The following is a 135,285-nucleotide window of genomic DNA, read 5'->3' on the forward strand; positions in this document are numbered from 1 at the left end:
AGAGACTCATTTTATTATATTCACACCTTGTCCCTAATTTATAATGAGTTGTGAACCTAGTTCTTCCAAGAATATGTACATATGTCATTTGATGGATCCCAAGTATGTACTCTGCTTATTCATTTTCATAGAATGTCTTATTTACTTGTGACTGTATTTGGTTTTCCTGTTGAGTTGAAACATTTCCATTGGAAATTTTGTGTGATTCATCTTTGGTCCTTTTGCTTTGACCCACTATTTCTAAAAAAAAAAGTCGAAAGTTCTGTTTCATGACTTGGGAAAAATACATCTCATTAGGTTACCAAAATTGATTTAGTAATACTTTGGTTATAATGGTTTAATTTGTTCCATAAGTTAAACAGATATCGTTGTGTGAATTGAGAATTGAATATGTGGGGATGTGTTGGACAGTTGAAATTATGTTTTCATGTCTGTTGGGTTAAAGGGAACCATAGCCTTGTTAAGGATTTTGGTGTTTCATGCAATTTTGGTTTACTCTAGTCATATCACAAGGCATTAATACAGAAATATATTATCTGTAAGATGTTGTGATTTGTTTAACTATGATTTGATTGCACTAGGGGTATTATTGATAATCATAGTTATCCTTTGGCAAATTTTGAGCACATATTAGGAACATAGTTATATTGCTTTGATTATTCATTTTATTTTTCTATACAAATAGTTGGATGCTAAGTATTAATTTTGCTTTGGTTCAATAATTTGTGATGCATTTGAATCCCCTTTCATCGCCAGGGCGATGAAGGCGATAGCCCAAGCCCATTATTAGAGGACTTACATAGTTTGAATAGCGCTCCATTTTTCATTTTTTAGGCTTATCCAGCCTTTAGTAAGTCTTAGAATTTTCCCTCTCACACCTTAATAGTGGTAGCCATTTCCATTTTGATATTAACAGCCTTATTTCACCCTGACAATAGCAAATATCATTTTTTTTTAGATTTAGTTATACTTCGCTGCTTACATATATTAAATAAATGCCTCTTTTAATTTATACTTTGTATAGATTAGAAATATCATTGGAAAAATTTGTATAAAATATTGAGAATTTATTATTTTTCTTTTATCTTAAGTTTTGAGTTAGATTCTGAAGATAAATGGATTATTCAGGTGAGATTATCTCAAAGCTTATTATACTCATTCCTTTTTATTTAAATAAATTGTTTAATTGGAAGAAGGAGATCAGATGACTACTCTATTCGATATTATCGACATGAGTACTGTCTGATTTCAAGGCGGGATATAGAAATATTATCATGTGTATATGATATTAGATGATTACTTTAGCATCATCTGATTTCATCCCCATATTGGGGTGGTGTTTGTGGTTGGGCATAGAAGTGTTTGATATTATTTTCTTTTACTTTATTAGGCTATCCAGCGGCTGGTCTGGACTAATTAATGTTGTTTATCATTTTATGATTGCTATAGATTTTTTTTATTGAAAATTCTTCTTTGCTTAGCACTTGATTTATTTTTATAAGAATAGAATGGAATTTGCGATTATCTGGTAGCCTTTTCTTCTCTCTTTGATAGACTAACACAGTCTTATAGATTTCTGTTAATTTTCTTTAGATACTAGAATCCCCTCTCATTGCAAGGGCGATGAAGGTGATAGCCCAAGCGACTTGCCCAGTCTTGCTAGCATTTTTCTCTATCTCATCCTTGTGCTTAGGAGACTTGCCCAGTCTTGCTAGCATTTTTCTCTATCCTACCTCTGTGTCTAAGAGACTTACCTAGTCTCATTCTCTTGCTAAACCTCCTTTTTGTGCGTCGTTTGGTTTTGGGAGAACACCTTACTCGGCTTGGCAACATACCCCTACCCTTATGGGTATTGGGTTGCACATTTGTTGCACCCTAGGGCTAGGTAGCTGTCTGGCCCGGCTGGGTGTTTTTCCTTTGCCAAATATGCACAGGGTCTCTTTTTTCCTTATTACTTGTGAGCTTTATTTTGGTTTGATAGTCCACTAGCATAGGAATCCGTCCTTAGTCTAGAGAGTCAGTCCTCTTGTTCAGGAATCAAATTCTATCATCATAGGGGTTAGGATTTTATCCAACCTTTCATCAGATCATGTTCTTCTATCCGCTCTTGCAAGGTATAGGATGCTGTCCAACCCTTGCAGAGTCGTGTTTCTGTCTTTTTCCCCCGCAAAGCATAGGATGCTGTCCAACCTTTGCGGGATATCGGGAGCCTGTCCTCCCCTTATGATGATAGGATTTTGTCCTCTTGAGTCAAAAAAACATCAAAAAATATCTGAAAAACCAAAAATCTCAAAAATCTTGAGTCAGTAAGAGAGTAGTTAGGAAATTCTATTCCGGACTACGTTGGCTTGATCCCTTTTCGTAGGGTACGTAGTGCAGCTTGGGATCTTCATCCCAAGTCCAGCCAAACCTTTAAAAATAAAACATTTCACATCTTCCAAAAATATAAAAATTCTTCAAAACCTTTTCAAAAAGATCTTCCCCTAGAGTTAGGAGTCTGTCTTAGCTGTTTGGGGTGTTTTAGAGTTATGAGTATGTCCTGATTTGTATTGATATAGTATGTCCTGTCGTGTGAGTGTCCTTAGAGTTAGGAGGCCTCAAGTTGATCGGTTAGACACCTAGATGAACTGATGGCTAGACTAGGAAGCATATAGCCAGCCCATGGTTTTCTTTAGGATGCATAGCCTAGTTACACATATGATATAGGGCCCACCTGCATTAGCTTAAGGCTAATCAACTTGCATTAGTTAGGGCATATAGAGAGTCCTGAAAATTACAATTCACCTAAACTTAAGCAATCGTACAAAAAGCTTTAAAAAATCAGTTGAGTCTAGTGGATCGAGTCTAGGATAGCAGTTTTAGATGGTTAGGCATAGTACTTTAGAATAGGGCATCGAACTACGTTGACTCCGATTCTTCCCGAGGCCGGGATACGTAGAGCAGCTGGGATGGACGACCATCTTGGTCCGAGTCAGGTCGCATTAGAGTTAGGACTCATTTTGTCCAGTCATGTATAGAATTGAATTGTGTTGTGTGTTTTGCTGTGTTTTCTTACTTTCATGTACCGATCCTATACCTTTAACTGTAACATGCATGTGTTTGCACACCAGAACTTAGACACCAATTAGGTATGACATTCATAACCTAGTTATTCTCAGGTGACACTTATTTCATTTATCTTATATGTGCTTATTATTTTCATCTCCGAGACATGCATGATTAGATAGACGTCTTCTCGGAGATATTGATTCCCATTTCATATGACTTTCGCCCAAAACTCTTCAAAATCAATAATAAATGGCATAAGAGACCAGGTGTTTGCACTTGGGCGGATGAGGTGCTCTTTAGACCTTTCGAATTCGTAACCAGGCACGAACCCTCTTTTATAATCTCTGGTTATCCGTGGCAACAGAGCATAGTATGGGATCCTTGGCCCACTTCCTTGGATGGCGACTCTTCTTTGTTTAAGGTACGCCTCGAATCTGGGCTAGTCCCCGAATCGAGAGGTATCTCACCTTTGTATCGCCACTCATGCTGTGAGGGGCACTTCTTTCGAGAGTTCCTTGGTAGAGCTCTCCATTCACGTGGATGATCCATAAAGACTTAGCGTGGGGGGCCCGTCCTCCCGCCTCTCTCTCGGATCGGGGTCCACAGTCCCCCTCTCCCACTCCGCCGTCGGCCAGAAAGAGGCCGGAGGAGGCTAAACCTTCTTCTTCAGGCCAGCCAGACGCTCAATGCGAGATGTTTGATCTAAAGGGGATGAGATTATTCGCTCGTAACTATTGGCGCTCAGTGAGGCGGGCCAAGGATCGGAGCATAGGGTTTGCCCGCCGATTTGTAGAATTAGCGGAGGAGTTGAGTGATCTGGAGATGAAGGCGGCTCTCCTGGAGGAAGAGAACGCGGTGTTGCGAGCTCATCTGGCGAGTTTGACAGGGGGAGCCGGCCCCTCGGGCAATCCTTCCGGAATGTTCCCTACCGAATGATGTTCCTCGGCACCCCAGATTCTGTTTTTGTTGTTGAGGAGAAGGGAGTTTTGTTCTTTGCACTCCCGTATTTCCACAGAATCCGGGGCAGGCGCGGATAATTTTCACTCCTTTTTGCTGATTATAGTAAATTCTTCTTGTTTTCGGTCTAGTTTAATTTTTGTTTTTATGAAGTCGACCTCGAAGTCCCAAATGTAATTTCTTGAATAGATTAATGATAATCCTCCTTTACTTATATATGTCATTTTGTAATGCACCTTCATTGGGTCACGAGTTCATTCTGATTATCTCGCCTCAGCCCTGAAAAGCGATCCACTACCGCTCGTTAGAAAATGGTCATCTTTGTCATTTTCTTATTGATCGGTACCGGATGAAAAGGACCATACCTTTTCACTTTTGACGGTTAACACCTTGGGAATCGACACTCTTGATTATAATAGTAACCGCCATTATTTTCGGCACAATGATGGGGATGTGAAGCGTTAATGTCTAAGGACATGACACGTGCTTCTTTTTAGATGGTAACCCTGGTTTTTTCCCGCCTAAGGGTTCTACCCCATTTATAAGGCTTTTTCCTCTTTTTATTTTTACCAAAAGCCTTTTTACCCATCGAATTTGTTTCAAAGGTGGTGGACCGGAGTAGTGAAATTTCCTCGCCTTGTAAGGCTCATCTGGAACCTTCATCTCCGAGAAAACTCGTAAGTTCTTCTCCTATTCTTTCTGATACTTCTGCCCTTAAATATGTCTGATGCTTCAGACGCACAAAATCCCTCCGGGAGTGTAGGACACATGGAGAACTCAGAGTCTCCTCATAAAGTAGATTCAGAGGAAGGGATTGGGGACGAGGCCAGTGCTAGTGAGCCACCGGCTCCGGCGAAATCTTATAAGAAAAGAAACCCTACTAGGAAGGAAAGGGCCCCGAGATTGTCCAAAAAGACCAAAACCGATTCGGGGGGGACTAGTGAGGTTTATAAACCTGATGACATTCCCCTGGGTTTGAGAATGAAAATACCGTTTGGGGAACAAAACATTGCCTTAACTAAAGAGTCAGCCAATTTTTTTGAGGCTATGGGAGACATTGGGGGGCCTCATAGGCCGGAGATAGTCGTCACTCAGGTTTGCACCTTGGTAGGAAAGAATGTAGATGATATTCACAGGGAGTACCTCCTTCCCGATGATTATTTTATTCGGATTCCCAGCTCCACCGAGCAAGCTTGCGAGAGTTCAGTCACGGGTGAAACGACCTTTTACCTAGAGGCCTTTCGCGGAGGTCTACGATTCCCCGTGGCGGAATTAATTCCTCAAAAATTCAAAATTTATGGAATAGCTCCCTCTCAAGTCTTTCCGAACAGTTGGAGAAATTTACTGGCCTACTTGGCCAAAAGCAAACTTTTGAATGCTGATGTGTCGGTTGACATCTTCCGTTGGTGTTTTAAACTGGTGGATGATGGGGGATGGTTGACCATCACGCATCGTCGGAACATAATGATTGGGGTGAAAACCCCTTCTTCAATCAAAGGGTGGAAGAATGAGTTTGTTTTCATTCGGCCTCCAACGGGCGCCGGATGGAATTTTCCCTTTGATTGGAGAAATCCCTCAGCCGACAGATTAAGTGTTTTGCCGAAGCTAGGAGATATGGGAAATAAGATTTTCAGGTCCATCTCATCGGGCTTTAAGATTGACACCCGGGAGTTCAAAGACCAAGAGAAGCTTGTAGAGTTTGGCTTGTGCCACGAGGTAGTTCGCCCCAGAGTTTCCATCAAGGGGGTCAGATCCACTAAAAGCGGTAATTCTTGTTTTTGCTTTTTATTCATTCGGTTGTGCCCTTGTTGAAAATTCTAATAATTATGTTTCTTTATATAGGAATGGCTTCTCAACAAGCGGGTGTTCCTGGGAGGGGGGAAGTCCCAGAAAAAATCCCGGCTCCTGAAAGGAGTAGAGAGTCCGAGAAGGATAAAATCCCTAAAGGGGGTGGCGCTCTTCCTCATCTGGCTCCCATTATATCAACGACGACTTTGGAGAGGGCCCGAAGAGCCAGATATGGAGGGAATCAACCTGGTACCGCTCCTCCTTTGATGACTCTTTTTGGAAAATCGAAAGAACCGTATGGAGTAGAAAGGCTTGACATGGGGAAGAAACTCAATGAGAGCACTTCCGGGGTTCCGACAGATGGAGGTCCCAGCAATATTCCCTCTTCCTTTACCGTTGACGGGAGTAGGTGAACACAACTTCTCTTTCATCATGTCGACCTTCCGGAGGGGGACGCCCAGGTTTGAGGAGACCCCTTTATTCCTTCTTGGAAGGTTGGGGACAAAGACTCGGCAATCCATAACCCAAGGGTCGGGGTAGAAATGGGTTTGAACAGCATACTCCTGAGTGATAAGGAAGAGTTACGGAAATTGAGCGCCAGGGTTTTAAGCCGCTTCTTCCTTCACCAACAGAAGATAGTAAGTATAACTGAACCTTTCTTTTTTCCTTTTTTCCCTTCATATTTGCTCAGACTTATTCCCCGCTATCTCTTGCTAGATGAGCTATCTCAGTGCCGTAGCTTCAAACCGTATTATGGATACGTTGGCAGACAATCTGCAGCTTCGGAATGCAGTTAGCAAGCTAGAGGGAAAAAATGGTTCTTTACAAGACAGAGTTGAAGAATTGGAGGGAAAGGAGATAACCGATGCAGAAGTCATTGCCGTGCTCCAAAAGGATTTGGAGGACACGTAGAGGAAACTCAAAATGTCGGAGGAGGCTGTTAGCGATCTAGCTCGAGATCGGTCGGTAGTTGAGGCAGAGGCAATTTCCAAGTTTAAGGAAAGCGAGGATTTTGGTTTTGAAGTGGCGTTCCACGCTCTCGACTTTGAAGTGAGGGGTTTTGAAGAATGCAAGAGGCAAGTTCTGCAAATTATGCCCGATTTTTCGGTAGAACGCTTCACCGCCCTAAGATTGATACCGTGGCTACTGACTCTCCGATCATTGCCGAATTGAACCCTCCTTCTTCTGCTAATGTGTAAAGTTTTTTAGATGCGCTTGGTTAAACTTATTTGGTTTGTAATATTTGCCTCATGATGAGGTATATACTTTGTGTTGGTGTGCTTTTGTTAGCACTTTTTTGATGTTTACAAGTAATTTATATTTATACACTGTACGAGCTGTATTCCTCACCTTTATGGGGGAATAAGACTTGTACTTTTTAATTTTATAATCCTCTTGCCTTTTCTCTGTGACGGACGGGATTTTCTTTTATTACTCTGGTTACTCCTCTCTTATTTTATTAAAAATAAAAAGGGGGAATCGAGGTAAAGAAGTGGCCGAATCTTTAGTTCGTATTTTTCTTACAAGGAGTGGGCCGGACCTTCGGTCCTCTTCCCATTTTATTTAGGGGTACGCTCTCTTGTTCCTTTATAAAGGTAACAATTTTCGGGTACTCCCTTTGTACTTTGCACGTCGGTCGTCTTTCTTCGATTGATCAATTCGAAGTCGACTGACCCGCCCTCCTTTTATGAGGAGGAAACTCATATCCAGTGATATTCTTAGTGGCATCCAGGATGATCAACCTCGGTCACACTTCTCATACCATCTGGTTTGATCTAAAGATCAGGGCATCGGGTCCTCCTGTGTAATGGGTCGGACGAGTGCCTCACCCTACTCGGCCGGCCCTTTTTGCTTGGTCGGTGGGCATTTGTAGACACCCCATTTTGACCGGACCCTAAAAGTCCCCAAGCTTCAAAAATAGAATGAAGTTCCCAAATTCCGGGTCCCAACATATCCCGAGAATTCCTGAAGGACTGGGCCCCAAAATGAGAAGAAGGCTTGAGTTTTGAGCATCTTATTGTGCGTGTTCATGGGTACAAATTCCTTGAGAAGTTGTTAATATTCCTAAGAGTGCCCCTGCAAAATCTCGCAGGAATCGGATAAGAAATGGCGAATAGGGCGAGCCAAGTTTGTGCTATTATTGTAATTTGGCCAATGTAAAAGGGGGAGTGAATAACACTAAGGAGGGCTGTCCAATAAGCTAAGGGGGGGTCGAAAATATCATTGTTTTTTATTTAAAAGCCCACCGATTAGGGCTCTCAAAAAAAAAAAAGCTCTTCATTTTTTTACAGAGGGAGAGAGAAGAAGGAGCCGCCGGCCATCCTTCCAACCTCCGGCCAAGCCGCCTCCATCTCTGCCTCATCTCTTCTTCTTCCCCTCTTCTCCTTCAAAACCGCTGCCCATTAAAACCCTAGAACTACCATTACCATCAATCCCACCTTCCATAAACCCTCATCTCCACCACCCAAACCCCTCTCAGCTACCATCCCCACCTCGATCTCCACAGAATCCATGTCCTCACCACAACAGCCACATCTACCACCACCTCAGCCATCATCTCTATCTCTTAAAACCCCCAAAACCCATTTTCCAAGATCAAACCCACTTCGAAAAAAAAATCACACACAGAGAAAGAAGAAGGAGCCGCCGGCCACCACCTTCCCACCGGCCAGCCCAAGCATCTTCGACCGGCCACCTCCACCTTCCCCTTCATTTCCACCACCTCCACCTACCTCCACCATTTTTCCTTTTTTTTATTACTCAAACCCATCAACCACCACCACCTTCCTAGCAGCCACCACCTTCTCCGGCCGTGCCTCCCCCTTTGCCTCTGCCAGCCACCATCCACGGCCACCAACCCCATCTCCGGCCACCTCTTTCATCGTCGCCTCCAACCTCCAGCCAAGCCATCATCTTCTTCGGCGGATTTTGACGGAATCTGGCAACACCACTCCAGCCGCCATCAAATCTGGCCACGCAGCCACCCATCATATCTCAAAAACCATCACCATTACCTCCATAAAAAAAACGCCCAACCTCCCCCCTCTTCTCCATCTCTGCCATTTCCCCAAACCCATTTTCAAAAATCCACTGACCATCCTCTTCTTCGTCTCCACCATCAAACCCCCTTCTCAGCCACCAACCCCCAACCTCTGCAACTCCGACCATTCTCCACCTCCATTAAACCCTCCCTCAAAACCCATTTCCATCTTTTCAAATCCCCCATTTCCAACTTCTTTCTTCCCTTGAAACCCATCTTCGTCTCCTCTGCAATCTCTTCCAATTCTCTCACTAGTTATTATTAAAACCCTATCTCCTATATAATTTCACCACCACCATCGTCTACCTCTACACTATTTTTGCTTCGACCTTTGTCATCTCCTGCAAATCGTCGGCATCATTTTCCACCTCGTATTTTGGTCGAAGCTCAGGTAACATCTATCCTCCTCCTGTATTGCTGAAATTTGCATGGCTACTTACCTTGTTTTCTGGTAATATAGTATTAATTTGCGGATTTGGAGTTAACTTGGTTCTTGTATGCAATCTGATTTCCTGTGTTGAATGGATTATGGAGTTATGAATGCTCAATTGATGTAGGGAATCAGATGACTACTCTACTCCATGTCGTGGGTACAAGTATCATCTGATTCCGCGGGAGGCCCCATGTCGAGGGTATAGGTGTATGATCCAATTATATTCATCCCTTGTGATGGGCTTGTTTTGTTTGGAAATTCTGTTTCTACAATGTTTTTTTGAACAGGTTCATTGATTTCGCGAGTTTATTACATTTGGAAGATATATTCCTTCAAATGAGTTATTAATGAATTTTTTGTTAGGTCACATTGGAAATTCTTCTTGGAATGAATTAAATACCAGAGTTTCATGTTTTGTTGATGTTTCCAATGCTATGATTTCCAAAAAGATTGAAATTGTTCCCTAATTGGTTCTATCCATTGTCGGAGTTCAAAAGTTACATTCAGCAAAGTGGTTGGGATCTTTCTTTCAAAGATAATGAGGTTTTACGGATTTCCCCCTAATTTTGTGGCAGTGATTCTCATGCTCTTAATGGTTTGATAAAGTTAGAAATTTTATTCACGTTCTGATTAGGATCAACTGAAATTGATTTGTATAATGTCCTTCCTGTTGGCTTAATCTCATGATTTCAATAAAAAGAAAGGGGATTGTTATGTGGTAATAAATGCATATTTCTTGAAAAAAGGATTATGAAGGCTAGCTGAAACTAAAATTTGTTTTTATGGTTCATCATGAGTTTCACGGGGTCATGAATGCCTGAGTTGAAAATTGTTTGCATTGAATTGTCTTAAGGTTGTACCTTGTATTGTGGCCCTTTATCCTTTTCTTCAAACCTTGTCTTGGCATTTGACATATATGTTCCTTTGAGACTAGGAGCTCTATTCATTTGGAAATCTATCTCCCCCTTGGGTCCAGGCTATGACGGAACGTATCTTGAGCCAAACCCCTCCCCTTCCTGCCTTAGAGTCTTCGCGAGTTAAGGGATTTCTTCCTCTTTCAGAGTCAGTCCTTTAGCATAGGAGTCTGTCCTTACTTAGAGAGTCAATCTTTCAGGAGTCTGTCCTATCATCATAGGGGTTAGGATTCTGTCCATCCTCTCATCAAGTCATGTGATTTTCATCCGCTCTTGCAAGGTATAGGATGTTGTCCAACCCTTGCATAGTTGTGATTCTGTCCAATTCCCCCGCAAAGCATAGGATGCTGTCCAACCTTTGCGGGATATCAGGAGCCTATCCTACCCTTATGATGATAGGATTCTGTCTTCTTGTGTCAAAAATTCAAAAACACTTCAAAAATATTTAAAAACCAAAAATCTCAAAAATCAAGAGTCATTAGGAGTAGTTAGGAAATTCTGGTCCGAACTACGGATGGCTTGATCCCTAGCTGAGGGGTACGTAGGCAGCTCAGGTATGCAGCAGGCATTCTGAGTCCAGTCACCATTTTACAAATATTTGTCACCATTTTGTCCGAACTACGGATGGCTTGATCCCTAGCTGAGGGGTACGTAGGCAGCTCAGGCTTGCAGCTGGCATCCTGAGTTCAGTCACAACTTCAAAAACTTCTATAAGCTTCAAAACCTTTCAAACCTTCCAAAACTATAAAAATTCTTCAAAATAACCTTACCAACAATTTTCAAAAGATCTTCTAATAGAGTTAGGCGTTTGGGATGTCTTAGAGTTAGGACTCTGTCCTGTTTGTGTTGATATGCTGAGTCTTGTCGTGTGAGTGTCCTCAGAGTTAGGAGGCCTCGAGTCGTGGTCGGTTAGACACTTAGTCGAGCCGATGGCTAGACTAGAATGCGCTTAGATAGCCCATGGTTTTTCTTAGGACACACAACCTAGTCACACATAGGGTGTAGGGCCCACTTGCATTAGTTAGGGCATATAGGGAGTCCTAAAAATTACCATTCACTTGAACTTAAGTAATGGCTCAAGAAGCTTTAAAAACTAGTCAGGTCTAGTTGATCGAGTCTAGGATAGCGGTCCTAGAGGGTTAGGCATTGTAGTTTAGCATAGGTCGCCGAACTACGTTGACTTTGATTCTTCCCGAGGCTGGGATACATAGTGCAGCCAGGATGGATGGCCATCTTGGTCCGAGTCAAGTATCGCATTAGAGTCTAGGGTTTGTCATATTGTATGTTTTGCTGTGTTTTCTTACTTTCATGTACAGACCCTATACCTTCAGCTTTAGCATGCATGTATTTGCCCATCAGAACTTAGACACCAATTAGGCATGACACTCATAACCTAGCTATTCTTAGGTGGCATGTCTTTCATTTTCTTTTGTGTGTGCTTCTTATTCATCTCTGAGACATGCATGATTAGCTAGACGTTATCTCGGGGATATTCGTTTCCATTTCGCATGATTTTTGCCCAAAACTCATCAAAGTTAATAATAAATGCCATAAGAGACCAAGTGCTTGCACTTGGGCGAATTGGAGGCACCTAACCCCTTCCCCATTCGTCATCAGGCACGGACCTTTTTGTATCTCTGGTTATCTGTTGCGACAGAGCACAGCATGGGATCCAGAGCCCACTTCCTTGGATGACGACTCTTTCTTTGTTTAAGGTGCGTCTCGAATCCGGGCTAGTCCCTGAATCGAGAGGTATCTCACTTTACATCACCGCTCATGCTGTGAGGGGCACTCTTTCGAGAGTTCCTTGGTGGAGCTCTCCTTCACGTGGATGATCCTGAAACTAGTGTGGGGGCCCGTCCCCCCGCCTCTCTCGGATCGGGGTCCACAGCATTAACCTGATGAGGTTAATTAATGTAGTCATATTTATATGCATATAAATAGATCAAGAACTTAGAATCATCCGATCATGATGTGATCAATAGCATCCGATCACAGAGATAGGACATGGGTGGGGCATAGAGTGTAGTCTGTTATGAACATGCCTAACAGCCACAGTAAAGACGAGCTTTCTTGATTCTAGATTTAGTTTCAAAAAAAGGCATTAGGCCCCTCCCAATACCAAACATATTCTCGATGTCATCAAGTTGTATGTTAAAAGGGATTTTTTTTTTAAATGGGTGGAAAGCACCGTATAGACATGAGTTTGATTACCAACTCCCACAGGCAACCATGGACGCGCGCAGACACTTATATGTGGGAAGTGATATATTTGCCACTTATTTTATTTGTGACAACCCCGTCTAGTGTATTTTATGACTACTCTTTAGTGTAGAGGGGATGTCCCAAGTAAAAAAAGATGCCAATAAATATATCATTTCCTTGTGTGTGTCTGTGTGTAAACAATGGATATTTGGAGTTTGAAGTGATGATAAAATGTGTAGTCCTAGTTCTTTAAATAAGCAACCACCAAATTCAGTTAAATAATTTATCTGTCTCTTTGGTGTGTGCTGATTACTTATATTTATTTTTGTATAAGTTGGCAGAGCGAGAATATGAAGCATAGTGGATGATAAAGCATTGTTTCCTTATAGTGAAGCCAAACCTAACCCTACCACGCCAACACCTAATAAAATTCTCCCTTACCTTCCCTGCTTTTTTAATAAATAAATAACCTAGAAGAGAGAGAGAGAGAGTATTTATCGCCCACAAATGGTTGGTTTATTTAGGGCAGTGATAAATTCACCCCCTTCAATAACCGTATTCACCCCCTATTTTTCGAAATGGACTGTACAGCCCACACCATAGGATGATCCAAACCGTCCACTTGATGGGCCACAATGTAAATAGGTTGTGCCCAAAAAAATCATTTCCATAGGATAATCCTAGCCCTCCGATCTATAGAGGTTTGAGTATATGGAGTTTCTTTATAGACCAGAGGGATAGGATCATCCTATGGAAATGATTTTTGGGGCACAACCTATTTACATTGTGGCCCATTAAATGGACGGTTTGGATCATCCTATGGTGTGGGCTGTACAATCTATTTTAAAAAATAGGGGGTGAATATGGTAATAGAAGGGGGCGAATTTATGACTGCCCTTTATTTAACCTGATGAAACTAATTATTAATTGGAACCAAATGATCAGCTTAATATTCTTAATGAAAAAAGCTGATGTTGACTCATTTCCAATGACATGATTTTCAAGTCCAAAAGTAAGCCTACAAAGAACTTACTATTCTTAATGAAAAAAAGCTGATGTTGACTTATTTGAAATGTACGTCTATTTGAAATTGCAACCTATATAAATTGCAACCTCTATTTGAAATCTCCACACCAATAAGATATAAATTTTATTTCAAAAACTTTATTATCAGTGTTTTTTCAAGGGATTTTTTAGGGACTTTCCGGGCTGGCTATTGCATGAGAAACCAGCCACCTAATGTGAATTAAATGAATAAGACAAAATCTGCTGAAAAGCGAGCCTCTGTGGCTGCTCTCTCATGCAACAGCCAGCTGCGAAATGCCTTTCTGCTATAGTCCCTAGCAAATCCCTTGTTTTTAATAAGATTAATACAACTGTAGAAACTTCATTTATTTATTGTTTTTATAAAAAGTTTTGAAAAAAAAAGGAAAATGATAAATGCGCCCCTTTTCATCACTTGGGACACCCAGCTGCAATGTACATGGCAATCAGGTTACTTCATTCCTTCAAATGTGAAGTGCATAAGCACCTTTGCGGCTTTGCAGTCATAGATGCACTGTAGCTGGGTGTCCCTAGTAATGAAAAGGGGTGCATTTATCATTTCCTAAAAAAGAACTATGTTTTTACGGGGCTATATCTTCTAATCTTCCAAAAGATTTGTCTTTGCAATGAAGCGAAAACAAAGAATTAAGGCAATAATTATTTGACGAGAGTACCCTCATATTTTTAAGAAAATGACATGACTAATCAGCCAGTCACTTTTACAATCAACAATAAAAGACCGTTCATCATCCAGAAATCATGACTCACATGATCTTGGTCATCTCTAGAACACTATCCCATGCACAATATAAATGACTACAAAAAATAACTGGTTCAGATTTTCTTTGTGGACCACAAAAGAAATTTGATCCTAGGATCATCTGGTCAAGGTGTAAAAGTGACTTTCTCCTATAAACCCAAAATGACTTGCAAGAAAGTGACTTTCTTGTAATCATTTTCCTATAAAAATAGGCCGGCTACTTATATTTGCGCTACCATGTTTTGATAACGGGCTGAACTCACCATGTCCTTTCTGTTTTAATTGACTGCTGAGAGTTTTTTGAGAGTTGTAATAGCTTCTGACAGTTTCTTAGTAGTAGAAGACAAGGTGAGCTTGGCCCATTATGATAATATGGTAGTGCAATGTCAATTACTTATAAATATCTCAACTAGTGGAAAAATAATGAAAGATTATAAAATACTCACTGCGATGTTTTAATAAATGCACAAAATCGGATTGTCTTTTCTATTCTAATTCGCTTTTGACATGTCATGACAATTTTAGTAGCTTTATAAATAGGGTATTTATATTCACACTACCATGTTTTGATAATTGCATAAACTCACCTTTGTTAGGGACTTTCGGGGCTGGCAATTGCATGAGAAAGTAGCCACCTATCGTGAATTAAATGAATAAGACAAAATCTGCTGACAAGTGGGCCTCTATGGCTGCTCTCTCATGCAACAGCCAGCCGCTAAATGCCTTCCTGCTAAAGCCCCTAGCAAATCCCTTTTTTCATTGACAATAATACAACTATAGAAACTTCATTTATATTGTATTTATAATTTTTTTTTGAAAAAACCTACTTTTTTAGATGGCTATATCTTCTTATCTTCCAAAAGAATTGTCTTTGGAAGGAAGCGGAGACAATGAATTAAGGCAATAATTATTTGACGAGTGTACCCTCATATTTTTAAGGAAATGATCAACTAACCATGTCTTCGTATCATTTTCTTTTCCTTTGTTTTTCACTTTCCTTTTGAATGGACTCTTCTTGTATACAGAATTTATTAGAATGAAGATAAACAATATTTTTTAAGCTCATCCTAAAGACTTAGGTGAAATCTAAGTTATGTTGAATTAAGTGCAATCTAGGCCCGGTTCGTTTTGGATTTTGAGATTTGATTTTGAGTCTAAGACTAATTATTGAAATCTAAGTTTGTAGCAGATAAACTCACATATACTAAAAGATGCACATGCAAGTCTAGGCCTTTGGGTTTTTTTCCAGTTTCCTCCAATATCTCAAGTCTTTAAGGAACTCTTAGCATATAAAATTCCTTCAAAAAGAAGTAAAATAGAAAATTAGAAAGTAGTACTGGGAAAAAATGCTTATTAAATGATAATTTACTCTTTTTTTAAAAATGTTGAAGATGATACCTCTTCCTCTTACACTTGCATGACTGAGAAGGGAAAATAAATTAGAGTTTCTCCTCCTTGAGGTAGAAAATAGGACGTTTCAATGGCATTCTTATATCCACTCAACTCTATTTTCGCTTCAATGGCATGAATTAATGAACAACAAAGACAGATTATTCTCATGTTTGATCGATCACACTATCGATGTTTATTCCTTCATGCTAAATTGAAGTGCGTGCAATTGTTGTCCCATCTCCTAATTGGTTGAATGCATCATGCAATGGGCCATCATATACGCGACCAATAGACTTACTGGCCCATTGTAGATGACATAAAATAAATTATTAGCTTTGTATAATATGCACATTTGATAATTTTAGCTTTGTACAATATACTCATTTAATAATTGAACTTGAACGTTGAATGCTACTAATTTTTTGTAACTATCACGTTACAAGTCATTGAGTAGACAATGATATCATTGACTTGTACAACTTTCTAGTATTGCCATCTCCATAATAGCATAGAAAATGAAGGGTTTAGATCACTCTAATGCCGTTTTGGTAATGTAGTGATATCTTTTGGCACCTCTCAGAGTCTTGGTTAATTGAGTGATTTCAACTTTGTTTCATAAAAAGAGGGTATATTATAACAATGTTACTTTCTGTATCAAACTGAGGCTCTCCTCATGCCATGGTGTCAGATCTTTTTATTTTGGGAGTTAAGTAAATCAAATATTCACAAAAAACATATTACCAATTCAAGTTTTAAAGAGGGTAGATTCCATCTCAGAACTCCAACAATATGGGTTTATTTTTTGTATCGATACACCCCAGTTATAAAGATAATCCCATATAAAGTGGACTGGATGGTAGGGGTGCAACTCGGGTCGATTTTTGAGAATTCAAGTTGAGCTTTTACCTTAAAATCGGGTCGGTTCGGGATGATTCCTATTCATTTTATAGCAAGAGCTCAACCCAACCCGACCCAAGTTGAACCCCTATTGGATGGGATCAAATATGAAATGAATAAAAAAATGGATACATTTTAAGAAATTAAAGAGATAAAAATTAACCATATATTCCCATCTAGCATAAGCAAAGAAAAAATGACAATGTCTTAAACTTGTATTTCATAAGAATCTAAAGTAGCTTATCTGTGTGGACCCCGATCCGAGAGAGGTGGGGGACGGGCCCCACACCGACAGTCTCTCTCTGGAATCATCCACGTGAATGGAGAGCTCTACTAAGGAACTCTTGAAAGAAGTGCCTCTCACAGCATAAGTGGCGATATAAGGTGAGATACCTCTCGATTCGGGGACTAGCCCGAATTCGAGGCGTACCTTAAACAAAGAAGAGTCGCCATCCAAGGAAATGGGCCTTGGATCCCATACTATGCTCTGTTGCAACGGATAACCAGAGATATAAAAGAAGGTTCGTGCCTGGTTACGAATTTGGAAGGTCCGAAGAGCACCTCATCCGCCCAAGTGCAAACACCTGGTCTCTTATGCCATTTACTTATTGATTTTGAAGAGTTTTGGGCGAAAGTCATATGAAATGGGAACCAATATCTCCGAGAAGACATCTACCTGTGGACCCCGATCCCGAGAGGACGGTGAGCGAGGGACGCGAGATCCCCCGTCAATCCTCTAAGACCTCCACAATGTGAAGGAGAGCTCTACCAAGGAACTCTCGAAACAGATGCCACTCACAGCATGGGTGGCGATGTATATGTATGAGATACATCTTGATTTGGAGACAGGAGGCTCGAAACCAAGACATACCTAAAATAACTCAGAGTCGCCATCCAGGGAGTCGGCCCTGGAATCCCATAAAATACTCTGTCGCAACGGATAACCAGAGATGCAAAGGTCCGTGCCTGGTGACGAATGAAGAAGATCCGAAGAGCACCCCCAATTCGCCCAAGTGCAAGCACATGGTCTCTTATGCCATTTTGATTAACTTTGAAGAGTTTTGGGCGAAAATCATGTGAAATGGGAACAATTATCCCCGAGAAAACGTCTATCTAAGCATGCATGACCCGGGGATGGGCAAAGAAAGCAAACAAATCTTAACTCATCGCATCTGATAAAGCAATAAACAAGCACATGCAGAGCTATAACTAAACAGACAATGATAGATATAATGAGATAAGGAAAGCAGTAAAGATCTATATCTAGACAAATAATCAAGATAAGACAAATGAATAAACGCTATAGCTAAGCAACCAAAGCAGTAAAGTAATCACACTAACATGCAAACCTATGCGAGAGATAAGGTTAATAAAATAACAATCAATCACATGCTTGAGAAGCAAACTAACTAGAAGCGACGTATGAGACATCTGAGGCAAGCACACGACAAGCTAAAAGATCCAAGAAAAGAAAAGAATCAGAAAATCATCGGTATGTGAGAACCAAAAATGTCAGGGGAAAGAAGATGGAACACACGATAGGCTCAGAGAGCGATTCAAAAAAAAAAAAAAAGAATCAAGCCCAGCGATCCTAATCAGCTGAAGATCGGACAAGTCTCGCGATCGTCATGACCTATCGTTGGGCTCAGCGAGGACAATTCCTGTGAAGGGACCACGCTACATCATCGCCCGTCCCAAAACCCGATAAAACGTCGGAAAGCCGATGAAAACCGGAAAACCACGATCGAAATCGGAAATGGAATGAAAAGGGGACTCTGAGTGACCTGGCGATCATCATCCTTGCCCATTTTTGTTTTTGTTTTGAAATGTTTTAAAATATTTATTAAAAGGTTTGACTGGACTTGGGTGGACCCAAGCTACCTACGTACCCTGTGGGAAGGGATCAAGCCAACATAGTTCGAAACAGCATTTCGAAATACGCTTTTGATGTTTTTGACGATTTTTTGATTTTTACTATTTGATTTTTATGTGTTTTTTTATCCCTTTTGATTGAAAAAAGTGATTTTGGCTCAGGAGGTTTCCGTCCGTCGTCGCCTAAACCCGAGAGGAGTGTTCCCATGATCGATAGAATCCCGAAGCACGAAAATGATCCCGAGGAAGACGAAGAGAATGGTCCCGAAACGAAAGGAAACCCCTCAAACCCTGCGAAGACCCTGAGATAGGGAAAATGATAGGAAGGGCAAGGGGCTGGCTCAAGAAACATTCCGTCATCGCCAGATCCTAAAAAAAATGAAAAAGTCCCTAGGAAGCCAAAGGAGGTTACGAGAAATTGATGAAAACCCCTAATGAGAGAGGGAAGAAGAAAAGAATGTGAGCGCGTCCTATCTTATCGGAACCGATGATATGAAATGGAGGGTACAACATCATAAGACAATAGCATCATTTCATCTCAAGTACTAACTGTAATATGGTGGAACCAAAATGTAATAAAGCAAGACTAAAGTGTTCTGGACATCTACAACATCGGACTGGCAATACCATGAAGATCATTAGATATGCAGACTCAAAGTCTTCGATGGGGATGACTTGACAAACTCATAACCATTCGATAAGTGCAAAACATTTAACGAGTAGACACAACAAAAATTGCCAAGTGAGTAAGCCTAAGGTTTCGAATGAAAATTGCTTGATGAGCTCAGAGCCATGCTGTAACGTGGTGAAAACCTCAATGAAAGTCATTCACTGGGCGGCCATGTTGAGAGTTTTGAGATAAGCAAACCTAAACTGTCAATAGAAATCATTTGACGGAACCAAAACTCATTCGGCAGCACCATGGAAATCACAAAGTGAATCATTTAAAGGCAGGCACAATATAAATTTCTAGATGGGCAGACCCTGAGTTTTCAATAAAAACTATTTTGCGAGTTCCAAAACCACTTGGTGACCTAACAAAACCATGCCGAAAAGCATAAAATGGGTAAACACGATGAAGGTTGCAAGGTGGTCAAACTCAAGATTATTAACGTAAATCATTTGACGAGCTTAAAGCCATTCGATAACACAATGATAATTAACGATGAAAATCATATGACAGGTAGTGATAATGAGAATTACTAGATGGGGAAACCTGAAATGCTCAATAGATATCACTTGATAGGCTGATTCTTAATTAGTTAGACATCAAATTAGACTTTGTTCACATGCGGACTGCCATGAACCAATTTGTTGTGACCTCAAACAATAGAGCCTTAAACCAAAAAAAAAAACACATCCAATGAAAATTCAATGCGACTCAAGCATTTCGCACTTTGGGGCATTTTATCGAACATATCATAGGCGCAAGTAAAACCCACGTCTGTCACTTGCTTTCCCAAACCAAAACCCCATTGCATGGAATTGAGATCATATAGAAAAAGTGTGAGAGACCACAAGAGAAATAGCGAGTACTGAGAATGAATAGAAGGAATGAGCGAATTACCTGAAATTGAAGACTTGTGTGTCTGTGTTCTTGTTCCTTCTTCCCTTCAGTCTTTCAAGTTACGTGCGGGGACGGCGGATCGGAGTGAAATTGCCGGAACCGGAATTGGAGAAGACGAATTGCAGAGATGGTGGAGATGGGGTTAAAAATGGAGAGTTTGATGGTAAGGGGTTAGGGAAGAAGAAGATTGTCGGTGGTGTAGAGAGGGTAGCTAGGGCCGGATTCTTGCCGGATTCTGGCTAGGATGGTCGGGGAAGATCATGGCGGTTGCTGAAATTGCAGAGGTGAGGGTGATTAGGGTTCGGTTGGGAGGGGTTTTGGATTATAATAAAATGAGGTTTAACTAAATGGGTTTAGGCCAATAGAGAATGAGATGGGTTTGATTGGGGTTGGAATAAAGGTGGAAGGAGAAGAGGGTTTACTGAAATTTGTTGAGGATGGGTTTGGATTCCGATGGGGTTTGCCGGATTTCGGCCGGAGAAGATGGGTTTTTTAAAAAAAAATGGAATGGGTGTGGTTGATGATGGTGAGGATGATGGTAAATGACTGAGATGGGTTTGGTGATTGTGAGGTTGAAGATGGAGGTGGCGGCTGAAATTGCAGAGGTGAGGGTTGCAGTGGAAGAAGGGTTTGGTAGATAGAGATGGAAATGGGTTTTGGGTTGGAGGTGAAGATGACGACGGTGGTCGGATTCCGGCAAGGTTTTCGCCGGAATCAATGGGGGCTGAGGTTAGGAAAGAGGAGATAGTGGTGTAGAGGGCGGTAACAAGGGGTCAGGACCCCGGGGAATGATCGGAGAAGAAAACCTTGGTCTCTCTTACTCCCCTTCTCTCTTTACTGTGTGAAAGAAACGAAAAAAAATCCTTTTTTCCCTCACGAGCTCCTATGAAGTTTTTATACCTAGGGTTCTTCCTTACTCTAATCCTTGCCATCCATTTTGTTGCCCCCTCATCTCAGCCATCCATCCCTTTCTTTTAATCCTAATGCCCTCTTAGAAACCCTAAAAATCTAGAAGGCTCTAGTCTAATCCAAGCCCTACACTTCGCCTTGTTAATCCTACAGCCCATGTTCATTGCTTGCAAAGGAAGCATGACTTATTTTACTAAAATGCCTAAGATAAGGTGATTTTACCCTCCTACCCTTATGCTCTGTTTGCCTTTTCTTCTTACCCATGGGCACCCTTGCTTTGCTAGCTCACCCTACATCTACAAAGAAAATATACTTGCCTCCCCTTTCTTCCTCGGACAACCTACCTTAGCATATTTGCTGCGCTACAGGGGGTGGTCTAAGGAAGGGAGGGAAAAGGGCAAATTATTTACCCCGAGTTGTTTTTCCAGGTAAATGATATTGACACATCCATACTTTGATAATTACACTCTCCTGGCTTGTTTTTTTTTCACTTGTGGAGTATTTTGGAAAAAAATGTAAAAACCATTTGACCTTCTTTTGAATCCCAAAACAAGCTGGGTTAGTGAAAATATTAGCATATGACTGTGCCGATATACATCGGAGCCCAGGGGTTTAAATAGAGGAGTGCCAATACTAAAATTCTGGGATATTTTGTAAATTTCATAAGTTTAAGAGAATTGGGGCGATTAAACGGCGGTTATCAGGAGTTCTGGGGATCATCCAGGCTTTTAAGGGTTTCAACAATGATCTGCAGATACATATTTTTCGGGTTCTTTTGCATTGAAGGCTCGGTTCTTCTGAAATTTCGGGGATATGCTTCAGGCACTTGAAACTTGACATTTGAGACTCGAAAATTTGGTTTCGGGACTCAGATTTTTGGGATTTATTCAATTTTTGGGAAATTTCGGTCAGGTCAAAATGAGGTGTCTACAATCTGATGGTGTTATTGTTCTGTAGGAATAATATAATTTTCAAGGGAAAGAGCAATAGTTTGCTACGGAATGATACATTGCATGTTGATGACAAACGTAGGCATGAAAGAGAACATTCATACATACAGTAAGACCGCAATCCCCTTTTATAAAAAAGTGTTTTTATTAACTTAGTTGAACGCGTATTTATAACTTTTAATGTTAACATGCATACATATAGTAATACCACAATTCCCATCATCTACTTGTTATAGACTATGATATGTAGCGCTACTAGCCTATACCCTAGATTTGACAATTCAGTATATAAATTTTCAGTTTTTTTTTTAAAGTGTACTATCTACAGATTCGCAGTCTGTCAAAATATCAATTGTAAAGACTATCATCAATTGAAAACAACTGATCATCACATTAACATTTTTGTAAAGATGGTCTCCAAACACACCCACTTAAAAGGTGAAATAAAACATATACGATGTGAAAACAACGGCTCTATAGAGACGATGCAAAAATGTGTCGTAACTTTTTGTAAGGGGTCTTAATTGCTCCATCTTTGAGCCTATGAGGATAGATTTAGCATTAGATTCAGACTATAAGTTGGAGAAATCACAATATTCTTCGAGTAGAGATCAAAAATGGAGGTCTCGAAAAGATTTAGTTGATGTCGGTGTTCAGAATTATAGGGATAAAAAGCAACTTTCGGGAGATAAAGCACCTTCTGTTTTATCCTTCAACAGATGTGAGAGAGAGAGAGAGAGAGAGAGAGAGAGAGAGAGAGAGAGAGAGAGAGAGAGAGATAGTTTTTCACCTTGGGAACATGCTAAGTTTATATTTGGTAAGTGTAGACACCCCATTTTGCTCTACCTTAATCGATAAAGAAATTAGGGTTTGTTTTCCGTCGGTTTTCCAATGTCTTTCTTTCCCGCATCCGTTTGTTACATTTCTAAATATTTTTGGTCATTTCCGTCGTGTTTCGTATTTTCCCGCTAAATGTTGAGAAGGATTATTCAGAAAAATCTAAACCAGAGAGAATTGGGACCCGTTTGGTGGGCCCGCATTGGGTGCTTCGATTAAATTTGGATCGAGAAAGTTGGACCCATTTGGTGGGGCCGCATGATGCATTTTGATTAAATTTGGACTCGTTTGGTGGGCCCGCATTGAACATTTGTTTAAAATCGAATCAACCGAGGGCCCACATTGTGGGGCCCGCGTTGTGGGGCCTCAGTGGGGCCTCTTGTGAGGCCTCTTATGAAGAGCAATAATGATGGACTCTCCACTAAGAAACATGATGGGCCCTCCACTAAGAGCAATAATGATGGACTCTCCACTAAGAAACATGATGGGCCCTCCACTAAGAGCAATAATGATGGACTCTCCACTAAGAAACATGATGGGCCCTCCACTAAGAGCAATAATGATGGACTCTCCACTAAGAAACATGATGGGCCCTCCACTAAGAACAATAATGATGGATTCTCCACTAAGAGGGACAACATGATGAGCTCTCCACCAACATATCTCTCTCTCTCTCTTTCTCTCCCTATATATATCTCCCTTCCCATCCATAAGAAAGGGAGGAAAAAAAAAAGAAATTTATCTTCCATTATCTCTTTCTCTTCCATTATCTCTTCTAATCACTCCCTCCAATCCCTTTCCTCAATATATTCTTCCATCCCTCTCCCTAATATTCTTCTTCCATTATCTCTTCACTCCCTCAATCACTCCCTCTAAACACTCCAGAGAAAGCGAAAGACGGCGGAGCGGATCGGCGGCGGCAGGATTTTTTATATTTTTTTGGATTGGGCGGAGATCTTCACCACAGGTAGGTGCATTGTTCTCAAAATATTTCTGTATTTTTCCGAATTTTTCTGATTTTTTCCGCAAATTGTGTTTTAAAAATGGAAAACTCTTCAAAAAACATCTTTTGACGAAGAAAAATTAAATTATATACCAAACAGATTCTAAAATTAATGAAATTTCGTGGGAAAATAATATGTTACTGATTCATTTTACCATGAATTTGTAAAGATTTTTGGAGTTTATTTGGTATATTATTTAATATTTTCTTTGAAACTTATCAGATTTTAGGAGAATTTTTACTAACATCAGATCATCATTAAAATTCATAAAATTTTTACAGTAGTCTTATCTTCCATATTACTTGTTACTGTAAAATTTTCGTGTGATTTGGATCTATTTTAATATGGGATGTAGTGTTAATTTATAATCTGGTCTGGAAATTGTAAAATCCGAAATTGGTAGTAAATAATTTCTAAAATTCATGAAAATCTCACTGCATGCTATTTTGATTCATATAGTATTTCTGTAGAAATTTCATAGAATTTAGAGTTATATTTCTACTAGTTTATGTGTTAATTGGGCAATCTGGACATTTAATGGTTTAATCAAGATTAAATGTGAATTTAATGTAAAAATATGCAAAACTCATCCTGTAAGCTACATACATTTTCATCTTGCTGCTGTAGAAATTTCAAATCATTTCGAATTTATGTGCAACAATTTCACTTGTAAAACCGCTCATATGCTTAAAATTGATAAAATCCATGGAAAATTCGAAATTAATTGAAAATCATATAAAAATTCCTAAAGAACTTTAAAATTCTGTCACATGTTCACTCCTTAATCCATTGAAACAGAAATTTTAGGATCTTTAGATTTTCCTGGAAAAATGGCCCGTGCATCCATAATCGTATCCCAATTGCAACTTGATCTTTGACAATTTGAATATTTAAGTTATAGCATGTTGTTGGCTCCGAGGTTAGTGTCCACGGAAATCCTGAGATTCTGCCAGGCAATAAGATGCTATAACCTAAGTATTAAATTGCACAAGGAAAGAGCGCACGATTCCCTCCTTTGGATGCCATTCAAGGCCGAAATTGGTGAACCCTAGAACCATTGGTAATCCTTAAATGTCTAGAAACTGAAAATCTTCGAAATCTGAAACTCATTAACCTCGAGAACTTAAATCGATTTATCTTGTGTCTTTCGGAACCATTGGATTATGGTTTCCAATCTAAGAACCATTAGAGCCCAATTTAGGAACACTGGTGTCGTGCCGTGTCCTAGGTTTTAGGGAGTCCTAGAGTTAGGAGTCCAGCCTCATCACGGACGCTTGCTATGAATAGCAACCGTACCATAGGTCTAGTTACACTAGTCACCCGATCTTTCCCTAGGACAAGCCTAGTAAACTAGGATGTAGGCAAAACCTGCATTAGTCTAAGGGACAACTTGCATTCAGATAAGAATCATATAGCATCTTAGATGAAATCCTAAGATAATAAAATCCTCAACTTGAATTAAATAATTCCTCTTAAAACTGTTGAAACAGTCAAATCCGTCTAAGTCGGTGTCCTAGTTGAGTTAGGCATATGTAGCTTAGCTTAGGTGCACCGAACTACGTCGACTCTGATCCCAGTGAGGCTTGGGTACGTAGGCAGCTTGGATGTCTGATGGCATACCACCCGCGAGTCGGCACCACAACAAATTGTGGTGTTTTGTATATTAATTTTCTTGTAAATACTTAATCAAATCAGTTAGGGTTTTCCATGAAATTAGAATTCTAGGAGAACTTTCACTTAGAATGAATCCAGACAAATTAATAAATCAAGATACACATCTAGGATTCACATTGAAATTAGATTCTAGGATGCATGTCACTTAGTTCGCACATTAACATAGAGTTGAATGAGCCATTTAAAATAAATTTAAAAGAGTTAGCTTTTGGAATCGAAGACCGATTATCGGGCAGGAATGGTGCATGTGGTGGATAACTCCCCATACCTTCCATTCTTGTAACCAGGTAGCGAGTCTAGATTTCTGGTTAATTACGGGTCCTAGATCCCACATCTAGGTGGCGACTCTGTCAGTCTCTTTCGTGTGGAATTCGGATTGCCTTAGTGATCCCAAGTTTACAGGAAAGACAAATTCAAATCGATAATTAAAATGCACACGCCAATCGCGTGGGTACGAGAGACCAAGAGAGAGCGCGCGGCGGCTCGCGCCCCGCCCCTCTCGCGGGATCATGTCCCACAGTAAGAAACTATGGTGAGTTTGAGTTTCCCCAGACACTTCTTTTTGTGGATGGAAAGGAAAGCTGCATCCCACGTTCCGAGAAAGAAAGATATTCAGGATTTGTGTTGAGTATATCCAAAAAACAAAAGACCCAATTCATTAGGAGAAAGTCTTGCAAAACCAACATATTATAAGAGAAATCGTCCATGGAGAAAGTCTACACATTAGAGAGAGATAGAGTTTTCTTCTTTAAAGTATGAATTTTCAGTAACAAAAGATTTTGGGTTCCTAATTGAAATACCTAACCCTAGATGGTCGGCATTGGAGTAGGAAGAAAACTCAAAAAAATTGGGATTTTTTGGATTTTTTACTTAGTGGAATCAAGAATACCACCACTCTTGGGCGGTATCAAATTCTGCCCCACAATCCCCCTTTTTTCCACCAAGGAATTCCCAAAGGATGCATTTGGATTGCAGGAATCGGAATCAGAAAGTTATTCTATATCGATTGATTCTAGCGTTTGTTTCCAAGTTGTCGGTGTAATGGGATATGTCTAGAGTAAAAAAGACAGGAACTTTGGGGGAATCTATTATCACCCGGAGGGGGTGATATTGTGATTCCCCTCTCTCTGTAATAAGTTCTACGAAAATCCCTCACCCTAAAAATATCTTGTCCGAAAATCTCTCTTTCTATCTCATTTTCTTTTTCTACTTCGTCTCTATCTTCAGCCAACAACCCGCCCATTTTGCATTTTGTAGGCATGGAGGTGAAGAAAAAGGGGTTTGGTTTTATGATGAAGAAGAGGTTTTTGCAACCAAGTCTCTCTTTCTACACTAAAGCCCTCTGGTTTTCATTGGATTTTTCATTTCTTTCAGTTTGATCCCCTCTCTTGAATCCTTTCCACTTGACTTTTTTTTGCAAATATTTCTAGGTTTTCATACCTTTTTTTTTACTTTTTCTAATTTCCTTTGATTTTCCACTTTTTATTGCTGGATTTTTTCCACCCTTTGCATTTTTTATTTTGTAATGTCGATTGATAGGAAGATTATTTGAAAAGGAAAAGTAGGAAGTAGATAGATTCTCCCAACCATCAATTAAGTTTTTTCTCAATAGTGATGCATACTTCTATAAATTTTGATGAAATTTTCAGATGATTCTTTTGTTCATATGGGATCTTCTTTGAAGGCAATTTGGTTTCTTAATATGGTTTTGTTCTTACAAATTGGTTTCGTAATTTGGGTTTTATAGCATACTTTGCAAATTTTCATTTTTGCCTCTCTCTCTCTCTCTCTCTCTCTCTCTCTCAAATGGTAAATTCCAGGGATGAATTCCGGTGCTTACCCAAACAATTTATTTGGAAATACAATTCTGTTTGATGAGATAATCGGAACTGGAATAGAATGGGATGCTGAATCCGATTCTTGATTCTGACAATCCGATTTTGATGACCAAGTTGAGAGCGGTGGTCATCATCCTCTTGTTGCTGCTGACCCTAAGCCTCTCAAGCTAGTGGATACAATTATCTGGTTCGATTTTTATCAGGATGTGGGTTATAGGAAGGTTTTAAATTTCGGTTTCAGAATGCGTTTCGTTCTTCACCGAAACCGAAATTTCTGCCGAGTTTTCAAAATTTCCAGCGAAATCAGTCGAAACAAATTAAGTCATATTTTATCTCTTCCTAAAATTTCGGGTGAAATTTTAGGAGAATATTAATTAATCTTAAAATTGCAGATTTTGTTGGGATTTCCTGAAATTTCAGTGTCAGGAAAAACAAAATTTCGATCGAAATTTTGGTCGAAATTTTCTACGGTTTCGAGTTTACCCCATTTCGATTTCGTTCTCCACTGAAATCCTAGATTTTGGTCTGAAATTTGGAGTTCTGTTGAAATTTAAAACCTTTGGTTATAGAGGTGTTGAGGGGGGTGTATTTCACAAATCTACAATGGAGCTCGAAATTTGCGTTGGAACCCTCTCCTCACGGCAGAGTGCTTGTTCGATTCGTCAACAAAACGGGGCTCTTCTATGTCTTCCTTTTCTGCCAGCTAGGCAGCTTTCCTCTATCACTCTTTTTGAGAGGATGTGTTCCTCGGCTTTGATGTATTTCTCACTCCAGGCCAAGAGTTCGCCCCATGTCCTCAGGCGCCTTCTTGTGCAAAGAGAAGCCAAATAGGGACGTGTCGGGGGTAAAATCGGCATTAACCGTGGATGAACGACACGTGGCACCTCCGAATGATTAGGAACCGACTTATAGGAAGGATAATATAATTTTATCTTCTCCTTATAATTAGCAATGACCATATTTGGGAAACTGCTCCTCAAAGAGGTAACACGCCTTAAGGTGGTGGCTTTTTAAGAAAAAGAGACCCATTCTTAGTAACTTACTTGTACAGAGAAACAAGATTAAAAATAGATATAAACTTATCTCCCGGGGAAGTCGACCAATTAGGAAAGACTCCTAAAACAGTTACATTCTAATCATCATGGACTCTATTCTCTATAAAAGGGATCCTCATATTCATAATGGAACTGCGTTAGACTTGATCCTCGATAAAGGGGTACGTAGACAGCTTGTGAAGACCAAGTTCAGTCACAATCATCTCCCCCTCTTCATCGTTGGTAATGCTCCTGAATCCCATCTCCTTCCCTTCAATTTACCTGTGATTCCGATTTCTAGCTTAAATATTGAAGTATCATAATTCCGGTACTACTAACATCTTTCTGTGAGTACAAGTTGCTTACAGGAACACCTCTATCACTGCTAGATTGTGGTAAGCGGATTTTGGCATCATCAGATTGGCGCCATCCGTGGGACCACCATGACGAATTTGAGATCAAAAACTTTGAAATCCGTCGCAGCTAACCCACAGGGCGAAGGAGTAATGATCAGGAGTCAAGCACATGCTACAATCCTCGAGAATCAAGTTCTGGAGGAAACGCCTAATAACAACGATACTATTCCCGTCACTATGACCATGTTCAACTAACTTGCATTGCAAGTGGGGAACGTCTCGGTCACCCTTTAGGAAATATTGAGACGTTTACCACCACCCCCACCCCCACCGATAGTTCAAAACGTCAATATTCCTCCACTAATCGCGGAAGTGCGGAATCCGCATTTAGAGGAAGAACAAGACGAATCGCTTGAGGGCAGAAACCCTCATAGTCGAAGGCCGGTAAATCACCGACCTTCTGCTTCGATTACTAGTCTCAGGCCGAATCATGGAAACGGGGAGGCGAACGACCGACGAGCACCAGAATTGATTTTTAGGCCTATTCCAACCCAGAACAACAATGTCCCCCAAAGGGCTAATAGCGCAGGAAACCCGAACCAAGGGCAAGACAACCCGCATCACAATTTGAGAGACGGAATTAATGCGCTTGACTCGGGACTCCTTGTTGAACTTCAGCGACAAGTTAGGGAGATGCAGCACCATATTAAGAAACCTTATGAACCGGACCTCCTACTGAATGGGAGAATGAAATACAATCACTATTCGTAGAGCCCATAGCACAGGCTCAATTGATACTGAATTTTGACCTACCGAGACTTGGTCTCTACGATGGTACAACGGATCCATTGGAATATCTTCAATCCTATAAGAGGGTGATGGAATTTAAAGGGACATAAGTATATGTCGCGCCTTCTCTTCATATTTGAAAGAGGAGCGAATAGTTGGTATCGTCGCCTTAAACCTAACTCCATATCCTCTTTTCGAGAGTTAGGTAGGGAATTTATAACCTACTTTGCCAATAGTCGGCCACAGGAAAAAGCTGTCGACGCGCTCCTCGCTCTTCGTCAAGGAAAGGAAGAAACCTTACGATCTTTTATAGGTCGGTTTAGGGCTGAATTATCACAAATCAAATACCCTAACCATGAGATGGTTAGAGCAGCGATGAAATCGGCTATCCACGACAGGGATCTCAAGGTAGCCCTGAATATCGACCCTCCCCGAGATCTCCAGGAACTAATGGCGGTAGCAGACAAATATGTCAACAACGAAGAATCTTTCGCCATGGAAAGAGAATTAGAACTCGCCAAAGCTCCGGAGAAACGGAAGGAGGAGGCTCGTTCGAATAATGGTCACGCTAAACCTCCTTGATCCGATAATCGACAGTCACAATCTGGTAACCGAGCTCCCTCGCAACAGTTCAAAAGGTACACCTACATTCCTTTAAATACATACATAGCAAATATCCTTTATGAAATCCGAGGAAAGGAGGATCTCCCGTGGCCACCAAAGATGAAAGGTACCGGTTGAAAGCATAATACTGGCAAATATTGCCATTTTCATGGCGACCATGGTCACGCCACAGATGATTGTTATAATCTGAAGCATGAAATTGAAAGGTTGGTAGGCCTCGGGCGTGTCGATAAATACTTGTTGAACTCGAAGAATAATGGACCTTCCAATAAATCCGAGGTTCCAAAGATGCCTGGTCCTTCTAATTCGACCCAATCGATCGTCGGGACTGACCAAACCAGACAGATTTCTGAGGTTAGACAACTCCCCGACATAAGGACAGACGCTCCACTCAGAATGGTAGGAAGCATCGATGTAATCGTGGAGGACTGGCCTCAGGAGGACCAACAATTTCCGGGCAGAAGGCGTACGCCGCCCAAATTCATGCGGTGGAGGCTCCAACAAAGAAGTTGAGATCGGATTCTATTAATAGCGAGGAACAAATAGTCTTTTTGAAAAAGACTACGACGATGTTCACCTCCCTCATGATGATGCGATCGTTGTCCGCCTCATTATCGCCAATTTCAATGTGAGTAAAGTAATGATAGACACTGGTAGCTCTGTCAATATTTTACATTATAATGCTTTTAAAGAGATGCACCTAGGATTGGACAGGCTTACACTAGTAGAATGGTCAATCTACGAATTTTCTGGCGGATCGATTCGTATCGAAGGAAGGATAGACCTACCTGTCGTATTCGGTACCGAACCTTGCCAGAAAACCATCATGCAAACTTTCCTGGTTGTTAAGGTCACCTCCACCTATAATGCCATAATAGGACGTCCAGCTCTGAACATGGTTGAAGCGGTCGTCTCAACACCTCATCTCAAAATCAAATTCCCAACAAAAGCAGGAGTCGGAGAGGTAAGAGGAGATCAGGAAAGAGCTAGAAACTGTTATGCTGATTACACCAAAGTGGTAAAAAAGAAAAGGAATCTCTCCAAATAGCCAGTACCGACCCACGTTCGGATAATTGCTAGACTCACGGAGAACCGGTAGAAGAACTGACTCAAGTACCGCTTTTTGGAGAGGACGACGAGCGGACAGTCCAAATCGGATCACTTCTCATAGGCAAGACCAGAACCAACCTGGTCAATTTTTTGAAAACTAACGCAGATGTTTTTGCATGGTTTGCTTTAGATATGCCAGATATCCCAACGGACGTTGTGGTCCATCAGCTCAACGTCGACCCCTCTCATAGACCCATTAAACAAAAGAAACGGAACTTCGCTCCTGAGCGACAGAAAGCTATAAAAGAGGAGGTCGATAAACTCCTATAAGCCAGGTTCATCCGAGAAATACATTGTCCAGAGTGGCTCGCCAATGTAGTAATGGTAAAAAAGGCGAGCGGGAAGTGGCGGATATGCGTGGATTTTACCGACCTAAACAAAGCCTGTCCAAAAGACCACTACCCCCTCCCTCGGATCGATATGCTGATAGACGCTACATCTGGCCACGAGATGCTCAGCTTTATGGATGCTTTCTCTGGATATAACCAGATACGTATGTACTTCCTTGAGATCCCCAAAACATCCTTTGTCACAGAACAATGACTATTTTGTTATAAGGTCATGCCTTTCGGCCTTAAGAACACGGGAGCCACGTATCAGTGGTTGGTGAATAAAATTTTCGTCCCACAAATCGGTCGAAACATGGAAGTATATATTGACGATATGCTTGTTAAAAGCTTGAAAACTACGAACTATGTTATCGACCTTCAGGAAGCTTTCGCAGTATTACGAAAATATCAGATGAAGCTCAACCCCTTCTGGGAAGTGATGATGCAGAAATCTGCTCTATATGATCTAGTAGTGATAGAGTTATTCCTGTAAGCAACTTGCACTCACAGAAAGATATTAGTAGTATATGAATTATGATACTCCAATATTTAAGCTAGAAATCGGAATCACAGGTGAATTAAAGGGAAGGAGATGAAGTTCAGAAGTGTTACCAACAAAGAAGATGTGGGAGATGATTTGACTGAACCTGGTCTTCCCAGGCTGCCTACATACCCCTTTTGTTTGAAGATCAAGTCTAACTTAGTTCAATTATGAATATGAGGATCCCTTTTATAGAGAATAGAGTCCATGATGATTATGATCTTACTGTTTTAGGAGTCTTTACTAATTGGTTGACTTCCCCGGGAGATAAGTTTATATCTATTTTCTATAGATATCTTGTTTCCTTGTACAAATAAGTTACTAATAATGGGTCTCCTTTTCTTGGAAAGTCACCGCCTTAGGGCATGTTACCTCTTTGAGGGGCGGTTTCCCAAATATAGTCGTTGCTATTTGGAGTGGATAAAATCGTGTTATCCTTCCTATAGGTCGGTTCCTAATCATTCGGAGGTGCCACGTGTCGTTCAGCCACGGTTAATGTCGATTTTACCCCCAATAGGAAGTTTCTCAGATTCATGGTCAGTCAACGAGGCATAGAGGCTACCTGAGAAAATCCAAGCCATCCTCGATATGACACCATAAAAAACCGTGAACGAAGTACAACGACTCGCGGGAAGGATAGCGGCTTTGAGTCGACTCTTGTCCAAATCCGCTGAGAGTTGCCTTCCATTCTTCAAGATACTGAGAAACATGAAAGATTTTCAATGGACGAACGAATACCAGGAAGCATTCGACAAACTCGAACATTACCTCCAGTCTCCTCCGGTGTTGATGAAACCACTACTGAATGAAGAGTTATAGCTCTATCTAGCGGTAAGCTCTTTAGCTGTTAGCGGCGTACTTGTCATGCACGAGCAAAGGATGGAGCACCCCATATATTATGTCAGTCGAGTACTACATGACGCCGAAACAAGGTATCGACACATCGAAAAGTTTGCATTTGCGGTAGTCAATGCCGCCAGGAAATTACGTCCATACTTTCAAGCCCACATTGTAGTTGTTATTACCGACCAACCATTGCGCAAAATCCTTCAAAAACCCGACACTTCGGGACGATTAATCAATTGGGCGGTCGAACTTGGCGAATTTGACATACAAGTGCGACCACGCCCCACAATTAAGTCGCAAGTACTTGCCGACTTTGTCGTAGAATGCGCGGCTCCGACCAAAGACTTGGGGGGGGGGGGCAGGAGGAGATAAAAGATGAACAAGAAAACCAATATCCATGGATGTTGTTTGTCGATGGATCAGCCAATGTAGGCGGAAGAGGAGCAGGATTAGTCTTGGCCGGACCCGATAAATTTCTAGTGGAATATGCTCTGAAACTTGACTTCGATTCTTCCAACAACGAGGCCGAGTATGAGGCACTCCTGGCTGGACTGGCATTGGCCCTTGAATTGGAAGCCGACCGACTAAAAGCCCATAGTGATTCACAACTCATTGTTGGACATATTAATGGACTCTATGAGGCAAAAGATCGAAGGATGCTTAAATACCTAGAAAAGGTGAGAGGAAAAATCTCCCTTTTCAAAGAATTTGAGATTGTGCAGATTTCTAGAACCCTTTAATGCAAGAGCCGATGCCCTATCCAAAATGGCCTCCTTGGAAACCACTAGCTGGGGGAATGTGTATATTGAGGTTCTCTCCCGTCCTAGCATAGAGAGAGAAGAAGTTACTCATATTGATCACGAACCCCAACTGGATGGACCCCATACTACAGTATCTCAAAAACGGTACCTTGCCAGAAGACCGAAAGGAAGCAAGGAAAATTACTGCCAAATCCTCCCTTTACATCCTGAAAGGTGAAGTGCTCTATAAACGATCATTTTCTTGACCACTACTAAAGTGTCTCCGCCCCACAAACGCCGATCAAGCAATGGCTGAGGTACATGAAGGCATATGTGGAGATCACTCGGGGGGCAAGGTGCTGGCTCATAAGATCCTTCGCCGAGGATTCTTTTGGTCGACCATACTGGAAGATGCCCATAACTATGTCAAGAAGTACGAACAGTGCCAAAAGTTTTCATCGGTACCTCGCCAGCCAGCAACCCAATACTCCCCTATCTCCAGCTCAATTCCCTTTGTGATGTGGGGAATGGATCTATTAGGTCCCTTTCCACCATCGGTCGGTGGACATACAATGTTATATGTCGCAATTGAATATTTCACCAAATGGGTAGAGGCCAAAGCAATAAAAAAGGTCACCTCTAAGGCGACATAAACTTTTTTCTACCACGACATTATATGTAGATATGGGATACCAAGAGTATTAGTTACCGACAATGGGCCCCAGTTTGCTAGTGAACAATTCAGGAATTTTTGCGAAAGACTTATGATCGAACAAAGATTTACTTCGGTCGGACATCCACAAGCAAATGGACAAGTCGAGGTAACCAACCGAATTCTCCTTCAAAGTTTTAAAAAGAGAGTTGAAGACGCCAAAAATACTTGGGCATTAGAGTTACCGAATGTCCTATGGGCCTACCGAACTACTCCACGCACCGCAACGGGTGAGTCCTCATTCAACCTAGCATTCGGTGTCGAAGCAATTATTCCAGTTTAGATAGCCATCCCCTCCCCAAGGGTCGAGTGCTATAATGAACATACGAACGACGAACTCATGCGAAGCAGCTTGGACCTCGTTGAAGAAACCAGGGAGAAAGCTCGAATCAGAGTCGCTGCATACCAGTAAAGGGTCACTCTGTACTATAACCGTCGGATGAAAGAAAGAGCTCTTAAGGAAGGAGATCTGGTGCTCCAAAGGGCAGAGGTTTCAGACCCAAGGAATGCCGAAAAACTCGCCCCCTCATGGGAAGCATCCTACAGAGTTATAAGGATCTTACGCCCAGGAGCCTACCAATTGGAAAATCTAGATGGCGCACCGATCCCCAGGACATGGCATATGCAAAACCTAAGGAAATTCTATCAGTAAGTCTAGTTAGTTTTTCTTTGATTAGTTTTTGTTATTGTGTTTTTCTTTTTTCGAATGCAGGAATAAGTAGAAACAATTCTTCTGAAACAATGTAATAAGGAATTTAGCTTAATGAAATAAAGTTTAAATTTGTTTCAAAAGTGTTCCTATTATGTTTCTCAATGTTTCTATACATGCTTGAAAAATATTAAATAAATAATTTCATCCCTCACTAATTGTGTAGGCAAACTGAGTAAACAAGGTAAAATGCTTGTCAAACCTTTAAAATTGGGTAGAGACAAAGCCCATACATACCTATGTTTCAAAAATATAAACTACACCAATTAACCTCTTAAGGTTAATGCCCACCGACCGAGCAAATAAGCCGATCGAGTAGGGGAAGGCACTTGTCCGACCCATTAGACAGGAGGACTCAATGCCGTTACACCAATTAACCTCTTAAGGTTAATGCCCACCGACCGAGCAAATAAGCAGGTCGAGTAGGGTGAGGCACTCGTCTAACCCATTAGACAGGAGGACCCGATGCCCAGATTTTCAGATCAACCAGATGATATGTAAAGTGCGACTCAGGTTGATCATCCCGGATACCACGAAAAATATCACTGGATATGAGTTCCCTCCTCATAAAGGAGGGCGGGTCAGTCGACTTCGAATTGATCAATCAAAGAAAGACGACCGACGTGCAAAGCACAAAGGGAATACCCGAAAATTGTTACCTTTATAAAGGAACAATAGAGCGTATCCCTAAATAAAATGGGAATAGGACCGTGGTCGGACCCACTTCTCGTAAGAAAAGCACGGACCAAATGTCCAGCTACTTCTTTACCTAGATTCCCCCTTTTTTATTTTTAAATAAGAATGAGAGAGGAAATTACCATAGTAATAAAGGAAAACCCCGCCCTCACAGAGGAAAGGCAGGAGGTTCACAAAATCAAAAGCGCGAGCCTCATTTCCCCCCCATAGGGGCGAGGAATAGAACTCGTGCATCGTATTCATATAAACATAAATAAAAGGTACTTGTAAGTACCAGGAAGTGCTAACAAAAGCATAACACCACAAAGTTTATGCCCCACCATGAGGCAAATATTACAAACCAATAAAATTAGTTTTTGCGCTTCAAGCGCATCCTAAAAGAGAACTTTAAATGTTAGTAGGAGGCAGATCTAACTCGGTCACGAGCGGAGAATCAGTGAAGACGGTATCGGTCTTTGGGGTGGTGAAACGCTCCATCTGGAAATTAAGCATAATTTGCAAGACTTGCCTCTTACATTCTTCGAACCCTCTCACCTCAAATTCGAGGGTGTGGAAAGCTACTTCGAAGCCGAAGTCCTCACTTTCCTTAAATTTGGTTACCGCCTCTGACGCAACGACCGATTGCTCCTGGTCTAATTCATTGAGTGCCTCCTCTGAGTCTTTAAGCTTCTTTTGGGTGTCCCCTAAATCCTTCCGAAGCGCAGCAATAGTCTCCTCATGGGCCTTCTCTTTTTCCCTTTGTGCGGACACTTGGGTTTCCAGAGTACGGTTTTCCCCTTCTAGACCATTGTCCGCTTCCATAAGCTTCAGATTGTCTGCTAAAGTGTCCATAATGCGGTTGGAAGCGGCACTGAGGTCGTTCATCTAACAAAGGATAGCGGGGTATAAGCCCGAGCGGTATAAAAAGAAGAAGGAAAGAGGAAAGGCCAAGTAATACTTACTATCTTCTGTTGATGGAGGAAGGAGCAGCTTAAAGCCCCAATACTTAGCTTCTGTAACTCTTCCTTATCCCTTGGAAGCATGTTGTTCAGGCACATTTCCACCCTGACCTGTTGGTTATGAATAGCAGAATCTTTGTCTCCAACTTTCCAAGAAGGCACGAAGGGCTCGCCCTGTACTTTGGCCTCATCTTCGGTTATCTCAACCCGGTGAAAAAGAACTTGCGTTTGTCTACTCCCATCAACAGTAAGGGAGGGGGAAAGATCGCCAGCACCTCCATCGGTTGGTGTCTTGGAAGTATCCTCCTTCAGCTTTTTCGCCAGTTCCGATGTCTCTCCCCCGGACGGTTCCTTCGACTTCCCAAAAAGAGAGGTCAGAGGAGGGACGGTACCGGGTGGGTTTCCTCCATATTTGGCTCTTCGAGCCCTCTCCAATGCTGCTACCGATATAACGAGAGTCGGTCGCGAAGAAACCTCGGGCCTTTTAGGAGCCTTGTCTTTTTTTAACTCTAGTCTCCTCTTGAGCTTCATCCTTTTTGGAAGCCTTAGCATGTTGAGAAGACATTCCTGCACGAAGGAGTATAATAATGATTAGACTCTTCAACAGGGGCGTAACTGAACCAATAGGTACAGAAGCGAGGATTACCGCTCTTTGAGGATCCAACTCCTTTGATGGAGACTCTGGGACGAATAACCTTGTGGCACAAGCCATATGCAACGAGCTTTTCTTGGTCTTTGAACTCCCGAGTGTCAATTTTAAAGCCCGATGAGATAGACTCAAATATCTTATTCCCCATGTCTCCTAGCTTTGGTAGAACATTTAATCTGTCGGCTGAGGGTTTCCTCCAATCGAAGGGGAAATCCCATCCAGCATGGGTAGGTGGCCGAATGAATAGGAACTCATTTTTCCAACCTTTAATCAAAGAAGGGGTCTTAGCTCCGATCATAATTTTCCGACGATGTGTGATGGTCAACCATTCCACATCATCCACCAGTTTAAAGCATCGACGGAAGATATCGACTGATACATCGGCATTCAGAATCTTGCTTTTGGCCAAGTAGGCCAGTAGGTTTCTCCAACTGTTTGGGAAGATCTGGGAGGGAGCGATCCCGTAGAACCCAAATAACTAAGGGATCACTTATATTAAGGGGAATCGTAAACCCCCCCTGAACGTTTCTAGATAGAAAGCCGTTTCGTCCGTAACCGAGCTTTCACAGGCTCGCTCGGTGGAACTGAGTATCCGAATGGAATAGTCATCGTGAATGAGGTAATCGTTATGAATGTCATCTATGTTCTTCCCTATTAGGGTACAAACCTGAGTGGCGACTACCTCCGACCTATGGGGTCCCCCGACAGCCCCCATGGCCGCAAAAAAGTCAGCCGACTGTCTGACCAGAGAAGCATGTTGTTCTCCTATCGACTTCTTCATCACCAGGCCAGCAGGGACTTGACCGGGTCTATAAACACTAGTGGTAGCCCCCGAGTCAGTCCTTGTCCTTTTCGATACTTTTGGAACCCTCTCTTTTTTACTAGATTTCCTTTTCTTGCTAGACTTTGCCGGAGCCGGTGGCTCGCTAATGCTAGCCTCATCCCTAACCTCTTCGTTTGAATCTACCCTACGAGGAGATTCAGAGTTTTCCATGTGACCTACACTCGCTGAAAGGTTCTGCGAGTCTGTGGCTCCAGACATGTCTTAGAACAGAAATGAAAGAAAAACGAAAGAGGAAGAAAGACTTACTGATTTAAGACGCGAGGTAGACTTTTCAAGACGAGGAGAAGATTGTTGTTCCCTGGCACCCTCTTCGAATGAAAAGCAAATAGTAAAAAAAGGCTTTGAGTGAAAAATAAGGAAGATAAAACGCTTTATATATGGGGTAAAATCCTTGGGCGGGAAAAACCAGGGTTACCATTCTAAAAGCAAACACGTGTCACACCCCTAGGCAGTAACGCCTCACTTCTCCCATCATTGCACCGAAAAAAGTGGCGGTTACCTTTTTGAGTAAAAGACGCCACTTCCCAAGACAAAAACCGCCAAAAAGGAGGCAGGTACACGACTCAGCATTGACTATGTACCTCTACAGGGACTTGGATCGGTAACGAACTATTCTCGGGTAAATACTGATTTATGCGAACGCAGGTAACTGATGTAAATGATGGAGCCAAAATGAGATAGTTCAAGTAAACTTATGACTCGGTGAATACACGTCTGAATTGGTGCGAGCAAAGTGTAAAATGAAACAGAAACCATATGAGTGATAGGTGTAAGTAAAGTAGACTTTCATTAATTTGCAAGAGGGGGGCTTCATAGCCAAAATCATGAAAAACGAAGAAACAAAAAAGATCAGTAAACTCCTAGAAAATTGATGAAGACCGCCAAGCAAAAAAGAGCCCGCCCCGGATTCTGCGAGAGGTGCAAAGAACAATGTTCTCGCCTCCTCGACAACGAGACCAGAATCTAGGGGCACCGAGCTATGTCACTCAATAAGTTCTACCGCGGAGGGACCTCCCGAGGGATCGGCGTTCCCCGACAGTTCCGCGACACCGGCGCGCAGCACCGCGTTCTCATCCTCCAACAGAGCCGCCTTCATCTCTAAGTCGCACACCTCCTGCGCCAGTTCCACGAACCGACCGGCGAATGCTATGCTCCGGTCCTTGGCCCGCCTTGTCGAACATCCACAGTTGCGAGCAAATAGCCTCATTCCCTTTAAATTAGACATCTACTAGTGGACATTCGACTGGGCTGGAGAGGGAGGTACAACTTTTTCCGACCTCTTTCTGGCCGCCGGCAATGTAGGAGAAGAAGGTGCAGCGGTCTCCCCTTTCGTCTCTTGTTGCTTTGCCACCCCCTTTCCGGTGGAGGCTCTCCTGGTTCTTTTTACAACCGGCTCCACTGTGGCTCCAATGGTGACCGAGGGACAATCCCCGCCTCCGGCATGGCATCGACGTCAACAACCTGGGCCTCGAAGAGCCGGGAACAGAAAGATCCAAATCTTGATTTTCTGCCATGAAGTTCTTGATGAAAATAGTTGAAGTAAAAAATAGAAGAGAGAAAAAGGGGGAAGAAAGCAAGTCCCTGTTAAAAGATTTGGTGGTTGAAAAGAGAAAGGAAAATCCCTATAAATAGAATTCCAAACGGGGTGAAAAGGCTATCAAGTACCATGAGGCGCCTTTTGGGTTTCTTCCAGCCTCCTTGTCACGTGGCACGATTTCACTTGCCCAAAGAAACAACGTCCATTATGAAGAGACCCTTTCCCATCACGTCATTATGATAGACACCGTCATTTTGATTATCAAGGGTGATTTGACATCTCCCCATAATGAACAGCGATGAACGAGAGAATTAAATGAATCAGACTCGGTTTCACCTAGCCAAGTGTTGAAGATCAGTTTTAGCCGCTTGATCGTATCACTATCGGTACTGAACCAACTCCTTACAGAGCAAATGTAATCTCCAAACTACTTCCTCGACCCAAACATGGCTTAAGAAAGTGGGGGGCAGTATGTTGGTGGTAAAATCGGCATTAACCGTGGATGAATGACACGTGGCACCTCCGAATGATTAGGAACCGACCTATAGGAAGGATAACACAATTTTATCCTCTCCTTATAATTAGCAACGACCATATTTGGAAAACCGCCCCTCAAAGAGGTAACTCGCCCTAAGGCTGTGGCTTTCTAAGAAAAGGAGACCCTTTTTTAGTAACTTACTTGTACAGGGAAACAAGATATCTATTGAAAATAGATATAAACTTATCTCCCGGGAAAGTCGACCAATTAGAAAAGACTCCTAAAACAGTAAGATTCTAATCATCATGGACTCTATTCTCTATAAAAGGGATCCTCATATTCATAATGAAACTACGTTAGACTTGATCCTCAAAAAAGGGGTACGTAGGCAGCTTGGGAAGACCAAGTTCAGTCACAATCATCTCCCTCTCTTCATCGTTGGTAATGCTCCTGAATCCCATCTCCTTCCCTTCAATTTACCTGTGATTCCGATTTCTAGCTTGAAGTATCATAATTCAGGTATTGCTAACATCTTTCTGTGAGTACAAGTTGCTTACATGAACACCTCTATCACTGCTAGATCGTGGTAAGCAGATTTCGGCATCATCAAGACGATTAGCATCCCTTCTTTGAAATTCAAGATCTCCAACGTCTGACTCATCCTTCAGCGTCTCGGCATTGAATCGCAAGACAACAACCTTAAGGGACTCATCCTCCCATTGTCCTATTGCCATCAGGGAGGCCGAGGTCCTACGGTATCCTTGGCTACTCGCGAATAGGTGTAAAAACTGATGACCAATTTGTTTGAAAGATTGAATGGAGTTGGGTGGTAGTGGTAGTGACACATACTAGGCATGAGCAGCCTTTTTCCGTGTGGTTGGAAAAAATCAGCACATGACAGCATCGTGCGCGCCGTGTGTCAGCATTGGGGATTTAAAAGTGTCTAGGTGTTCAGCTGGATCTGTGGAGTCATCATATCTTTTGCTGATTTTGTTTCCAAAACACATGGATTTCAACTTACAAGCCTTTATAGTTCATCTTCGAATCTGGGGTCGAATTCCTTTGTCCTCTTCTCCTCTTATATTTGTTTTGAGGATTGCATTCGAAGTCCTTCATGATAGAATTCTTGGAAAGTTTTATATGCAAAGATTATGTACTTTAGGCATTAGAATGGAGGGTTAACAAAGCAAATTGAGCAAACAAGTCAATATAATTACCGGCTTTGCTTTATCTCAAGACGGGTAAAATAAGAGAGTTGGTCATTGATGAGCAAAAAATTGAGAGGATTTATGAGCATGCTCATTATCATAGAAAATATCCAATACTTCCCAAATTTTGAAAATAAAAAAAAATAAAAATAAAACAGAACAGAAACTTGTGTTGCAGTGCAACATTGTTGTAACTTGTAAGTTCATTTTTATCAAACATGCTCACCATTGTCATTGTCAATTCATCAACCTTCAAGTTATTACCGAGAGATGATATCTGCACACTTGCTCTGATATTAGCTCTCCATTTAAGATAAGGGAGTGCAGATATCAGCACTCATCATTATCGTTGCCATGCCCATTATCCCCATCTTTGTTGATCTCATCCAAATTAACAAAACTACAATCCGGATTTCTACGAGAGGCCAACATGCATGAGACAAGTGAAATACCTAAAATTTTGAGAACTTAAACAATAGTCCCCAGGTTTTCTGTTGTTTCCTTCAACACTACAATTCAAACAGGTGTTTGGTACTTTGTAGGAAATTTCAAAGCCTGTTTCAAGGAATTCTCGTCACTTTTGGTGGAAAAGTTCAAATTGAGATCTAAAACATAAATCTGGAACTAGAGCATTTCATAAGTTGAATGAATTTGATCTAGACTTGGATCCGTTTATATAGGTAATTCAGTTTTCATACAACATGAGGAAACTTGATCGAGTACTCAAAGAAATAAGAAGATACTCAAACTCAACCAAGTACTACAAAAAGTCAACCATGCAATAGAAACAATTGACTGAATAGGAGTGTGTAAGCAGTCCTACACTCCTACTACATACAAACCTCAAGAACATTTTTCAGGACGGTTCAAAACCTATGCACTCCTTACAACAACCTGTTAGGAAATAATCCTAACGGTGGATATGGCTGTTGCAAGATCGACGGTCAAGATCATTTGGTGTGAAAAGGTATAAACGTTTTAAAAAAAGACGTTTGGGGAGAGGGATCGGCTCGATGAGGAGTCGCATCTCTTCCCACTTCCCACAAACGCTTATAAAAGGGAACTCTTGGGTCCTATTTGCTCACAACGAATTTGTTTCAATCTTTGAGAATCCACGCTTGAAGAGAAAGAAACCGGTCCCCATCACCGACTATTGTGTAGGGAAGAGAAACTGCGAGAGAAAGAAAAACACGATTTATGGCTTCCGGTATGACTTTTTTCTCATTTCAATTCAATCCCTATTATTCTGTGATTTTCTCAATGTTGAATCGCCAAGATATGTTGCCGGTGTTCATATTGTATCGAAAACTATCATGTGGTATCAGAGCCACGGTTCTAGCGAGAAAACGGCGAGAAAATCTGATTGAAATAGAGTTGGTGAAATTTTATTTATTTTATTTTATTTTGGGATTTTTTTGACATCGCTGGAAAACGGTTGCTCCGATCGGTGATTTTCCGGCATGGATGTAAAGTTCGTCGAGAGACGAGTCCAATGCAACAAACGGTGCCTAAATCCGATGTCAAACGAACCCAGAAAATGAAATCGAAATTTGTTGTTTTTTTTCGGATTTTTCTGGAATTTATTACTGCTGTTGGAGAAGACGATGAACAGTGATGGACCGATGGCCCGCGCAGGCCCGTTAAGGATCCATCAAGGATCTGCGATTTTAAGAAAGGCCCAGTTGACCGATAAGGTCCACAAAACCCGTCTGGGCCCACCAGACCCAATCAGAACCGGCCCAGACCCGTCCAATCGCCTTTTTTAGGCCTAGTTTGGCCATTTTTGGAGTTTTTTGGCTCGTATAAGATTGCTTCTAGGGTTTTTGGACCCCTTTGAACCCGATTTTGAGGTCCGTTTTTGCATTTGAGACCTGATTTTCAAAGTTACTGTATAATTTTCAAAACTATAGATTTTTTTTTTTAAAAGTTTGGTTTTGAGTCAAATATTTGGTGATTCTATATAACCATTTATGGGACCAAAATTTTGACTTGAAAACACATTGGTTTTGTTAAATATACCTAAAACCTTTGTCTTTTGGTTGTTGAATTGGTTGTGTATATCTTTCAAAATCCTTATGCATTGATTTTGATATATTATGAAACTTGATTCCGTCTGGGAAACAAAATCGCTTAGTGTTGGTGGTTTAAATAAAGAACAGTGTCGCATATAGTGACACATTATGAACTACAAAACCACTTTAAGTTGCGTCTATTTGTTCAAGAGCAACACTCAGCCCAACGGATGACTGTTGCTTTGTACAAATAGGCGGTGTGAGAGGGCTAGGCCTGGATAACTTGGTTTGGGGTTGCGCTTCTACCTAACGATGATGTGTACCTTAAATATAGAGTTATTTGGCCCTAGTTAGTCTCATGGATGAGAACCAATTGTGTGTCGTGGAACGGCCCAACGGACCACCCATGATGATACGCTGGTGTCTCCCTAGAATCACATTTATGTGTTTTTGTGATTCCAGGAAATCCAACTGACTTCCCTAAAGATAAATTGACTTAAAAATGGAACCAATTGTGTATCGTGGCATGGCCCAACAGACATCCCACGGTGACACACCGGGTGTTCCATCAAGAACACACTTATGTATTTTGTGTTTCTGTTTACTTTAGTCATTTATTTTAAAGTTGGATTACATTAAATCGTGGATTTTACTGAATAAACTCCTCATGTGGATTTAAATGGTGTCTTAGATAGTGAGCAAAATTGTAACTGTCTGTCCTTTTCCTCTACAGCATTGAAACCTAGTTCTATCTCTAGTTATTTGTCTGGGATCGAGGTTTTGAGTGGGACTAATTTCGGAAAATGGAAGGATCATATTCTCATAGTCTTAGGGTGTTTGGACCTAGATTATGCACTTAGGAATGACAAACCTGAAGTGCCTTCTAATGAAAGTACTGCTGCGGATTTGGCTACCTATGAAAAATGGGAATGGTCAAACCGCATGAGCCTTATGATTATGAAAAGCACGATCTCTACCTCTATCCGAGGAGGCATTCCCGACTCAGAGGAAAATGAGGAATTTACTGCTAGCGAGTACCTACAGGCAGTAGAGGATCAGTTTAAGGGATCGTCTAAGGCTCTTGCCAGTACACTGATGATGAAGATGATCACTATGAAGTACAATGGAAGTAGTGGTGTGAGAGAGCACATTATGCGAATGAATGACATGGCCTCCCAGGTAAAGAAAATGAACATGGAGATCTCTGAGGGTTTCCTTCTTCATTTCATGATGACATCTCTTCCTGCGCAGTTTACTCCATTTAAAATTAATTACAATACCCAGAAAGAGAAGTGGGAAATGAGTGAACTCATAGCCATGTGTGTTCAAGAAGAAGAGAGGTTGAAGACCGAGCAACCTGAAAGTGCTCATTACACCACAGAGGGAATATTGAAGGGTTACTTCAAGAAGAAAACCAAAGGAAAGGGCTTTGGGAAAGGCAAGAAGAAGGTAGCAAGTGGTTCGGCTCAGGGCTTGACCGGTGGGATGAAAAGTCGCATTAGGTGCCATTTCTGTAAGAAACTTGGTCACATAAAGAAAGAGTGCTCCAAGTATGAAGAGTGGCTACATAAGAAAGGTAATAATTCAGTTTTTGTTTGTCATGAATCTTTCCTTGTAGATGCACCTAGAAATACCTGGTGGATAGATACAGGTTCAACTATTCACATTTCGAATTCCTTGCAGGGATTTCAAGAGAGACGGAGACTCAAGAAAGGGGAGCGAACCATTAAGATGGGAAATGGAGTAGAAGCAGACGTCAAGGCTATTGGCACTTTTCGTCTTGTATTAGATAGTGACTTCATTATGTATTTGGAAGACACATTTTATGTACCTGCCATGAGCAGAAACCTTATATCTGTATCCAAACTTGATTCCTTTGGATTTGAATTTAAGTTTGGGAATAAAGGTTTTTCATTACTCCATGATTCCAATGTTGTTGGTTCTGGTCCTCTTGTGGGCAATCTATATATGATTTATTTAGATAGCTCGTTTGCACATTCTCTGTTATCCATGCATGTGAATGAGGAAATCAGTTACTGTGGCAATAAACGGGGTCGAGTTGATGAAAACTCTTCCAGTTTGTGGCATAAGCGTTTAGGCCACATTTCCATTAGTCGTATGGAAAGATTGGTAAAGGATGGAGTTCTTCCTCCTCTTGACTTTTCTGATTTCGGGATTTGTAGGCAGTGTCTTAAGGGTAAACAAACCAAAACTAGTAAGAAGGGCGCCACTAGGAGTACCGGCCTGTTAGAAGTTATTCACACTGATATCTGTGGGCATTTCCTACTCCTGCCCTAAGTGGCGAGAGATATTTCATTATCTTTATCGATGACTTTTCACGTTTTAGCTACGTCTATCTCATCAAAGAAAAGTCGGAAGCACTGGATACCTTTAAGATCTATAAGGCAGAGATTGAGTTACAACTTGACCGGAAGATTAAGGTTGTGAGGTCCGATAGAGGTGGAGAGTACTAAGGCAGATATTCCTATACGGGCTGCAGTCCAGGTGCTTTCGCACTTTACCTACAGGAGAACGATATTGTCGCTCAGTACACGATGGCAGGTACACCTGAGCAAAATGGTGTTGCTGAGAGACGAAACCGTACTCTTATGGATATGGTGAGGAGCATGATTTGCAATTCACCATTGCCTGAGTCCTTGTGGGGAGAAGCATTGAAAACAGCCGTTCATATCCTAAACCGTGTACCGAGTAAAGCTGTGGCTAAGACCCTTTATGAGTTATGGGCCGGTAAAAAGCCTAAGCTAGGATATTTGCATGTTTGGGGCTGTATGGCTGAAGCCAAAACATATAACCCACAGTTGAGAAAGTTAGACGCTAGGACCATCTCTTGTTACTTCATAGGTTACCCTGAACAGTCTAAGGGTTATAGGTTCTATAGTTCTACTCATAGCACCCAGATTGTAGAGACTAGATACGCTGTATTCTTAGAGGATGGTGATCTCAGTGGGAGTTTTGTGCCTAGGTCACTTACTTTTGAGGAGAACCGGATATTTGTTCCAATACCGGTAATCCAAGAAAGAGTAGTGTCGATTCCTCCACCTGAGGATATTGATGCACCAGATGTCACATTGGAGGTTTCGCCCCACATTCCTGATGCTCCAGCAACGATTGTCGCTGAGCAATCTGTGCGTAGGTCACAGAGAGACAGGAGGTCAGCCATCTCTGATGAATCTAAACGAGTGTGACTACGACGGTGAAATGGATAATGATCCATTTTCATTTGGTCAGGCCATAAATAGCGATCGATCAGCTCAGTGGCTTGAAGCCATGAATGATGAGTTGCTCTCGATGGAAAAGAACCGTGTCTAGGAACTCACCGAGTTACCTAAAGGGGTCAAGCCTGTAGGCTGTAAATGGGTCTTCAAGACCAAAAGAGACTCTAAGGGCAGTATTGAAAGATATAAGGTCGGACTAGTCGCTAAGGGGTTCACTCAGAAAGAGGGAATAGACTTCAAAGAGACTTTCTCTCCAGTATCAAGGAAAGACTCTTTGAGGATAGTCATGGCTTTGGTGACTCATTATAACTTAGAGTTACACCAGATGGATGTGAAGACTGCATTTTTAAATGGTGATCTTTATGAGGATGTCTATATGATTCAGCCTGAAGGTTTTAAGGCTGAGAGCGAAGAGCAGCTAGGCTGTAGGCTTAAAAAGTTCATTTACGGACTTAAGCAGGCTTCTAGGGGTATCTGAAATTTCATGAGGTAGTGTCTAGTTTTGGGTTCAAGGAAAATGCTGTAGATCAATGCATATATCTTAAGGTTAGTGGGAGTCGAGTCATCATCCTAGTGTTATATGTTGATGATATACTACTTGCCAGTAGTAACCTAGGCATGCTGAAAGAAACAAAACAATTCCTCTCAAGAAATTTTGATATGAAAGATCTTGGTGAAGCTTCCTATGCTATAGGAATAGAGATTCATCGAGATAGGACTCGAGGATTGCTGGGATTGTCTCAGAAGACCTATATAGAAAAAGTCCTTAAGAGATTCAGCATGGAGAGGTGCTCCCCTAGTCTTGCCCCTATAGTTAAGGGCGATGTATTCAGTCAGTTACAATGTCCCAGGAACGCACTGGAACGGGATGAGATGAGACATATTCCTTATGTTTCCGCTGTTGGTAGTCTCATGTATGCTCAGGTCTGTACCCGTCCAGATATTTCATTTGCAGTTGGCATGCTTGGTAGATACCAAAGTGACCCAGGTCTGGATCACTGGAAGGCAGCCAAAAAGGTTATGTGTTACCTGCGAGGGGCTTCAGATTACATGCTCACATTTAGGAGTTCGGATAGCCTTGAGGTGATTGGCTATTCTGATTCCGACTTCGCTGGTTGTCGGGACACCCATCGGTCCACTTCTGGTTATATTTTTATGCTTTTAGGAGGACCTATTTCTTGGAGAAGCGTCAAGCAGAGAATGACGGCTTCATCCACTATGGAGGCAAAGTTTATTTCATGTTCGGAGGCTTCGGCTCACGCCTTATGGCTGCGGAATTTTCTTTCAGGGCTTAATTTGATTGATTCTATTGAGAGGCCGCTGAAACTTCTCTGTGATAATTCCGCTGCTCGAAGCATATAGATCTAAAGTATCTTGTTCTGAGGGAAAGAGTTCAGAATCAGCGTGTATCTGTGGAATACATAAGCACCGCACATATGTTGGCGGATCCCTTGACTAAAGGCTTGTCACCAAAGCTCTTTAGAGAGCATGTAGCGCGCATGGGATTGGTTGACACTTTTGATAGCCTATGATAGTGGGAGTCTGCATTTGGTATTGAGATACACTGTTGTGATCACATTATATTTTATGATTCTGATATATATTATAATTATTTTCTACCGCTCCATTTTGTGCACATTTTGTAAATGGATTGTTAATAAGAGGTAGAATGTGTCTGTATGACTATTTTGGACCAAGTTTACATCTTATACATGTATGCTTTTACATTCATGTTAGTAAGAATTACTAATAATATAATCATGGGGTAGGCTATTGGGTAGAGTTGGTGACCCAATGGTTACATGGTTTATTGTTGGTAGTTTTTGCTAAACAGAATGTTGTGTTTATTATCTAACTAATTTAAAGTTATGATCCTTATGTTTGGCTCAAAGATCTTGGTAGCCAAGTGGGAGAATGTTAGGGAATAATCCTAAAGATGGATATGGCTGTTGCAAGATCGACAGTCAAGATCATTTGGTGTGAAAAGGTATAAACGTTTAAAAAAAAAAAGAGATGTTTGGGGAGAGGGATCGGCGCGATGAGGAGTCACATCTCTTTCCACAAACGCTTATAAAAGGGAACTCTTGGGTCCTATTTGTTCACAACGAATTTGTTTCAATCTTTGAGAATCCAAGCTTGAAGAGAAAGAAACCGGTCCCCATCACCGACTATTGTGTAGCGAAGAGAAACTGCGAGAGAAAGAAAAACACAATTCATGGCTTCCGGTATGACTTTTTTCTCATTTCAATTCAATCCCAATTGTTCTGTGATTTTCTCAATGTCGAATCGCCAAGATCTGTTGCCGGTGTTCATATTGTATCGAACACTATCACAACCTAGATGATTCCCTTCTGCAATGGAGCACAGAACTATTTTGTCATTGGCATCACAAAACCAGTAACTAACATTTAAAAAATTCAAAACCAGCCGAAATTGTTCTGAATTCTGAAATCGATTCAGAGGATCATTAAAAAATTAATGAGGGCATTCATAAGTTTGGGCAAGTTTAAGAAAAAAATAGGCAACTCAACAGATTTGGCCATCTTTTCAGTAAAAAATAGAAGTAAAATCTAAAAATTGTCAAACTTCTGGGATTAGGTACTCAGAACCCACCGAAACCTGTGAAGCTACCCGTTCCAAAACTGAGTTCAAACTCTTATGCATTGCTAGGAAAATCTCTTTTAGACTGAGTTCAAACTCTTATGCATTCAAACTCTTACACTTGAAACATCTGATATATGTGTAAGAAAGGGTTTTGCAAGGTACTCCCCTTTTGTGTCTAGATATACAAACATTATCTGTAGCTAGAGAAACGAATTTAGAGTAAACACAACTTAATAAAAAGTATAGGCACTAGTCTAATATATATTCAGGTGAATTTGAAAGTCAAACCTAGAGAAGAAGCACTTTTGATTTAAATTTTCCAGCAACATTTTGAAGAGGTACAAGTAGATCCTTGAAGTCATTGGCCTCTGAAAAAGACATAAACCCTGAGGAAAATTAGATGATGGGCACAGAATCACATCATGCATACATGTTTATAATTACAGCTTTTGATCCATGTATGTAACCACTTTATAAGTACATACGAAAAGCAGATTTAAGTATTTAACTAGTTAAAAGGGATGCAGAATCGTGGCATGTCATGAGATTCTTTTTGGAATCATGGAAATTGTGTTTATTTGTGAAGAAAATTATACTAATGGCTTCCTGAAATTTCTAGCTAAGAAAGAAATTGATGGAGCCCTAGGGCGTCCAATGACCAATGCATTTATTTGCTGTAACTGATGAGTCTTGACTTGGAGATAGAAAATAAGAAGAAAACAGATATGAATTTTGTCAGGGTTGGCAATTGATGGTTAAAAAAGGAAGCAAAGAATCACTCCGATTCAGAGTTCCATAGTTTTCTCAAAAGTTGTGGCTGATCTTAGGGTTGGGAACTTGGGGGTGAGGGGACTGGCTATGGCAATAATGTGAAGATTTTAGTTCTCACAGGTTTGCAATGACTGGAAGAAAAATTAAATTGGTCATAGGTCTACCTTTATTTGTTTACCCTTTTTTAAGAGAAAATTCTCCCATTATGTATTGTTCGTCTGTTTACTGTGGTTTCAATTCCAACTTACAAGCAGTACAAATTTCTGGACTAGTAAGAACATGTAACACAAAACTGAAAGGGAAAAACACATGATGTTAATTTAAAAATAGATTTCAATGTATCCTCAAGCATAATTACTCTCGTGTTTCACAAAGATGCAGATGAGTTAGCCCCCCTCAGACGAACAAGTTATTCAAACTTAAAGCAAAATCTACATGCATAGTTCCACAAGGAAGTAAGGGGCTAAGAACATAAACAAGACACAGAAAAAGTAATAGTCACCAGGAGTTTTATAGGGCTGGAGTAGACTTTGACAGAATTAAGTTCAGCAAGTATAGTAACTAATGGCAACTTATTATAACCCAAAAAAACCAATACTTTGCTTGTTTCAAAATCATCCTCTGCAGAACCAAACAACAATTAGTTGTCGCAAATCTGATTAAGTACTTTATTAGGCTATTTCAAGATCTTGACTTTAGCTTATAAAAAGAAAACAAGCATTCTTAACCATTTAGCTCAGTTGAAAACAAGCTGTCCAAGAAATAGTCATGCATGACATCACAAGTGCAATATACAACCTACTCATTAATTTATAGGATGAACAGAATTGAATTTTAATGGAAACAATATGCTAATAATAGAGCTCCGATTTACTATTCAGATCATGCTTCATTGTTATTTTATCTTTTCTTCTGAGAGATAACGCTATTAAGTACATATCACGCTTCATAGAAACAAATAAACACAAATATTGTGAAGCCAGATGTGGCATATACTACAGGTATGAGAAGTATTATACATATTTCTCTAATCCTTACATGCACCACTCAAATTTATATTGATTAAGTAGGGTACTATAAGAGACCAATATACATATTTCCCTATAGGTATGAGAAGTATTATAAATATTTTTCTAATCCTTACATACACTACTCAAATTTATATTGATTAAGTAGGGTACTGTAAGAGACCAATATCCTAGACAAGAGAACAGATTTGCTGACAAGTGCAGTTACGACAATCATACACAAAGCCTCAACTTTTTGTAAAAGTTCACCTTGAAGCAACCAGATATGAGCTTAGACTCCGACCGTTGAAGCAAGCATCTGAGGGAAAACACTAGTGTTAATAATCACATTTTGGCATTGGTAAAAAGGAAAAACCCGACTCGGTTACTAGCTCCAGTCAACTCCCTTCATCATCACGGTTTTGTGCACTTTTTAAAATTCAATCAAGGACTTGAAAACACATTGTGTCATTTCGAATTGTTTAGGGCTCGTGCTAGGTTAAGAAGGTAATTCTTTTATAACCTGAAGGGACTCAATCCAGAACTCGGAAAAGAAAAAATCAGATTGTACCATAATCATGTTAAACAACAAAAAATTTACATCTTCCTAGACCAACTTTCAAGTTCCTAATCTTCGACTGAAAGGTCATAAAGCCCATCCTCACATTTAGGGATAAGAACCACCCCCCACAAGTTAAAACTGGTGAGGCAATTGGACGCATCGCTAAAACCCACCTACTTACTGAATGTCACATATCTCTCAGGCTCATTTTTTACAATGCGAAAATGATTTTCAGAGTAATGTTTGGAAAAAGAACTGCAGCAACCTTGCCAGTTTCAACAAACTGAATTTTGTTATCCGCAGTTGCTGCCTTCACAAACTCTTCATAATCGGTTTCCTGCAAAAGATCCAATCTAATGAAAACAAATTCAGCAGTGCAACAGAAAAAATAGGCGCAAGATTAGTTTACGTGCATGCAATTTCAGTAATCATCTGATAGAACGGAATATTTGCAAGTAATATAGTTCAAAAATGAACAAAACTTTTATTAGCCAATGTTTACATGCATGCAATTTCAGTAATCATCTGATTAGAATGGAATATTTACAAGTAATATACTTTAAAAATGAACAAAACCAGATAGAACTGACATAGAAGATAAAAGGTGCTGGATTAGACTAGTAGACTCCTCATAAATGTAAGCAAGTCGGGAAGTTGGATTTTAAAATGTAGAAATTTTAGACATGTGTTACCCCTAGTGCTCCCAAAGAAGCGAACCAATGAAAGCAACACATACAGCAAGCCACAAATTCTGATCAGAAGAATTACTCCATTGTCTGATATAAGACTCAGACACTCTGGATGCAGAATGCTTTATTGTTTTTCTGCTACCTACCTTGGCTACTAGTGAAGATGGAGTCAATTCGCTTCACCCAAGCCATACCTGAGTGACTTAGGAAGCGACTTTGTCTTAGCCTTTCTACCTTCTGCCCGAGCCAACAGCCCGATCCTTTCATGGAGGAAGAGCTTCGTACCATACTGGAGCTTTGGATCATTGTCCCATCCCTCCCCTATATCATGCACTCAAACACTTTCTCCTTTTAGTAGTTAAAGCAGAAGTAGGCTGCATGCAGTAGCAAACTTTTAGCCAATGAGGCACAACTAAGGGTTTAGCAAAATCACTCGCTTCGGATATGTAACTTTGAGTATTCAGAGATGCCCTCGTAATTCCCAATAAGATGCCTCGGTAACAGATCGCTTCTTCCAAAGCACGCCCTGTTCGTTCCGCTCGCAACAATCCTATGAGTTCTCCGGGTGAAAAAACATGATATAAGTCGGGAAGTTGGATTTAGGATATAGAAATTTTAGACACATGATACCCCTAGTGCTCCCAAAGAAGCTCACCAATGAGAGCAACACATACGGCAAACCACAAATTCTGATAAGAAGAATTACTCCATCGTCTGATATGAGACTCAGACACTCTCGATGGAGAATGCTTTATTGTTTTTCTGCTCATTAGTATTATGGATCCGGTTGTCTAGGTTGGAAGTGCTCCCTTATCCTGCTTCATTAACTAAACTTCACAATAATTACTTAGCATTGAGAAATACCACAAATTGAAATAACTTCATTTTCTTGACTAATAACAAAAGGAAATGTATTAAAATAGAGAGGGTCAAGAGATTGTCCCACACTCAATATGTCTCTATGTGCAACCTCTATAGGCAAGAAATCGCCCGCCCAGCTCATTTGCCTCCCTCTCAATTGGTGTGATGTGGCACTTCTATATTAAACAAATACTGACAGCAATCACATAAAGCCCAAGTGATTGTCATAGAGGAGTTTCCTCGGCCAATAATTTTCACTATATTCTATAGAAACATACACATGCATAAAATAGATTTTTTTTCTCTTAAAAAGCTGACACTGTTGTTTCCTATGCAGAATGTTGTGGTCTTCCAGGCATATGCAGTCCTGTCACAAGCTTTTGACTCCAATAATGTTAGTGATCCTCCATAGAGAAGTGTTGTACTGGGTAGTGGGAAGATTTGCATGCAACAAGAATCCAACAGATCACAAAGCTATAAATCAACTTGCAAATTACATGCAATAAACCTTTGCAAATAAAACAGTGTACTTTATCCGAGGTTTCATGAATTTTAAACATGCTAAAACGTGCTTTTAACTAAACAACAATATATCAGTTCAAATAAGAAATTTCAGTTCACTAATCATGGCTTTTAAATCGGAATTTACATGTAGGAAAAACTCCCATATAGAACACAAGTTACGTACCTTTCGATAATAACTCATATCTTTTACTTTACCGTTTTCTACCTTTCAGGATAGATTGGCTAATCTAAGGAAAAACAAAAAAGGAATTACATTGAAATGTGTTTTTAATGACCCATTAGAACTGCCTCCCAAACCTATAATTGTCTCAATAGGTCCAAGATAGAACTTGTGTCGCAACGCAAGTAGTTTATCCGTTAGCATCCTATATATTATCCGGTCAAGCAGTAAAGCAAGCAAAGCTGGGTAATAGATTGGTTACAAAATCACGTCCAAGTTCGCGTACAACTCCCCTGGAAGTTAAATTAATCTTAGATTAATAAATCTCACTAATTTTACAATTTTCAAGGTGTATTTGTGCCTCAAAGACTGAAACTGAAACTCAATTCACGGCCAAAGCCCAAACGGACCAGCACCAAGAGTGTGGTCGACCGGACCCTCAAGGTCGGCCGGGGCTGGTTGACCGTACCCCCTAGGTCGACCGCCGCAGAGAATCTGGGATTCTTTCCACATTAGTGGTGGCTCAGGTTTTAACCAATTTTCCTGGTTTCTCCCACTCTAAACCGCACCTATTCACTAGTAATTAAAACTCTTACACTCATATGATCATCTATTATTTAGTCTAAAAATGTTTTGGGTTTTTAGAAACAAATAAGATCAATGTAAAACTTGAGAAAAGATTAATTTCAAACCCAATTCTTCCTAAATCCAATTCCTTTTCTCTCTTAAAACTGATTTCTCTTTTGTTAATTAGCACAACATTACCAAGATTAGTCTTGGGTTGGTGATTTCCACCTTTAATTCCTCATCTGAACCAAAGAACTCATTGGTTTGGTTTGGAAATTCAACAATCTCTCATTCACTTCTCAAATCCATGACCTAATCTTGTTTCTCCAATCACCATTAATAACTACAGATTTGGAAGAGGTCTTCAGGATCAAAACAAGAAAGATTAATTAAACTTGAACATACCTTTTGAAAGAAGACAATTTTTCTCTTCCCAACTAAGAAATCCCCAGATTTTTCATTTTTCTCTTGGAGTGGAAATTCTACAGGATTTTGGGTTTAAGGGTGTATTTAATTTGGGACAAAAACCATCCTCCCCTACGCTAGACGAATTTTCGTTTGTGGATAATTGGGGTCATGGTTTCAAATTTCGTTTCGGAACGCGTTTCAGTCCTCACCGAAATTGCAATTTCGGTCAAAATCCAACTAAACCAATAAACTATTATTTTATTCCATACCAAATTTCGGTAATTTCGGTAATTGCAGTCGAAATTTCGTTTAAATATTAAATAATTAATAAAAAATCGAGATTTTTGGTGATTTTCCTAGAATTTCGGACAAAATTTCAAAATTTCAATCGAAATAATGTAACGTTTCGGGTATCCCTAATTTCGGTTTTGGGGTGATCGAAACCCGAAATTTTAGATTTCGGTCGAAATTAAAACCATGATTGGGGTATTTCATCAGTTTGCCATCGTGAATCTGCTTCAGCCAAATCATCATCATCGAATTCGATTTGCTTGGTACCATCGGTTTTTGTGGTGGGTTCGAAGATTTGGTTGAAGGTTGTTCTGTTTGCTTTGAAAACAGGGCAATCCATGAAATTATATGACAAAGGGCCTTATGAACACGTACTCATCAACCCATCGTTGATATTTGATCCCACTTTTTGAGGAGCTGTTGTTGGATCAAATATCAAGGGTGATGCCTTTATCGTACTACCTTTACGTGTTTATATGGCCCTACATCATATTCTCAGTGGTAAAGTGGAAGGGGAAGGGCGTGGGTCAAGTTTTGAAATAGAGTTTTTCTGCCTGGAGAATTGACTTGAGTAGCTTTGTCAGTTCCCAGTCTTCTGGACATTTAGCGTGTGGGCTAAGGTTTTTTGCTAGCTTTGAGGTCTCATAGTCAAAAGGCAGGAAATCGTATAGAAAAACATTTGAAAAGTTCACTTTTCTGTCAAGAAGATATTTGTTGGGCCATCACATGTCTCACATGTTGTCCTTGATCGACTTTTTAAGGAGAAAAATGCGGAATGCGGATAGTTTATTTAATTATACACCTGAGAAGGGCACCTTTGCTCATATCAACTAAAAGCACGCTGTCCTGCAAAAAGTGGATAAAAAAATACTCTACTGCCTCTCTTGATGCAATCAGATCCCAAATAGTCTCCTCAATTTTGTCACCGCATAGTACATCTCATCATTTCCTTTACAACCTCCCTTTTTATTACTTTGGTATTTCGAACTTCGCCTGGATGGGGCTGCATTTAATACATTTTGCGTCCCCATTAATGCATGGGATGCTGGCATGCTGCAGAAGGCGACCTTGGCTGTCACCTAGAAGACCGTGGGTTCTTTTATCGGAGTAATCAATGGCGTCCATTAACAACAATCAACAGTTGTCCCCGTGACATGTGGGGATGAATGGAGAAAATGTTGGCGTCTTTTGATAAACAGTGGCGTCTATTGGTAAATGTTGGCGTCTTTTTTACCTTTTGGCTTTCTATTTCGAATATTATCAAGCATCAGCAGTTGTATCCTCGACACATGGAGATGGATCGAGATTTCAGGTCGCGTCTTCTAATTAACATTGGCGTCTTTTTGTCGTTAGTGGATTTGTTTAAAATGTTAAAAATCAAGCACTGTTCAGAACTCACCACCTTTGACGTTTGGCATGCCTGGTTACCATCTTCCCCCTCTGTTGAAGGGTTCTTACCGTCCCCTTTCTTCTGCTCTCCTCTACTCGAATTTGTTCCCTGTCTTGTTCGTAAGCTTGGTAAAATGGTTGGTGTGAAGAAAACCAAGAAGGTTGCCACCTCACAAGTGCCGCCACCATCTTCACCTTTTGAAAACGCACCTCCTAAGAAACCAACTGAGACGAAGGGAGGGGTGAAGAGAGACGTAAGGATACAACTATTTTGCATGATTTGTAGTTTTATACCTGTTGTAAATGTAATTTTAAACGTGACGTTTGGTGACAATTTTGAATGATGTATTTTGAAACTTGATGTTTGCTTACTATATTGCATGCATGGTAATTTTAAAGGAACTAGCCCAAATCTATTCCAGGCATCGGGGGGTTGAGGCCCATATTTCTCCATTGTCACGTACAAATACCGAGGAGAATGATATATCGTTAATCATATTGTTTGTTGCATACAAATAACCGAATTTAAGAAAATAACCTCCAAAAAAGGGAAATGAGGGGATTTACGCTAAGGGTTTGGGGGCAGAGGAACCCCAAACCCTATAACTGGCCATTCCCTGGTTTTGTAAATGAAATACAAAAAGTTGTTAAATATACCCAGCGAAGGAAAAGTATTGCCTTCGGAATTTCGGCAGAGTGCCGGCGTCCTTGAGCTCGAAGTAGAGTTGGTCTTTGGAATTTCAACATAGTGACGGCGTCCTTAAGCTTGCAGTAGAGGGGTGTCGCTCTGAATCCTCATAATTTTGGCAAAGTGCCGGAGCCCGGGGTTTATAAGGAATTTTGGGAGAAATTGGAATGCCAATTTCTAGGAAAATTCAGGAAGTTTCTTTAGTATTTCTCTCTCTCTCTCTCTCTCTCTCTCTCTCTCTTTCTCTCTGGAAATTTTGTAAGAAACTAACTTCTAAGAATAATAGAAAACTGAAAACCAAAACCTAAAAGCTCTGATCTGATTTTGATATGAATCTGAACTAATTATAATCTGTTTTAAACTGTAAACCCAACCCCTATATATAGATTTTCTTAGGGGAAATCGCAGGGTGCGATTTCAAATCACAGCCTGCGATTTTGCCCTGACACAATGTCAGGTCAGCAGGCAAAATCGCAGCCTATGATTTAGAATCGCAACTCGCGATTCGATCTGCCCAAATCGCAGGTTGCGTCTATTCCTAAATCGCAACCTGCGATTTGGGAAAATCGCAGGGGGGTTTATTCTAATATTAAAACTAGTTTTTTTTTGTTCCCGGGAGTATTTTTGGTTCCCGAGAGCGGTTCTCGGTTTTCAAGAGTGATTATCATTTTCCAAGAGGGATTCTCGGTCTCCGAAAACAGCTTCTTTGTTCCAGAATTTAGTTTTTGGTTCAGTGTCGTGTAAAAAGGAGCTTTTTGGTGATGCCTTAAAAGGCAGGTGCTGTGTAAAGACGGGCTTTGGCTTAATTAACTTTTTGAAATAAAAATTTGTTTTAATGAAATATTTTCGATATGAAAACTATAGAGAGAGATACTGGAGAAGCTCCAGGCTAATCATAGGAAACGTCCTCTCGACAACCTATCATTAGCACTACCTTGACGAAATGAGGTGTTTACACTGACCCATAGGGAATCTTCTCCATCTTATTCTTCTCTTCACTATTTGTTGGAGATAACTTCTTACTCAGCTTGAAGTGACCAGCTAGTAGAGTACTGAAGAGCTTGGCATTCTTCATATTGAACCTTTCATACTTTCTCAATGTACTTTTCCTGTGATAGCCACAACTTCTTGTTCCTTCTATCACACTTGACTGTAATGCCCAAAATCTGCTTTACAAGCCTTAGGTCTTTCTTGTCAAAGACTTGGTTCAACTCTTTATTTAGCATGTCAATCAGGCTAGCATCTTGACCAACAATAAGTATATCATCAACATATAACAAAAAAATAATAAAATTACCATCAGGAAACTTTCTGATATACACACAGTGATTTGCAGCCGTTCTCATGTACCCATGATCCACCATAAATGAGTTGAACTTCTTGTACCACAGTCTTGAAGCTTGCTTCGAGCCATACAAACTCTTCTTCAACCCGCAAACCATGTGCTCTTTGCCCTTTACATGGAAGCCTTCTGGTTGCTCCATGTAGATTTCTTCATTCAAGTCTCCATGCAAGAAAGCTGTTTTGATATCTAGTTGTTTAACCTCCAACTCTAGGCTAGCAGCTAGACCTAGGATAGTGCGAATAGAGGACATCTTCACCAAGGGAGAAAAGATCTCATTAAAGTCAATACCCTTTTTTGCCCAAATCCTTTCACAACTAGCCTTGCTTTGTACTTCATATTCTTCTTGTCATCTTCATTTTTCACTTTGAATACCCACTTGTTCTTCAAAGCTTTCCGACCCTTTGGCATTTCAACCTGTTCATAGGTATTATTCATATGCAAGGAATTGAGCTCTTCTTGCAAAGCTTTCTGCCATTGTTCTTTATGCTCATATGTGATAACTTCTTTGAAGCTTTTAGGTCCACCCTCAGTGAGTGTAACATACTCTGTTGTTGGATATCTTATGGGGTCTTTCTTTCTCTTTCTGATCTTCTCAACATAGATGATTCTTCTTGAGAGGGCAGCTCCCCTTGCTCAGTATCAACATGCACATACTCATGCACATCCTCATCATCTATTTGAGGTGCCTCACTACGGCAAGCCTGATCTTCATCATCTTCAACTTGTTGCTTCTCATCATCAAATGTGGGTAAGGGCACCTGAGCTTCTGACAACTCAACTATAACCTCTTTTGGTGCTTCTTCCTTAACAAAATCAACTATAACCTCTTTTGGTTCTTTTTCCTTACTAATCCACTTCTTGACTTGGATACTCAAGGTCATCAGACTGCTAAAATCAAGATATACATCTTATCATTATATATATCGTTCGTTTTAATATAAATAGATCAAGTATCAAATTAAACAATATTATTTCTATATCTTTTTCTCTTTTTTTTTTGTTTTAATACTTTCATCAGTTATCACATGTTTACTAAGCAAAGTGTATATCCATCACACCCTTATAAACCATATAGACAATTAAATGAAACTACAAATACTATCATTTCCATATTTCTACACTATTTAATATATTCATCAATTCTCACATAAACGGTGCCTCTACTGTGCAAAATACATATTCCACTTGTATTTATGTTTGAGACTTTACCTCTGTCTTAACAGGGAAAGTAAAACAACATTTAAATTCCATTCATCAGTTCCATTTAAACCATATAATGCATATGCAATGTATGATGCACATGCCATGAACTGATGCATATGCTATGAATGATGCATATGCCATCTCTCTCACTTTCCGACTCAACCCACATCTGACAGAGGGGGAGTTTTTCATCATTTCATCCTTAATTTTCTTTTTCACCCTTGCTGCACAGGGGGCCAACGTATCACTTCCCATTGGTGGGAGCGGTACTTTATTTTATCAATTTTCTCTTTCTCACATCTACCGCAAGAGGGGCCAACGTATCACTACCCATTGGCGGGTGCAGCATGCAATGATGCAATGCAATGCAATGTATTTTTATAAACATGATGCAATATAAGCTCATTAGAAGTAATAACAGTTTCATGTTTAATCATTGCCAACTTATAAACTTCCCATTGGTGAGATATCATTGCAACACAATCCAATTTATCAATATAGTGCAGTTAGTTCAAGAATAACTCAACCCGCAATAACATCGGTTACTCAAAACATAATCACAGGAATAGTATCATATTCTAGGATATCTCAGAATATTCTATTCCCTTATATCGTTTTCATGTCAAATAATAATAAAGCATGTCCTATGATTTCACATCGTCCCTAATCATTTTATCTCACGACTTTCAGTTTATATCTTACCATAACATGGTTCATATTATAGCAATATCTGAAGCCTCAAAGTTTGTTCATTTCATAGCAATTTAACGGTTTTCCAATATATAATGAAACACAAGAAGCAACTATATCATTCACATATACATATATGCCTTATTAACTCATCTTGTACTTATCAATCCTGTCTTTTATTCATTTGGTTTGGGTACAAAATAAACACACAGAAAGGTAGTGAGTCAGTGTAGACACCCCCATTTTGCTGCACTTTGAAAAGCAAATGATTTAGTAGTTTCATTGAGTTTTGAGTCAGTCTTCCGCGTTAGGTCAAGTATTCTTGCATTTTAGGTGTTTTGAAGTTGATTCGCAATCCTGAAGGTTTCTAGGGGGTTTCGTTGATCTTTGAAAAATAAGGATTCAAGTTTCCAATCAAGGAAAAAAACCTGCTATTTTTAGAATCTCTCGGGGTTTTCCTCATTTTTATCAATTTTTGCACCTCGGGGGTAATTTGATCATTTCCAATGTGTTTCATTTGATCTCTAGAGTGTGTCTAAAGCGTCACGAGTCATTTCGTGAATTTTGGAAAACCTGCTAAATTTGAAATTTCTTAGGGGTTTCACTTGATTTGGAAATTTCGTGTGTCGAGGGCATCTTGGGCATTTCCAAGGAATTCCAAGTGATCCTGTTTGATATCACCCATCAAAAGAAGCAAACTTAAAAACTTTCTATTTTTGGTTTGACCATGAAGACTTTCTATTTTTAACTTTTTTTTTAGGGCAATCCAATTTAAGGTCATTTTAGTCGCCTTTGGGTGCGTAATGATCAAACAGGGGAATTTTGGTCCGAAAATTTGTTTCTTCTAAAGGGGATGGTTCGACTATATGTCGAGGGTGTACCATAAATGTCATATGGGTTGGGTTCATCAATAAAATTTTTGAATTTATAGGATTATATTGAATTTTCATTGAAAAAAATCCCAAAATACATGTCATAAGGCCCATTGGGCTAAAGCCCACAAGGTGGGGGTCCATGTGGACCCACCCATTGGGTCGGCCACATAAGTGGGTGCCCCACATCGGGAGGCCACATGTAAAAACGCCCCACATGGGATGAGGTGGTTGGTGACATCATATTTGTTTTGAAAAAAATAATAAAGAAATGAAGAGTTATAATTAGAAAGGGCTAGTATGGTCAGGTTACTAAAACGGGCATAACGTTTTATCTACTAGCCTAAAAAATTTGCAATTATACTTTTTTTGAACGTCTCAAAAAGATCTACAACTTTCTAGTTTATGACTTTTCTTGATTCTGCCTCTAAATAGGTCGAAAATGAGCTCCAACGTTGGACAATCATTTTTGGACGGGAATCTTTCATGTATATGTTCTTTTCATTGTGTGAGAGCTTCTAGAAGAGTCTTGAAAAATCTACCTTATGCAAAATGGCATGCCTTGCTTTACAAGTAATCCTAATTAAAAGTTAATCTAATTTAGTAACTAAAGAGAAAGAAAGCAAAACAAGAAAATTGGAAACTAGCTAAAGGAAAGAGCGCTCACATTGGAAATTACTATCATTTTTCCAAACCTAACATTTTCTATGAAAGCAACCACACATCAACCCTTGGGCGGCTCTTAGAAATTCGTCCCTCTCTCCTCTCTCCCCAAGAAAATTCATCCCCTCCTTTGAGTGTGTTTGGTTCATTTCTCCCAAGTGTTCTACACAAAGTGTACTTGAATTCCTTCTTCTTCTTCAACAAATGATATATTTCGGATTATTGGATCATTTTGCGGGTTTTCTTTAGCGATTATAAGGGCTGGACAAATCGTATATCTCGAAATATCAGCCCTAGAGACCAGGATTCGCAGTCAACGGTAGGCGTTCTTTCACTTTCTCAGTTTTTTGTTTAGAAATCATGTTTAGGATGTTTTAGGGTTTAATTTTCAAATATGATCTAAACGATGGAGTTTTTGGATGAAGTTTGAGTATGATATAATATAAATCATGATCTTTTATGTTTCAGATATTTGCTAAAAATTGATTTTTCTCCATTAAAATATTGATTTCCTTCGATCTTTCTTCCATATGGGTTTTGAATGAGATTTTCAAAGCAAGTCTTCCAAATCGTCGTGTTTTTCAAAACCTAATATTTTCTGAGTTTAATATAAAATTAAAAACTACTGAAAAAATATAATTTTTTTTATTATGGTTTGATCCTTTTATTTTTCATTTTATTTTTCGAAAGATAACCACGAAAAAGGGTTATTTCTCGAAGAATAAAATAAAAAATAGGTCAAATCAAATCCAACTTTGATGGGAATTTATTTGTAAACCGATTTTTAGATTTCCAAATCACTCAAAATTTTCGAATTTTTTAGAATATTTTTAATCTGATTTTAAATTATTTTAAATTTGGGCTATTTCTAATAAATATCAACCCAATTTGAAAACTCATGAAACTTTCCAGATATTAGGTTTATATATAAATAGAGTTTTTCATGAAATAAAATTTTGAAAAATTTTCTTTATTCATTATTTTCTAACTCGAGCTTCGTTTTGCGTACCATAATTATTTCTTACGATAAAATCGATTAATTCTAAAATATTTCTTTACAAACCAGTAATATAGATTACTGATATATCTTAAAAAAATTCCCATGAATATTTATAAATATTTAATATGGTTTTTGATTTTTTTTTTAATAAAGCGGGTTTTGATATTCTAGGAAACAAGTGATCTTTTCTTTTAAAATTGGGTTTCTTTGAGAAATTTCGATTTTCAAGTTCTGAAATTTGGAAGAGAAATATCATGATATATATTATATCTACTCTAATTTTATTTTGATTTTAGGATGTCATTAAGTATGCCTTTTGATTGATTCTTCCAAAATATCCAGATTTTGTGTGACCTTTATTTGATATCAAATTAAAATAAAAATTCATGAAAATTTTACAGCCGTTTTTTATCATTTGTATATTGATACTGTAGAATTGTGGATTATTTTGGAATTTGTTTGCTATGGGTTGTCTTGTAATTCATACAATCTAGACTAAATCTAATAAAATCAGATTACGATAGTACACCACTTTATTAATTTCTGAGAGTTTTACAGTAATCTTACCTAATTATGAGGAAGTTTTTGTTAAAATTTGAACTTGATTAGAATCCGATTGTTATAGGTTGCTTTGTAAATCAACAACCTGGACTCAAGCTATTATAATTGAAACATTAATAGTAAATCATAATAAAAATCAATACAAGTTTTACAGTAAGCGTATTTTATTAGCCTCGTGTTACTGTAAAAATATGAACTTAATTGGAATATATTTGCTATGTGTTGCTTTGTAAATCACCAATTTGGCCTCAAATTGATAAAATCCTTTAAAAATTGATTTTAATTCCAAAAAACTATGAAAATTTCTAAAACATCTAAAATTTTCAGTTAGAATGTAATTCTTAAACCATTTAAACAAAAACCATAGATGTTAGTAGTTTCCTTTGGAATTTAGAGTCTTAGGTTATTCTAAGTGCAAAGGTTGAATTCATAATCGTTTATTAATTGCATCCATCTTGTGTAGTCTAGGCATCTAAACTATAGCATGTTGTTGGCTACAAGGTCTTCTATCCATGAAAATTATGAGAACATGCGAGGTAACAAGGTGTTATAATTTATATGCTAAATTGTATAAGAGTGGAAAGCACGATTCCTTTCCATGAAAGCAACCTATGCATAAGAATATGTTAGCCCTTAGAGCCTTAGGTTTCCCTTAAATTTTAGATATTAAGAATCCCTTTAAAAACTAAAAAATCAGCAACTTAACAAATTAAGTTCATTTGATCCATGCTTTTGGAACCGTTGGATTGCGGTCTCCCATCGTAGGAACCTTATGGCCCCTTAGGAACATTTACGTCACGTTGTGTTCTAGGTTTTTGGGTGTTTTAGAGTTAGGAGTCTAGACTCATCACGGCCGCTTGTTATGGATAATAACCGTGCCATAGATCTAGTTACACTAGTTAACCCATTTCCCTATAGGACAAGCCTAGTTAACCTTGGATGTAGGGTCACCTGCATTAGTTTAGGGAACATCTTGCACTTAGATAGGACCATATAGCATCTTAGATGAAGTCCTAGGATAATAAAACTTATTCAACTTGAACTAAATAATCTCTCTTAAACTGTTGAAACAGTCAATTCAGTCTACATCGGTGTCCTAGATGTCTTAGGCATGTAGCATAGTTTAGGTCATCGAACTACGATCGACTCTGATTCCAGTGAGGCTTGGATACGTAGGTAGCTTTGGATGCTTTGAATGACATACCGAGCATGAGTCGGCCCATCACAAATGGTGGGGATTTTCCACAAATTAGAATTTTAGGAGAATATTCACTTAAATTGAATCCAACAAATTAAGAAAATCAAGATACACATTTAGGATTACAATGAAATTAGATTTTAGGGTGCATGTTACATAGTTCGCACATTAATATAGAGTTAAATGAGCCATTTAAAAGAAATTCAAGAGACTTAACTTTTGAAATTGAAGACCAGATTATCGGGCAAGAATGATGCATTTGGTGGTAATTCCCCATACTTTTCATTTTAGTAATCAGGTAACGAATCTAGACTTCTGGTCACTTATGGGTCCTAGATCCCTCACCTAGGTGGCAACCCTGTCATTCTCTTTTGCGTAAAATTCATATTGCTTTAGTGATCCCAAGTTCACGGAAAAGATGAATTAAATCAATAATAAAAAGCATACGTCAACCGCGTGGGTACGAGAGACCAAAAGAGGGAGGCGGGTCACGCCACCCCCTCTCGCGGAATCGGGTCCCACATTCACTTACATATATGTGTCCATATAACTTTCTTATCAATAAGGTCTTTTATACCATTGGTTTGCATAACAAAATATGCACATTGAAAGTTACTGAGTCATTTACCAGAAAACACTTTGCCTTTTCATTTTCTCTTTCTTTCGTTTTTGTCTCTTCCTCCTTTTTTCAGCCTTACATATTAAGGTTCTCATATCAATACCAAACCCATTGCATATGTCTCATGCACAACCTACTCAAGGTGGAAAACCATGGTTCGAAACCAAAAACATAACTTAAGTGTGAATTTTGCAAATACTTTTATACATCCTAAATGGCAAAATCACAAAAAATCTTAAACATCAAATTTGTTACACATAAAGTAAGAAACAACTTTTCAGTTATCAACTTTGGCCAATTCCGACCTGAAATGGCTAAAAAATACAAAATTCCGATCATGCAATAAACTACCCTTTTTACATGAAATCTGAAATCTTAAGATACACATAACTCAAATTCCTTTTTGAACTGGTCTTAGAATCAAACATGAAAGTTATTATATGTAAATTAAGGAACAATGTTTCAGTTATCAACTCCGGCCAATTCGCACCGGGATAGCCGGAAAACTCAAATCTCTGATAAGACATGAAAAATACAGATTTTCATAATAACTGAAATCTTCAAGCTTGAATAACTTTTTATGTACTTAGAATTGCATATTTTACAAAACAAAAGAGATGTTTGATAAAACATTTACAACAACTTTCATTTTGACATCTTTAGCCAAATCTTGCCGGAGATAGACGGAAAACTCACTTTTTCAAACTGATTCTTTAAAAGAGGGTTTCATGGTAAACTAAAATCTATGACTTAGTATATCTCTTTATACACTCAAAACTAAGACAAGTAATAAACATAAAAGTTATTCCCAATATTAATGTAAACAATTCTTATGTTTAGACCGCTTGCCAAATCTCACCAGAGATATCCAAGAAACATGGAAGTTACAATTTTAATTCCTTTTTAAAACTGAAAACTTATAAGTATCATAAATTATTCAATACTTCACCAAATTACACATACCTTATATCAATTTAGATCTATAGAAAATATCTACAACTTTTATGTTGAACATTTTGGCCAATTCTTGCTAGAAAAGCTCAGAACATCCAAACCAGTTACGAATAATAGTGAATTTCTGGATTTCAATCTTTTACCTTGGATTTTCTTCCACCTTCTCTTCTTCAATTCAATCCTTTCACCAAGCTTTTCTCCTCTTTCTTTTTCTCTCATTTTTATTTGATTTTCTAACATTAAAAATGAATTTCTCTTCTCATTTGCCTTAGATAAAGCTAGCATGAAAAAAAAGTGACACTTGGATTTTCATGTGTCACTCTCAAAACAATCCCAACCATGCTTATAGCTAATGACCAAAATACCCTTCCATTCTCTCCTTGACTTGTCTTAATTACCCTTGTATTCCATAACAGAAATTACCAAACCACGCTTGTTTATCTATAGTAATGACACTCATGTCCCTTGATGAATTTACCAAAATATCCTACAGCAATTCATTAGTTCTTAAGTTGTACTTTGATCACACTAATTATGTTTAGTTCACTTAATCACTTTGGGTTAGGGGAAACTCAAAATTTGGTTATTACACATAGACCACAAAGATGGGTGTCTTTTTTTATTATTTATTTTCTATTTTTGTCATTTTAATTGTAGCTTACTTTTTAGGCATCAAATCTCATCCGTTTGGCGTGTTTTTGGTATTATTAGAAATATTTTTCAATTAAATGAGCCCAAGATCACATGATTTGGATGTGAATTGAGCAAGTTATGAGGGTTTTTAGGAAGTGGTATAGGTCTATCACAGGATTACTATTTTAGGTAAGTTTTTTTAAACTTTATTTAGTTTGCTTTGGATTAGATGAATGGTTGATATTAGTTGCTTAGGTTTTAAGTTATCTTCTAGGGTTTCTTTTCTTAGAAATACATCTTATGAAAGCAATGTAAGGGACTTCTTAAATATTGAATATTTGACGTTTTACTTGAAGCCAAAAATTTGGGCTTTCTCCGTCTCTCTTTTTCTTGTGGTTTGGAACCATCTTCTCTCATCTCTTTTCATCTTTTCTCTTCTATTTCTTCAATCAAATCAGCATAAACAAGGTTACTAAATCTGATTTTCTATTTTTTTTCTTGAACACTAAAACTAGAAAAATCCAAAATCCATAGATCTCTCTTATTCTTCAGATCTTGTTTTGAGATTTTCAGGGATTTTTTTAGTGATTAAACCTCACCCAAAACTCACAAGAATCTCAACTTTCAAACCCTTTTGAACCCTATTGCAAGATTTACCCTTTTCAAGCCAAGAAAACCATTTTTAAAGATCCATAGCCTAAATCTACCATCAAATTGGAACCTAAACCCTAGAATTACCTTTATTTTACTTACCTAAACCTTTACCTAAGATCTGGTCAGCAGTTTCTTTCAATTTTTAGATTTTCAGAAATTATCAAAATAACCCTATGGCCTAAATCTGGATTGTTTGACCCAATTTCTGCTGTTGGACATTTTTTTGTTTTCTTCATTGATTATTACTAATTTCTCATGCTTTTGTTACATATAATTGATAGGTCTTACATTATCTTTTAGTTCTTTTAATTGGTTGCATATGTAGGCCTAGGTCCGGACTAATCATTCTATTATCAATTCATCTTACGAATCGTTATCGCTTGATTGATTTGTATAAGATTTAGTCCATGCTTAATTATGATCTAAACAATTATTTATGCTATGTAGGTCTCATTATTGTTATTGTCAATAGATTAATTAGGCGTTAATTCAGCCCTACGTTAGTTGTTAGTATTCTTTTAGTTTTCCGCATAAACCCTAAACTGCTCTAAAGTCTTAATCCCATTAGGAGTGTAATATTTTTCCTAAATTAGGTATTGTCCTGCATCAACTTGGTATCCGAGTACAGAGTTATTTTTTTTAGGAAACTTTTTAGGGAGTTAGAGTAAAAAAAAAAAAGAGAGTCAAAATTTGTGTTTAGTTTCCCTTTGCATGCCTACAAGGAGTGGTAAGGAATACCACACAATGACATCCGGTAATCAGATGTCGATTGAGGAGTTGGCCCAACTTGTTAGAGACAGCCGCGAAGAGATACAGCTTAGTAAAATGGATCGTGAAGCTCGTGGTCAGAAATTATTAGCCATTACCACTCAAATCCAAGCCATGCAAGTAAGGCTGGCTGTGTTAGAAGGCCTTAGGCAAATTTATCATAAACAACCAACTATCCAGAATAATCAGCCTATGCAAGGGAATCAAGGATTCTAGAATCCACCACCTAATCCTGAAATTTCATTGAATCAAAATAAAGGTGGCCAGGATCGGAATAGTATAGGAGACAACTTCGAGAATGACCGGTAATTTGGTCATTATAGGATTGGGAACTGGAATACTCGAGGCGGATGAGGAAGATACCGAGGTGGTCATCAGGGATACAGAGTTCCCTATTGCCAGCAGCATAGCCCCAGTTATGGTGATGATCAAGAGTATGATCCTGAGGGCAATGGACCCGATTATGCTGGAGACATTACCAAGAAGGTTAAAATTGATGTTCCAGACTTTGATGGAAAATACAACCCTCAAGTATTTTCTGATTAGCTAGTGGCCATGGAACAATATTTTGATTGGTATAACATGTCCTAATCCCGAAGAGTTAGGTTTGCTAAACTAAAGTTGACAGGCCCAACCCGATCCTATGGTGAAGATAGCATCCGGACATGGGATGCGATGAAGGCCAAGCTCAAAGAAAAGTATTTGCTAATCCCTATAAACAACAGTTGATAAGCCATTTGCATAGGCTTAAAAAAATAACTTATCTGTTGGCGGATACATGAATCAATTCGATGAGGCCAAAATCCATAGCGGAGTCCGACAAGAACCTGAGCAAACTCTCACCAGATTCCTGGATGGACTTAAACCAGAAATCAGGAGGAGAATGAGAGCGCTTCTTTTGGGTGATGTTGATCCAGCTTTTCAATAGGCTTGCAAAATTGAGAAGTACCAAAAGTTGTTCTTCCCAAAGAAGTTTAGCAACCAAGCTGGAGAAGCTTCTTACAAAAAACCTCAACAATAAAATCCCAACTATCGTAAGTCCAACAACAACTACCAACCTCCAAAGGACTTTAAGGATAAAGGAGTTTTTGGAGAAGGTCCCAAGAAAGGGCAGTGCTTTAAATGTAAGGGTTATTGACATTATGCCCTTGATTGTCCAACCTATGTTACATATGTGGAGCCCTAGTAGGATGGAGGAGAGGATAATGATGATCAAGCCAATGAGGCCAGGAATGATTAGAAAAATTATATGGCCGATGGCTATATTACTGAGGAAGAAAAATTAGAAGCAGAAGAAAATTCGAACAAGGTTGGTTTTATGAGGTGTATGATCACACAACCAAAGGCGGATGAGGACTGGAGAAGAAGCAACATCTTTTACACTTGCACAAAACACCAAGGCAAGAACTGTAGAGTTATATTGATAGTGGAAGTTGTATGAATGTAGTTTCTCCCAGTGAAGTTAGCCGAATGAGACTTAAACCCGAGCCACACCCAAATCCATAAAAGGCTGATTGGGTTGATTAGTCAACCATTCTGGTTACCTAGAGATGTCATGTGTCTCTTCAATTCTTATCATATACCGACATAATCTGGTGTGGTCTAGTTGAGATGAATGTTACTCACATTTTACTAGGATGATTGCGTTGTATGACAGAGATGTTGTGCATTACGGCAAATCCAACACATTCATTTGAGCGCAAAGGAAAAAAAATTACTCTGCAGCCATGCCCACTGCAACCATTCAAAGTGGCTAAAAAGGACGTTGCTTCCACTAGCAAGTCCAAGAAACCCTTAGGTATTCTTAATCAAAAAGGTTTTGAAAGGGAGTGTAAAGAGTCTAAAAAGATTTACGCTCTAGTGGCAAAAGATGATTATGTCCTCCAGAATGAGGCCGTTATTGAAATTCCTCCTGAGGTGAAACCGTTAATGAAAGAATATGAGGAATTATTTCCTGAGGAACTACCGGATGAATTACCTCCTATGCGAGACATTCAGCATGTAATTGATCTAGTTCCTGGATCCTCTTTGCCGAACTTGCCCCATTATCGTATGAACTCCAAAGAACTTGTTGAGTTAAAGAGGCAAGTAGATGAATGTTTGAGCAAAGGCTTGATTCAAAAAAGCCTGAGTCCATGTGTGGTATCCGCATTGCTTACGCCAAAGAAGGATAGAAGTTGGCACATGTGCATCGATAGTTGAGCCATACACAAGATCACTGTCAAGTATCGATTTCCAATTCCCAGGCTTGATGAGGTGCATGACATGATGGCTGGCTCTGCCATCTTTTCAATGATAGATCTAAAAAGCTGGTATCACCAAATTAGAGTTCGAGTTGGTGATGAGTGGAAGACCGCCTTGAAGACAAAGGATGGTTTATATAAATGGTTAGTTATGCATTTTGGCTTAACAAATGCACCATGCACATTCATGAGAGTAATGACGTAAGTGCTTAGACCATTCATTGGCAAGTTTTTGGTAGTTTACTTTGATGATATCTTAATTTATAGTAAAACCAAAATTGCCCACTTGTCACATCTTCAGCAAGTATTTGAGACACTCAAGAGAGAGAAACTATACGCAAACCTGAAGAAATGCACGTTCTTCAGTAATCAAGTTATATTTCTTGTGTTTGTTGTCTCAATTGAGGCTATGGAAGTTGATCCTGAGAAGGTTAGAGCAATTGTTGAGTGGCCAGAACCCACTAATATTCATGAGGTTCGAAGCTTCCATGGATTGACAACATTCTATCGGAGCTTCATTAAAGGGTTCAGTTCCATTATGGCTCTCGTGACGGATTGCATTAAAAAAGGGGAGTTCAAGTGGACCAAGAGTGCCAAGAAATATTTCAAGAAGTTAAGAAGCTCATGACTGAGGCCCCAGTATTGCGTCTACCTAATTTTTCTAAGGTATTTGAGGTTGCATGTGATGCATTTGGTGTTGAAATTGGTGGTGTTCTAAGTCAAGAGGGACACCCAGTTGCCTATTTTCGTGAAAAACTTAATAAAGCTAGGCAAAAGTATACCACTTACGAGAAAGAATTTTATTCAGTAGTCCAGGCTTTGCGCCATTGGAGACACTATCTGCCACCATAAGAGTTTGTGTTATACTTCGACCATCAAGCACTTAGATATCTTAACTCGTAGAAGAATTGAAACCAATACATGCGAGATGGGTAGAGTTTTTGCAAGAGTAAACTTTTGTCCTCAAATATCGTCTAGGTGTTGAGAATACAACTGCAAATGCACTCAGTCATGTCACACTTCTCTTGACTTCTAAGGCCTTCCAGAAGATCAATATGCCTCATGTGGATTTGAAGTGTGGAGTGATGTTAAGAACTTATTGAATTCCATGAGTGTAGAAGACATTGGGTCTGACAAGATAAAAGATGAATATGTCAACTGCCCAAACTTTGGAGTTGTATAAGCTAACTTGAACGATGGACATTGCGATTTACGTTCTGATTATTTAAAGCATGATGGCTATTTGTTTAAGGGAACTAAGTTGTGTCTGCCTTGTACCTCCTTACGAGATTTTATGATATGGGAATTACATGCTGGAGGAACTATAGGATACTTTGGTCGAGATAAGACCATATCATTGGTTGAAGATGGGTTTTATTGGCCTAGATTAAAGAGGGAAGTTGCTAGGATTGTTAGCTATTGTCGAACTTGTCAGACAGCCAAGATGTATAAAGAACACGGGATTGTATACTCCGCTGCCAGTATCATATGCCCCATGGGAGGGTGGGAGTATGGATTTTTTTTTAGGTCTTCCGAGAACCTAAAGAGGACATGATTCTATATTTGTAGTGGTAGATAGGTTCTCGAAGATGGCTCATTTTATCCCTTGTTCTAAAACATCTGATGCTTCTACTATTGCTCGGATAAGCTTATATGCGCTCGAGTGCAAAAAACAGGGTGGGCCCACATTTTTTGGGGTGATCTAAATCATTCATTTGGAAGTCCCTTACCTAGATAGGGTGTCCACACAAAAATCAGATCCATAGGATCATCCTAATCCATCCAAAAGTGGAGGGAAAAAATAAGCAGATTTGTGGATAAACAGTGTCTGTCCATTTTCCCCTCCACTTTTGGATGAGTTAGGATGTCCTATTGATCTGATTTTTGGTACACACCCTATCTAGGGAAGGGCCTTCCAAATGAATGCTTTGGATCACCCCAAAAAATGTGGGCCCACATGAGTTTTTTGCACTTGAGCGCAAATAAGCTATATGCGCTCGAGCACGAGAACACTTTTCTGTATGTATGTTTGTATGTACACATACATACATACATACATACAGAAAAGTGTTCCCGCAGTCGAGTACAGATAGCTTATCTGTGCTGGCCCCTCAAAAACCATGCGGGCCCACATTTCCTGGATGATCGAAAGCATTCATTTGGATGGTCCAAAGATGAATAGCATGTATATAAAAAATCAGCACCATAGGATCATCCTGAACCTTCCATTTGAGGAGGTTAAAATGGATAGATATAAACCTAATCTGTCCATTTTTAACCTCAAAAAATTGCAGGGTTAGGATTATCCTATGGGGTTGATTTTTTGTACACACCCTATCCATGCAAGGGCCTATCCATGTAAGGGCCTATCCATGTAAGGGCCTATCAAATGAATGATTTTGTATCTTTCAAAAAATGTGGCCCCACATGCTTTTTTAGGCTCAAGTGCAGAAATAGTTAGCCCATTGTAGACACCTCATTTTGGCTGGGCCCACAATCTCGATAACCAATTCCTGAATTTTCGAAACAACCCAAACTTCACCTAAACTGAACCCTAATTGTGAAAAATCCGAGAAGAAACTCCTTTACGAAACCTTTTCGAAAATCTTGGTAACCTAGATTGTCCCTAAACTCCCATTTGCGCTTTTATTGTGAAATTTCCAAGCTCCCCTTTCGTCTTTTTGAAAAATGAAAAATTATCAAAAATTCCCCCCATGTTTTGCTGGCACATCCCTTCATGGATGATCACCTTCATTTTCACAAGGATCAAGTATATCATTTTTCTTGCCCCTTCTTCTTAAATTGAGGTTATTAGCATAAACATTTTGGTTAAGGGTATATTGTTTACTTCACCACTTGTGGCTCTTTATCAAAAATCCATTTTTCCTTTTTTTAACTTCATTGCCTTTGAGGATCGATATCAACACAATCGTGTTGATAATTGATTAAATCCAGTTTGTCGAATAATTAATTAAATCCAGTTTGTCTTTCCTCTTTTTCATTATTTATTTAATCTTTTTAAGAATAGTAATGACCTCATTTAGCCATTCTGATGATTACGACAAAATGAGTTAGGATAATCAAAATGAAAAAGAAATGGTTGTGGTGATATCATTCCCCAAGGCAATCATGGATGTCTAACATTTGCACTACCATATCTTGATGATGGCATTATTCTATTGCCTTCCTCCCTTGTGATTAGTCTCTTTATAATATCTCAAAGTCAATATCCAAAGGGAGGAAGACCCAACTATGCTGATACTGCCATTGTTCGAGTATTGTAATGCAAATGTTGGTGGTTATAATTGGGGTGGGAACCTTTGTGATTGCACTGAATCACCTTGCCTCTTAGAAGTTTCCTTACAACTAGTAAAAAATGCACGTGCAAATGCACGTGCAACTAAGTTATGTATATCTTAGAATAACGTTTAGTATCGTAAGGTAGAGATAAATTGTTTTTTGCGAAAACCATCATTGTATCCACCAAGTAAAATGAAAAATAACATATTCAAATAAATCTAGCCATCAAAGTTTGTAATCCGCCTATCTAAGAGGCAAGAGAGTTTTTCATTTATTTTCTTCATTGTATTTGAGGGTCTCCTCTTCGGCCGGATAATAAAGGTGAAGACATTTTGAGGGTCTACTCTTCGGCCCGTTATGAAAGGTGAAAACGTTGTAAGAGGGTGTGTCCCCTCGACAAGGCTTCGTGCAGAAAGGGTTTGTTCCCTTTGAAGATCGGAGGAGTTGGGTGTACGGCTTCGAGATTCACCCTTTGAAAAATCTCATTGTTTTAGTGAAGATCCCAAGGAGGTAAACTTAGAAGAGTGGAGTAGGTCTTGTGATAGACCGAACCACTATAAATCTTGTGCCTTGTGGATGCTTTCTCCTCCTTCTCTTTGCACTTTGTGGTGATTGGTAAATTCTACCCTTTCTTGTATTTATGTTTTATTAAAACAGGGGTTAGGGCAAATAGGCCTAAAGTAATATCTAAACCCTAAATTTCATTATCTTAAATATTTGAACAAGGGTTAGATTTATAAGTGCTTAATTAGTAAGTTAATTTTAATAGTCCATTTAATTAAGCCCAAAATTTTTAATTGACCAATTCACCCCCCTCTTGGGTATTTACACTTGTATTTCATTTGGTATCAGAGCTAAGGCTCTTAAAGAGATTTTTAATTTCAAAATCTACAAGAGAAAGATCCGTGACAATCCAAATGAATTTTGAGAGAGGCCGACCCTCCCTAATTCCTCAATTTCTTGATGGAATGAATTATGGTGCATGAAAAGTGCAAATGCTTGCCTATCTCAAATCCATAGATTATGACATCTTAGATGTCATTGAAAAGGGGTTTTCTATTTCAAGGAAAAGTACTAAAAATGATGTAAAGTTATTTTCCTTGAATTCAAAGGCAATGATTACTTTGTGATGTGATATCACGCTAAATATTTTTGAGAAAATTTCTACTTGCATTAATGCAAAAGATATTTGGACCACATTAGAAAATATTTTTGAAAAAGATAGTTGTTTCTTTTCAAATGATGAAATTCTTGGACAAAAAGAGACTTTACAAAAATCTTTTGTATATGAAAATTCTTTCAAACATTCAATCTCCGATTTGGAAAGTTAAATAGATAATTTAAAATCGGAACTAAATAAAAGTTTGAAAAGAAATAAAAGATTAAGTCATTTGAGCAAAATTTTGATAAACAAAAATGACGACTTAATTAAAAGATGCATTGCCTTTGAAATAGAAAATAAAAGCATTGAAAACACAAACAAGGATTTAAATGAAAAATATAAACTTGTTTGTGAAAATGAATAAAAATTAAAAACTAATTTATCTCAACAAGTAGATTGCCTTGAAGATAAAGTAAATGAGATAAAATTAGTAAATGAAGAACTCTCTATAAAGATCCAAAGAATGCAAGAAGAAAAGGACAAACATGTTTGTCATCATATGCATTCTTGTGGTTCTTCGTGCTCCTCATCTATCAATAATTACTCATGTACTTATTGTGGTAGATTATGACATCACAAATCTAGGTGTAAGCTTAGATTTGTGAAGTCAAACAAGTTTGTTTGGGTAAGAAAAAGATACACTCGTGCAAACAAACTTGGTCGGAACCAAAGTATTTTGCGTTACAAAATCCCCCACTCAAATCATCATTTGAATATATTAATATATGGGGTTGTGCTTGATTGTTATATCATATGATTTCTCTCTAGATGCTTTTCTTCAATATTTCATTATTTGCATCTAGTTTACATGTACTTAAATGGCATATCATTTTTTATTTGCCCATTATGCTTTAATGATCACATCATATCCATGCTATGGTTTATAAGTAAAACAATGCTATACTTAGTTGTAGATTATATCTCTGTACTTGATTGAATATCATTATAGAATTTTTAGTCTAAGTGCACACACTTTGTCTCATATCCTCTTGCACTTAGTATTCATCTACAATAGAAAATCCCAAAGTGAAAACCATGTGTGCGCTTCTATGAAAAATCAGCCACTCCATTGCCCTTTGTAAACACTCCATTTTGACCGTGCCCTAAACCCTCCAAGTTTGAGCGAAACCCCACCAAATTAATCAGATAGGGTCCCAAAATTCATCCTAAGCTAGGTTAAGGCCCCAGCTAGGTCCCTGCGAAATTTCGTCAAAATCCGAGCGCGTTTGCCTAGCGAACGAGTCGAGCAAAGTCGTAGTACAAGTTCGCAGAAGGGGGGTGAATTATCCTGGAACGGTGCCAAACCTGGGCCGAATAAGACGCGTAATTTCGCGCGCTCATCAATTTTCCACGCGCTCATCATTTTGGAGTGCCGATATCAATCTCCCAAAATTCTCTTTAAATACGAATTTTCTCTCATTTTAAAAAGAAAAGAAAAGAGAGAAATTCATTTTAGAGAGAGAAAGAGAGAGAAAGCCCGTGAGAGAAAGTAGATCTCACCGTTATTCTTCTTCGATCGATCTTCTCCGGCCAGATCCACCGGAGCTCTGGCAGAATTTGCAACCTCTGATCATCTTCTCCATCTCTTCTTATCTCAGCTTCAAGCAGATCTTGATTTCTCGTTCAGAACCCTAGCTTGTTTACTTTTTCCGATCGGAAATTTCCTTTCTCCGGCACCTCCGACCTCCAGCAGATCTTTACCCTCACCATCACTTCCAATCCCTTACCTCTATTACCTCTATTCCACTCCATTGATCATACCTCTATTTTCTCTTATTCATTTCTTAGATCTAAGATTTTTCAGATCTGAAATTGCAGAGAGAGAGAGAGAGAGAGAGAGAGAGAGCCGATCGAAACCCTAGCTTGTTCCCCTTTCTTCTCTGACCAGATTCCGGTGGAATTCCGAGCTCCGGTCGAATTCTGGATTTGAGATTCTTGAGCTTGGATCTATCTTGTCTTTGCTGAGATTTGTCAATTTGGACCTTGCTCTATTCATTCGTTTCAACAGAAATCAAGAGGAAGAAAGGAAAAGATCAACACAGGTATTTTAAAATTTTGAAATAATTCCAGTTGAAATCATATTTATTGATTTTGTTGATGATTTTATTCTAAGATTGTTCATTAGGATATTACTATGATAGATTGTAGATCTGAGTGAATTTTAAGTTCAAAAATTTCTCTGGAAATCTATAATTCGTTAGCACTTGTAATTATTTTGTTCGTTTGTGACTTTCTCATTAAATAAATGTGTTTTATGTTTATACGACATCATTTTCAAATTGGACTTCATCTGTAAGCTGATAGGGATTGCTGACCTCATTTCTTTGCAGTTTTAATTTGTGTTTATTTAAGAGGCATATAGTTGTCCTATAAATTTTCTACAATTTGTAATTGTGATAGTGTTTTCCTTATTGTTTTCAAGAGTTGTATGAGGTTAACTAGTTCTGTTTTTATTGATTTATGTATTTTTTTTTAGTTCAGTTTCTCATTGATTCACAATGGTTTATACAATGGTTCAGTCCTTCATTGGCTCCATGTTTGATAATATTTTGATTTTCATAGTTCAGGTTTATAATGACCCAGCACATGGTAATGTACTAATCTTCATGGTTTTGTATATTTGTTCATGTCTTTATTGGTTCATAGAAGCACTAGTAAAATCGATAATGGTATTAATTTGTTGAAATAATGAAATGGTTTAGTGTTTCCTGTTTTATATTCATTGAATACATTGTTAGAAATACTTGCTGTCTCAGAATGGTGCAGGAAATAGAGTATGTCTGGGTTGATATGTTGACTCATAAATTATTTTCATATTAAGATAAAGTTACTATCTTTTGTATCTTTTTAAGCATTAATATAAATGTCGACATTTTGAAATTCATTCAGGTCACAGTGCTTATTGTACTCATACAGAATGATGATTTAACACTTTGCACAATATATTTTATTTTTCATAAGCTTCTGATATAAGCACTTCAATCGTATATGGTTACTTTGGATTACAGTTTTGTTTCTCAGAATTTTTAAGGAAAAAAAAAATGTTACTGTCTTGATCTTTTAAAGGTATTATGTCAACTAGCTGTGAGGGGCCATACGAGCTCTGTTCGAAGAATGCTCGAGTTCCCTTTGAAACATTATCCTGATGTCCTACTTATTGGGATGGCCCATATTAATACTGCATTTAACCTCCTCCAGTATGAAGTTTCATCTACTGTATTTCCCATGATAATTGGAAATGCCACGGGAAGTGGCATAATTCATCTTCTCTGGCATGTTAATTCTAGTCTTGTCTTGCGGGGTTTTATTGACATTCACAACACTTTTCCCGACTTCATTAGTAGAATTTTAGATATTTGTCAAGAGCTGAAGATCTTATCGTCAGTATTAAACTGGCTGTTCTTGCTTCTCGGAAGGAACACTTAAATCTTGATAAATGGTTGACTGAAAGTCTGAGCATATATAAAGATGCTTTCTTCGAGGATTACCTCAAGTTCTTGAAAGAAGTTCCTCTTGATGTGACAAATGATGTAGTGGCTAATCCTCTCCAATATTCTAGTGCTGTTGTGAATTTTTCTTCAGAGACAAGTTCTATTTTTTTCAAGGTTCTACAAGCACATTCTGGGCAGCTCATCTCTCGCCAACTTTCTGAGGAATTGAAAAGGTTGCATGCGGCTTCTTTGCATACTATACAAGATTACAAGTTGATGGAGCTACAGATTCATCAACAGCTAATGGCTATCCAGCTGATATTGAGGGGCTTTGGAGCAGTTTGTGGACCGATTGTCAGAAGCAAATGGGGGAAGCAGTTGGAAAACATGGAAGCATCTGAAGCTTCATGGCAGTTAATGGGTTCCCGTACCATACAGTCTGGGCAATAGCTTTCTTCTCCATTGCATCCGCAACAGAGGCATCAAGGATTTATGGATGACGGGTATAAAGCTTCTACAACTTCTATTAGCTACATAAAGCCGCTTCCTCTGTTGTTCATGATCTCCGACTGAAGCTCGAAGCTCTAGAGAGAGAGAGAATTCTTCTCTCAAGCTTGAGTTTCTTGTTCAAGCTGAAGAGCTCAAGATTAGGGCTTTGGATAGGGAGCTGAGTACACAAGCTGCGGAAACAGCTAGCAAACAGCATCTGGAGAGTATAAAGAAAGCAGCTAAGCTTGAAGCCGAGTGCCGTAGGCTACGAGCTTCAGCTCGGAAGGTATCATTGGCTAATGATCACAAGCTCGATCATTGTTGCCTCCTCTGTATAGGTGGAATCGCTTACTGCTAGCCAATCCGATAGTGGGGATCGGTTGTTTGCTCTTGACAGTGATATTCACAAGATGGGCAGTACGGAGTTGAACGAGTGTGAGCCGAGCTGCTCGGACTCATGGGCATCTACTCCAATCGCAGAGCTTGATCAGTTCAAGAATGAAAAGCCCATTGCTGTTACAGACCAACGTGATAGTGGCAAAAGTCCATCAAAGCCGAGCTCGAAGCCATGTTTCAGAAAACAGTAGAGTTGGAAGAGAAACTACAGAGGATTGAAGATGTGAAAGCAGGATTGGAGATGGCTTTGACTGAAAGTCAGGATCAGCTAATGGAACTGCTGCGAAGGCAGCTGACCTTGGCTAATGAGACTAAGCAAACTGTTGCGGTGGAGGTTGAGGCTGCGTATGCGAAAGGAAAGGTGGCGGAGTCACTGCTTGAAGCAGCGGATTGCGAAATTCGGGCGCTGCTTTCGAAGGTAGATTCATTACAATTGGAGGTTGAAGAAGAGCTGTCATTGTCGGCAGAAATTGCAATTAGGTATCCGAATTTGGACGCCGAGCTGTTGAGGATGAAATGCATTGCCGAGGGCGATGAAGGCGTTAGCCCAAGCCCAGTCTTAGAGGAACTTACCTGATGTGGTAGTACCCTCTGCTCTTATCTCCCCTTCTTTAGGTAGAGAGTTTGTAATCTCTTAGATGCCCTTCTACTTTAGGAAATCCATTCATTGCAAGGGCGATGAAGGCGCTAGCCCAAGCCCATCCTTAGGGGACTTGCACAAGTCTGAATAGCTCTCCCCTATTTTTGTTATGAGACTAACCCAGTCTTTTAGACAAGAACCTTGAAACCATTAGGTCCTTCTCATTGCAAGGGCAATGATAGTGCTAGCTAGAGCCTCCTTTTTTTAGGAGACAGGCTATGTCTCAGCAGAAAATCAAACCTTTTGGAGACAAGCTCTATCTCATTAGTGAGTCGCATATTAGAAGACTGCCCGAGTCTCACAAGTAGTTGTACCCTCACTAGAAGACCAACTTGGTCTATTAGTTGCCTCTCCTTACATCATTGCAGGGGCAATGATAAGGATGCTTGGAGCCCGTCTCTTTGTTTGAAAGACTTGCCCAGTCTCATTCTCTCTCTTTTATCTCATCTTCTTTTAGGAGACTAGCCTAGTCTCATTTGCACTCCCCTCTTGGGGTTGTGCATTAGGAATCAGTCCTAACATAGGAATCTATACTTCGCTAGAAAGCCTTTTCCATTAGCATAGGAGTCTGTCTTTAGCTAGAGAGTCAATCTTTCAGGAGTCATTCCTATCATCATAGGGGTTAGGATTCTTTCCAACCTCTCGTCAAGTCATATGATTTTATCCAGCTCCTGCAAGGTATAGGATGTTGTCCAACCCTTGCAGAGTCGTGATTCTTTCTTTTTTCCCCACAAAGCATAGAATGCTGTCCAACCTTTGCGGGATATCAGAAGTCTGTCCTCCCCTTATGATGATAGGATTCGGTTCTCTTGTGTTAAAACAACAAAAACATTTCAAAAACACTTGAAAATTCAAAAATATTTCAAAAACGAAAAATCTTAAAAATCTCGAGTCATTAGGAGTAGCTAGGAAAATTTGTTTTCGAACTCCGTTGGCTTGATCCCTTTCAACAGGGTACGTAGTGCAGCTTGGGATCCACATCCCAAGTCCAGCCAAACCTTTAAAAATAAACATTTCAAATCTTCCAAAAATACAAAAATTCTTCAAAACCTTTTCAAAAAGACCTTCCCCTAGAGTTAGGAGTCTGTCTTAGCTGTTTTGGGTGTTTTAGAGTTAGGAGTCTGTCTTGTTTGTATTGATATGGTGTGTCCTGTCGTGTGAGTGTCCCTAGAGTTAGGAGGCCTCAAGTTGATCGGTTAGACACTTAGTCAAACCGATGGCTAGACTGGGAAGCATATAGTCAGCCCATGATTTTCTTTAGGATGCACAACCTAGTTACGCATAGGATGTAGGGCCCACCTGCATTAGCTTAAGGCTAATCAACTTGCATTAGTTAAGACATATAGAGAGTCTTAAAAATTACAATTCACTTAAATTTAAGCAATCGTACAAAAAGCTTTAAAAATCAGTCGAGTCTAGTGGATCGAGTCTAGGATAGCGGTTCTAGATGGTTAGGCATCGTAGTTTAGAGTAGGTCATCGAACTACGTTGACTCTGATTCTTCCCGAGGCCGGGATACGTAGAGCAGCTGGGATGGACGGCCATCTTGGTCCGAGTCAAGTCGCATTAGAGTTATAGGATTCATCTTATCCAGTCATGTATAGAATTAAAATGTGTTATGTGTTTTGCTGTGTTTTCTTAATTTCATGTACAGATCCTATACCTTTAGCTGTAGCATGCATGTGTTTGCACACCAGAACTCAGACACCAATTAGGTATGACATTCATAACCTAGCTATTCTTAGGTGACACTATTTTCTTCTATTTTGTGCGTGCTTATTATTCCTCCGAGACATGCATGATTAGATAGACGTCTTCTCAGAGATATGTGTTCCCATTTCGTATGACTTTCGCCCAAACTCTTCAAAATCAATAATAAATGGCATAAGAGACCAGGTGCTTGCACTTGGGCGGACGAGGTGCTCTTCGGACCTTCCAAATTCGTAACCAGGCACGAACCTTTTTTTATATCTCTGATTATCCGTTGCAACAGAGCATAGTATGGGATCCTTGGCCCACTTCCTTGGATGGCGACTCTTTTTTGTTTAAGGTATGCCTCGAATCTGAGTTAGTCCCCGAATCGAGAGGTATCTCACCTTTTATCGCCACTCATGCTGTGAGAGGCACTTCTTTCGAGAGTTCCTTGGTAGAGCTCTCCATTCACGTGGATGATCCTGAGACTCGTGTGAGGGCTCGTCCCCGCGTCGCCTCTCTCGGATCGTGGTCCACACCCTTGAGTTCAACTTGATCTATCAAGTCTATTTGCTCCATATTTGAACTCTATCTAGGACAATTTTGGCACTTACTAGATCTTAGAATATTCAACTTAGTTTGAATATCATTTCTAGCTAGATTAAGAAGTTTAAAGCCAAGTCTAAGGAAATTCACTCAAATCCTTTCCTAGACATCTCTTGTGCCCTAGGTGAGTAGTCATGTCTAGTACTTTGCACCTAGTTGTCCTTCAAACTCATTCTTGTGTGCTTAATAATTATCATTAAATACATAAGAAATCTTGATGGGTTAAAATTGATGTGTTCCAAAAATGCTCAAAATGAATATCCTTTAATGACTAAGATTAAATTATCTAGTCATGGTAGTTCATTTTGGAATGCATGTGTCCAAGGTGATTATCACTTGTTATTCTTAAAATTCTTGGATCATTCCCTAAATTCATATAAGAATATATTATATAGGGAAGTTGAAAATGAGTCTAGATTCAATGTATGAAACTCATATTGAGTAAAATTGAAAATGTCATACGATCTAGTATCATTGTTGGGCACTCACACATTATGGTGGTTGGCATGCAATACATTGTGACGAGAACACTTGTCTCCCTCACATTTTGGTTTTCTATGGGCTTATGCACTTTGTGCGTAATGCCTTACACTTTCATTAGTGGTTTGTGGATGTAGATGTAGAGGTTTGGACCATGAACCCTATGTGTCATGTTACTTGTGTCTAATCTCCATAGACTATCCATTGAGGCTTAAAATATCTTATCTTACTCATGTTTACCCATAAGTGATATATTATCACTTGCATGAGCCATGGATGTCTCTCTCAGACATAATCCTTTATAGTCTACTTGTCTTTTGTCTGAGTCTTATAGATTTGTGCTAAATAGACATATGCATATAATCTATAGTTAATTCCCCTTATGTGGTATTAGCTACATGGTAAAGATGGTAAACTTAAAATTAAAAGCTACTCAAATGGTACTCGTAGTCCTCTTACCTAGTAAGTTGGAAAGTGTACACTCACCTTTAATTAAAACATCTAATCTCTTTGGCTTCTAGCCAACATCTTAACCATGATAAGCCATATGTGCATTAAAGTGTCACTTATACATATAATATATATATATATATGCACATATTTAGGGGGAGCACGGATTGCTAGGTTGTCATCTCTTTTAATATCATATGACTACATATAGCAATCATGCATTAGTAGCCCAAGGGTTGTTTGACAATCACTCACCCCAAACTTCCTTGGTGCTTTTGTGTTAAGGACAGCCCTTTGGATTCATAGTCTCTAACAAAGGAGGAGCAATACGTGAAAATTTTTGTCCTTTCTATCTTGTCATATGTAGGTTGATATGGGTATCACACTACATGTGATAAGTTCACTCATATGGAGCTTTATTGCTTCATATATGTGGTAGTTGGGATTTGTCTTATGCTTACATTTTGAGATCATCTCTCATTTTTGACAAAATCCCTTAGCCTGTGCCTCAGTGCCATATCTTCTTAGGCTTTATACTTATCTTGGATGAACTTATATGGTTTCATCATTTCCAATGATAAGTATCTTGTTCTAGAGGTTCAAAAACTTTATAGAACTCTCATTCATGGGATAGTACTTAAATTGATCATTTCATTGCCTATAAAGTTGTTTCTTATCATGTGTTTTTGAAGATAAAAATATCCTTCATCATGATAAGATCTTGTGGCCATTCATATCTTTAGCCACTCTGTATTGTCATGCCTTACATTATCGACTTTATCAAAGCTAAGACAAATACTTAGAGGGACTGCTGATGGTTTAGAGCACTTCAGTAGATTGATTTGCTCATCAGCAGACTTGTCTGTAGAAGAAAAGACCAATTCCTTCACAGCTTGTCTAAGGTACTTGTCTCCCTCTGTCATGCCAGATATAATAAGATAGTAAATGTACACAATTTTCCTCTGTCATACTCGACATTCTTTCCACAATGAAGGATGAACAATGACTAAGGAAATGGATGGTGCATAACTATAGGCTGGCATGTGCATATCCTAAATCCTCTCAAAGATAACCTTCTGAAGATGAAGAAGGATTTAAAAACAAGTACCCAATCTCTCAATCCGGGAAGATTTGTAAAAGATGCTACCCTTACATGGAAGAAAGGGTCAAGCATTGATCTAAGCTCTTCTAAACATTCATCAGTAGAAGAATTCTGGATAGAAGTATGCGAAGTTAAGTCTTACTTCATTCGAGAGATTTCCAAATACCACTTTTGTCATTTCAAAATATATTAATTGAAATATGGTATCAATCTTCTATCATTATGTCATGTATATGGAGCATTATAGTTATTATCTATATATATACATGATTTTTGGTTGCCATGGATATGTACCTCATTGGTTTCATTCTTTTATCCATGTGTTTATTAGACTGTTTTTCTCAAGATTATATCCTTGGTCTAATAATCATCTATTCTAATTCAAACTGTGATCATCATTTGAATGGAGCAAAAAGTTTGAATGGTTAAGGTGATTTTGAATTAAAGGCCTATGTGCTTGGAATTCACATTTAGATTGATTTCACAAAGTCAGGGGAAGCTTACATTTTTACATATGTAAATCTCTAAGAGCAAGCAACAAGTGATCTCTAAAAGTTATGATAATAGTTCAGAGCATATCTATACTCTGGAAGAATCTTGTCTGCTCACTATCTAGAGAACCCCTTCTTGACGTAACTTGTGAACCTATATGGTTGTGTCATAGATATGAGCATATCCTTGCTTATGTAGATATTTACATGCTTAAAAAGTTGCTAATGGAGCCTAAGTGTTAAACTCATTCACCTTTTCCATAATAGTGTCTTGTCATGCCCTATCATACAGGTTTCACCTAGGACCAATGACAATCACATAGGGGGAGAACTAAATAGTTATATACTCATGTTTATATAGATCATTGTGATGTGCTCACATGATTTATTGACCCCATAGTTGTGCTAAACTTGAAAATCTTTTAGAACAAAAAAAAAGGGCTTATCATGTATTTTATTTTATTTTCTATTTTGATAAGCATCATATGAGCTTGAATGTCATATCATATACTATATATATAGCTTATATAAGCTATCATTCATCTTGACACCCCACTTGCACTATCACTTGTGAATCCCTTCCTTTTTGCTGTTGCCAAAAGGGGGAGAATTTTGGGAATTGATTAGGTAGTCCAATTGTATATGCACTATATGATTTACATTATCATTTTACACTTGCGCATATAGTGAGGGGGAGCATGGCTTCATTTGTTTATAGTATTTAATGGTTATTCATCTATTTGTTTAATATCTCATGCCTCCCTAATCAATTTGTTTGTCACATCAAAAAGGGGGAGAATGTAAGCCCAAGGGTTCCCATGGGTTAATCATTCACCTTACCTTCTTGTTTTGATGCTAGCAAACCAAATTGATTAGCATTTATGGACTAATGTGCTGCTTTGAGGTGTTGTGTTGTATACAAGATTTTCATGTCGTAATCGCCATTGCACAACTCTTCACAACACATGGCTTGTGGATCAAGGATCAAAGGAACCAAGAGCTTCCACCTACATTGGAGACATCCTCATTTGAAGATGTTCAAGTAAAGAAGCTCATCCTGAAGATTCCACAAGTTCCCAACAAGTGTCAAGAAGAAGCTTGGAGTTGAACATGCCATGGTGGCACCTCATGAACCATTCAACATACATTGAAGATTGGAGGGAGTCACAAGAGCAAAGACAAAGTTCAAGATGTTCATTCAAGTCGAAGAAGTTCAAGAGAGTGCAAAAGAGCAAAGACATTCCAAGAAGACTCAATGGTATACACTTTAGAATGTACTTTGGAGTTCTCTTGATTTTATGTTTAAATGCACTTTCAAAAGGTTTTCAAATGGTTTTCATACTTAACTTTTTACTTCTTTGAAAACCATACACACACCCAAAAATGTGTTTGAAAACCTAGGACTTAAGCCCAAAAACCATGGCCCAAAAGCTCCTGATTTTTAAAGTTAAAATGGAAGTTTACACAGGGCCTGTCGACCGGGGTATACCGGGCGACCGCGGCAAGCTTGCTGGAATTCCAGCACTTGTGGAAAATTATTGGGCCGGTCGACCGAGTCAAGCTGGGCGACCGCGAATATGTGTCTGTTTCAAACAGAACAATCCGTCATGGGTTTGGGCGGGCGACCGCCATGGGTCGGTCGACCGCGAATAGGTTTTGTACCGAATATTTGAGCAAAGAGGTTAGCCTCACCGGATGACCGCCATGGGCCGGTCGATCGCGACGGTAAGAAATTTAAAAATATAAAAGGGCGCCCAATAGGGGCGGTCGACCGCGATGGCTCGGTCGACCGCGCGGTCAAGCAAAATAGCCGTTGGGGCGTTTTCAGCTTGACTTTTTCAAGCTAGTTATTTACAGTTTTACCCCAAACGGTCATATTTTCAAATAAACTATATATACATCATTCAAACCTATCTCTACAAGCTTTTGAACATTTTTGAAAGATCAAATCCCATTTTTCTTGAGCCAAAACTTTTCTATCAAAAGCTAAACCTCCTTAATCTTGCATTTGCACATTCTATCGAGAGGTACTCCATAGGCTTTACATTTTATCTTTCCTTGGAGTGTTGGTGAGCTATCAAAGTTTGTAATCCGCCTATCTAAGAGGCAAGAGAGTTCTTCATTTATTTTCTTCATTGTATTTGAGGGTCTCCTCTTCGCCCCGGTAATAAGGGTGAAGGCATTGTGAGGGTCTACTCTTCGGCCCGTTAAGAAAGGTGAAGACGTTGTAAGAGGGTGTGTCTCCTTGCCAAGGCTTCATGCAGAAAGGGTTTGTTCCCTTCGAAGATCGGAGGAGTTGGGTGTACGGCTTCGAGATTCCCCCTTTGAAGAATCTCATTGTTTTAGTGAAGATCCCAATGAGGTAAACTTGGAAGAGTGGAGTAGGTCTTGTGATAGACCTAACCACTATAAATCTTGTGAATGCTTGCTCCTCCTTCTCTTTGCACTTTGTGGTGATTGGTAAACTCTACCCTTTCTTGTGTTTATGTTTTATTAAAACAAGGGTTAGGGCAAATAGGCTTAAAGTAATATATAAACCCTAAATTTCATTATCTTGAATATTTGAACAAGGGTTAGATTAATAAGTGCTTAATTAGTAAATTAATTTTAATAGTCCATTTAATTAAGCCCAAAATTTTTAATTTACCAATTCACCCCCTCCTCTTGGGTTGTCACACTTGTATTTCATATTTCTTGAAAGGTGGCTAGCAATAATAAGTGCCGAAAGAAGCTTGCATTAATAATCATTAGGTACTAAAGTTTTGGAGGAACATTACGGACAAAGTGCTTGAGAGTTGCAAAATCACGTTAAAAAGTACCGAAACGGGTACCTGTATATGACAATTACGGAAAAAACTTCAAAGAAGAGGTATAGAAATATGGCAATTACGAAAAAACTACTTTTCCTTAGTAAGTTTTTGAGGATAATATGAATTTCAGACACCTTTAAAAATATTTATGAATTCCGGGCACCTTAAGAGGAACAACATATTATGGAAACCTCTATAGATTGGAGGTCTAGGATCAGCCTTTGGAAATGATTTTACGGGCACAACCTATTGATGTTATGTTCCATCACATGGACAGTTTGGATCAACCTATGATGTGGTCTGTACAGTTCTTTGTCGACCGCGGGGTTTTTTAATAGTGTGTGTGTGTGTGTGTGTGTGTGTGTATATATATATATATATATATAGGGGAAAATTGTTTGTGAGCTAGAGCTCATATAAGCTTATATGAGCTAGAGCTCACAAACATAGGGTGGGCCACATTGTTTGGATGATCCAAAGCATTCATTTCATAGGCCCTAATATAGATAGGGTGTGCCCAAAAAATCAGCTCCATGGGATCATCCTAACCCTTCAAACTCTGGAGGCAAAATATGGACAAACTTGTGAAGGTTTATACACATCCATTTTTACCTCCACAAATCGTAGGGTTGGGATGATCCTATGGAGCTGATTTTTTGGGCACACCCTATCTATATGAGGGCCTATGAAATGAATGCTTTGGATCATCCAAACAATGCCCCCCAACACCCCCGGCACCGACACACATGTTTGTGAGCTCTAGCTCATATAAGCTTATACGTGTGTGTGTGTGTGTGTGTGTGTGTGTGTGTGTGTGTGTGTGTGTGTGTATTTGCTATGGAATGAATGGGTTGTTACATGTGACATCAGCTACAGAGGGTCACTTTTCAGCAGATTTTGTCTTCATTCACGAAGTGGCTGCTCTCACGTGCGACAACCCATCCATGAAATGCCTTCTGCGATGGTCGCTAGCAAATCCCATATATGGACTTTTATGTATACTTGTTTCTGTGTACATCTAGACCTCCCCAGACCCCGCAATGGCGGGAGCCTCATGCACTGGGCTGCCCTTTTTTTTATTTGTTTCTGAGTAATATGTTGTTATTTAATTTTCTCTATTTGTACGCTCAAATAAATCCACTTCACCTGATCAATATATTGATCAACATATTCTGCTGCAGGCATAAGAAAATTATGGTAGAAAGCATCTTAAGAAAATGTTAACCCTGCTCTAATCTGTCTTCTTTCATTGTTTAAGAATTTTTTATAACTTAATACTTCTGTCATTTATTCTTTAGTTACTTATGCTTGGTGCTAGCCTTGAGTTGAAACTTTGTCTAAACAAAATACTCCGTGTAAACATTATTCCATTGACCTTTGATTTTACTTAGGAACTACTTACACATTTTGCTAGCATCTAACTATACGTCTCCCTACTATTTACTGGCATATCATTGAATATTTTGATCTGTCATATCAAATTATACAAATCTTGTGCCCTCATAATATGAAATTACGAATTTTGATCAAACACGCATATATACTCTGAGAACCATTCAAAAATTAAAAAAAAAATGCATATATACTCCGACATTGAAAACTAAACATTCATTGACCTCGTAAAGACTTAACAACTAGATTTTGATCCCCTCTTGCTTAATTCAAATAAATTATTTCCCAATACTAAATTTAAATTCAAGTATTTAAGATTTAAATCTTAGTAGTTTTTAATAATGAATCTCTGAGAGCTGCTCTCTTTCAGGTTAGAGAGAGAGAGAGAGAGACTTTCTTTGTACCACTACTTTTGGCGCGGTTCTGGTAATCAGCTACTCACGGGAGAATTTAACAGGGCGTGTGGCTAACCAAAAGAGATAGTCTTTCTTCCTCAGCCTTATCGTTCAATATCTGCTTTTATTCCCAAAGCTCTTGCCATGTGTAAGATGGAGTTCATACCACCTCCTCTAATAGACAAGGGTATAGGTAAACCTTTCCTTGCTTCTTTGAGTTTAATAGAGAAGTTGTTAGGAAAAAAGAAGGTTAAAATACTCTCTTCCTTACTTCTTTTCACTGTGTATATATGCATTACAGGCTAACAAGTGTATGGATCAGGTGATATAGGAAAAAAATAAAGGTACACTTCTATTTTCATTCCTTTCTTTTTTAATCTTTGGATGCTCATGAATTTACTTGTTTCAATTAACGTGGAAATTATATGTTTTAGGTACATGTCTACTTTCCTTTCATATTTAATCATTTGATGTTCAGGAACTTCCTTGTGCAAAAATTTTATGCTTTTATTCTAACTCTCTATAAGGTAAATAGATAGCATGATAATGCAAGCTTAAATTTATGACTTGCATAGTTAAGATATGAAAATAGTTAGTTATCAACTTGGGTCCCACATAGTATATATGCTGGATGCCAAGTTGTTATTAGGACCGAGTCCTCTGAGCCATATAGCTTGGTAAATTGGGTTAGTATCTTAAATCACTGATTCTCTCTTTCCTTGCATGTCTTGAATATAGAGTTGCACAAATCTTCATTTACAATACCATTCATACCTTAGAATGCTGAGATTCCAAGACATTGTAGGTCATAAAATAGGCTATGCTTACTTTTGTTTATATTTGTCTCCTATTTCCTATCGGTTTGGTAGCTATGTGTCGTGGAAAACTGAAGGATTAGTTGCATGGCATTGCAGGCGAGACGATTTGTTGACTGTGTCGTCGAAGTAGACCGAACATGAGTAAGGTATGATATTATGAGTGATTGCAACCTTGAGGTTGCTGTTTTCTTCCTAGCTTACCTAGGAAAATCGGTAATATTGATAAAAAAACAAAAAAAAACAATATAACTTGGTAAATAGAAATAAGCAAATTAGTTCCTTATTAATACGATAAATTCCTTTAACATTTGTTAATGTTTGTTGGCATTTTGTTTAGCAAACCAGCTTACTTTACATAAAGACATTAAAAGCATAAATAGCATTTAGAGTTCTAAATAGGCTACACTTCTAATAAAAAACGTCAACGAAGCATAATAGACTTACTCAACAAAGGACTTTTTTTAATACTAGCAATCCTAATACTGACTTCAAAAAGAAATGAATCAACTTCGATTACATATTCAAAACAATGAATTATTATATAAACAAGAACGTGAAAATTGACAGTGTCATGAACAGTCACTAGAACAATTCGAAGTTATGGTACTTCAATAGACCATACCACCATCTTCAAATGGGGACTTCTTTAAACCACTTCAAATGTCTTTTAAAAACCTTGAAAACATAGCCATAAAATCTCCATTAAAAAGGGATGGGTAAGCGTCTTTTAAAACCAATTTAAACCACAGTTGCTATGGTGGGAAACGAAACGTGAAACGGAAATGGGAAACGCATGGAAAAATAGAGGGGAAACGAGAAACGGGAAAATGATAAAAGATCATATGAGAAATGTGTTTTTTTAAACGATTTTCGTAAGTTTCACACATATTTTCCACACGTTTCACATATGTTTTCTACAGGTTTGCCATACATTTTTCATGTGTTTCACATAAGTTACTTATATGTTTCCCACGCGTTTCAGAAACATTTTCCTAATTTTTTATCATGTTTGGGAAACATTTTCGAAACACATTTTAGGGGAAACAAGTTTCCCACCTTTCCAAAATGTGTTTTAGGGGAAACAGGTTTCCCACCTGCCGAAGGAGTTTCCGGCTACTATACTTTAATCATCTTTTAAAAACGTTGAAAACATAGTGCTTATTTGATATTGCTTGCAACTTCGCTATATTTAATGGTTGATGTAGTCTAAGAAAGGCCTTCGAGCGAGCTCTGCAAATCATCAAATTTAAAAATACCAAAAGTGAAATCCGCATATCCAAACAGCACCTTAAATTTATTACATGATTAAAAAACTCAGTTTTCATTTTGGACATCACTAATTCAGATCATTGCAAAGTTCAAAATTGAAAGTTATAAATCAATTTAAGCCAACACGGCCTTTTGAAGAGTCTAGATTTGGACTTGATTACTCAGAACATGATCGATGCAAGTTGACTTGGCCAAGTTCCTATTTGATTAGCAAATTTTGAAAACTGATGTATGTATTGAGTGACGTTAGCTTTTTTGATCTTTTTTTTTCATTACAAATGGCCGATGTCCAGTATAAACAAAGTAGGGAAAATTTATTGAAATAGGCATCTCAGCATTTTTTATGACATCAATATTTTTTAAACATCTTCCTTCTGTAATCTGAAACTGTGCAGATTGTTCGGTTTCTAGAAGGGAATTTGTCCCTCAACAATCTGAACAAGGGCACTACAGTTTTGCATGCCTCAACATCTGATGATATTGAGTTCTCTAGCCTCTACAGTCAGACTTTGTTGCCTTGAGTAGTGGAGGCTAACAAACCCGTGAAAACTGACAGGTATTAGCTATTAAACCCTCTTGCTTTTTTATTCCTATTTTGAATTACTGTGAATGAACATAGATTGAAAAGTTCACCAGAAGATGTTTTAGTAACAGCTTCTCATGTGAGAAACTCATTGGAGATAATGATCCAGAGTACAGTGACCTAGAGAGGGAGATAAAAACATTAGTTGTTTTCATACCACTTCTATTTTGGTTGGGGAAATGGAAACAGAATCCAAAGACAAAACTGAGTTGGGCACTTACACATAGGAAGACCAAGAATTGCAGGAAATCTCAATCAAATATTTTCAGAACCCTTTACAAATCTCAAATGGAACATAGTGATTTCTTATACAGATCGAACTTTCCTTGAAGTATTGATCGCCTTACAAGGTCGACGGACAACTATCCTTTTGGAGCATTGTTAGTCAAGATGTGGCCACAATTGCTAAGAGTTTCTTCGAATCCGGGCATCATGCCCACTCAAGCCAATTAAATTTAAACTAAACTATTCTCAGAAGGTGCTGAGGTGTTTAAGTTAACAAATTCGTACCAGTAAGCTTATGCAGTGTAACACAATTATTTCAAAAATATTGGTTAATAGTACGAGACCACACCTCCAAAAAATCACACTCCCAATCAATCTTTACTTTTTCCTAAAAGGAAATTTTCTTATAATATACTAAACTTTCAAGAAATCATATCAGGCTAAAAACAGGGAGAGAGAAATGGTAGATTCCTTTATAAAAGTGATGTTGAGAAAGCTAACGACAAACTTGAGATTTCTCTTTATTTTAGTATGTGGGTGAGGAGATTACACTAATTGAGGTAGCATTGCCTTAACCTTAACCGGTCCAACCCGAGCCTCGGATTGAAAAAGGTTGACCCTAACCCAACCTGCCTCTAAATCTCTCAACCCTAAATTAACTAGTCTAAATCGATTTTCAAAATAATATCAGTTTAGGTTTGGGTTTGACTGGGACAAAAATAGTTAAACATACAAAAAAGTGTACCATTTTTTGGGTTGGGTCAATTTGGGTTCAATTTGCAATAAAATTGTCACGCCCCAAACCCCACCCTGGGCGTAGGACGTGGCAGCTCCATACACCTGCAAGACAAGTCCCACAAATGTACAAGGCTACAAAGCAGAAAACAGAAATAACGTGGCATTCATAATTAAAGTGTCACAGTCAAATTAATACAGACCCATCAGAGTCAAATCAAAACTCATCTCTCCCCAAAGAGTCAAAGCGGAAATAAGCAATAATATAATAAGGTCTTTACATCTTATTCAAAGTACTCACTTCCTAAAGAATCTGAAAATGAATAAACTAAACTAGTCTCTGAGCCAAAGTCAAAATCCAGAACTAAGCGTCCTCCTCCCTGTTAACCTCACGAGGATCAAAACCTGAGAATAATATATAACCACAGTCAGCTGAAAAGCTCAGTACATAATAAAGCACTACTCTAAGTACAGTCTAAACTTAACAGGGTTCAATAGGGTCAATTAACAAAGTCAAAACTGAATGTTGGATTCTTGACTGAACAGTGGGCACGAGGTAGATATAGTGTATATCAAATATGGTTCTGATTTAAAGGTGCAATAAAGCAAACTCAAAGTCTAAGTTCTGATTAATTCAAAGGTTTTTAGAGTTCAAATACACTTCGGAGTCATTGGCATGGTTCAGAAGACATGTTATTGCTTATACACCGACAGTCCACGGTGTTGGAACCAGTTCCTCAAAGTTCAGATACAAGTCGACAGGGCCAGCGTTTTATCTCACTGACGGGCCAGAAGTTCCAATGTATTACCCCCACGGTGGGTCCATAGTTGCCAAATGTTTTAACCCCATATGGCAGGGTCCAGAAATTATCCAAGCCTCCACAGAAGTGTTCAAAAGTGTCCAAGGTTCTTATTCAAATAGTTCTAAGCATTCAATCAGAACAGATATTCATAACAGTTATTTCTAAGGTTCAGAATAATAGTGGTAAAACACTAGATAGGCCAAACAGAAACAGACATAGTAGACCAAAGCTAGTTCAGTAGTTCAAAGGTCTCAATACAGATTTCTAAAGTCAATATTGATTCAAAAGGGAAAAAGGGTTTATAATACCCAAAGTAGTATGTTATTACGTACCTAAATGCCGTTCGGTCTTTCCTTAAATCTGATTATGTTTCAATGTTTCAATCTGACCAGGGCATAGACAACAAATAAGGGTGTTCTTAGAATTACCATTATCATGGAGTCTTCAAACAATTCTGAATCTATTTTTATCATAAAGTACGTCTTCTGCCGAGTCCATAGGGTACAAAAGCATCGAAAACGGATAAGAGATGAAGGAGTTATGATTTTTCAAAGTTTTACACATTTTCAGGGTTCGGAAGTCCGAAGGCCTCGGACCAATTCTACTGGCCTCCCTTCGGAAGTCCGAAGGTTTCTTCGGAAGTCCGAAGGTCACAGACCAATACTACTGGCCTCCCTTCGGAAGTCCGAAGGTTGCAGATTGGGTTTTTTTTCGGGAAAATTCCAGATTCGTCCCGAAAACTTCAAGAGGCCATAACTTCTTCGATTTAGCTCTGATTCATGCGAGGTTGGATTCGTTGGACTCGTATCGACGAGAGGAATCCATCTAATCCAATCTCATGCTCTGAGTTCAAACGCACGATTTATGAAAATTGGCTAAAGATTCTCATTCGGATCTCTATACTTAAAAATTCAGAATTTGGATTCTTAATAATCGACTTTGAGTTTGTTGGAATCATAGAGTAATATCGAAACCAAGAAAACTCAAGATCAATCCGGAGATTTCTTATTCCTAATCAATATTGATCAAAGTTCTTATTTCTTTTCTATTTTCAAACCCTAGATTTAGAGTTTCTAATTATCCAAAGCTTTCATAGTTCATAGATCTTACCTGGATTCGCCGCTTCGACTCTGAATTCGCGATCTCCTTGCTCTTCTTCTTCTCTTTCTCCAATTTCTCTTTCTAGGGCTGCACAACCGTTTTCTTAGGGTTGTTTAGCCACAATAATCTATTTATAGGCTTTATTAGAAAGCCCTAATCAGAGTCAAACTTGAACGGACAAAAATGCCCCTCTTTTAAAGAGGGGGACGAAAATGTAAGTGGGGGTATATTTGGGTATTTACAAATATCATGATAAACTGAGGTGGATATTTCCAACCTTAACCCAACCGAGGACGCTCAATCGTACGTGTATGACAGATAGTCCTAATCATAGTTAAATGTCAGCCGACATATTAGAAAAACTTTGTGAAGGATGACTGTTTTCTTTCAAGGAGATACTTATTGTAGTGCCTGAATGTTCTCCAACGTGTTGCTTCATGAATATCAATGTAAATGAAATGGTTTTTTTATCATTTTGACTAAATTTGGGAATAGTCAACGAAGCAAAAAGGTGAAAATGAAATGCTTTTTGTCATTTTGACTATAAATTTTAGGGAAAATTATAGTTACACCCCCTCAACTTTCTGACACATTCATCAATTACGCTATAGTTTCATGCTCATCAACTACACCCACTGATTTTTCAATGTGTATATGGTAGACCCCCTCTGTTGAAACACTATCAATGCTAATTAAGATCCCTGGTTCAACCTAGCTTGCATATGAATCAATTCAGAATTGGAGAGGGTCTACCTTATACTTTGAATCATTCCGTCAGGTTAAAGCGAAGGACCGTCAATGGAGGGGGTCTGCCTTATACACATTGAAAAGTCAGGGGTGTAGTTGATGAGTTTGATAGTATAGGGTTATCATTGAATGCGTCAGAAAGTTGATGGGGTGTAACGATAATTATCCTTAAATTTTAAGAGATTCGCTAGGGACCATAGAGAAGGCATTTCGCACATGGGCTCAGATTTTGAGCTATTCATTTAATTCATCTAAGATGGCTGCTCTTACATGCAACAGCCCACCCGCGGAATGCCTTATGTGGAAACAATATCAATGCTAATTAAGATCTCTGGTTCAACCCAGCTTGCATATGAATCAATTCAGAATTGGAGAGGATCTACCTCATACTTTGAATCATTCTGTCAAGTTAAAGTGACGGACCGTCAACAGTGGGGGTGTGTACTATATACACATTGAAAAGTCAAGGGGTATAGTTGATGAGCTTGAAACTATAGGGTAATCGTTGAATATGTTAGAAAGTTGAGGGGGTGTGACAGTAATTTTCCCTAAATTTTAAGAGATTCACTAGGGACCATAGAGAAGGCATTTCGCACACAGGCTTAGATTTTGAGCTACTCATTTAATTCATCTGAGGTGGTTGCTCTAACATGCAATAGCCCAGCCACAAAATGCCTTATGCGATGATCCCTAGCAAATCCCAATCTATCTATTATAATATAGCGGGATGGGGGTTTCATTGTTCACGCTGATGTGGACAGTCCCCTCATCTAGCCTCAATCCAACGTGGCATCCTCAGTAAAAAACAATGATTGCTAGCAAATCCCAAATCTATTTATTCTAATATAGCGGGATGAGGGTTTCACTGTTCGCCTGATGTGGACAGTCCACCTACCTAGCCTCAATCGAACGTGGCATCCTCAATAAAAAAACTGTGTTTTGAAAACTCACTCTCGCAGTCTCTCTGTCTTCTACATTACTATACAACATGCACGGGAAATTTTTCGATACCGAAAATTTCAGGGCAAAAATTGAGCGATTTGCAAAACTATTTATGCAGTACGCTTTACCAATATAACACGCTCCGAAAATTTTTGAATATTGGCAAAAGCCATAAGTTGGTGATGGGGGCATCAACAATGTGAAAGAATTCAAAGTTTACAAGCGCAGACGTGGACGAGACTAATGGTGGAGACTCTAGCATGGGGCACATACATGGGTGTCTTTTTTTAATTATTTATCTTCTATTTTTGTCATTTTATTTGTAGTCTACTTTTTAGGCATCAAATTCCATCCGTTTGGCATGTTTTTGGTATTATTAGAAAGGTTTTTCAATTACCGATGTAATGAGCTCAAGATCACATGATTTGGATGTGATTTGACCAAGTTATGAGTGTTTTCAGAAAGTGGTATAGGTCTATTACGGAATTACTATTTTAGGTAAATTTTTAACTTTATTTAGTTTGCTTTGGATTAAATGAATGGTTGAGATTAGTTGCTTAGGTCGTAAGTTATCTTCTAGGTTTTCTTTTCTTATAAATACATCTTATGAAAGCAATGTAAGGGACTTTTGAATATTGAATATAATTGATGTTTTTTTCAGTGAGATATATAAGCTTGTGAAGTTTTGAACTTCTCTTCTCCTTTTCTAGTGGCTTGGAGCCATTGAATCTCATCTTCTACTTTCTTTTTCTTCTCTCTCAAATCAGCCATAAACAAGTAAGTCATTAGTTCTTCAATTCTTTTGTTTTCTTCAACCCTAAAATAGAAAAACCCAAAATTCAAATATCTCCTATATCATTAAGGGGAGTTTAGTTGCGGCAGATTTAGAGGGTCTTTGGCGGATTTAAAGAATCCACCGTTAGTCGTATGCATCTTTTTTTGGGACCTCTCAAATGCACCCTTAGTCAAAAAAATTTAAAGTCACGACCTTATCACGCCGCGCGAACTTGAAGTCACGTATTATGTGTAAAACCCGCTTCCAATGTTCACGCTGGAGAGGTGAAACTTCGAGTCCCCGTCATCGCACAAGGGTTTTTTCTGAGCTATATTCCTCTCTCTCTCTCTCTCTCTCTCTCTCTCTCTCTCTCACACACACACACACACACACACACACACACGCACAGATTTGCTCCTCCTCCCCCTCCTCTCTCTCTCTCTCTCTAAGATATGCTCATCCTGCCCCCTCTCTCCGTCTCTTTTTTTTGCACAAACATTGGATATGATATTTCTTAAAGAATACTCTGCAATACAATGTTTGATTCACCTCCAAGAATCCTTACACTCCATGTGTATAGAGTTTTAAAAATCTAGGGTTTTTTTACATTGAGCCCAAACCTAGGGTTTTAATATTGCAGAGGATTCTTGGAGGTGAATCAAACCCAAACCTAGGGTTTTTTATGTTGCAGAGGATTCTTGGAGATGAATCGAATCCAAACCTAGGGTTTTTATATTGAAGAATCCTCTGCAAATATAGTTTTACTATAAAACCCATTTCTGTGCTTTAAAAGATTTTTTTGGTTTTATTGATATTTTCCATTTTCTTTTTCTTCATCTCTCTTGGACTGGTAATGAAGAAGAAAAACAGAAAATCACATACCTCTGAATTTTCTCAAGTTGTGAGTGTCTTCATTGATATTTTACAGTTTGGTCAAAAACTTTATTTTTCATATTCCTGTTCAAATTGTTGGGGTTTTTGTTATAATATAGAAGATTTTTGTTATAATATAGAGATCCAAACCAAGCCCTATCAAATGAACGGCTCAGATCAATCGAACAAATAACTTATTATTGGCCTAGACATATGAGCCTATAACCCTAGCCAAAGTGAAATGACTACTTTAGCAGGACCCACAAATGCACAATATTACATAGATATTTTAGTAGGGCCTACCAATCCATGGGATCATAGTAAAAATTGATTATTAAAACTCTAGGAGTTCAAATTCATGTATTTGTTGATGACTAACGGGTGATTTCAATGTCCGAATGACTCTAAAAAGTCCTTGCCAAAGTCTGGAAAGTCCCAAGTGTCCGCACATTAAAGTCCAAGTCCCCAAAGAATCATGGACAATATGGAGAAGTCCGCACATTAATGTCCGCACATTAAAATCCCACACTACTAACCCCCCCCCCCCCCCCCCTTAAGATCTCATTTGAAACTTTGAAGGACTTATTTTGGGATTAAGCCTTAGCCATAACAATCAAAATTCATAGTTTTACAACCCTTTCGAGGCCAATCAAATTTTCACACCTTTCAAGCCCCAAAACTTGCTTTTGGAGATTGAAAGCATAATCAGCCAATGTAGCAACCCTTGAGAAACTTTGAAGGACTTATTTTGGGATTAAGCCTTAGCCATAGAAATCAAAATTCATAGTTTTACAACCCCTTTCGAGGCCAATCAAATTTTCACACCTTTCAAGTTCCAAAACTTGCTTTTGGAGATTGAAAGAGTAATCGGCCAATGTAGCAGCCCCCTAAGCCTGAAAATCTGATTTCTTTCATCATTTAAATCTATTATCTTTAAACCCACAGCAGTTTACCCAGATTCCTAGATCTGTCCAAATTACCAACACGCCCTTTGGGCCTAAATTGAGCCAATTTGATCCCGTTTTGCTACTGTAGAAGTTTAATACTTTTTATTGGATTACTGCTGATTTCTCATCCTACATAAGGTTTAATTCATATGTTTTGGTACTTTTTAATTATTCTACTTGGTTGCACGTTTAAAACCCCGTTTTAGACTAATTTTACCCTGAACTAGTTACCCAAAGGACCCTTTAACTGTCGACTAACTTGTTTAAGGTTTATTTCGTGCTAATTGTGTTCTTTCTCATTATTTAATGCAAATTTAGGCCTCGATATTGCTGATGACCGCCAATTAATTCTGCCTTAAATCAACCTTAGTTAACCCGTAGGTGTCTTAAGCCTCTTAAGAGTTAGCCCTAAACTTTCCTAGAAACCATTATCCCATTAGGAGTGTAGGATTTTCCCTCATTTAGATATTGTCCTCCATCAACTTGGTATCAGAGAAACCTTTAGGGTGTTAGTATCCATATTAGTGTTTAGCTTTCCCATGCATGCCCACAAGGAGTCGAAAAGATCAAGGAAGCAGGACTCTTCCTTGGGAGTGGGGAACTACGATTCCTTAGTTCGCGAATCCAAAACAGGAATCTTCTCGAATCCCCAAAAATTGGGAATTCTGGTTCGGATTCGCCGGAAACCCGATTCCCACTTTTGGGAATCGTGGTTTATGGTTCCCCAGAAACGCAATTCACACTTTTGGGAACCGTGGTTTAATGTTATGTGAAACACCACTATCCTGCGACTCTTTGGCAATTCCCAACTCCCTAATGATTCCCGGCAATTCCCCCAACGATTCCAGGCAATTCCTTGGCGACTTCACGATTCCTACTTTCGACCATTCCGAGAGCCTTCGATTCCCGCTTTGGCAACCTTGGTAAAGATTACCACACGATGACAACCAGCAATCAGATATCTAATGTTGAGTTGGTCCAACTTGTTAGAAATACTAGGGCTGATCTGAATCTTATCCGCGAAGAGATATGGCTTAGCAGAATGGACCATGAAGCTCACAGTCGGTTGCTACAAACCGTTAGTAATGAGAATCAAGCCGTGCAGAGAATGCCTGCTGCTTTAGAAGGTCTTAGGCAAACTAATCTTGAACAACGAACTGTCCATAATGAACAGCCTATGCAAGGAAACCATGGAATCCAAAATCCACCACCTGATCCTGAAATAGCAGTCGTCAATCAAAACCAAGGGGGCCAAATAGTATGATGGGAACCGAGTTGAAATTTTCTAGTGCATACCATCCACAAACAGATGGTCAGACAGAGGTCATTAATAGGAGTCTAGGGAATCTCCTTAGGTGTCTTTTTGGTGACCACATTTCTAGTTGGGATAGAGTTCTTCCTCATGTTGAGTTTGCCTATAATAGTTCTGTGAACCGTAGTACAAGTCTTTCTCATTTTCAGATTATCACAGGCTATTCCCCTAGGAAACCAGTTGACCTTATTCCTACTATAGCTAATACCAGTTCTAGAGTTTCCGAGTTTGCTGAGTCTTTTGCGCAGCACATTCGAGACTTACATGCAGAAATAAGAAAGGTTATAATTAGCAATGAAACATATAAATCTTATACAGATGTATATCGAAGGTTACACGAATTCGAAGAATGTGACATGGTAATGGTAAGGATTAGGCCAGAATGAGGTGGTAATCGCATAGTTAGCAAACTACATGCTCGTGGCACGAGACCTTTTAAAATAATTAAAAAGATTAGTACTAATGCCTATGTTTTTGGATCTTTCATCTGGCATGGGAATTAGTGGTACATTCAATGTTGAAGACCGTGCACCGTACCATGAACCCTTTTTTGCCGTTGAAAATTCCAAATATGTTTCATCGCCACCCATCCCAATGCTACCCTCTTCTACCGCACCATGATGGGGTCGACATAAGAATATTTGACATCTTCCAGCTACAACTGATAATGATCGGCCCCATCATGATGAATCGATTAGACAAGATGGTATGCGTGAAAATATTTGACATCTTTACGGTGAAAATATTTATAAATGTAAATGTTCCACTTAGTAAATTGGTCTAGGACAGTTTTACCGTGAATGGAATGGACCCTAACGAAAGATAATTAAAAAATCGGTAATTTTTTCAGACAAAAAAAAAGAAAGAAAACTTCCACAGCCATCTCCAATATTTATTTAGAAGGACCTTCAATTTACCATGCCATCACTCCAAAATAATCATAATCATATAATTTCCCTCTAAATTGTGGAAAGAAAATAATTTCCAAGAAAATTACTTCTATCAAAGATATTTCCAAGAATTTTTTTTCCTATCTACAGTTAACCAAAGAAAAAAAAAGTATGTCACTTATTTTTCTTCCAATCAAAACAGAGCTTAAAGTTAGAACTTAGAAGGCGCACTCACAACTTAGAGGTTTTTAGAGTATTTTGCCAAAAAAATTTATAGAGAGATATCTTCATAAATTTTGCCAAAAATATTGGCAGGGTAAGTAAAATGCATTAAGTGGAATATGGGTTAAAATTGGCTTAAAGGTTGGAGCGTAAAATTGGTACTTTAAAATGTTTAACTATGTAAATTAACGCCAGTTTCTTATTTTGACTTTTTAGCAACTATTTTTAAAAAGGACTTTTTGGATATTACGGGATTTTGATTTTTGAGGGACTAATAAGCATTTATTTTGCAATGTAGGGACTAATTGGGAAAAATCCCTAAAAATAGCCGATAAAAATGGTAAACAAAGAGACGAAAATTACTCTAGATATGGAATCATGTGGAGTGAAAAGGTGAGATTTTAGGAGATTGCTGAGAGAGATTTTAGGAAGGTTTTGACGAAATAGAGAAAGTTTTAGTCGGTTTTTGACGAAATAAAGGTTTGAATTGGGAAATAAAAGTCTTTGAGGAGATTTCAGCCATGCAGAATATATCTATTATTATCTATTATATACTTGGAGTTTTTACTGGCTGATAATCGGAAGAGAGATTTGAGGGAGAAACTTTGTTGATAGAGGTTTTATGAGGGTAAGATTTGTTAAGATTTGGTAAGAGAGAGACTTTAGGGAGGTCTATAAAACGTACAGGTGGGATAATGTTAGAAGGGGAGGCCGTTCACATCATCAATCCCTTTATTTACATGTGCTTTAATTAATTTGACATATAGATCAATTAGTTCTATATTTAATTAATGAGCTTTCATATAAATCATTAATTCTTACATGTTATTCTATGAATTATATAAAATCAAGTATATATTTTTAAATTCTTGTTTTCATTTCAAAAGTCATATTAGATTTGTATTCCAGCTTTTGATTCACGTAATTTTTTACTTTTTAGATCATAATATGTTCATGGTCTAGGTTTGCCAAAAGAAGGAGACATCTTTTGTTTATCCCAAAAATAAATTGGGAAAATTACATATAGACCCCCTGTGGTTTGGCCATATTCCGTTTTAGACCCTGAGGTCTCAAAGTCATCAAACACACCCCCTCTGGTTCCCATGGGTTTTTTTAATGTAACGGAGCTGACGGATTGGGTGAAATGACTACTATACCCTTTCATTATAAGTATAAAAAAAAACCATTTCGTCTATTTCCTCATTTCTATCGAACGAAGCTAGGGTTTTTCAGTGGAATGAATCTAGGGTTTTTCGAATGTACTTCATCTTCAACCTTGGTCCGCCGTGATTCATCTTCAACCGTTTGTCGTCTTCAACCTTGAGCGTCTTGAAGCTCTGTTCACTGCAACAACGACTAAGGTTAGCAACGCATCTTTTCTTTTCTTTTTTGATAAGCAACTCATCTTTTCTTTTCATTATTAATGAGGTTGATGGTTTGGGAAGAAGGGGCTTTACATTAAAATAGTGTTTTTTTTATACTGTGTAATGATGTTAGGGTTTTATAGGTTTTTGAAGACCCCTCCCCATCATTCTCTATGTAAAAAGGGGTTTTCTTTTAGGGTTTGTTTAGTAGAGAATAAATAGGGGCTTTACATTAAAATAGTGTTTTTATACTATAATAATAGGTCTTTTATACTAAATATTCGCCTTTCAACAGAAACCCTATGAGTTAAAGGTTTTTTTTTTAAATCTATCATTACTTTATTACTCGAATCTAGGTTCTGTTTGTATAATGTGTTGGGTTTTTACCTATGTGGTTTTTACTACACGAATGTGGGTTTTGTACCAGTTTGTTTAGGATTTTATTTGGAATCTGTGTATTCTACTATTTGAATGTGTGGTTTCAAACATAGATTGGAAATCTGGTGGGGTTAGTTGCGTGTCTTCTTCTAATTTCTGTTTGCAAATGAGGGACATGTGGTCCCCCTTTGCAAACATAGATTGGAAAAAGACAGTTCTCCATTACAGCACATATAGCAATGTGGTGGGCTTTCTTGTCTGTGATGTCGTTTTCCAATTTCTATTTGTAAAAAAAAGGAAACTTTTACATGATTGTGATGTCTGGTCCCCCCTTTTGCAATCTTTTAAAAATCCTGCTTTGTGCTGTATAGATTAGGATTATTTGTGGTCTCAAACACTGTATCGATATGCTAAGTTTGTTTGTTTGTTTTTTCCTCTAACAGTGATGGGCTCCCAATATATTTCCTTTGAGGTCCATCATGGTGGACAACTCGACAGTAAACGTAAGACATATAAAGGTGTTAAAGTTGACCATGTTGATGATATTGACGCAGACAAACTATCTTTGTTTGTTTGAAATACAAGACATGTTGGTAGAAATTGTTGGCATTCATATCCACCTTTTCATTTACCATAAGGTGCAAGGAAGGGGTAGGGACGGTGGCTTTCGCAAGATAGAAAATGACATAGATGTCTTGGAAATGATAGCCATTCATCGAGGGAAGCCTTTTATTCCTATTTATGTTGACACCCCCCCTATTCCACCAAATGAAGGTTCTGTTGGTTTGGTTACACAGGTGGAGACTCCTATGCCAGCAAATGAAGTTTATGATGGTCTGGGTAGACAGGTGGAGACACCTATTCGAACAAATGAAGGCCTTGATGGTTTGGATAGACATGTGGAGACCCCCACCCCAACAGCTGATGGTGGTAAACAATTTGATGTAGAAGTGGATGAAGAGGTAGTTGAAGGTTCCGTAGGTTTGGAGGGAGATGGAGTTAACTATGGTTTGGAGGGATCTTATGGAAGTTATGGTCTGGAGGGAAGTGATGGTTTTGATGGTTTGGAGGGTCATGAACTAACAGATGATGGCAGTGGAGGTAATAGTAGTAGTGATGATGATTATTTTGTTGGTAAAAGATCTGTCAGCATAGGCAGTAGTGGTCGTGATTCTGATGATTATGTTGATGAAGGAATTGATGTAGGTGATGAGGTATTACCTGAAGCAGTTGAGGAGGAGGTTGTAAATGAAAATCCTCATAACTCTAATTTACTTGAGGAAGATGAAGACTTGAGAATTCCAAGAGGATCTTCTGATGAGGGAGATGAACCGATAAGAGAGTTCAATGAGCCTGTTGACATGCAACACCCAGCTCTAATTGTGGGGATGGTTTTTAGTTCACCTCAAGTATTCAGAGCTGCTTTGAAGAAGTATGCCATAATAGCACATGGGTTCGACTACGTATTCAGAGCTACAAGAGTTACTGCTGTTTGCAAGAGCAATTGTAATTGTGGTTGGAGGATACATGCCTCTCCTATGCAGAAGGGGGAGGGTTTCCAAATTAAAAGCTTCATTCCAAAGCATACATGCACAAGAACATTTAGAAACCACCAAGTTACTGCATCTTGGCTTTCTTTGAAATACATGGAGAAGATAAGAGATGACCCTCATTGGAAAGTAACTGTGATCCAAAGGAGTGTGAGAAGAGACTTCAAGGTGGATGTTACGAAGTCTAAAATATACAGGGCAAAGAGGAAAGTTGTCGATAACATTGAGGGAGGATATATGGAACAATACAGAAGAATTTGGGATTATTGTGACCTCGTAAGGGCTAGAAATCCCGGAAGTTGTTTAAAGCTAAAGGTTGATAGGCCATCATTAGACGTGTTACCTACGTTTCAAAGACTATACGTCAGTCTGCATGCGACGAGGACAAATTTTTTGGCTGGCTGTAGACCTTTCATAGGTCTAGATGGCTGCCATTTAAAAGGTCCTTGTGGTGGTCAACTCTTATTTGCAGCTGGAAAAGATTGCAATGACCAAATGTTCCCTATTGCCTATGCTATTGTAGAGGCGGAACTAAAGGAATCATGGACTTGGTTCTTGACAACACTGCTAAATGACATTGGTTCAATTGAGATTCATGGTTGGACTTTCATATATGACAGACAGAAGGAATGAGTTCAAACCAAAGCTTGTTGACATTGCTTTTTCATGGTGCTCTTTATTTATGTCATCCAATATCAACTAACCTAACATGTTTATCCTTTTCTGACAGGGACTTGTTGAGACATTTGAGGAGATCTTGCCTAATGCAGCCTATAGGTTTTGTGTGAGGCATTTGTATGCTAATTTCAAGGCGGAGTATAAAGGGAAGATCCTCAAAGACTCTATGCGAGCAGCGGCCTATGCTTCTACTTCGATTGAATTTGAAAAGCATATGACTGCCTTGGAGAAGCTAGATAAGAAATCATATGAATATCTGAAGAAGAGAAATCCAACATTGTGGTCGAGATCCGCCTTCAGTCCTAAGTCCAAGTGCGGTCTCTTGGTGAACAATTTGTCTGAGACTTTCAATGCATTCATTCTCCCTGCTAGAGATAAGCCGATTTTGACAATGTTGGAAACAATAAGGAGATTACTTATGGGTAAGTTTCAAAAGCAACGATCAGAGATGGAGAAGTACCAGGGTCCCATATGCCCTAAAATTCAGGAGAAGTTGGAGAAGATAAAGTTGTTAGCTTGTCACTACCATGTGGAGTATTCAGGGCCAGAGGAGTATGAGGTTGAGAAATTTGGAAAATAATGTGTGGTGAATTTAGACCAACAGTCTTGTGGTTGTCGAAATTGGGATTTAATGGGTATCCCATGCAGCCACGCAGTAGCTGCGATATTCTTCAAGCAAGAGGAGGTGGAAAAATATGTGCATCCTTGCTATCATCGAGATGTGTTCCTTAGAAGTTATGCAGAGATCATTCACCCGTTAAATCCCTATTCATATGATACTTGTGATTATTCATGTGATGTTAATTGTATATGCATGATATTTTCATGTTAATTGTATATACATGATCCATTGGTTAGTGGAGGAAGAGGAGCTCTATCATATGTTGGCCAAGGCAGAGGTGTTCCTCCTAGCTCTGGACAGGTAATTCACTACTCATGTGATTAATTCACCATGTACTAAACAGTTAATGGTATATGCATGATATTTTCATGTTAATTGTATATACATGATCCATTGGTTAGTGGAGGAAGGGGAGCTCCATCATATGTTGGCAGAGGCAAAGGTATAATCGATAGCTCTGCACAGGTAATTCGATATTAATGTGATACATCTACCCTTCTAAATCAGCTTCTATGTAAGGGATAGCTCTGCTCATGTGGCTACTTCTAATGTAGTATTTGTGCATGCAGGAAACATTGATTAGTGGAGGAAGAGGTGGGAGGGGCCGAGGAGGAGGGAGGCGAGGTGGGAGAGGTGCACCATTTGGGATTAGTCTCTATAATGGCCAGTTTTACTCAATTCCAATAAGACAAGTAAGTATTACTTTTACTTGTTATGTTATACTTTGAATAATACCATATCAGCTAACTTGATGCTCCTTATTCAAATGCAGTCTCCTCGGTAGAAATCTATTTCGGGTGTGGGAAGCACTTCGGCTACGGAAAGTACCTCGGGTGTGGGAAGTACATCGGGTGTGGCAAGGGGTGCTGACTACACTGGACTGTATGTTCGGATGCAACAATCTTTAGCTCATGGTCCCAAATGATAGCCCTTGACATGTTGATAGTTTTTTTGGTGTCTCTTGGGCGTATTTATGGTTTTTAGGTTGGGTTTAGTGAACACTTTTTGTATTCACAGATTTAGTGAAGTATGATTCATTGGCTGATGTATTTGTGGTTGGGATTTTTACTTTGGTCTCAAGTACAATGGCTGGTTTTAGGTACTCACATGTTCGGTGAACATTGGATAATGTAAATGTGGTTTTTAAACAGGGTTTAGTGCACAATGGCTGGTTTTGTGTATTCTTAGGTTTACTGAACAATGGTTGATGTATATGTGCTTTTTTGGTTGGGTTTAGTGAACAACATCTGCTTCTTTTATCCACAGATTTTGTGAATTTGGATCATTGCCTGATGAATATGTGGTTGGAATTTCTTATTGGGTTTATTGAATAATATGATGTAACTTGGATAATTGGATGATGTATATGTGGTTGGCTGATGTATTCAAATATTGGTTTTACTGAACAATCGTTTATGTATATGATGTACCTTTATTTCTAATCCAAATTCAAAGATTGTTTTACTGAACAATGGAATCCACATGGTTGGGTTTAGGTGGATGTTTATGTATACACAATTGACCAACCCTCTATCATCTATCTGTCATTTAAGATGTCTTTAAGCTGTTTGATTTTGTGAGATCTCCCCTCCGCATAGGACATGGATCCACTGGGCAACAATAACAACAATTGGGGCTGATTAATCAAAACCCACCTAAACCCACATGGTTGGGTTTAGGTGGATGTTTATGTATACACATTTGACCAACCCTCTATCATCTATCTGTCATTTAAGATGTCACAAAATCAAACAACTTAAAGACATCTTAAAGATCATGATTATCACTTGCACTCAGTTATCGTTGGTAGAAGGAATTACAGGTTAAAGAAGAACGCACTTAGACAACAAACATTAACATTTCATTAGCCAAAATAGGATAGGGCCTTAACATCATACATCGAAAAATTACTACAATTCCTCCAAAAAACATTGATGCAGACTACAATCCATCCAAAATATTGTCTTACACATTCACCAATTTCTACAATCCATCCAAAATATTGTCTTAACATTCATCAAATTTTCATGGGAGGTACATGTTTCTCCCATTCCCACTCCCTTTCACATAAATAACAAAGAATAACAACACAGCAAATAGTAAAGTTCCACCACAGGAAATGCCTATTAATGTTCGGAACAATTTCTCCCTCCCACGATATACCGCCACTTCCGCCTCCAATCTTGCAACCTTCAACTGTAATTTCTTTTGGGTCTCCATCACCCTAGCCACAACAGCACTTCCTCAAGCACAAATCGGTGGATCAATCCATTCGAAGAATTTACAGGCGGCAGTAATCTGAAAAACCCAAAAAAAACAAGTTACCAGAAACCATAAACCCAAAAAAATTACAATTAACCACAACCAACTCACCTCATAACCCGAACAACCAAGAAATCTCCTCCCAAAATTAGAACTTGTGCATGAGGTTCTGATTGGAGCTGGTTGTCCGCAATGACATGTCGTAATGGAGTAACCATGGATTTTACTTGAAGCTCTTGAAAACCCATTCGATAATCCACTTGATGACATCTGCTAATTGGAGAAATAGCAAAACCCTAATCCCTTGGAAGAAGAACCCAAAGCCTTCGGATGGAAATCCCCTTGATTTTGCAAACGAATGTTAAACCCTAATGTTCTGTAAAGAGGGGAGGAAATAACGTTTGAAACGAAGAAGGGAAGGGGTTTTACTGCTTTGGAACGATGGGCAAGGGTATTTCCGTCATAAAAAAATTAACTATGGTAACTTTTAGTCATTCCGTCGGGTTTAACTAACAGACCGTTAACAGAGGGGGTCTACTTAAAAGTGTCAGAAACCACAGGGGGTGTGTTTGATGACTTTGAAACCTCAGGGTCTAAAACGGAATATGGGCAAACCACAGGGGGTCTAGATGTAATTTTCCCAAGTAAATTTGAAGGTGACTTAGAGCTGCACAATACTATGCATGGATCGATGTAAAAAATGTATCGATAGATGGAGTGAGCCAGATTGACCAAGTGCCAGTCCATCGATCGAGACTTCGACCAGAATGTTACAGTCAATTTTGCATCATTCATGTCAAATGACTTTCGATTTATCCTACTCAGATTGGATTCACCTATATTTGGGTCACAATCCATTCGGATCCTATTTGGTGTGTTCTCTATATCTTAACTTAACTCGCACATTTCAAATTGGTTCTATGTTGAATTATTATCATGGTTTTAAATTTCGATCGAAATCCGAAATTTCGGATTTCGGTGGAGACCGACACCGAAATCACTGAAACCCGAAATGGTATTTTATTTCGACTGAAATTTCATTTTTTCCCGAAATTTCACCCAAAAACCTGTTTTTTTAAATTAATTTAATATTTTAATTTTTCACTCGAAATTTTGGCCGAAATTCGGTATCAAATAAAATAGTGTTATTGTAGTTTCGCCTGGTTTCGTTCTAAATTTCGAAATTTCGATTTCGGTGGGGTCCGAAACTGGTACCGAAACCGAAATTTAAAACCATGATTATTATTATACATATAGTAACTCAATGCCTTGCCATATTTTAAGCTTTTTTCAATGGTCTGGAATATTATCTCTCTAGAAACCAATTAAACTAGATCTATGCCTTTATTACCTCGAAAAAAGAAAAGAATAACGAACATTAGAATCCATTTGTTGAGTGGAGTCTTTGAGTTGTTTTCTTGTTTTTTTTTTTTTTTTTTTCAGATTTTGCATGCAATGTTGATATTGAATCTCTCGATGATTGTTTTCTTGGGCAATTTCATTGTCCAAAATGAACAATTTTATCTTCCACCCTAAAATGATGCTAGAGCATTTCCAATTACCACCATTGGGCATTTTTTCAATAACTAATATATTTTTTAAATTACCATTTAGAATGTTGTTTCGATAATATATCAGTTTTGTTGGCTTTATTTTGGTTTTGAATTGGAGACCCGAAGATTGCCCTTGGGATGGTAGTCTTCTCCCATTTAACTAAGTTTCATTTCATTGTTGTTTATTTTATGTGTAGGGTACGTCATACTGTTTTTGGGTTACCAATAGGTGGATGCTTATGTTCACAAACAAACTGATGGGGCGTATTTTCATTTAGTTTATAACAAGTATCTTTTTTCCATTTTTTTGGCACAAGTTATATTTCCAAATTGCATCTTTTAGCATATTTTTAAAACAGTTTCAAATCATTTTTTTTCTCACCCTGTATCGCATGATTGGTCCTACTAGTTAAATGAACAAGGCAAAATCTGTTGAAAAATGAGGCCTATGTGGCTGCTCTCTCATGCAACAGAAATGCCTTCTGCGACGGTCCTTAGCAAATCCCTAATAATATTTATATTTGCACTCTAAGAGTGAAAATAAAAGTTAGACGAGCCTAATCTGGCACACGAGATACTGAAATGATATATTTGTCCCTTTTTCTTACTTGGGACAGCCCCTGTAGTGTAAAAGAGCAGTCACAACCATAGTCAGCAAAACTCTATTTAAAAAAAGAGAGAACGGTTCCTACACACGTGTAGATAAGTTATCTACACACTACCTTAAAATACAGTGGGGGCTACATTATTTGGGTGATCCAAACCATTCATTTTTAAGGCTCTCACATAGATAGGGCGTCCACAAAAAATCAGATCCATAGGATCATCCTAACCATTCAAACTGTGGAGGCAAAAAATGGACTAATTTGTGAAGGTTTAAAGACATCCATTTTACCTCCACAAATCGTAGGGTTGGGATGATCTTCTGGATCTGATTTTTTGTAGACACCCTATCTATGTGAGGGCCTTTAAAATGGATGGCTTGGATCACCCAAACAATGTGGGCCCCCACTGTATTTTAAGCTAGTGTGTAGAGAACTCTCTACACATATGTGTAGGAACCGTTTTCTCTTAAAAAAAGAGATTTTAAACGTGTTTTATTGGTTTTGCCCTTTAATACTATGGCTTAAAACTTTTACTGTAAAAAAAAAACTTTTTTATGGAAAAGTTTTAAACACATTTACTAAACACAATTTTGGCCAAATTTCCAACGTTACCTTACTATATTTTTAAAATAACAAAATATATGTCATTTCCCAATTTTATTTCTGAATTTGATTTGTAGGCCATATTAAGTTTTCTCTAGCCATTTTAGCTTCATATATCATCTGTTTAACTCATCTGATAGAATCTTGTAGTTATCTGTTTAATGTATGTTTCGATTTTAGTATGATTATGTATTTTAGAGGAAGTTGATCATCATAAATATAATGAGAAAACGGTTCCTACACAATATGTGTAGAGAGTGGGGGCCCACATTGTTTGGGTGATCCAAGCCATCCATTTTAAAGGCCCTCTCTTATGATTTGTGGAGGTAAAATAGATGTCTTTAAACCTTCACAAATTAGTCCAATTTTTGCCTCCTCAGTTTGAATGGTTAGGATTATCCTATGGATCTGAATTTTTGTGGACACCCTATCTATCTGAGGGCCTTAAAAATGAATGGTTTGGATCACCCAAATAATATGGCCCTCACTATACTTTAAGCTAGTGTATAGATAACTTATCAACATGTGTGTAGGAACCGTTTTGGTGATGATTATATATATGCTTGTGCTTATTCTCTCTACTACATTTTGTAAGTGCTTGTTTTATGAAGCCTTTTAAATCCTAATCAGTGACTTTCCAGTCTGTTCTCATATATTTCCTTTAGAATTTCACCAATAGTTAGAGTTGTGATGTTGCATAGCGTTGAACATTCTCATACATTATAACTATATCACAAAACCGATACCATTTCAAAACTAATTATCCACGCCAGACGCTTACAAGTTGTAATTTTGGGTAATAGTTCTCTTTAATCTCGTTTTAATTCTTCCTAAACTTCCAAATTGTAACTTTAGTCTTAGTTTGGGAGAAAAAAAAACAATATATGTTGCATTGGATCATTTTAGTATTTTAGTTGGAAATAAAGGTCCATTGGTTTGATAGGGTTAAATAACAAAAACCGTTGTAAAATCAATGAAACATATTTGTCTACACCCTTATCTGTCAATTCATTATTTCATCACAATTCTTGATATGCTTTACAAAACCCAACCTTACCCTGAATACATTGTTTGAAGGTTAATGAATTCAGCTGAGAAAGGAACAAGGGAGTGCTAATAAGGGTTAAAGAATCCAGCCAAAGGATCCATATTATTCTTCCAATATTTTAAAAAGTGGACTGAGCCAGGTGTTTCGACCTGATCCTGCCCCTGTTTAGTCCGGTTTGATTAAGCTGGTGTAAGTTTTGAAAAACCAATTTAGCCATTCCACAATTCCATATAAAGTTGGCATTTTTCATATCAATTGTAGACATAGTCTCTCAATTACACCATTTCAAAAAATAGTCTCTCAATTACTTATTATAACATTATCTTTCATTCTAAATCAAATATAATGTAACACACTAACACCTTTCTTTTACAGTATTCCCATATTAATTTGGGGGCAGATATGTTTTGATAACAAGACGAACTCACCTTGTTTTTTATCTTTTAACCCAAACGAAGTTACAAATCCGAGAAGGGGAGTCTGCATAACGCTTTCGCCCCTATTGTAAGTGAACAGTGGGCAAACATAACGTTTTTTCGCGTCAAATCCCGTTAACAGCCGGGTGAATGCGTACTGCAGGGGGGTGTGAAAATATGAAGGGATTTTTGCCAAATAGTCCCTCGTTCATAATACAGTTGCTAATAAGTCCTTCAGAATGGCGTACTGCAGGGGGGGGGGGTTGTGTGTGTGTGTGTGAAAATATAAAGGGATTTTTGCCAAATAGTCTCCTTCGTAATACAGTTGCTAATAAAGTCCTTGGGAATGGAATATTAACTTTACGGTAATGTTCTTTTAGAATAATTACCACCAAGTCCTTCCCCACACGGCTGTTAGTTTGCCCCGTCAATTCTTTTTTAAATGACAAACTTTCCCTTAGTTGTAAGTGATTTTTTCAACCAATATAACACGCTTTATTTTCTCTCCCACTCTTCTCCTTCACAAACGGTTACGATCATGGGCTCACCTTAAAATTTGTAGTCTTACTAAACTAGCAAATCAGCGGTTCGTATCATGGGGCCCACTTTATATTTTGTAGTATTATAGACTAAACTAGCTAATCAGAGGTTCGGATCATGCGGCCCACTTTATATTTTGTAGTCTTATAGACTAAACTAGCAAAACAGCGGTTCAGATCATTGGCCCAATTTATATTCTGTAGTCTTATAGACTAAACTAGCCAATCAGTGGGTCGGATCATGTGGCCCAGTTTATATTTTGTAGTCTTATGTACTAAACTAGCAAATCAACAGTTCGGATCATGGGCCCACTTTATATTTTGTAGTCTTATAAACTAATCTAGCAAATCAGAGGTTCGGACCATGGGGCCCACTTTATATATAGTCGTATAGACTAAACTAGCAAAACAGCGGTTCGGATCATGTGGCCCACTTTATATTTTGTAGTCTTAAACACTAAACTAACAAATCAGCAGTTCGGATCATGTGGCCCACTTTATATTTTGTAGTCTTATGGACTAAACTAGCAAATCAACGGTTCGGGTCATGGGGACCACCTTATATTTTGTAGTCTTATAGACTAATCTAGGAAATCAGCCGTCTGGATCATGGGCCCACTTTATATTTTGTAGTCTTAATAAACTAAACTACGCATACAGTTTCATGGAAAGCTAGGCACGTGTGGTTATTAACTTATTATAGGCATCTTATGGGGCTAGCTTGAAAGGTAAACTTGTCATTTTGGAAATCTTTACAACGAAAAGCAACGTCAGTTTAGTTTAGGGACCTTGTGGCAATAATTTTTTAAAAGTAATATTTGGTGGACAATATCAAATTTTTAAGGACTATTTGGCTTATATTATTTGTAAGAGGAATCCTAACTATCAACATAGGATATCAATAGCTTTAATTTTTATTTTTTTTTGTAAGCTGGATTAATGAAATAGAATGCTTACAACAAATCATTTAATTGGGTCATAATTTTAACTTTTTTAGCTCTTGCATTCTCTACTGTGTGAGATATACAACTTACCAAGTTGCGGCTAAGGTTCTCCTGGATAATTTAAGATTGTTGTTATGGAAAATTTTTCTAAGGTAACACAATGATTGTGGTAAATCGTTTTGTTCTCATCTTTTTTGTTGCTTCTGTGTCTACTCTTTAGATGAACAGCATCAAGACTCTTCATCATCAATAGCCTCGACAAACACACACCATGCATTGGACGAAATTAGGAAGCTGCGGATTCTAGTTCTAATCCCCAGCTTGAGCTTCTCTCATAATCATCATAACCAGTAATCCCACAAGCAGCAAAGGAGTTTCCTGTTCCTATGACATGGCAGCTGGTAGTCTGGTACTACCCTACTTTAATCGGTACATGTGAGGTAGAGGATGGGTTCCCATCTATGACCCAACCATTACATTTGCGTTCAGCAAATGGAGGGAAGGTTCTGACAACCAACTGCAGCCACAACCATAAACATCTTGAGTTTCCTGTTCGTCGCCTTGGCTAATTCCTTGTAGCTAAATAAACATTTAGTTTGTTCAGCTACGAGGAATTATCGAAGGCGACGGATGGGTTCCTCCTCGGGAAAGGAGGTTTTGGATCTATCCATAGAGGAATGCTGAAAAATGGAGTTCAGGTGGCAATCAAACAGCCGAAAGCTGACAGCTAATGATGCGAGGCGATAGTGAGTTCATAGCAGAGGTTGAGATTATTAGCCGTTTACATCACAAACATCTAGTTTCAGTGGTTGAATACTGCATCGATGAGGAACAGAAGAATATTGCATGGTAAGCCTTTTGTTTCTTGAGTTTAAAATTTTTATGATATAATCCAAGTTTTCGAGTTCTCTTACACTACTGAGATTCACATGTCTATTGATGGATGTTTCACATGTCTACTGAACCGGATAAACCGTAGGCTTTGATGCCAATGTTGAATCATCATTCACACACATTGAGATGATGAATTCGATACTCATCACTTCTGGTCTTTCTTCTTGCTATTGGGGTGAAGCTCTCTTAACTGCTAATTTTACACCACATGAACTCTGTGTTGGATGTGAAGACAAGGCATGCCATGGTAGGTGGTAGCCATTAAGCATGGCTGCCACACATGGCCTTTACCTTCTTCAAATATGGTGGCTGCTCCACTGACCCAACGACCCACCACTCTTTTAAAAGGAGGTGGCTAACAAGCCCCCTCGTCTTAAATATGAGGGCCACCTCCCTCTTATTTTTCTAAATTGGTGAGCCACCAACCATGGGCGGGGCTCACCAACAAGCCTTTATAAAAGGGGCACTCTCCCCTTGATTTGTATATCATCCAACTCTAGCTCAAGAAGAGCAGAGTAGAGAAACACAAGAAGTGTTCCTCGAGAAAGAGAGTGAGAATGAGAGTGAGAGTGAGAGAGAGAGTGAGAAAGAGAAAGGGTGAGAGATAGAGGGAGCACATTGTTTGTGTGCACCATCGAAAGGGTATTTTGTGAGATAGTGTGAGAGTATCAAAGTTGTAAGAAAATCATAAGTGATCTTGTGAAAAGACCACTGTAATCATGTATTCTTCCAAGTATAGTGGATTCACAGAAGTGCCTCTGCGCGGGGACGTAGCCAAGTTTAGGCGAACCTCGTTAACAAATCCCCGGTGTGATTGTTCTCTTCTCTATGCTCGTTACTTTTATTTAGTCTTTGCCATTTTATTTCTACCAGTGGTTGCTTATTATTATTGAACTGGTGCACGGTTACCTAACAAATGGTATCAAAGCTCTGGTCATCAGGGTATCATCGAGCGATTTGGTGACGTTACGATCCAAGAGCAATAAAGATGGCAGAAGATAAAATCAGAATCGAGAAGTTCGATGGACACGATTTCGGATGGTGGAAGCTCCAGATCGAGGACTATCTTTATCAGAAAGATCTCCATGAGCCTTTTGGTTTTAAAACCTGAAACGACGGCTGTAGATTCGGTGGTAAAATCAGCTTGGAAAATCCTTGATCGAAAGGCGCTCAGAGCGATTCGTCTAGGACTGATGAAAAGAACATGATACCACATTTCAAAAGCAAAGACTGCAAAAGAAGCTATGGATATTCTCTCAAATATGTACGAGAAGCCCTCTACCTCAAATCAAATCTTCTTGTTGAAGAATTTTGTTAACATGAAGTTATCCGACAGAAGTTCTGTGTCAGAACACATCAACAACTTTACGCAGGTCACAAACCAATTGGAATCTGCCGGAGTAAAGTTGGAAGAAAAGCTCCAAGCTTTATTATTCCTTTGTTCCCTTCCAGACAGCTACAACACCGCGGTGTAAGGAATTTCTAGCACTATGAAGGATGATCTGACTCTGGATGATGCTATGAGCAACATCATGGATGAGGAGATGAGAAGGAAAGTCTCAGGCGGAGATAATCCTTCATCCTCTACATCTTCTACGGCATTGACAGTGGAAAACCGTGGAAGAAGCAAGAACAAAGGAAGATTTGGCGGGCGTGGTAGATCCCAGTCAAGGGGCAAAAAGGAGGCAGCAAAAGACAAGTGCTGGCATTGTCACAAGACCGGGCATCGAAGGCATCAGTGTGAGGCCTACAAGAAGAAGCAGCAGGAAGAGAGCCACTGAGCTAACGTGGTTAGCCACTGAACCTCTACTAGAAAACATGTGTTTATCTGCAGGGGTAAATTTGGCAGCAGATCAGTGGTTCGTGGACTCAGGTGCTTCTTTCCATTGCACGTCATACAGAGATGCATTTCATGAGTATGCCAGCGGAGACTTCAGGCAAGTGGTTGTAGGAAATGGCCACAAGTGCCCTATTGTTGGTAAAGGAATTGTGACCGTGAAGGTTCCTAGTGGAGGGCACCTTATTCTACATGAAGTAAGGCACATCCCAGATTTGGAGAAAATTTTGATCTCAACCAGCAAGCTTGACGAAGAAAGTTTTGTAACAACTTTTGGATGCGGAGAGTGGAAAATTACCTCCGGATCAAAAGTAGTAGCAAAGGGAAGGCGTACGGGTACGCTTTACCTTCTCAAGGGAGACAATATCAGTGAGATTCTTGCAACTACAGTAGCTACCGGCAGTCCGTCCACACTTTGGCATTATCGACTTGGACACCTTGGTGAAAAGGGTGTAAAGGAGGTTACATTCGAGGCAGTTACTTCCAGGGCTAAAGAAGGTGGAGATGGATTTCTGTGAGAGCTGCATCTATGGAAATAGAAGGCAGTCAGTTTTCAGTTGAAAGGGTGACACAACAAGGGCAAGAAGCTAGATTTGGTACATACTAATGTATGGGGAGTAGCTCAGGAACTCTCTTATGGTGGTAAGAGATATTTCGTTACTTTCATCGACAATGTAACGAGAAAGACTTGGGTCTACACTCTTAGAGAGAAATCAGAAGTGTTTGGGATGTTCAAACTATGGAAGACCATGATTGAAAATGAGACAGGTTATCGGATTAAAGCTCTCAAGTCCGATAATGGTGGCGAATATACAAGCAAGAAATTCGCAGAATACTTGAGCTGAGAAGGCATACATGGGTTGAAGACTGTTCCTAAAACCCCACAGGAGAACGGTGTAGCTGACAGAATGAACAAGACTATCCTAGAGCAAGCGAGATGTATGAGGCTACATGCGGGTCTCGTACTTCACCTCTGGACCGCTACAGTTGATGCAGCAGTATATCTGATCAACAGGAGTCCATCTAGTGCGCTGGATGGAGGAATACCAGAAGAGCGGTGGTCAGAAAAAAAGGTGAATTATTTGTACTTAAAAGTTTTCGGTTGTATTGCATATCCTTTGATCGATAAGGAGGACAGGAAGAAGCTTGATGCTAAGTCCCAGAAGTGCATATTTATCGGCTATGGTGGCGATGAGTATGGCTACAAACTTTGGGATTATGAGAATAACAAAGTCATCCGCAGTTGGAATGTAGTATTCCATGAAGAAAGGACGTACAAGGACCGTCAAGCAGAGCAAGAGAAGACAACCGAACCAGAGTACGTTGAGCTGGATACAGAGCCCGAGAACAAGGTTCTAGCAGATCAGGGTGCACATGAGCAGGAGATTCATGACGAATCTGATACTGACGAGCAGGAAGTTCAAGAAGAACACAATGATTCTCGACCGGTCAGTGAACCTGTAGTCCCTACACTAAGGAGGACTACACGTGTGAGAAAGCCAAAGGTAATTTTTGATCCATCAGCTAATACTGTTCTGAGCCATGTTTTATATACTGACTCGGGAGAGCCGAAGACGTATGATGAGGCAAAGCAAGATGCATCTCACGTGCAGTGGGAGTGTGCCATGAAAGACAAGATGAACTCGCTGCTCCAGAACAACACTTGGGAGTTGACCAAGTTACCCACTGGTAAGAAAGCTCTGTTGAACAAGAGGGTGTACAGGATAAAGAATGAAGCTGATGGTAGCTTGAGACACAAGGCGAGACTTGTTGTCAAGGGCTATTCTCAAAAGGAAGGGATCGACTACACTGAAATATTTTCACCAGTAGTGAAGATGATGTCGATCAGGGTGCTGCTAAGTATAGTTGCGGTGGAAGATCTTCATCTTGAGCAGTTGGACATGAAAACAACATTTTTGCATGGTGACTTAAATGAAGAGTTGTACATGGTACAACCCAAAGGTTCTGCAGTCAAAGGCAAGGAACACATGGTCTGCCGCTTGAAGAAAAGCTTGTACGGGTTGAAACAAGCTCCGTGACAATGGTATCTAAAGTTTGATGGTTTCATGGAAATGAAAGGATTTGCACACTGTGTATCTGATCATTGTGTCTACTTCCACAAGTATGACGATGGTGATATTGTCTACATCTATTTATATGCGGATGATATGCTAGTGGCTAGCTCAAATATGAAGAAAATTGCTGAAGTGAAGAAAATGTTGTTATCCTGGTTTGCTATGAAAGACTTGGGAAAGGCCAAGCAGATCTTAGGCATGAAAATCATCAGGGACAGAAAGAATAAGAAATTATGGCTATCATAGGAGGACTATGTGAAGAAGGTGTTGAAGAGATTCAACATGGACAAAGCAAAACCAGTAGCGACTCCTTTAGCAGGTCATTTCAAACTTTCCAAGGATATGTGTCCAAGCACCCAGTCCCAGATGGAGGAGATGGCAGTCGTTCCGTATGCATCGGCAGTGGGAAGTTTGATGTATGCAATGGTGAGCACTAGACCAGACATTGCACAAGCAGTGAGAGTTGTGAGCCGCTATATACAGAATCCCGGCAAGGAGCATTGGAATGTGGTAAAGTGGATTCTGAGATATCTAGCAGGAACATCCAATTACTCTCTTTGTTTTGGGAGAACTTCTCTAGAGATATAGGGATATGTGGATGCGGATCACTCAGGTGATCGTGATAGTGGTAGGAGCACAACCGGATATGTCTTTACAGTTGCAGGTACAGCAGTGAGTTGGATGTCTCAATTGCAAAAGATAGTGGCACTATCGACAACTGAAGCAGAGTACGTGGTGATCACGAAAGCCTCCAAAGAAATCGTTTGGTTACAAGATTACATGGAGGACCTATGTCGAAAGTAGCCAGTCAGCACACTATGGAGTGACAGTCAAAGCGCAGTGCATTTGGCAAAGAATGCAGCTTATCACTCAAGGACAAGACATATCAAAAGACGTTATCATTTCATCTGGGCAGCATTGAAGAATATCGAGTTAAAGCTAGAAAAGATAGATGGCTCCAAGAATCCAGCAAATATGTTTACTAAGGTAGTAGACAGAGAAAAGCATATTTTTTGTACTACAGCCATTGGTATTACTCCAGGTTATTGATGAGGAGTATCGCAGAGGCAAAGGAATCAGCCACTACTTTTCAAAGAAGATAGAAGCAAGTTGCTTAATGAACCTTCAAGTGGGAGATTGTTGGATGTGAAGACAAGGCATGCCATGGTAGGTGGTAGCCATTAAAGCATGGCTGCCACACATGGCCTTTACCTTCTTCAAATATGGTGGCTGCTCCACCGACCCAACGACCCACCACTCTTTTCAAAGGAGGTGGCTGACAAGCCCCCTCCTCTTAAATTTGAGGGCCACCTCCCTCTCATTTTTGTAAATTGGTGAGCCACCAACCATGGGCGGGGCTCACCAACAAGCCTTTATAAAAGGGGCTCTCTCCCCCATGATTTGTATATCTTCCAACTCTAGCTCAAGAAGAGCAGAATAGAGAAACACAAGAAGTGTTCCTCGAGAAAGAGAGTGCGAGTGAGAGTGAGAGTGAGAGTGTGAGAGAGAGTGAGAAAGAGAAAAGGGTGAGAGATAGAGAGAGGGAGCACATTGTTTGTGTGCACCTTCGAAAGGGTATTTTGTGAGATAGTGTGAGACTATCAAAGTTGTAAGAAAACCATAAGTGATCTTGTGAAAAGACCACTATAACCCTGTATTCTTCCAAGTATAGTGGATTTGCAGAAGTGCCTCTGCACGGGGACGTAGTCAAGTTTAGGTGAACATCGTTAACAAATCCCAGGTGTGATTGTTCTCTTCTCTATGCTCGTTACTTTTATTTAGTCATTGCCATTTTATTTCTACCCGTGGTTGGTTATTATTATTGAACCGGTGCACGGTTACCTAACACTCTGGTATAGTTATTTACCTTCTTTGGATATTCTTAAAGTGTGAGGATGTCTTGCATATGTCAGAATACCAAATATTTGGAGATCACAGATTGGACCAAGGGCTATTGTGAGTGTTTTTAGGATTTGCTGAAGACAATGATGCATGGAGGTTTCTGGATCTTGGCACTAACTCAATCATTGAGGCAAGAGATGTTGAATTATTTGAAGATAACTTCATCAAAGACAAGAATGTTACAGTTAGTGATTTGCCTGAGAAATCTCATGAAGTAGAGGAACATGTCTCACTACCAGCTTCTTAGGAGGTTATCAATGGAGATTCAACCATGTCTAAGGAAGACGATACGAATGATTATTCCATCATTCCTGAATCTCATGAGCCTAGTTTAAAACGGATCATAATAGCTAAGTCCTTTGAGGATGACTTTATAACTTGCAATGTTGAAGTAGATCCATACACATTCAAGGAAGCGATGAATTCTAGAGATGCTCTACTCTGGAAAGAAGCTGTTAATAATGAGATGGATTCACTAATCCAAAACAACACTTCCTGAAGGTGGATTCACTACCAGCTTCCTAAAGCTGCAAAGTCCATTGGTTGTAAGTGGGTCTTCAAGAAGAAGTTTCGTGCAGATGCTTCTATAGAGAAGTATAAAGCAAAATTGGTGGCTAAAGGCTTCACTCGGAAACCAGATGGATGTGAAAACAATATCCCTAAATGGTGATATGATTGAGGAACTGTACATGCAACAATCAGAGGGATTTAATGCTGAAGGTTATTAGAACAAAGTTTGCAGGTTGATTAGATCTCTCTACGGTTTAAAACCAGCTCCAAAGATATGGCACGAAAAGTTTAACAAAGTCTTCAGGAGTGATGGATTTGGTGTCAAAAACTTTAATAAATGCCTATACAACAAGGTTGATGGGGATAAGGCAATAAATTCAATAATCATCTGTCTCTATGTGGATGATATTCTAATCATAGTGACAAATATGCAGATTGTTACTTATGTGAAATGTTTTCTTTCATTACATTTTAGTATGAAAAACCTTGGAGATACCAATACTATCATGGGGATCACAGTTCTGAGGACATAGTATGGGGTTGGTCTATCTTAATCTCACTACATCAAGAGTATGCTGAAGAAATATGGATATTTTGATCTGGCCTAGTTATCAGCTCCATGCCTATACTAGAAGAACAGTAAAGCAACTGGAATACTCAAAGGTACTTAGTAGTCTAATGTATGCAATGAGTTGCACCAGGCCAAATATCTCATTTGCAGTGAGGATGCTCAGTAGGTTTACGAGCAATCCATGGAATAAACACTGGTATGTTGTCTAGAGACTGATGAGGTATTTAAAGGGTACTCTCAACTATCGTTTGTTTTTGTCAGGTTATCTATTAGTTATAGAAGGTTTCTCAGACGTCAGTTGGTGTTCAGAGCAAGATGAGTCTAGATTGACTGGTGGCTTTGTTTTTACTTTGAGAGGTGCTGCGGTTTCATTGAAATCCAAGAAGCAGACCATGATAGCTCAGTCTTATATGGAGTCAGAGTTTTTCGCTTTGACAAGTGCTGGAGAGGAAGAAATTGTGTTTGTCAGCAATTATTATCTTTTGTGATAATCAAGCGGCCATCATTGTTGTAGAAAACAAACTCTTCCATGGAAGAAAGATGACTCTTCGTCTGAAGCAGTTATCTAACTGAATTGATAAGTCAAGGAATCATCGTAGTGATCGATGTTCGATCATCAGAGAATGTTACTGATCCTATAACAAAAGGTCTGAAAAGGGATTTGGTCCTGCAGACATCTGCTAGAATGGGACTTATGTCCATTTGAGTTATGGTTATTTACGTTTGGGGAACGGTCATTTTATGTTTATATCTACTATTGTAATGTCATTTATATGGTTCAAAGACTTGTATACCTAATAATGTCATTCATGGTTCAAAGAATAAAACACAAATAAACTGTTGTTTGCATTTGTTGCACAAGGAACTTAGTGCATGTGTTGCACGTAAGACTGCTATTTGCATTTGTTGCAAGTAAATTTATGCATGGGTTGCGTAAAGGACTAAGTGCATGTGTTGCACAAGGTTCTAATTGCATGTGTTGCAAAAGGACTAAATGCATTTGTTGTAGAAATAGTCTCTTTCCTGTCATGTGTGAAAGATGGTTTTTAAACCTTAATGAGTTTGAAGTACTACGGATGCGAGCTGCCAGACAGGAGCACACTAAAAGACCCACCTATGTTAGGGTGGAGATATAGGTCGTCTCCTATGCAATCTAGATGATTGGATTCCTAGAGCGCTCGCAAAAACTAGGACAAACACATGGACTTTAATGTGTTGATTGACGGTATGATAATTCAAGACTTGGTTCACTATGCATACACATCTTGAATTAGTTCTTGTGTGACTACTAAATAGTTTGTGAAGTTCTAGCTCAAGACCTAGTTTACTATGAATTTTCACTTCTATTTAGAAGTCTAGTAAAGACTCAAGTCTTTAAAACATCTTTATGAAGCATAAGGACTTAATGACTAGAGCTCTCTGAGTTTGTGGATGATTTAAAACTTGTGTGGGATTGTTGGATTTTGAATCCAAAATGAAGTTTTAAATAGAGGATTGGGCTGGGGCTTTTAAGGTGGCTTTTCGTATCCCTTGAAACTCTAAGAGTTATTTCATAAAAGGACAAAAGAGTTGTCTTTCTAATTAACTCTTTGCATTCCATTAATGGTGACTCTTTGGATTTATCATTTAGTGGTGTGCCTTGAGTGCTCTCATTAAGGGTTGAAATACAAGTGTGACAACCAAAGAGGGGGGGTGAATTGGTCAATTAAAAATTTAGAGCATAATTAAATGGATTATTAAAATTAATTTACTAATTAAGCACTTATTAATCTAACCCTTGTTCAAATATTCAAGATAATAAATTTTAGGGTTTAAATATTACTTTAAGCCTATTTGCCCTAACCCTTGTTTTAATAAAACATAAATACAAGAAAGGGTAGAGTTTACTAATCACCTCAAAGTGCAAAGAGAAGGAGGAGAGAAAGCATCCACAAGGCACAAGATTTATAGTGGTTCGGTCTATCACAAGACCTACTCCACTCTTCTAAGTTTACCTCCTTGGGGCGCTCCACTAAAACAATGAGATTCTTCAAAGGGCGAATCTCGAAGCCATACACCCGACTCCTCCGATCTTCAAAGGGAACAAACCCTTTTTGCACAAAGCCTTGGCGAGGGATCACACCCTCTTACAATGTCTTCACTTTTCTTAACGGGCCGAAGAGTAGACCCTCACAACGTCTTCACCTTTGTTACCGGGCCTAAGAGAAGACCCTCAAATACATTGAAGAAAATAAATGAAAAACTCTCTCAATGCCTCTTGATAGGCGGATTATAAAGATTAAAGCTCACAAACTCTCCAAAGATAGAAAATGTAAGAAGCTAGTGGAGATCCTCTTGATAGAATGTAAAAATCAAGTTCAAAGAGGTTTTGCTTTTAATAGAAGGTTTTAGCTAAAAGAAAATGGGTTTTGATCTTTCTCAAATGTTCAAAAGCTTGTTTAGATTAGGGCTGCAACAGGGTCGGGTTTTTCAAAACCCAAGCCCAACCCTGGATCCCATTATCTCGGCCCTGACCCGCCCTGACCCTGAGTCAGGGCCGAAAAACCTCAACCCATTGCCCGCCCTATAGGGCTCAGTGCTGGCCCTGGCCCGGCCCTAATTGACCCTAGTGTAAATACCTGTTAAGAGTGACAAAAATAAAGCAACCACTTATCATATAGAACAAAATGATCAATAAACAGAGAAAGCAAACAAAATTAGACAATATGAATTCAACAACATGACGGGCAATAGAGACAATTAATAATAATAATCTAAAGAAACATCAATCCAAGATAATAGAAAACATTAGCGAAAGAAACAAGCACAGATGGTTCAATTCTATAATAGAAAACTTAGGGTCGGGCCGGGTCAGGGTGACCCGAGGCATTACGCTTGAACCCGACCCGACCTGAGTCAGGGTCTAAAAAAATGAACCCTGACCTGCCCTAAGGGTTGGAAAATCCAGCCCTGACCCTGTTCAGGCTCAAGGCGAGTCAGCGCGGGTCAGGGCTGACAGGGCCAAACTTGCACCCCTAGTTTAGATAGGTTTTAATCATGTATATATAGTGTATTTGAAAATATGACAGTTTGGAGGTAAAACTGTAAAAAACAGGGTTGAAAAAGTCAACCTGCAAAAGCCCCAACGGTTAGTTTGCCCAATCGTCGCGGTCGACCGAGCCACCGCGGTCGCCCGCCCCTATCGGGCGCCCTTTTTATTTTCAAATTTCTTACAGGCGCGGTCGACCGGCCCCATGGCAGTCTCCCGGCGAGGGCTACCTGCTTGCTCAAAAAAATTTGCTCATGAACTTAGTCGCAGTAGACTGACCCACAACGGTTGCCCTCCCAAACCCATGACAGAATGGTTCTGTTGGAACAGAACCCATTATGCGGTCGCCTGGCTTGACCCTATCGACCGGCTCGCTATTTTTCCGCAAGTGCTGGAATTCCAACAAGCTTGCCGCGGTCGCCCGGGACACCCCCGGTCGACCGGCCCTCTATGAAATTCTATTTTTACTTTAAAGTTTAGGGGCTTTTGGGCCATGGTTTTTGGGCTTTAGTCCTAGGTTTTCAAACAATTTTGTTGGGTGTGTGTATTATTTTGAAAGAAGTAAAAAGTTAAGAATGAAAACCATCTGAAAACCTATTGAAAGTGCAATTTTACATAAAATCAAGAGGACTCTAAATACAATCTAAAAATATATACCATGAGTCTTCTTGGATTGCATCAGCTCCTTTGCACTTCCTTGGACTTCTTCGGCTTGAGTGAACATCTTCAACTTGATATGGCTCATATGACTTCTACTCTAATCTTCAATGCATGTTGAATGGTACATGAGGTGTCACCATGGCATGTTCAACTCCAAGCTCCTTCTTGGCAGTCGTTAGGAACTTGTGGGATCTTCATATTCGAGCTTCTTGACTTGAACATCTTCAAATGAGGATGTCTTCACTGTAGGTGTAGGCTCTTGGTTCCTTTGCTTCTTGATCCACAAGTCATGTGTTGAAATGAGTTGTGTAATGGCGATTATAACATGAAATCCCGTAAACAACACAACACCTCAAAGCAACACATCAGTCTATAAATGCTAATCAATTTAGTTTGCTAACATCAAAACAAGAAGGTAAGGTGAATGATTAACCCATGGGAACCCTTGGGCTTACATTCTCTCCCTTTTTTATGATGGCAAACAAATTGATTAGGGAGGCAGGAGATATTAATCAAATATATGAATAAGCATTTAAATACTATAAACAATGAAGCAATGCTCCCCCTCACTATATGCACAAGTGTAATCCATGAATGTAAAGCATATGGTGCATACAGAATATGGACTACCTAATAAATTCCCAAAACTCTCCCCCTTTTGGCAACAATAAAAAGGTAGGGATATGCAAGTGAAAGTGCAAGTGGGGTGACGAGATGAATGATAGCTTATATAACCTATATATATGGTATATGATATGACATTCAAGCTCATATGCTGCTTCTCAAAATAGAAAAAATAAAGTAAAGCGCATGATAAGCCTCTTATTTTATTTTATTTTTATTTTGATCTAAAGATTTGCATGAAAAGCACAAGTATGGGGGCAACAAACCATGTGAGCACATCACAATGATCTATATAAACATGAGTATATAACTATTTAGCTCTCCCCCTGTGTGTTTGTCATTGGCCCTAGGTGAAACCTTTGTGATAGGGCATGACAAGACACTATGATGGAAAATGTGAATGATTTTAACACTTGGGCTCCATTAGCAACTTTTTAAGCATGTAAATATCTACCTAAGCAAGGATATACTTAGATCTATGACACAACCATTGATGTTCACAAGTTGCTTCAAGAAGGGGTTCTCTAGACAGTGAGCAGACAAGACTCTTCCAGAGCATAGATATGCTCTGAACTATTATCATAACTTTTAGAGATCACATGTTGGCTGTCCTTAGAGATTTACATATGTAAAAATCTAAGCTCTCCCTACTTTGTGCAATCAATCTAAATGTGAATTCCAAGCACATAGGCCCTTGATTCGAAATCACCTTAACCACTCAAAATATTTTTGCTCAATTCAAATGATAATCACAGATTGAACTGGAACGGATGATTATTAGACAAAGGATATGATGTTGAAGAAAATAGTCTAATAAACCATTTTTAATTAATTTTGAAGAGTTTTGGGCTAAAATCATGTGAAATGGGAACGAGTATCCCCGAGAAAACGTCTATCTAAGCATGCATGACCCGGGGACGGGCGAAAGAAAATAAACATCCAAATCCTAACTCGCTGCATCTAATCGTAACCCATCACATCTAGGAAAGCAATAACATCCGCATGCACAGCTACATCTAAGCATATGATCATGATAAGTAAGCAAATAAATGTCACAGCTGAGCATGTAAATAAGCATCTGAAACTAAACGCACAAGGAATAAGAAAGCTGAAAGTAAACACACAAGGAACCAAAGGCAAACACACGATAAGCTAAAAAATGTGAGGGAAGAAAGGAATCAGAAAATAGACGGTATGCGCAAACCAAAAATGCCAGGAAAAAGAAAATGAGACATACGATAGACTCAGGGAGCGATTCTAAGGGAATTGAGCTCAGTGATCCTGACCGCTAAAGATCGGACAAGTCTCACGATCGTCATAGCCTATCGTTGGGCTCAGCGAGGACAATTCCTGTAAAGGGGCCACGCTACGTCATCGCCCGTCCCAAAACCCGATAAAACGTCGGAAAACCGATAAAACTGGCAAACTACGATCAAAATTGGAAATGAAATGAAAAGAAGGCTCCGAGTGACCCGGCAATCACCATCCTTGCCCATTTTGGTTTTTTGTATTTTTGAGAAAAAGCTTGAAAGATATTTTTGGATGCTGAAATGATTTTTTTGAAGGGTTTAAATGATTTTATTGAAAAGTTTGACTGAACTTGGGATGACGATCCCAAGCTGCCTACGTACCCTGTGGAAAGGGATCAAGCCAACGTAGTTCGAACAGCTTTTCGAAAAACGCTTTGAGTGTTTTTTGATGTTTTTTGGATTTTTTGTTATTTGATTTTTATCCCTTTTGATCGAAAGGGGGTTTTGGCTCAAGAGGTTGCCGTCCGTCATCGCCTAAACCCGACGAAGTGTTCCTGTAATCGAGGGAATCCCCGAAACTTGAAAAGGATCCCGAGGAACGTGAAGAACGAACCCAAAAGAGAAGAAAGGAATAAACCCCAAACCATGCAGAAGGTGATAAATATAAGAAAAGATGGAACCCTTGAGCCCATGAGAAGTGACGAGATAAGAAAATAGACATGAAAGGCAAAGAGGGTATACTAAGCCAAGCCGAATGAGGAAATTTGGGTATTTTGACTTGTCAGCTGACTCACGGATTTTCAACTAATCCTGACGAGTGCTCTCACTAACAACTTAGCATAATCAAAATAATGACACTTATAAACTCTGGTGCCAATTTTCACTTGATTTCTCCTTCAACAGATGTAGATAACTTCATAATCCGACTGTGTTCAATGAAGAATCACTCAAACCCGCTTGTTTCACCATGGACAAATCGATTTGATTTGGATGAGGGTGGAGACCTGTTCCACCGATTCAGCCAACACGGCCCATCATATATGTGCATTACCAAACTCAGGAAGAACCTACAGGATGGCTAAAAGGAAAACCCATTGGCATGAGAATATGGTATCAACACCCTTACATCCTGATATTCATTGAACACAATTCCCATGGGCTCTTGAAATCGAATTAAGAAGAGGAGACCAATGGGATTTAAAATCGAGAGAAGCAAACCAATCAGACAAAACTCAAAAAACATATGCCTCTTCCGATGAGAAACACAAGGTGATCAAATTTCAGCAAATTACAAAGGGATTAGGAAAAATGGATACACCAATGAGAAAATTAAGGCTATTGAAAATCACACATCAAAGGGCCCAAAAATCAGCCAGGTAACAAGAAACCAAAAAGCCACATGAGCATGAGACATAAAAAAAAAGGAATTATTAGGGAAAATGAGATGGGTTTTACCTTCTTGCAAAATTTTCTCCAAATGGGTGAAGATGAAGATCAAACCCCTTTGCTGCAACTTCTCTACTTCTCCCTAAAATTTACACAGACCTTCCCTCTCTCCCTCTTTCTCCCTCTGCCTTTTTTTTTGTTGCTGCAAATGAGCTCTCTGTCCAGATAAGAGAATGGAGAAAATGCCGGGTTAACAAGAATCAATGGCAAGGGAAGGAATTTGCTAGAAATTGATGGTGGAGGTAAAAATCAAAGAGGGTTTTCTGGGTTTGAGAGGTCCATTCAATGGAAATGGAGGTGGAATGAGTTTGGGCTAAATCCAGTCGGAGGTTGGAGATGGTGGTCGGAGAGGGGTAGAAGAGGAAGAGGGTGGTGGCTAGTGGAGGTAGTGGATGGTTATGGGTTTGGAAGTGCATAAAATGGGTTTAAAGGTAGCAATGGCTGAGATGGAGGTGGAGGAGAAGAAATGGAGGTTGAGGAAGATGAAGGTGGAGCCGATTCTCCCTCCCTCTTTCTCTGCTATCCCTCTCTCTCTCTCTCTGGTTCTCCCTCTGTCTCTCTCTCTCTCTGGTTCTCCCTCTGTCTCTCTCTCTCTCTGGTTCTCCCTCTGTTTTCTTTGGTGGTGGAGGTGGGTTTCGATTTTTGGAGGTGCAGAAAATGGGTTTCGGCTTTAGGGGTTGAGGAAGGTGAAGGTGGAGGATGGAAGGGGGTTTCGAAGGGTGGTGTTGGGATGGAGATGGAGGTGGAGGATGGTGGAGGTGGGTTTCGGTTTTTGGAGGTGGAGAAAAAGGGGTTTCGGTTTTGGGGGTTGAGGAAGGTGAAGGTGGAGGATGGAAGAGGGTTTTCGAAGGGTGGTGTTGGGGTGGAGATGGAGGTGGAGGATGGTGGAGGTGGAAGAGGTGGGTTGCAGAGGTTGAAAATGGAGATGGGTTTTGGGTTTCGGGTTTGAGGTTGAGGATGGTGGCTGGTGCGGTGCAGATGGGTTTTGGGTTTTGGGTTTGGGGTGGAGGATGGTGGCTGGTGGTGGCGCAGTGGAGATGGGTTTTGGGTTTCGAGTTTGAGGTTGAGGATGGTGGCTGGTGCGGTGGTAGAAGGAGGAGAAGATGAGGTGGCTGCAAATCCCTTTTCTCCTCCTTTTTTTTCTTCTCTCCTCTCCCAAGAAAACCCCCCTCTCCTCCTTTTCAAGCCCTAATTTTGAGGCTTATTTAAAGGGAAATGATAACTTCACACCCCTTACTTCTTTGATTAAGGAATTGATACCTGCACAAAAACACCTTGATGATTGCTCCAATTTAACTTGTCTTTTTCTCTTTAGCTAGCTTCTTAGTTGATTCTGGCTTTCTTAGGCTGGATAATTCACCTCACTTCTGCTTAACACAATTGATAATGGAACAAAAATTGTCTTGTCTTTTCCTTCAAATTTTGTTCGAATTTTTTTTTTTGAAAATTTGTGGGGGTATTCCTTAGAGCAGTAACAACTTTTCGGGAGCTCTATATCCATTGAAGGACACGATGAATTGGATAAAATTTTGGATTTTTCTCACATTTGGATTTGGTTTCGAAAATTTGGGGATTCAATTCGGGAATTCGGTGAATTCGATTTCGGGACTCGGATTTCGGGATTTATTCAATTTTTGAGAAATTTGGGTCAGGTCAAAATGGGGTGTCTACACAACCCAAGAGGGGGGTGAATAGGTCAATTAAAAATTTTGAGCATAATTAAATGGATTATTAAAATTAATTTACTAATTAAGCACTTATTAATCTAACCCTTGTTCAAATATTCAAGATAATGAAATTTAGGGTTTAGATATTACTTTAAGCCTATTTGCCCTAACCCTTGTTTTAATAAAACATAAATACAAGAAAGGGTAGAGTTTACCAATCACCACAAATTGCGAAGAGAATGAGAAGAGAAAGCATCCACAAGGTACAAGATTTATAGTGGTTTGGTCTATCACAAGACCTACTCCACGCTTCCAAGTTTACTTCCTTGGGGCACTCCACTAAAACAATGAGATTCTTCAAAGGGCGAATCTCGAAGTCGTACACCCGACTCCTCCGATCTTCATAGGGAACAAACCCTTTCTGCACAAAGCCTTGGCGAGGGATCACACCCACTTACAACGTCTTCACTTTTCTTAAAGGGCCGAAGAGTAGACCCTCACAACGTCTTCACCTTTATTATCGGACTGAAGAGAAGATCCTCAAATACAATGAAGAAAATAAATGAAAAACTCTCTCAATGCCTCTTGATAGGCGGATTACATAGATTAAAGCTCACAAACTCTCCAAAGATAGAAAATGTAAGAAGCCTAGTGGAGATCCTCTTGATAGAATGTAAAAATCAAGTTCAAAGAGTTTTTACTTTTGATAGAAGGTTTTAGCTCAAAGAAAATGGGTTTTGATCTTTCTCAAATATTCAAAAGCTTGTTTAGATAGGTTTTAATCATGTATATATATATATATATATATATATATATATACTTGTGGGACCCGATCCCGCGAGAGGGGTGGGGCGCGAGCCGCCACGATCTCTCTTGGTCTCTCGTACCCACGCGATTAGCGTGTGCATTTTAATTATTGATTTTAATTCATCTTTTATGTGAACTTGGGATCACTAAGGCAATCCGAATTCCACACAAAAGAGACTGACAGAGTCGCCACCTAGATGTGGGATCTAGGGCCCATAACTAACCAGAACTCTAGACTCGCTACCTGGTTACAAGAATGGAAGGTATGTGGAGTTATCCATCACATGCACCATTCCTGCCCGATAATCGGTCTTCGATTCCAAAAGCTAACTCTTTTAAATTTATTTTAAATGGCTCATTCAACTCTCTGTTAATGTGCGAACTAAGTGACATGCATCCTAAAATCTAATTTCAATGTAGATCCTAAGTGTGTGACTTGATTTCTTAATTTGTTTGAATTCAATCTAAGTGAAAGTTCTCCTAAAATTCTAATTTCATGGAAAAATCCTAAGTGATTTAATTAAGCATTTACAAGAAAATCAATATACAAAACTCCACAATTTGTTGTGGAGCCGACTCGTGATTGGTATGCCGTCAGACATCCAAGCTGCCTACGTACCCAAGCCTCACTGGGATCAGAGTCGACGTAGTTCGGTGCACCTAAGCTAAGCTACTCATGCCTAACTCAACTAAGACACCGACCTAGACGGGATTGACTGTTTCAACAGTTTTAGGAGAAGTTATTTAATTCAAGTTGAGGATTTTATTATCCTAGGATTTCATCTAAGATGCTATATGATTCTTATCTAAATGCAAGTTGTTCCTTAGACTAATGCAGGTTAGCCTACATCCTAGTTCACTAGGCTTGTCCAAGGGAAAGATTGGGTGACTAGTGTAACTAGACCTATGTCACGGTTGCTATCTATAGCAAACGTACGTGATGAGGCTGGACTCCTAACTCTAGGACTCCCTAAAACCTAAGACTCCCTAAAACCTAGGACACGACCTGACACCAGTGTTCCTAAATTGGGCTCTAATGGTTCTTATATCGGAAACCATAATCCAATGGTTCCGAAAGACTCGAGACAAATCGATTCGAGTTCTTGAAGTTAATGAATTTCAGATTTCAAGGATTTTCAGTTTCTGGACATTTAAGGATTACCAATGGCTCTAGGGTTCACCAATTTCGGCCTAGAATAACATCAAAGGAATGGAATCGTGCGCTCTTTCCTTGTGCAATTTAATACTTAAGTTATAGCATCTTATTGCCTGGCATATCTCAGGATTTCCGTGGACAGTAACCTCGGAGCCAACAACATGCTATAGCATAAATGTTCAAATTGTCAAAGATCGAGTGCAATTGGGATACGATTATTGATGCACTGACCATTTTTCCAGAGAAATCTAAAGATCCTAAAATTTCTGTTTCAATGGATTTAGGAATTAATATGTGACAAAATTCAAGGTTCTTTAGAAACTTTATGATGATTTTTAATTAATTTCGAATTTTCAATGGATTTTATCAATTTTAAACCATATGAGTGATTTTACAAGTGAAATTATTGCAAATGAATTCGAAATGAATTGAAACTTCTACAGAAGCAAGACATGATGGGATGTAGCTTACTGGAAGATTTTTACAGATTTTTACATTCAGCTCATATTTAATTTTGATTTAACAATAACGAGACCAGATTGCAAAAATAACACAGAAACTACTAGAAATAGAAATCTAAATTCATTGAAATTTCTACAGTAGTAAGATATAAGTAAAAATAGCATGTGGTAAGATTTTCATGAATTTTAGAAACTATTTACTATCAATTTCGGATTTTTTAATTTTCAGACCAGATTATGAATTAACACTACATCCCATAGGAAACAAGATCCAAATGAATTGAACATTTTACAGCAGCAAGAAATATTAAATATAAGACTATTGTAAAAATATTGTGAATTTTAATGGTGATTTGATGTTAGTAAAAATTCTCACAAAATCTGATAATTTTCAAAGAAAGCATAAAATAATATACCAAAAAAAATCCAAAAATTTTCAAAAATTCAAGGTGGAATGTATCAGCATCATATTAGTTTCCCACGAAATTGCATTATTTTTGGAATCTGTTTAGTATATATTTTATTTTTGTTCGTCGAAAAGATATTTTTGAAGAGTTTTCCATTTTTAAAACACGATTTTCGAGAAAATTACGACTCCGGAAAATGTCCTTTAATCTTGTTCTAATATGATGAACACAAAAAAAAATTAAAATTTCAAAAAATAGATCATCCCGAGATGGCTATTTTTTCGAATTTCATAATTTATCAGCCATTATTTTAAATAAAATTCCACTCTTTACTCAAATTCTAAAAAACCTTTGATCCAATGTCCGATCCGATCCGATAGTTATTTTAGTCTATTTAAGTAGATCATTGTATTAAATTTCGGGACGAAACGGAATTGAAACACCAATGCAGATCATGATTTTGAGCACACACATATAATATTCAATTAAATTCAATTAAATGTTTAAAAATCATGCAAAAATCTAAAAAATACCAAATAATTCGGGGAAAAATTCGAGAACAGTGTACCTACCTGTGGTGGAGATTTTGGGCATCATTTGAATAGGACAAGATTTGAAGGCGGGGATATGGAGGATTTCTCTAGTAGTTTTCTTTGAGTCTTCTTCCTCTTCTTTTCTCTTTTTTTTTTGAAAGAAGAGAGCATGTGTATTTATAGGTGAGGGATGAGCCAGGTTGCCATCTTTAGGGCCTAGAGGTGTAGGGTGGAGATTGAGTGATGGAAAAAGGAAGGGGAAAGAATGGCCAAGATCGGATTTTTCTAGAATATTCTTCCTCTTCTTTGGCATCTTCCATTTAAGCCATGGCTATGTTAAAAATGGCAGGCACTTATGCGGCCAGATCAAGTACTAAAGATTTATGAACAATTCAAGGTCTAAGATGATGCCATTTGTCCTTGGAATCTTTGTAGATTTTGGAAGCAAATTTCAAGGCAAGGAAAATGTCCAATTTGGTTGCCTTTGTAGAGAATGGCAACGATTTGGATGGTTGCGAGTAACTGCAATCTCCATGTGATAGAAAGAACGGGCGAGATCGGGTCTCCAAATATCCTGAAATCTTTGCAATGATATGGAATAAGATTGGGTGGTTGAGATCAATTTCGATCGAAAGAATGGACGAGATGATGCCTCCAAATCTCCTAGAATCTTGTAAAAGATTTTTCAAATATTTTAAATGTGAAAATCGAAAAACGCGGTTTTCAGGAGATTTTGAAGTCCGATTTCGATAATTCTTTTGCCATTAAAATCGTTGATTTTTCCTCTTTCATTTAAGCCCAATATTGCCATAGGAATATTATTTTCAGAATTTTTTACCAATGCAAGCCGTCGGTTTTTAACAGCGAATCGTTTTTTCAACCGTTGATCAAATTGACGATTTGATTGTTCCAACCAACTTAATCAATTTTTGATGAATGATCCTAACCTTTGAAATATGAATTTTGACAACAATTAAAGTACTGAAAGCATTGTTGTTGATAATTTGGTTAAATTATTTCGACGGCTCTCATTCACCCCATTGATCCGTGGCTTTTCGCTGGGTTTTTGCTCAATTAAGTGACACAATGTTTAATCTGAATTTGAGATTAACCTTGATCGATCTTATTTTGACTAAATGATCACAAATTCTTGGTAAGGAAAGACATTGGAAAACCGATGGAAAAACACTAATTTCTTTATCGATTAAGGCAGAGCAAAATGGGGTGTCTACAATACTGTATTTGAAACTATGACAGTTTGGGGGTAAAACTGTAAAAAACAGGGTTGAAAAAGTCAACCTGCGAAAGCCCCAACGGCTAGTTTGCCCGACTGTCGCTGTCGACCGAGCCACCGCGGTCGCCCGCCCCTATCGGG

General features: G+C 39.0%; 1 protein-coding gene and 1 long non-coding RNA gene across 2 annotated transcripts; one reads left to right on the plus strand and one right to left on the minus strand.

The window, feature by feature from the left end:
- The first annotated feature begins 29,422 nt into the window (after positions 1-29,422).
- On the plus strand, positions 29,423-29,890 carry LOC143867479 (uncharacterized). Its single transcript, XM_077376093.1, has one exon. The coding sequence runs from the start codon at positions 29,423-29,425 to the stop codon at positions 29,888-29,890; it is 468 nt and encodes a 155-aa protein (XP_077232208.1).
- Positions 29,891-50,394: 20,504 nt separating this feature from the next.
- Positions 50,395-66,376, minus strand: LOC143861893 (uncharacterized). Its single transcript, XR_013240061.1, has 4 exons — positions 66,288-66,376; positions 51,727-51,798; positions 51,170-51,218; positions 50,395-50,513 (listed from the first exon to the last, which is right to left on the minus strand). It is a non-coding gene; the product is annotated as an uncharacterized LOC143861893 (long non-coding RNA).
- Positions 66,377-135,285: the final 68,909 nt, after the last annotated feature.

Source organism: Tasmannia lanceolata, unplaced genomic scaffold (assembly GCF_043159265.1).
Source record: "Tasmannia lanceolata isolate RefF3 unplaced genomic scaffold, GAP_Taslan_0.1 ptg000003l, whole genome shotgun sequence".
NCBI lineage: Eukaryota > Viridiplantae > Streptophyta > Magnoliopsida > Canellales > Winteraceae > Tasmannia > Tasmannia lanceolata.

Bases quoted from the DNA above. Each gene is read 5' to 3' on its own strand.
- LOC143867479 (XM_077376093.1), top strand. From the start codon at position 29,423: ATGTCGCGCCTTCTCTTCATATTTGAAAGAGGAGCGAATAGTTGGTAT.